General features: G+C 28.0%; 23 protein-coding genes across 23 annotated transcripts; 13 read left to right on the top strand and 10 right to left on the bottom strand.

Moving 5' to 3' along the window:
• Positions 1-12,738: 12,738 nt before the first annotated feature.
• On the bottom strand, positions 12,739-15,120 carry GO595_009459 (uncharacterized protein; the record flags this gene model as incomplete). The annotated part of the gene is made up of 1 exon (XM_067923147.1): positions 12,739-15,120. One exon carries the CDS (start codon positions 15,118-15,120, stop codon positions 12,739-12,741), a length of 2,382 nt encoding a protein of 793 aa, XP_067770461.1.
• Positions 15,121-16,880: 1,760 nt separating this feature from the next.
• Positions 16,881-17,471, top strand: GO595_009458 (AGC family protein kinase; the record flags this gene model as incomplete). Its single annotated transcript, XM_067923146.1, has 1 exon — positions 16,881-17,471. The coding sequence occupies one exon, from the start codon at positions 16,881-16,883 to the stop codon at positions 17,469-17,471; it is 591 nt and encodes a 196-aa protein (XP_067770460.1).
• Positions 17,472-24,197: 6,726 nt separating this feature from the next.
• Positions 24,198-26,141, bottom strand: GO595_009457 (cytoplasmic heat shock protein 70; the record flags this gene model as incomplete). The annotated part of the gene is made up of 1 exon (XM_067923144.1): positions 24,198-26,141. The coding sequence occupies one exon, from the start codon at positions 26,139-26,141 to the stop codon at positions 24,198-24,200; it is 1,944 nt and encodes a 647-aa protein (XP_067770459.1).
• Positions 26,142-27,276: 1,135 nt separating this feature from the next.
• Positions 27,277-27,912, top strand: GO595_009456 (La domain containing protein; the record flags this gene model as incomplete). The annotated part of the gene is made up of 1 exon (XM_067923143.1): positions 27,277-27,912. The coding sequence occupies one exon, from the start codon at positions 27,277-27,279 to the stop codon at positions 27,910-27,912; it is 636 nt and encodes a 211-aa protein (XP_067770458.1).
• Positions 27,913-29,994: 2,082 nt separating this feature from the next.
• Positions 29,995-35,301, top strand: GO595_009455 (WASH complex subunit 7; the record flags this gene model as incomplete). Its single annotated transcript, XM_067923142.1, has 2 exons — positions 29,995-33,335; positions 34,116-35,301. The coding sequence occupies 2 exons, from the start codon at positions 29,995-29,997 to the stop codon at positions 35,299-35,301; spliced, it is 4,527 nt and encodes a 1,508-aa protein (XP_067770457.1).
• Positions 35,302-37,232: 1,931 nt separating this feature from the next.
• Positions 37,233-37,562, bottom strand: GO595_009454 (uncharacterized protein; the record flags this gene model as incomplete). Its single annotated transcript, XM_067923141.1, has 1 exon — positions 37,233-37,562. The coding sequence occupies one exon, from the start codon at positions 37,560-37,562 to the stop codon at positions 37,233-37,235; it is 330 nt and encodes a 109-aa protein (XP_067770456.1).
• A 726-nt stretch (positions 37,563-38,288) lies between these two features.
• On the top strand, positions 38,289-39,713 carry GO595_009453 (AGC family protein kinase; the record flags this gene model as incomplete). The annotated part of the gene is made up of 1 exon (XM_067923140.1): positions 38,289-39,713. One exon carries the CDS (start codon positions 38,289-38,291, stop codon positions 39,711-39,713), a length of 1,425 nt encoding a protein of 474 aa, XP_067770455.1.
• A 3,508-nt stretch (positions 39,714-43,221) lies between these two features.
• On the top strand, positions 43,222-43,890 carry GO595_009452 (uncharacterized protein; the record flags this gene model as incomplete). Its single annotated transcript, XM_067923139.1, has 1 exon — positions 43,222-43,890. The coding sequence occupies one exon, from the start codon at positions 43,222-43,224 to the stop codon at positions 43,888-43,890; it is 669 nt and encodes a 222-aa protein (XP_067770454.1).
• Positions 43,891-44,076: 186 nt separating this feature from the next.
• Positions 44,077-45,453, top strand: GO595_009451 (WD repeat-containing protein 34; the record flags this gene model as incomplete). Its single annotated transcript, XM_067923138.1, has 1 exon — positions 44,077-45,453. The coding sequence occupies one exon, from the start codon at positions 44,077-44,079 to the stop codon at positions 45,451-45,453; it is 1,377 nt and encodes a 458-aa protein (XP_067770453.1).
• Positions 45,454-50,598: 5,145 nt separating this feature from the next.
• On the top strand, positions 50,599-51,489 carry GO595_009450 (Ser/Thr protein phosphatase; the record flags this gene model as incomplete). The annotated part of the gene is made up of 1 exon (XM_067923137.1): positions 50,599-51,489. One exon carries the CDS (start codon positions 50,599-50,601, stop codon positions 51,487-51,489), a length of 891 nt encoding a protein of 296 aa, XP_067770452.1.
• A 6,802-nt stretch (positions 51,490-58,291) lies between these two features.
• Positions 58,292-58,597, top strand: GO595_009449 (uncharacterized protein; the record flags this gene model as incomplete). The annotated part of the gene is made up of 1 exon (XM_067923136.1): positions 58,292-58,597. The coding sequence occupies one exon, from the start codon at positions 58,292-58,294 to the stop codon at positions 58,595-58,597; it is 306 nt and encodes a 101-aa protein (XP_067770451.1).
• Positions 58,598-59,156: 559 nt separating this feature from the next.
• On the top strand, positions 59,157-59,564 carry GO595_009448 (ribosomal protein L32; the record flags this gene model as incomplete). Its single annotated transcript, XM_067923135.1, has 1 exon — positions 59,157-59,564. The coding sequence occupies one exon, from the start codon at positions 59,157-59,159 to the stop codon at positions 59,562-59,564; it is 408 nt and encodes a 135-aa protein (XP_067770450.1).
• A 5,416-nt stretch (positions 59,565-64,980) lies between these two features.
• GO595_009447 (acetyltransferase, GNAT family protein) lies at positions 64,981-65,454 on the bottom strand (the record flags this gene model as incomplete). The annotated part of the gene is made up of 1 exon (XM_067923133.1): positions 64,981-65,454. One exon carries the CDS (start codon positions 65,452-65,454, stop codon positions 64,981-64,983), a length of 474 nt encoding a protein of 157 aa, XP_067770449.1.
• A 455-nt stretch (positions 65,455-65,909) lies between these two features.
• Positions 65,910-67,526, bottom strand: GO595_009446 (mRNA-capping enzyme; the record flags this gene model as incomplete). Its single annotated transcript, XM_067923132.1, has 1 exon — positions 65,910-67,526. The coding sequence occupies one exon, from the start codon at positions 67,524-67,526 to the stop codon at positions 65,910-65,912; it is 1,617 nt and encodes a 538-aa protein (XP_067770448.1).
• Positions 67,527-70,799: 3,273 nt separating this feature from the next.
• Positions 70,800-71,600, top strand: GO595_009445 (DUF1295 domain-containing protein; the record flags this gene model as incomplete). The annotated part of the gene is made up of 1 exon (XM_067923131.1): positions 70,800-71,600. The coding sequence occupies one exon, from the start codon at positions 70,800-70,802 to the stop codon at positions 71,598-71,600; it is 801 nt and encodes a 266-aa protein (XP_067770447.1).
• Positions 71,601-71,742: 142 nt separating this feature from the next.
• Positions 71,743-73,299, bottom strand: GO595_009444 (CAMK family protein kinase; the record flags this gene model as incomplete). Its single annotated transcript, XM_067923130.1, has 2 exons — positions 71,743-72,630; positions 72,688-73,299. The coding sequence occupies 2 exons, from the start codon at positions 73,297-73,299 to the stop codon at positions 71,743-71,745; spliced, it is 1,500 nt and encodes a 499-aa protein (XP_067770446.1).
• Positions 73,300-73,435: 136 nt separating this feature from the next.
• Positions 73,436-74,038, top strand: GO595_009443 (uncharacterized protein; the record flags this gene model as incomplete). Its single annotated transcript, XM_067923129.1, has 1 exon — positions 73,436-74,038. One exon carries the CDS (start codon positions 73,436-73,438, stop codon positions 74,036-74,038), a length of 603 nt encoding a protein of 200 aa, XP_067770445.1.
• A 6,832-nt stretch (positions 74,039-80,870) lies between these two features.
• On the bottom strand, positions 80,871-82,610 carry GO595_009442 (pre-mRNA-splicing factor CWC22-like; the record flags this gene model as incomplete). The annotated part of the gene is made up of 1 exon (XM_067923128.1): positions 80,871-82,610. One exon carries the CDS (start codon positions 82,608-82,610, stop codon positions 80,871-80,873), a length of 1,740 nt encoding a protein of 579 aa, XP_067770444.1.
• Positions 82,611-82,791: 181 nt separating this feature from the next.
• GO595_009441 (condensin-2 complex subunit H2) lies at positions 82,792-84,348 on the top strand (the record flags this gene model as incomplete). The annotated part of the gene is made up of 1 exon (XM_067923127.1): positions 82,792-84,348. One exon carries the CDS (start codon positions 82,792-82,794, stop codon positions 84,346-84,348), a length of 1,557 nt encoding a protein of 518 aa, XP_067770443.1.
• A 113-nt stretch (positions 84,349-84,461) lies between these two features.
• On the bottom strand, positions 84,462-84,743 carry GO595_009440 (uncharacterized protein; the record flags this gene model as incomplete). Its single annotated transcript, XM_067923126.1, has 1 exon — positions 84,462-84,743. One exon carries the CDS (start codon positions 84,741-84,743, stop codon positions 84,462-84,464), a length of 282 nt encoding a protein of 93 aa, XP_067770442.1.
• A 1,096-nt stretch (positions 84,744-85,839) lies between these two features.
• On the bottom strand, positions 85,840-86,760 carry GO595_009439 (Myb-like DNA-binding domain containing protein; the record flags this gene model as incomplete). Its single annotated transcript, XM_067923125.1, has 1 exon — positions 85,840-86,760. One exon carries the CDS (start codon positions 86,758-86,760, stop codon positions 85,840-85,842), a length of 921 nt encoding a protein of 306 aa, XP_067770441.1.
• Positions 86,761-88,158: 1,398 nt separating this feature from the next.
• On the bottom strand, positions 88,159-89,535 carry GO595_009438 (uncharacterized protein; the record flags this gene model as incomplete). The annotated part of the gene is made up of 1 exon (XM_067923124.1): positions 88,159-89,535. One exon carries the CDS (start codon positions 89,533-89,535, stop codon positions 88,159-88,161), a length of 1,377 nt encoding a protein of 458 aa, XP_067770440.1.
• An 8,404-nt stretch (positions 89,536-97,939) lies between these two features.
• GO595_009437 (uncharacterized protein) lies at positions 97,940-98,533 on the top strand (the record flags this gene model as incomplete). Its single annotated transcript, XM_067923122.1, has 1 exon — positions 97,940-98,533. The coding sequence occupies one exon, from the start codon at positions 97,940-97,942 to the stop codon at positions 98,531-98,533; it is 594 nt and encodes a 197-aa protein (XP_067770439.1).
• Positions 98,534-102,495: the final 3,962 nt, after the last annotated feature.

The raw sequence follows: 102,495 nt of genomic DNA, 5'->3' as shown, positions 1-102,495 counted from the left end.
TTCAGGAAATGTTGAACTTGTTAAATATCTTATTGAAGAAAAAGGTATTAATAATATTAATGAACATTTTAGTATTAATTTCATTTATATGTATCACCAAATGGTGTTTCTAAACATACTGCATTAACTTATGCAACAGAAAATGGTTGTACTGAAATTGTTAAATATCTTCTTGAACAAGATAATATTGATGTTAATGATTGTGTAGTTTTTATCTTCTATTTGAACGAAATAGATTTAATATTTCAAAATAAAATTTGGAATTTTTTTTGTATTTTTCATACATCACTTCAAATTGCATGTATAAAAGGTTATCCAGAAATTGTAAAATTACTTCTTCAACAAAAAAATATTTATATTTATGCTTTACATATTACTTTTGATTTTTTATTGTAAAATTTACTTTTTTGAAGTTTATTATTAATTTTTGATATTTTTTATAAAAAAATCCTGTATCATTTAAATTTTTGGTATTCATTTTATTCATTTAATACAGAATTAACATATGCATGTCAAAATGGAAATACAGAAATTGTTAAAATGCTTCTTGGAATCAAAGGAATTAGAATAGGAAATGGGATTACTTTTGTCTCATTGAAATGATTTCTAAAATTTTTTTGAGAATGAACTTGATTGTGCAATTGAAAATGGAAACATTGAACTTGTAGAATTACTATTAGATTACCCAGATGAATTTGAAGAAGATGATTTTGTTTTTAACTTTTTCATTTAATTTATTTTAATATTTTGGAATTTCATATTCATATTTAAAATTTATTTAATCATTATAAGGAAGCACTTATAAAAGCAGCCAAATTTGACAAAATTCATGTTGCAAAATATTTAATCGAAAATAAGAAATATAATATAAATTACAAAGATATTTATAAATTTTATATGTACATTTTATTCATTAATGTGATATTTCAAAATAATATTTGAAATTTATTCAAATTGCTTAATACAGCACTTATGGCAGCATCTAAAAACGATAATGTAGATATGATTAAACTCCTTCTTGAACAAGAAGGAATTGATATTAATGCTAAAGATATTTATTTGTTTTATTTGGAATTTATTTTAATGATTTTATATTTCAAAATAATATTTGGAAATTATTTGAAGTATTTAATACAGCACTTATGAAAGCATCTGAAAAAGGTCATATTGAAAACGTTAAATTACTTCTTGAACAAGAAGGAATTGATATTAATGCTAAAGATATTTATTTGTTTTATTTAGAATTTATTTTCATAATTTAATATTTCAAAATAATATTTGGAAATTATTTTAATTATTTAGAACAGCACTTATGAATGCATCTTATTATGGTCATACAGAAATAGTTGAATTACTTCTTGAACAAGAAGGAATTGATATTAATGCTAAAGATATTTATTTATTTTATTTGGATTTTATTTTAATAATTTATGATTTCAAAACAATATTTGGAAATTATTTAAATTATTTCAAACAGCACTTATTTTAGCATCTGAAAATGGTCATACAGAAATAGTTAAATCACTTCTTGAACAAGAAGGAATTGATATCAATGCTAAAGATATTTATTTCTTTTATTTAGAATTTATTTTCATAATTTAATATTTCAAAATAATATTTGGAAATTATTAAAATTATTTAAAACAGTTTTAATGCAAACAAATGTTGAAAAAATATTTAAATTATTTCTTGAACATCAAGAAATCGACATTAATGATAAAGATATTTGTTTGTTTTAATTAAAATATATTTTAATATTATGATATTTCAAAATATAATTTGGAAATTATTCAAATTATTTATGACAATACTTATGACAGCATGCAGGTTTGATAGAATAGAAAAAGTTAAACTGATTCTTGAAAATGAAGGTATTGATATTAATTCCACTGATATTTATATACATCATTTAATATTTGTATCAATTATTTGATATTTTAGCAAAACATATGGAAATTATTGGAGTTATTTAATACAGCAATTATATATGCAGCTAGATACTGCAAGCCAGAGTTAGTTAAATTACTTCTTGATCAAAAAAAGATTGATATTCATATAAAAAATATTTATTTTTCGTAAATAATTTTTGTCTATATAATTTAATATATCATAAATATATATGGAATTTGTTTATAATATTTGAAACAGCACTTATGGCAGCAGCATCAAATGTTAACTTTGAAACTTTTAAATTAATTTTTGAACAAGAAGGAAATGATATAACTTTGAAAAATGTATATATAATTTGTTTAATAATTGTTCCAATCTTTTAATGTTTCAAAATAATTAAAGAAATTTTTTTAAATATCTTGATACAGCACTTATGTATGCTTCTAGAAATGGACATATAGATACACTTAAATTCCTTCTTGACCAAAATTGTTTTGATGTTAGTGCTAAAAATGTTTGATTCTTTCATTTAATTTTTATTTTTATATTTTAATATATGATATTATTATTTGGAGATAATGAATATTATTTGAAACACCACTTATATTTGCATCTTATAAAGGTAATATAGAAGTAATTAAATTACTTCTTGAACAAGAAGGAATTGATATTAATGCTAAAGATATTTATTTGTTTTATTTAGAATTTATTTTCATAATTTAATATTTCAAAATAATATTTGGAAATTATTTTAATTATTTAGAACAGCACTTATGAATGCATCTTATTATGGTCATACAGAAATAGTTCAATTACTTCTTGAACAAGAAGGAATTGATATCAATGCTAAAGATATTTATTTGTTTTATTTAAAATTTATTTTAATAATTTAATATTTCAAAATAATATTTGAAAATTATTTAAATTATATAATACAGCACTTATTTTAGCATTTTCAAATGGTCGTACAGAAATCGTTAAATTACTTCTTGAACAAAAAGGAATTGACATTAATGCCAAAAACGTTTATTTTTTTTATTTAAAATTAATTTTGATAATTTTGGATTTCAAAATAATATTTGGAAATTATTTAAAATATTTTATACAGCACTTATGATTGCTTCTAGAAATGGCTGCATAGAAACAGTTAAATTACTTCTTGAACAAGAAGGAATTAATGTTAATGCTAAAAATATCTTTTTACGTAATTTAATTTTTGTTGTTCTATTTTGATGTTTTATAACAATACTTGGAAATTATTAAAATTATTTGATACAGCAATTTTAATTGCAGCTAAAGAAAAGAAAAAAGAAATTGTGAATCTCCTTAAGGAAATTGATGGTATCGAATATGATGAACAAAAATTAAATTATGAATTAACTATATTTAGATTTTTGAAAAAGACAAAATAACAATAATGATAAATATTTTTATATTTATTGACATTGACATGGAGTAATTATTAATATAATCAATTTTCAATAAAAGAATATAAAAAGTAATGTTTTTTTGCTTTAGAAATTTCATTAATAATAATATTAATATTTTAACTGTAAAAATTTATACATAGATAGATGCACCTTTACGTGTCTGGTTTGTTTCCTTAATTTATTGATATTATTTGATTCTAATAGTGATCAAAATAAAAATGTAACACAATTATAATTATGTAAAAAAAAAATATCTCTTCGATTAATTCTGTTTTATTCGATTGAAAGATAAGATCCTAATAATCAATGCTGTTTAAAAATAATTCACAATTTTATCATTCGATTTGTTATGTAATATCAATGGGATGATTATTATTAAATCTAATTAGAATATTAAAATTAAAATGATAAAACAAACAAAAATTAACGTTAATTTTCTTAGAAGGAATTGAAAATTTATTTGGTGTTGTAACTGTTGAAACTATTTATAATTCAAGTAAAATTGGAATATTTACATTAAAGCCTTTCCGTTATCGATTTAAGTTTTTTCAAAAATATTAAACTTTAGTTTAGAAGAACAAGAAAAATTAAAAATAAAATTCTATAGTTTATAAAATAAACGGTATTTTCAGTTACAACCATAGAACAGCCGTTTAAAATAAAAGTGTCAAAATGGGAGAACTCTCTCCGTTTGATCCCCTTCCAAGTAATCAACTCAGTAATCAAATAAACAAGGTTTTCTCGTCAAAGGGATCAGGTGAAGTCTGGGCATCTAATGGATATTTTTTATCATTATTATATTTTGATCAAATTAAAAGCACACTAAATTTTGTAAAACATTTTAAAATCGGATCGAAAATAAATGACATTAGTACATCAGATTATAATCCAAGAGTGATTGCTCTTTCATGTTCAGATGGTTCCATTCATAGAATTCTTCTTGACTACGACAAAGCAGTCAGAGGTGTTTCATACAAAATTGTAAGTGATGAAAAAATTTACCATTTCAAAAACAATGCACAATTTGTATCTTGTATTGATTCAAACCTTATTGTTTCTACTGGTGATGATTTCACTCTTGCTATTTCTACAGATGATTCAGAAATAATTTACAAAATTCCAAGTGTTATAACTGCTCTTTCATCATCAAGAAATTATATCGTTGTCGGTTGTGTCAACGGTTTTATTCAAATATTCAAAGGCGAACAAAAAGTTTGCACTTTTTCTGTTGGCGAGAAAGTTTTAAATTTCAAAATTAATGAAAATAAATTAATTATTATATCTGAAAGTAAATTTACATTATATGACATGGAAGAAGATAATATAATAAAGGAAGAAATAATCCCGAATAAAATTATTAAAGCATCGACATCTAATGATGAAACAAATCGATTTGTTTTATGGAACAAAGAACTTCCAAACGAAATGGTTCCAAACACCACTGTTTTTTTGGGCGATTTCTTGTTTTTGTTTAATAATACCGAAATTAATGGATTTTGTTTTCCCGAAAATGAAACTGATTCATTTTTAGATAATTCTGTTACTTTTTAATAAATAATAATTTCTTCAAATTTTATTATTTTTTTTGACGTTATTATATAATAATATTATTCATTTTTGTTATGTGTTTGAAGTATAAAACAATTTCTTTAGATAAAGTATTAATACATTATAAATATAGACTGCAATGAAAAACATATAGACTAACACCTTATTATAACCCACGTCTACACTGTAGCATTATTCATAGAGAACATATTTAGTAATATATATTTAATAATTTTTTTTCGATTTAATTTTGTAAATTTCGCAATATTTTCGGGACTGAACATATGTTAAAATTTCAGATTGTATAATTTATCTCTAATTAAAACTCATTACAAAGAGTCAGTATTTAGTGTTTATTTAAGTGATTCTTTGGAAAAAAGAAAATTTTTGCTTTAATCAAAGCTCAGCATTTTCTTCCTCTTCATCAATTTCCTTTGACTTTTCCTCGTGCAAAGGTGCCATTTCTTCCATCATTAAATTAATTTGTTGTCATCTACAGGTTTTTCACGGCAGAGTACTTAAATTACACATTAATTTAAAATAATTATTTACTGAATTGCCACACCCCAATGATGTATACATATTAATAATTTTAAATCATATTTTTGTTTCAAATTATTTCATCAGAATTTGATAATCCAGATAATATAGCAGAATTATCTTATTATATACGGCTTATGAATGTTCGACATTTGATTATGAAAATGTTTATTCGTTTTTCGAGACACAAAACATTAATCCAAACATTGATGACATCGAAGGACTTATTGATAGTTATGAAGAACATATAAAAATTGGAAATGAATTAAATGAAATACAAAATTTCGTTAAAACAATTGTATGTTTTTGTCAACAAATTGAAGAAATTATCGACGAAAATGATTTCTATGACAATTGTCATTAAAGATGTTAATGGTACAATAGATTGTATTAAGGAAAAATGGTATAATTCAAACAGAGATGCAGTCGAATACACAAGTCGAATTGATCAAAAAATCGCAAAATTCACTTCGAGTCATATCGTGGCTGTGTTGCAGACGTTGGTAACATTGGGATCCCTTGCATTAGGTTTAATATGGCCATTTTACATAAAAATAATGGAAGCAATAAAGAGAAAATGAAAAAAAAAAAAATATAAAACGTATAATAATAATAAATTAACATTTTAATGTAATGAAATATTTTGTGTTTTCTCATTGTGGAACGACAACTAAAAATGAAAATAAATATAAATTTTTACATATTTTCTGTCCCAGGAAAAAAAAATGGAATTAGATTTCAATATTTTTTCATATTTACAATCAAATTTCTGTCACTTTTTATCTGCTAACAAAATGGTGAAATTTAAATTTTCAATTTTTGTAGTCTATTATAAAATTGGATACATAAATTTATCTAAACTTATTACCGAAAATCCGTAAGACCAAATAGCAATTCAAAAGTCATTTAGATGGAATACGAAGGATATGACCCATCGAAATCCAAAGAATGGAACATTTTAAATATTAAAAACAAAGGGAACACAATCAAATTTATTTCACATGTTTGTCATTGTAGTAATGAAAGAATTAATAAAACTTCAAATTACTATAAACAAAATAAAAAATGTTTTTCTCCAGCACAAAGAGGAAGGCCAACAAAGCTTACAGATTCAATGATGCAACAAGTTGATGCTTTTACGTCTGCTGATCCGACGATTAGTGATAGATCATTATCATTGATTTTACCTTTATCTCCAACTTCGATGAATAGAGCAAGGCACAAACTTAAGTATAACTGGAAACCTTGTAAAGTGTGTCAAAATTTAAGTGAACAACAAATATCAAAACGCATAAATTTTTCAACAGATATACTAAATGACCTTAATTTTCGATACGACAAAATGATTTATTCCGACGAATCGCGGTTTTGTTTAAGGTCAGACGGGAAATGGGTTTGGCGGAAAAACGGTGAAACCTCAGATCAGATTATAGCATTAAAAGAAAAATTTCCAAAAGGAGTTATGGCATTTGCAGCTATTGAGGTCAATTATAAAAGCGATTTAATTTATATATATGGAACCGAAAATTCAAAAAAGTATGTTGAAATTTTATAAACTCATTCAGTATTTACCACACTTGATCACATTTTTGGCCAACGTCAATGGATATGGCAACAAGATGGAGCACCATCTCATACCTATTATTATACGAAAGATTTTCTCAATGCGATGTGCGTTTGGTTAAATAATTGGCCACCAAATAGTTGTGATCTGTTCCCAATAGAAAACCTGTGGGGTATATTAAAACATTTCGTTAATGCACACAACCCAAAAAATATAGATGAAGTTATACAATATCTTGTTCAATGCTGGGATTTCATTATTATGAGTACTATCAACAAACTTGTTCTTTCATTTAGGGCGAGAATCCTTGCATGTTTAGACAATAATGGGAAAACAATACAATTTCTAGTTGCCAGTCATAAATTACCAATCGATACTAATATCAGAAAATACCAAACATATTTGAGTGCAGATAACCCTTGGACGTTTTTTGATAACCATATGATAATGATATATCATTCACAATTTGGAGACGATTTTATCAAAATATCGAAATTTTTCGTCAATCGGACGCCCCCAGAGATTGAAAGTCGTTACAAGTTCCTGATACAACACCCGATGCAAAATATTAGCCACTAATACAGCACCCAAACATTTTGCATTAAATTTTGTAATTCAATAAATTTTTTCTACTTTTTGATTATTGTAAGTTAACCAAAAATCCGTAAGGATAAACCATCGAATTACTTTCAAAAGTAGAAAGAGGTTACGGATTTTTGGAGATGAGTTTATTTTATATACGTTTACAAATTTTAAATGTTCATAAACCCCCTTATAAGTTTATCGGGGCCGTTAAAATATAACTTTCTGTGCCGATAAGGGCGAAAAGATTTTCACTAGGTTTGCTTGTCCGGTACTATAAAACAAAATGAACAATTGGGAAACAATTCAGTTTATTCAACAAAAAATATTTTCCTTAAATAAAGAAAATGTTGTTCAAGCAGCTATTTCAGTGTTTGATATACTTGATAATAATTATCAGTATTCATTTAACTTACTTATTAGTCAAATAATTTATTCATCATTTGTAGCAGGTATGAATGATTTAGAAGTCTATATGAATTTCATTAAAGAAATAAAAAAATTTGAAGATAACAAACAGATTCAAAGAAAAATACATAAAGTTTTTTTACAAATGATTTTAAATATATATTCTCAAGAATCAAATTATTTTCTTGAGAGAATGATTCAAGAAAATTTATGCGAATCAAACATAGTTAAACAGATGAGAAAAGAATCATATTTTATACATTACATGTCCAAAAAATTTCTAGAAAAAAATAAATATTTGAAACGAAATATGGGAAACTTTGAAGAACTTTCAAAGAATGATTGGGAACTTCATAAGAAATTAATTGAAGAGCGAGAAAATCCGAATGAAATTGCAAAAATAATTCGAAAAGATGAAATAGAAAAACTTCAAGAAGTATCATCACAAAATGATTTTGATTTTAATCAAGCAATTGAATCATCAATATATGAAAGATATTCATTTGTTAATCAAAGAAATGTTACATTAATTGATTATGCAGCATTTTTCGGATCAATTAAATGTTTTAAATATTTACTTATGAATGGTTCGGATATAAAAAATACAGGTAAATATGCAGTTGCAGGTGGAAATAAAGAAATTATTCATTTATGTGAACAAAATCATTCAACATTTGAAGGTGCATATGAAACAGCAATTAAGTTTCATCGAAATGATATTTTTAAATATCTTTATGAGAATGAAATTGCTGAAATTAATAATTTAGAAGAATTTGGAAAGAAGTGTATTTCATCTCATAATTATGAAATTTTTATATTTTTACAAAAAGAAGGGATGCTAATTTGCGAAAACATTATTAATGAATCAACAAAAATTGGAAACATATTTCTCATTAAACATTTTCTTGAAAGTAATCAAATTCCGAAAGATATTTTAGTATTTTCATTAGAGTCAGGAAATATTGAACTTGTTAAATATATTTTAATACAAGAAGGAATTGATATTAATGCTAAAAGTATTTATTTATTTTATTTAATATTTATTTTAATAATTTTATATTTCAAAATAATATTTGGAAAATATTTAAAATATTTAATACAGCACTTATGTATGCATGTGAAAATGGTCATATAGAAAACGTTAAATTACTTCTTGAACAAGAAGGAATTGATATTAATGCTAAAGATATTTATTTATTTTATATGATATTTATTTAGATAAAATGATATTTCAATATAATATTTGGAAATTATTCAAATTATTTAAAACAGCACTTGTTAGAGCATCTGAAGAAGGTTATATAGAAATAGTCAAATTACTTCTTGAACAAGAAGGAATTGATATTAATGCTAAAGATATTTATTTATTTTATTTGGATTTTATTTTAATAATTTATGATTTCAAAACAATATTTGGAAATTATTTTAATTATTTAGAACAGCACTTATGAATGCATCTTATAATGGTTATACAGAAATAGTTGAATTACTTCTTGAACAAGAAGGAATTGATATTAATGCTAAAGATATTTATTTGTTTTATTTGATATTTATTTAGATAAAATGATATTTCAATATAATATTTGGAAATTATTCAAATTATTTAAAACAGCACTTGTTAGAGCTAATGAAGAAGGTTAGAGTACCGGGAAAAATACCTCTAAGCCGGGAAAAACCCCTTTAGGGTCCCTCTATGAAAAACTGGAGTAAATTTAGCAAAAAGTAATAAAAAGCATGCATCGTCATAACGAATATATTGTGAATATCCCCTATGAGTCTATTCAATTTTTAATCTTGTGAGAAGAGAATAAGATCACAGATTCTAAAGCTTTCTGTTTTTTTATCAGATGGGAAATCGTTTAATAAAACAATCTTATCATGATAAAGTTGCAAAAAATAAGGAAAAATTGAGAAACCTGCTTTTTAGTGCACTAGCCTCCGCTATCGGTTACCCGAGGGACCCATCTAGGTTCCCTGTTTTACTAAGGAACAAAAAAGATCAATTTAGACAATTACTATTGAGTATTTTATTAATTGCATACAATCAATTCATTATCTTTATTCTAAAAAATCAAAAATATTGTTTGTAGCAAGCAATAAGCTAGAAAGGATAGCTGTTTGCTAGTCTTGATGCTAAATATAGTTATTCGATTTAAAGGGTTTTTTCCTGATTTAAAGTGGTTTTTCCCGCTACTCTATATAGAAATCGTTAAATTACTTCTTGAACAAGAAGGAATTGATATTAATGCTAAAAGTATTTATTTATTTTATTTAATATTTATTTAGATAATTTTATATTTCAAAATAATATTTGGAAAATATTTAAAATATTTAATACAGCACTTATTACAGCCTCTCAAAGAGGAAATATCGAATTATTTAAATTACTAATCGAGCAAAAAGGAATTGATATCAATATTAAAAATATTTATTCAATATAGAAAATAAACATTTCATTTATTTGATAATTTAAAATAATATTTGGAACTAATTCAAATTACTTTGGAACGCATTTATGTATGCAAATTATAATAATGGTTTCAAGAAAATAATCAAAATATTATTTAAACAAGAAGAAATTGATATTAATACTCAAAGTATTTATTAATTTTATAAAACATTCTCACAAATAATTTGATGTTTTAAATTTTTTTATGGAAATTATTTTTGTTATTTAATACACCTCTTATATTAGCATCTCAAAGTGGACATACTGAAATAGTTAAATTACTTCTTCCACAAAAAGGTGTTGATATAAATACCAAAAATGATTATGTATTTATTTTAATATTTGTTTTAACAATTTCATATATCAAAAAAATATTTGGAAAATATTATATATATTTAAAACCGCTCTTATGTTTGCTTCTGAAAATGGTCACATAGAAATAGTAAAGATATTACTTGAACAAGAAGGAATTGATATAAATGCTAAAGATGGTTGTTAATAAAGCTTAATGTTTATTCAAATTTTTTTTAATTTAATATCATCTTTGAAAATTATATAAAGTATTTTTTACAGCATACATGTTCGCAAAAGAAAATGATTATACCGAAATAATTGAAATGTTTCGTAAAAAAGAAAGAATCCAAGATGATATAACAGATAAAGCAAATGATCAAATGGAATTCTTTCCATTTTGGTAAAGAATTGATATCATTCTAAAAAACTTATTGAATAAACAAATATAAAAAGTTAAAGAATTTTTAAAACACGTAACATATTTTAATGAGCTTTGAAGTTGTTTGGTTACATAATTTGAAATAAAAAGAAATTGTTTAAAGTGAAATAAAGAGAAATTTCAATTACATTTCCCCCTTACAACAAAATCATTGTTGTAAAATCATTCGACTTTTTTTGCATACATATACATGTATACATAATTCAAACAAATTTAGTTAGCCATTAATTACATCAATTTTTTGTCTGAAAATAAATTATGTCAATTCATTCCGACAAAAGGATGCTATGACAATGTGTGGATATGTATAAGGAAAAAGGTATAATAAAATGGTGTGAACAATTATAGTTAAAACAAATTTTTGAAGTGGTGGTGGATGCATACAACTTTCTTCTTTCATTTTTCAATTAAAATTGTAAGCTTTCATACATCCAGCTGACCATGGTCTATACTAAAAAAAGCAGAACTACTAAAGACGAACACTTATTTGAAATTGGAATATCTTTCTTTTGATTTTTAAAAAAATAGTGTATTTTTACCATAATATCTCTAAATTTCCAATTTTTTCTTTAATATAATTTATCATTTACTTTTACTGTTTATGATTTGGATAAATTGGATTTACTATAATAGAAGAAACATAAAATTTGCTAAATAACAAAAATGTTCGTATTTATTAAATTAATAAACAAATTAAAATATTTTGTTCTTAAAATATTTTATTTATATCTGACTGATAAATTTTTCTTCTTTGAAATCGTCTGCAAATGGATCTTCTTCAATATTTGAATTATTAATCCCAACCGAAAATGTATTATCTATTTCATTAATTTTATTATTATTTTCATCTGAAATATTCATTTCTTCTTCATTTTGTTTTCGCTTCTTATTTTGATATTTAATCATAAATATTACGATTCCGACAATTATCAAAACTATCACAATAGCGCCGCATATAATACCAATTAACAATTCATTTGATATCGAATTATCTTTTGGTGTAACATCAGTGACAACTAATGTATAAAAGTCAGAATAATAACTGTAATAAGACGAATAATATATAACAGTGTAATCGTAATAAATGACATTTGTCGATATATAACAGATAATGAATGAGTTAAAGTGAACTAATGTGTTAAAGATAAAGTTACATCAGATGAATAAGCAACTGATGCAGTTAGTGAATCCGATTCAGTAAATGTATAGGAATTAGTGAATGTGAGTGTTGGCGGGAGACATTCGTCAAGTGTTGTTCCCTTAGAAATTTCCATATTTCCAAATGTTTCATTTTGATATGTTTCTATCGTCATAACTCTTGTCGCTTTTATATTAACAAATGCATCATTTTGGATTTCTGGTGAAGTTTCTCCATTAAAATGAATACATTTGTTAAGCCTATTGGTTCACCATCTTCAAGGAATTCTAATGTGATTGAATCGTGACCAGCAATAAAGTCATATCCATTTTTGATATATTTTTCTAAAATGCCTCCTTAATCACAAAACCCAAAAATTTATGCACTTGAAACATATTTTGAAGAGCACAATTTCTTATATTTTTTCGCATGATATATTTTTATGAATACAAACATTTATTTAAAGAACTTTTCGTAATGTTTCGTTGGCCTTGACACCAATTTAGCCTCGCACATAGGGAATGCGTCACATTCTCCCTCTATAAACATTAATCCTTTACAGTTTTCCTTCAAAACCCATAAATATTCATCTTTACATCCGAACACAATATATTTAACGCCACAAAGTTCGAATTCATCACAAGCACAAAATTTCATTCTCGCAAAACTTCCAATGTCAATTGATACCTCAACGCTTCCGCCTGTTGCTAATGAATATTTTTGCTTACATTGCAACATTCTGCGGCTAACACGAACAAAACATTCGGAAGTTAAGCTTTCAAACTCAATAAGTTCAACATCGAAATTAGATATCTCAAGGTTCGTACAGCACATAATTTTCTCATTTAAAGATCCTAAAATTCGAACAAAGCCAATTTTCGTGGAATAAATATCTCCCGGAATTGGTCCAGATGGATCAAATCTTGAAATTCCAACAAAGATTTGTTGGCCATTATATTCAACATAGCCATCGCCAAAGGCACGATAAATTAGTTTAAGATCGTGTTCAATTGTCGGTGGATGATTATTTAAAAGATTTTCATCTGTCAACATAAGAACGTTTTGGTCATTACAAGCAATGATAGCTCCGCATCCGTTTGGTGTTTGAACAACATCAAATTGTTTAAACAAATTAAATTCTTGGATTTTGTGAGTTTTCTTTTTTGGAATTAATGAGTAATTACCAGAAAACAAATCAGATACGCAATACATATTACCGATTTGTCCAATAACAATTCCAAAAATTTGGTCTGTACAAATATTAAAATGATCAAGTGGCTCAATTGGATATTCCACTTCATCATCACATTTAACATAATTTATAGTTCTCTTTGATTCTATAATTTTGATAGCCGAATGTATTTCTTGCAGAGAATTACCTTTGCACCTACATATTCGACCGTTAAGACTGTCAAATTTAAACCAAACGGTCCCATTGGCATAACCGCCGACGGTTCCTCTCAAAAGTTTTGAATGGAAAACAACATCATCCGGATGAATGCCAAATGCCAAACAAATCTTTGGGTTAGCGTCGAGTATCATTTTTGTACCAGAATTCGCCATTTCTTCCTTTTTCACGCAATTATTTCTAGACATGAACGTCAACGAATTCTTTTTATACAGAGCCAAATTCTCATTAATTCTTAAACATATTTTATCTCCTTTTATACCCACAACAACTCCAACGTCATTACCATTAAAGACAACATCACCGGGGAGAAAACCCATTGAAGAAATCGAACCTATAGCTACATCAATGATTAAACTCGATGTAATTTTAATCAGTTTCGGCTTCCGAATATTACCTATTAACATCCCGAAGTATAAAAGCCCTGGATGAATAGGCCTCCGAACATTTAATAACACAACAGTATGAAAACAACCACAACGAACAAAAACTGCTTTTCCATTTATGTTCGATTTTGTGGGTGTCGGAAACGATTTCTGTTTCCCTGCAAATGTTCGGCCATCATCACTCGCGCCACAGCCATAGATTTCGCCGCTTTCGGTGATGAAAACACTGTGCGCATCACCGCAGTCAATTTCGTTAACGTTCATCCCATCAAAAAAGTGAAGTTGCTGAAATGAAGTTTGCTGTTGTTGAGTGTTAAGTCCGATTCGGCCGTCATTGTTGGAGCCGCAAACAAAGATACGGCCGTCTCGGGTTAATACTATGGAGTGTGAGCAATATGAAAATACTCGTGAGATTGTAATTCCTGAAAGGGATGTGATTGGGATAAATCCATCTGTAGTACGTGCGTTAGAACATCCACAGGCAGCATCACGTCCACGTGCATATGCTTTCCCAGATATTGTTAATGCAATACAAAATGCACTACCGGCAGCAATATCACAAACGGGTTCGGGAAGATGATATAAAATACAGTTCCCTGTGGAACTTGAACATGAATAAATATCGCCATTAACATCTATTACATAAACTGTGCCAACTCCACAAGTACAATAAATTACTGCTGTGGGGATGTTTAAATGAACTGGAGTACGACCATAAGTGGAACCTATAACATATGCATCACCTGGTTCGGTTAGTACAACAGTAATTTTATCCCCGCAATGTACCCATGTTAAATGATAATTTTCAAAAACTCGTAAAGGTTTGGGTGTAAGCGTTTCTCGACATGAAATGCCTAGTTGATCATCTTCATTACTCCCCCATCCTATTGCATGTCCATCTTCATATACAACAATATTATGTTTCCAACCTACACCAATGCAAATAATTCCATTTGTTTCAATATCAATTGGAAGTGGTATGCTTGGGTCACCTTCTCTGCCAAGTCTTGATCCTCCTGGAGCCCCAGCAGAGACCACAGACATTGGATTTTGCCTAAAATTTATTTCATGTCAACATAAATTGTGAGTTTTTATTTTTGACAAAAATTAAAAAAAAAAAAAATAAAATTTATTTTAGGTATCATTTGTTAGGATTAGTTTCTTCCAAGTTCACAATCCTATCCTTATAATAAGGAAAGTTATCTGTTGTTAATATAACTAATTCTCTTTTTGATTTTATATGATTTTGTGTAAATGGATTTACCTTTTTCTGAGTCAAAAGTTTCAACCAGGTACTATAATCAAGTACATACCCATCTTTAGAAATGGTTGGAATTTGCATTGGTTGCATTGTTATTTGATCAATGTGTCCTGGAATTGGATTCAGGAATATATATTTCTGGAGTTTTGTCTGTTTTTCACCTACTTTAAAGGTTGCTCCATTAAAAACAAATGATAATGAATTTATCGAAAATTCATCATCAATATATTCTTGATCTGAACTTTCGTCCATATTCGGAAGCCGTCCGTTTTTACTTAATTTAGTATACATATATCTACATTGGTTTACAGATTTTGTTTTAAGATAATGAGATATCGATTGAAAATCTTTTCCATACTCTAAATACAATCGCTTGAATTGAACAACTTCGGAGCGTCTCCATTCTTTCTTTATGGTTTGTTTTTCATCTTCAAATAATTTATCTTCATTTATTTCAAAAAGATATTTATTTGCAATCCCATACTCAGCACTTGGCTTCCCTTTAAAGCACCTTTTACTTGATTCTTCAATAATAGTTTTAATAAAAGTTTGATCTTTTAATTTTTCTTTCATAATTTGGACATCATCTTTACAGAATTCTAGTGCAATAAAAAAATCAACTGGACTTCCTCTTGGCCATATTTTAAGAAAATCTATAATATTTGTATTTACTTTTTTAATTCGAAAGTTAAAAATTGTTTTCCGATAATTTATAATGGATTTTGCTGTTTCTTGATCAACACCTTCAGGAGGGGGAGGAATAAAATCAATTACATCATCTAATGTTAGAGATGATGAATCCAAATTTGATTGATCCATTATTTATTATTTCTTTTTAGAAAAAGTTTCTTACATCAGTGAGTACATTTAAATTTTGTGAAAGTATTTTGTGTTTCATAAAAAAATTGAAATAAACAATCCATAATCGTCTTTGTGAAATTTATAAAATGTTTTATATCGCACTTTTGAGATAAAGTACTCAATACTTGTTTACAGAAGAAATTATTAACCTCAGAAATAATTTGTTTACTGTTTTTTATTAATTTTATTCAAATATCATAAGACTCCACGGAGTCATGAAAGAAAGAAAAAGTATATATCGAATTAAAACACGAGTCCTCAATCGAACTTGCTCCAGAATGCATTCAAGGAGCAGCCCGCGTTTAAAGTTGTTATACCAGGATCACGTACTTTATGCTATTAGCCCCAAGTCAGGCGGAGTGCCAATCCTGGGTCGAAGCGTGCAAAGAATCCCAAAAAGGAATCGAAAACAAAAAAGAAAAGAGAGGACAGAGATTTCAAGCGGATGGAATCTGTCTTGACGATTTGATCTTGTTCGAGTCCTTGGAAGAGGCAAATATGTAGTACGACTTGTTCTATGTAAACGCGATGTCCAATTATATGCGATGAAAGTAATTCACAAATATTACTCGAAACAGAACAAATCGAACAAACAATGACAGAGCGCAATGTGTTACTCAAGGCGCGGCATCCGTTTTTAGTGGCATTGCATCATACAATTCAAACTCCGAGAAAAATTTATATGATATTAGAATATGTACCAGGCAAAGAATTGTTTTCCCATCTAAGAGACGAAGTCCGTTTCAGTGAGCAACGTACCGTATTATATGCGGCCGAAATTTTACTTGGCTTAGGTTATCTCCACAAATTAGGATTCATATATCTTGAATTATGTCCCGAAAATATCCTAGTTGACAAAGACGGACATCTTAAGATCACTTGTTTTAGTTCTGTGACATTTTGTTGTTGGTATTCACCGGAATACATTGCGCCCGAAAAGTTACAGCAACAGAAATGCACACGTTCAGTTGATTGGTGGAGTTATGGAACTTTAGTCTATGAGATGCTTAAGGGTCTTCCGCCATTCTATGATGAGAATACACCAAAAATGTATCAAATGATATTGAAAGAACATGTTTCATTTCCTGTATATGTTTCGGAAGTTGCAAAAGATTTGATTACGAAATTGTTGGATAAAAATCCTGCAACAAGATTAGGAGCATCTGAAGAAGATGTGGAAGAGATCAAGAGACATCCGTTCTTTTCTTCGTTGAATTGGAATGACGTGTTGGAAAAAAGATATACACCAGAATGGATTCCTGAGAAGAAATGAAACTGATCTGAATTACACATCTGATTTTGAATGTTTTAACCCAGATGACATTGCAAATTTGCTGGATCAACAGGATTCCATAGTTTTTACTTGTGGAAATGATTTTATGTTCGATGATATCTAAAAAATTTACAAAAATTTTGATTTTTAATTAGCGCATCAAAATGACACTTTTTGTTAATGTGTTGTTGTTTTGTTTTAGAAAATGAATTTTTTATGCGTTTGTGTGGTGATTATTTATGTTAGTGCATTTGAATCATTTGATTTTGCTTTTATTGCAATAAAATTTTTATTATATACAAATTAAAATAAAGATGTATTTTAGAACATTTATATTTAGATAGTATAAGAAACATCAGATTATGATAAAAATACAAAAACAAAAAATTACAAGCTATTCATACAAATTTCAAATATAAGGAAAAAACAAGAAAAAATATAATAGAAAACAAAACAGTTTAAAAATAATTGAAAGCTCTTTCCCTATCTGCTTTTTTCACCATCAGAATATTGATTCCTAATAATTTATATAAAAAATATTTTCAGTGATAATAATATTTGGAAGTTATTTATATTATTTAATACAGCACTTATAAAAGCATCTTTTGATAGTAATATAGAAATAGTTCAGTTACTTCATGAGCAAAAAGGAATTGATATTAATTCTCAAAATATTCATCTGTTTTGTTTGATGTTTATTTAAATGATTTAATATTCCAAATGAACATTTGGAAATTATTTAAATTTTTCGAAACAGCACTTATGTATGCAACTATATATGGGAGTATAGAAATAGTTAAATTACTTCTTAAACAAAATGGGATTGATATTAATGATACTGATATTTATTTATTCAATCTGATCTTCATTACAATGTTTTAGAATTTAAACTTCATGTAAGGAATTTATTCTAATTACTTAGAACGGCATTAATTTTCGCTTCTATTTATGGCAACTTAGAAATTTTTAAGTTATTTCTCACACAAAAAGAAATTGTTTTAAATGTTAAGGGTTATTCATTTATTTAATTTGAAATTCATATAAATAATTTTATATTTCAAAATACTAATTGGAAATTATTTATATCATTTAATTCAGAAATATTTTATACAGCACTTATGAAAGCATCTAGAAATGGACATACAGATATAGTTAAAATACTTCTTGAACAAAAAGGATTTGATATTAATGCTAAAGATATTTATTTGTTTTGTTTTATATTTATTATAATAATTTTATATTTCAAAATAATATTTGGAAATTATTTAAATTATTTTGGACAGCACTTATTAGAGCATCTTCAGAAGGTCATACAGAAATAGTTAAATTACTTCTTGAACAAGAAGGAATTGATATTAATGTTAAAGATATTTATATGTTTTATTTTATATTTGGTTTAATAATTTTGTGTTTCGAGGTAATATTTGGATATTATTTATATTATTTGGTACAGCACTTATGATAGTATGTAAATATGGTCATACAGAAATAATTAAATTACTTCTTGAACAAGAAGGAATTGATATTAATGCTAAAGATATTTATTTGTTTTATTTGAAATTTATTTTAATAATTTGATATTTCAAAATAATTTTTGAAATTATTTAAATTGTTTGATACAGCACTTATTTTAGCATCTTCAAATGGTCATACAGACAAACCAATTTTTGTGCACTTTTTGACCATCGAAATATAAATATCTTGATAAATCATTAAAATTAAAAAATATAATATTTATATTTTAATATTTACTTTATTTTAATATTATAATTAGAAAAAAAAAGACCACCACAACTGCACAGAACTTTTTAGATCCGATTTAAATAAAGTGATAATAAAATGAAGAAAATTGAATGAAAAAAACATTATTAAGATTTAAAGAACTACCACCGATAAAAAAATCATATACATCAAAAATAATTAAGATTGGTCTTAAAAAATATATATTTTGAAAAAATCGGTTTCGAAATTTCCATTTCGATCTGTAATTTTTTTCTCAATTTGAAGACAGATTTTTACTTAAGTAATGATAAGGACTTAATAAAAATCAAAAAATTCATCAGAATATGTTTATTTTACCATTTTGAGTACCTCTAAAATAACACAATCAAAAAAATTCGATTCTTTCATCGGAAAGTTAAAACAGGAAGGATATTTAATTTACTTCTGTTCTCAGTTAACATTTTTGATTTACAAAAAATTGAAGAAGCAATGAAAAGTAGAAATTGTTGGTCAAATTTCCGCAAACATAACAATCCATATTTGTATTTTCACAAACTATTCAACTCTCTAAGGTGGATCTCTTTATTACAAGTTTTCACAACCTTTTTCTCTTTAGTACTCTTCGATCACTGGGAGTTTTGCTGAAAGATTTGGAGCAATATTTTCAGGATCACTAAAAGAAACATCATACACTTCAAGTATTTCTTATGCAAACATAACTTATTATGGAACCAAAGCTTAAACTGCTAGTGTATGTCGAGTTCGCAGTACCAATAATGAAATTTGTTATAACCAAAAATACTTATGCTCCTAATTTGATGCAGATTTGTACTGATCTAAAAACTTGCCTTAGTACCAATATCGTCACTAGCAATTTAATAATAATACGTCTGGCTCTGAAGGATTAGAATTACTTTCACTGGATGAACAGACCACATGTTGGAGATTGCTTCTTTTCAGGTTCCAATGGCAAATCGCCAAGTTATATCTCTTTCTATAGCACAGAGTGCTTCATAAAAACCCAAAATTGTGTTTTTGATAAACTTCAGAATGAGTCCATCAGTGAACGATACGAAGGAAATACAGTTTTGCAAAAAAATAATACATTTATTATTTGCATTGAATTCAAATTGTGATAGAAAATTTATTTTTTAGATATGTAAACGTTTTATAAAGATAATTTATGTGTAAATCATTTCTAGAATTATTCGGTTTGAGAATTTAATAAATCAACTATTTCTTTGTGGCCATTTAAAGATGCCCAAATAAGTGCTGTTTCAGATAATTTAAATAATTTCCAATCATTATTTTGAAATATTAAATTATTAAAATAAATACCAAATAAAACAAATAAATATCTTTAGCATTAATATCAATTCCTTTTTGTTCAAGAAGTAATTTAACTATTTCTGTATAACCATTTCTAGATGCTTTCATAAGTGCTGTCCAAAATAATTTAAATAATTTCCAAATATTATTTTGAAATATTAAATTATTAAAATAAATTTTAAATAAAACAAATAAATATCTTTAGCATTAATATCAATTCCTTTTTGTTCATGAAGTAATTTAACTATTTCTGTATGACCATTTTCAGATGCTAAAATAAGTGCTGTTTGAAATAATTTAAATAATTTCCAAATATTATTTGGAAATATTAAAATTTTGTAAATAATGATTAAATATCTATAGCATTAACATCAATTCCTTTTTGTTCAAGAAGTAACTTAACCATTTCAAAATATCTATTTGAAACTGCTATAATAAGTGGCGTTTTAAATAATTTAATTAAATTCCAAATATTGTTTTTAAATTGTAAATTGTTGAAATATATATTAAATAAAACAAATAAACATCTTTAACATTAATATCAATTTTTTCTTGCTCAAGAAGTAATTTAACCATTTAGATGTGATTTTTTTCGGTTTCAAAATATAAAATTGATTTAAATATTGAAAATAATTACCTAATACATATTTAAAATATCAATTTATTGTAACTAACATAAAATAAACAAAAACAATGTTGACGTTATTAATGTTTTCTTCTTTCTTAAGAAGTATTTTAAATATTTCAGTTTGATCATATTGCGAAGCCAATAAAAGTGCGGTATCAAATTTAATAATTAAATTCCAAATTATTTTTTAAAACCCAAAATTTTTAATATCGATTTTGTGTAATGCATACGAATATCTTTAAGTTTAAGTTAATTCCTTCTTGTTCTATAAGAAATTGAACAATTCCTATATAACCTTTTATAGTTGCTATCATTAAAGATGTTCTAAATAATTTAATAAAATTCCAAATATTATTTTAAAATATCAAAACATTAAAACATATTTTAATACAAACAAATTAATATTTTTAGCATTAATATCAATCCCTTCTTGTTTAATAATACTGAACAAGTTCAATTCTAATGCAAAAACTAAAATGTTTTTCGGAATTTGATTATGTTCAAGAAAATATTCGACAAGATATAAATTACCTGTTTTTGCTGTTACATTAATTATATATTCATCGAATTTGATTTCTTCTTCTAAAAATGAAAGAATTTCATAATTACCAATATTAATACATTGATAAATTTGTTCTTGGAATTTAATATCAGTTAATGTTTGTGTGTTACTTATATAATATCCAAAGTTTTTAAATGGAATTTTGTTTGTAATTACATATGTTAATAAATGTTGTTGATTGTTTTGATCTAGTTTTTCGATTTTGTTTTCATAAATATATTTAAAGATGTCATTTCGATGAAATTTAATTGCTATTTCATAAACATCGTCAAATGTCGAATGATTTTGTTCACATAAATAAATAATTTCAAGATTTCCACCTGCAATTGCATATTTACCTGTATTTTCAACTTTTGCGTTGTTCAATAATAAATATTTAAAACATTGAATTGCTCCAAAAAATGCAGCAAAATCAATTAATGTAACATTTTCTTTGTTAATAAATGAATATCGTGCATAAAGTGATGGTTTAATGATTTGATTAAAATCGAAATCTTCTTGTGTTGATATTTCTTGAAGTTTCTCTATATCATCATTTCGAATGATTTTTGATATTTCATTCGGATTAACTCCTTCTTTAACTAATTGCTTATGAAGTTCCCAATCATTCTTTGATAATTTTTCATAATTATTTTTAAATTCTTCATTGAATGAATCTTTAGAATCGTTTTTCTTGTTTTCTTCTTCTGTTTTATAATGTGCAAAATAATTGGTATTAAAGTTTTTGGTAATATTTATATTAATTAATTCGTTTTCAATCATTTTTTCAATGATATAATATGTCTCTTGTGTATTAAATTCTGATATATAATTAGTAAAAATTTCAATAATTTTTGGATTATTGTGAAGAATTGCTTCTTCTTGTGTTTGAATTTCTTGTAAAAAATTGAAATATGTTTGGATTGATTCTCTTTGAGATGAAAATGCTAAATAAATTAAAACAATTATACAATAATTAAATGTGAAAGGAATATCTTTGTCAAAAAAATTCATTGTTTTTGCGACAGAAATTTCAAAGTTTTTTTCTGTGAGATTAAATATAACCTGTTCTAAAAAAATCAACTTTTGCATATATATAGATTGGCTTTTGATTGATGCATTATTTGCCTCATTTTCTAATTCAAGTGTTTGTGTGCTTTCAGTCATTAAAATGTAACTTTTTTAATTCCTTGATTATAAATAAACGATATGTATCGTCCTCTCGAAATTTATTTCGAAAGGTTTTGAGCAGTTTACATTTTTCATTATCTGATTTCTACAAGGTACAAAACAAAATTAAATCCAAAGATATCAACAAAATTTCAGAGAACACATTTTGTCAAAAAACAAAAACAGACAAATATATAAAATCTATCAAGATAAAAATTCATCAAATTTCACAAAAACATCTGGAATAATGACATGCAAAGCTAATTTAATTCTCAACGTGGTAACTATTGGAGCACTACTTATAGCTTTAATTATTTTTAGCAAGTTTGTTATAATATCGAAGACTTCGATACCAAAGGAAATTGAGAAAGAAAGAGACCTAGTACTCATAAATTTAGTAGCATAAACGATTATTTCTGGATTAATAATATTTATTTATCATGAAGTTAGTTAAGTGGTTCAAATCTAAAAGGCAAAAATCAACTTGACTCAATAATTTCCAGCTCCATTATTTTGTTTGTTACTATTCTTTTATTCTTGGACTTGCATTTCAAGGTCAATATGTATATCAAAGATACTTAAATTGTGGTTTCAATAATTCTCAAATTTGCATTGTGATGTCAACATGTTTTTCATTTCTTCGATAATAATTTATTTCTTTTTACCTGATACTAAAAACAAAGAAATCAATACATGTAAACAAAGTTACTTACATGCAGTTAAACTTATTTTTTATCATATCCAACAATCCAAAGAATTGGCGCTTGTTTTACTTATCGATATTCTTTATAATACATTTGTTTTACACACCCCGCGTTGGTTACTTACCTGAAAAAGAAGAAAATAAACGCGATCACATCAGAATTTGGAATTTTGTTTAAAATTTGTAAAAATAATTAATTAAATTATCACTAAGTTCCGAAATTTTAAGCAAAAAATCTTTAAAATATACTGATTTTATTAGCAAACGAACGGAATCAAAAAAAGATTTCATCTTGAAGTAACATCTCAAATGTTCATTAATAATAATCTTCATTTAAATCTGTTAATTATTAAATAAAACAATATTTTGTGCAAAATCATAATTGCCAAATCCTTAATGATATATTTTAGCTGATGACTAAAACCAATAAATCTAAAACAAACATTTCAAATACATAAACTGGTTCAAATAATTCGGCATTAATAAACTTGTCAATTTTGACATGTCTACAAAATAATCATTCTCAATTTTCAATACTTTATATATATATATAAATTTATTGCGCTGTTTCTTATAAAAAAACAAGAAAAAATATTTTAATTTAATTTATGATTTATTTCATTTCAATAACATTTAATCGACTTCTTCAACTCGTGGTCCTGATGAATGTCCACTATTTGCTGATGCTCCACTTCCTCCTTGCATGTTCGCGCCTGGCATTCCGCCTTGTGCGCCGCCTGCTGCATGTTGATAAGCTGATTGCATAATTGGCATCAGTTTGCCTTCGAGTTCCTTCTGCTTCGCTTCGATTGTTGCGACGTCTGCGTCTTGGTTAGACTCGATCCATGCGAGTGTGTCATTGATTTCCTTGTTAATTGTGTCCTTGTCTGATTGTGACAATGCGTTAGCGAACTGCTCTTGATTTAATGAGTTGCGTACGCCGAAGCAGTATCCTTCGAGTGCGTTCTTCGCTTCCACTTTCTTACGCACTTCTTCATCTTGTGCTTTGTACTTCTCTGCGTCTGCAACCATTTTGTCGATATCTGCTTGTGAAAGACGTCCTTTCTCATTCTTAATCGTGATCTTCTTCACGTTACCTGTCGACTTATCTTGTGCAGAAACATTCATAATACCATCTGCGTTAACATCGAATGTAACTTCAATCTGTGGAACACCGCGTGGTGCTGGTGGAATGCCTGTTAAATCGAATGTACCAAGCAAGTTGTTGTCGCGTGTTCGTGAACGTTCTCCTTCATAAACTTTGATTGTAACTGCCGGTTGGTTATCGGAGAACGTTGTGAAGACATTTGACTTCTTGCATGGGATTGTTGTGTTACGTGGAATTAAGACAGTCATAATTTCACCTGCTGTTTCGATACCTAATGAAAGTGGTGCAACATCTAACAATAAGATATCTTTGATTTCTTCATGTGTATCGCCTTTGATAATTGCTGCTTGAACTGCTGCACCATATGCAACTGCTTCATCCGGATCAACACCACGACATGGCTGCTTACCGTTGAAGAAGTCTTGTAACAATTGTTGAACACGTGGAATACGCGATGAACCACCAACTAACACTATATCTGTGACATCTGACTTCGACATGTTCGCATCCCTTAATACTTGTGCGACTGGATTCATTGTTGACCTGAAAAGTTCATCATTTAAGTTCTCGAACATTGCACGTGAAATGTTATCCATGAAGTCGTGGCCTTCATATAATGAATCGCAAACAATTGATGCGGATGTGGCTGTGGATAATGTTCTCTTAGCACGTTCGCATGCTGTTCTTAATGTACGGAGTGCACGTGGTGATTGTCTTAAGTCACATTTGAACTTCTTTTGGAAACGATCTGCAAAGTAATTAACCATACGATTATCAAAATCTTCACCGCCAAGATGTGTATCGCCTGCTGTGGCACGAACTTCGAACATGCCGCCATCAATATCAAGTAACGAAACATCAAATGTACCGCCGCCAAGATCGAAGATAAGAACATGACGTTCGTTATCAGATTTTTCGTTAAGACCAAATGCAATAGCAGCGGCTGTTGGTTCGTTGATGATACGAAGAACATTTAATCCGGCAATAACGCCTGCATCTTTTGTGGCTTGACGTTGACCATCGTTGAAATAGGCTGGAACTGTAACAACAGCATCAGTAACTTTGTTAGAAAGTTGGCTTTCAGCGATTTCCTTCATTTTGCCTAAGACCATAGCTGAGATTTCTTCTGGATAGAATTGTTTGGTTTCACCCTTCCATTGAACTTGAATCCTTGGACGATCTGCATCGCCACGAACAACCTTAAATGGCCAATGTTGCATATCTTTTTGAACAACTGGATCACTAAACTTACGGCCAATCATACGCTTGGCATCAAATACTGTATTTGTTGGATTCATGGCTGCTTGGTTCTTTGCAGCATCACCAACAAGACGTTCATCTTCGGTGAATGCAACATAAGATGGTGTTGTACGATTACCCATATCATTTGCTATAATATCGACACGACCGTGCCTGAAGACACCGACACAACTATAAGTTGTACCAAGATCAATACCAATTGCTGACATAATAAAAAAATGATCTTATGAAGGCATTTTTTGGTTGAGCATTTAATGATTCAATTTAAATATCCGACCATTTAAAGTATTGAAATATTAACGGTTTCCATGATAATGATAAAAAATAAAAAGTTTAATTAACTATATAAATATTTTTACTTAAATGTTGAAATATATATTTGTTTGTTTTATTTAAAATTGATTTTAATAATTTGATTTTTCAAAATAATATTTGGAAATTATTCAAATTATTTTGGAAAGCACTTATGTATATTGACACATCATAAATTGTATAAATGTTCATTCAAATTACTTATCTTTTCGCATGTTGGTGTTTTTTTCATGAGCAAACAACTACTGATATCATTATATTTGTTGTTCTTGTAATTGTTTGAGTATTTCTTCGATTCTTTGCTTTATTGGCCAAGTTCTTTTTTCTTATTCTTTTCCAACTTTTCCATCTCATCATCCAATCTCTCTATGCAAATTGTTTTTGTTTTCTTGTGCTTCAGCCAAAATGTCTTTCCGAGCTTCAACTTCTCGAATTTGTAATATTAAATTATATTAAATTATTTGTAATATCATTTTCAAGGATTTTGATATTTAGGAAAATTTTGGTCGCTTCGTCTGTATTCCATTCTATTTCAAATCGAGTTACTTCTTCACGCATTTTAACAATATTAAATTGAAGGCCATCTGATTGATTTGACCTTTGTATATATGTTTCTTTAAGTTTCTTTAAATCTTTAGTATACTTTTTACCTATCGTAAATTGGATGCTTTTTTCAGCTTGCTGAATTTTTTTTGATTCCATGTTAATTTTTTAGTGTTATACATTATACGTGGTTTATTAAATTCAGCAATTAATTAACTTGAAGATTTTGATGTGATATATTCGTTGTTGCTTTTATTTTGTGTTATTTTGATTTTAAACCTCTTGGAGCATATCATTTTGCGATAAAGGCCTAGAGGAAAATTTTTTGTCGACAATAGGGTGTTGATAAGTATTTCGTATTTGTAATTTTTGTATTATTGAGAAAATCTTTTCTTCCAATAATACTAAAATTAGGTCTCGTTTGTTTTTCTCGATTTATTTAAGCAATTTAAAAAAAAATTCAAAAGTGAAGTGAAAAAAAGAAAAAAAATGATAAAGAGACTTGGATCACTTTTCGCTTTAGACAAAGAAGCAGAAGGTAAAAGCGATGACTTTGAAATGACAGACATAATGCAATCAGCTAAGGACCAGATTGAATTTTATCTTTGTAACACAAATCTTGATAATGATGAATTTATGCGAGAACAAGTTTTAAAAACCAAAGACCGTTATGTTAATGTTAATGTTTTTATGAATTGCAAACGAATCAAACAAATTGGTATCACTTCAGATGATCTTTTGTTAGCATGCTCACATTCACATTTCCTTGAAGTTGATATGAACAATCAAAGAATTAGATCTAAAGTACCATATTCAAAAGATGTTAGGAGGAAATTTCGATCTGTTAGAGTATGTGGTTTAAACAAAGATATAACTGTCGATAATCTTTATGACATCTTTATAGCTGAGGCAGAAGAGCCAGAAAGTATAATATTCCAATATACACTAAATGATGATGGAGATAGGATATTTACTGGATCAGCAATTGTTGTTTTCTTTAGTGAAGCTGCAGCTGATCAAGCACTGGCGGCTCCACTCTATGATGGAGACAAGAAGCTTTCTCTAGAAATCCTTGGCGATTACAAAAAGAAGAGGAACATCCAAACAAAAAGGAGTAATTTGTAATACTAATTTAGGATATACAAATATTTTTATATTTTGAATAAAATAATAATCATGATTTTTTCACAATTCCAATAAGACTTGTTTTTAATTAATAAAGAGAGTGAGAAAAGTTCATTCAATATAAAAAGATGTTATTTGCACATGGAGAGAATCAAATTACATCGTTTATATATGTAAAATAAAAGCACCGCTTACCCCAGAAAGCACGAAATTATATGTAAACCTTATTTTTATGATGTTAGTGATGAAAATTTGTTGACATTAATGTTTCAAAATATTTTTTTGATGCAATGAAATTAATTTCAAAAAATTAGTGCAAACTATTAATGAATTAGTATTTCATTTAAAATTTCATGAAAAACAAAAATGGAAAATGATTTTTATTTGTTGAGACAAATTAATAAACGGCCATCGGTTTGGTCTTTTTCAGTGCAATAGCATTCAATTGAACCACCAAGCCAAAACACAAAATTTTCATCAAATGAAAACAAATAATATAAAATATTTATCTACCCTTGAAACACTACAAAGCATAATCTATAATTTGTGTGAATCAAATATTGAAGCTTCAGTTGAAAATATTTTGAATATTTTTGATGATGAAAATCCACAAACATTTATTCATGTTATATGTCAATTAGTATTTTCTTCCTTCTTTTCACAAAAGGGAGTACCAAATGTTCTGATAACTTTTTTAAAATCCATTCAAGAAAAGAAAAACATTGTATTTGATTTTAGGGATGATATTCTTTCCACACTAAATTTTGCTTATAAGCCACAAGAATCACGATATCTTTTAGAGGCGATGATAGAAGAAAAGATGATTGATCCCATAAATGTCAAATCATTAAAAACATGTTATTTTGTACATTATTTAACAGATGAACATTATGAAAAATATGGTGACTATAGTCGAAAAATTGAAAACTTAAGAAAAGACAATTGGGCATTACATAAACAATTAATACATGAAGGTGTAAATCCCAATGAATTAGCGAAAGTAATTCGAAATGATAACATTGAAAAACTTCAAGAAATGACATCGCAAAATGAATTTGATTTTAATCAAAAGATTGATCCATCATTATATGAACGATTTTCATTAGTCAATGAAAAGCCAATTTCATTAGCAGATTATGCAGCTTTTTTTGGATCTATTAAATGTTTTAAATATTTATTATTAAATGGTTCTGATGTAAGTTCAACAGGCCCTTATGCAGCTGCTGGTGGAAATCTTGGGATAATTCATTTATGTGAACAAGAAAAAGTTGATTTTAATGATTCGATTGAAGTATGTATAGAATATCATCGAAATGATATAATTAGATATCTATTTGAGAATAAGCCAAATATATTTAAACCTGAAGATATTAATAAATATGGAAAGAAATGTATAATATATTATAATTATGAAATTTTAGCATTTTTAATAGATAATGGTTTAATATATAATGATGATTTATTAAATGAATCGGCAAAAATTGGTAATTTGTATTTGTTTTTATATTTTTATCATACAAAACAATTACCAAAAGATATTTTATATAATTCCATTTATTCAAGAAATTTTGAGTTTTTCAAGTATTTAATTGAAAAAATTAAAATAGATATTAAAGCTACTAATATTTTTTGTTTTATTTTAAAGTTTATTTTATATATGTTATATTTCTATGTAATGTTTGGAATTTATTTGTTTGTTTTGAACCTGCAATAATTTCAGCTTCTTCAATTGGTAATTTCAACGTTATGAAATATATTTTAAAATTCATTAACCAAGTAATTTTTTGATGATTAATTTAGATAAGATATTATAATATTTTAGAAAAATCATAACCACACAATGGGTTACAAGTTCATTTTTGGAAATATTGTCACTTTTTAGCAAAATAAGAAATCTGATTTTTTTACGTAAAGAAATAAGATTTTTACCATTAATGATTAAAACATATCATATGATTTGATTTGTCTCCAGTCATTTTATTTGAATTATATTCTTAACTTCGTTATGATGCAACCTGAGTTAATCTTTTTCTCCTTTATTGTTTATCTGAATTTTTCTGAGGTTAACCGCACTTCGTAACGATGGATCAACCGGAAACACCAACAGAGCAACCTGAGGAACCAGTAGAACAACCCGAAGCACCAGTAGAACCACCACCACCAGAAGTTCCAGCTGATGTACCAATCCCATCACCTCTTCCAATCTCTTCAGAGACTACTACAACTCAATGGGAATTTCTCTTTCCTGTCATCGAGAAAGAATCATTTACCAAAGTTTCCCAAAATGTACGTGAGGATTTATCCACATTTTTAACCCAATTTTCCGAAAAACTTGAAAATTTATATGAAGCTATTGATCAAAACCCTTGCCGTACATGGGGTGTTTCTTCCTCACCTGTAAGTCTTCACTACCCATATCCAACTGAGAGAACTATTGATCAATTTTTCGAAGAACATGATGATGATATCATATATCCAATCAAATTATTAACCCAGTTTATTGATTATATCAACAAAGCCGAGAAGAAGGCCAAGGAAGAGTACTACTCAGAGATCTCTGTTTTTGGTGAAACAGCAGAACCAATTGTTCCACCACATGATAGTCTTATGAACAATGATTGTGATATTCCTGCTGGTCAATTAGAAGAACTCACTTCGAAGATCCTTCCAATGCTTAAATCGTTAGCCAGTTTCTTACCCGAATACTTTTCAGTTGGTCAACGATTTATTGAATACATCTTATTTTTATATTCACCTGAGAATCCATTATACAATGATTATTTCCAGTCTACTGTCCTCTCATCTGCTTTTTCAGCGCTTGGTCGTTTTCTTAAATTATTATATATTCTTACAACATTAATTAATGAAAATCCTACATTAATTACTGGATGGACAGAATATCGGAAGATGATGATTACGATACGCAAAGATCCGTCTGGCTTTGGCGTTACTGAAGATGACTTATCATATGCTGAGCCGATCATTAATCAAATTCATCGAATTGTTTTTGGCGGGGATTTACTTCAATTATTTTTCAATGCAATTGAGAAGTTTATTCCTATCGCACCGAAATTATTTTCTCAAATGCTTGAACGTTATTTAGAAAATGAAATTATCTTTTATACCAAGCGATCAAAGAATGTTGAATTTTGTGAGCATGATGATGAGATTTGTGATATTACATTATTATTACATTTTTTAACATTATTTAAACCTAACATTAAACCAAAGATCATCTCAAATATCTTTTCAACATATCAAATCATACCAATCGTAAAGTTATATCATTATGCATTATTCTCACAAATAATGTATATGAGAGAGAATATGACAAAATTATTATTACAAGTTATAGGTGTTAATGAACATAAATCATCAAACCAAAAGTTATTACAACAACTTAATGCCACTAATTCAACATTAGGACAATTATGTATGAAGTTATTTACAATGTTTAGTAGTTGGCAAAGTCGATGTCAAAACAATATCATTGAAGGAATTGAGTTATGTTATTTCATACGTAGTTCTATATGTCGTACAGCTGATTTACATCAATCATTTGATAAACCAATAGGTAAAACAAGCATTGAACATATTGGTAGAATGATTGAGTTATTAAAAGCGGTACAACATACGTTCTTCTTAAATCAATCAGCTATATCACATAACTTACCAAAAGTTGTTGATACTATTGTCCAAATATTTCATACACAACTTAAAAGTACTGCACAAACTATGAAAAAGAAACAATATCGATCAATTCGATCACGCGCAAGTAATTTAACAAAACTTGCATATCATTGTGTACGATTTATATCAAGTTCATATAGTGCACCATGTTTAGAAATTATTTCTGATTTGTTTTCATCGAAGCCATTAAATGGATTAGGTTTTACACGTAATGATATCATCCAAAACTTACGAAAGATTAATTTGTTACAAAATTGTAATGAATATATTGATGATGCATGTAATTGTTCATATTTAATTGATTCCATTGATAACTTCCGATACTTTTTAAAGGCAATTATATCAGCTCCAAGACGTATTATCTTTTTAGCGCAAGCAATGAATGATGTTGCAGATATGGTTAAGAAGAATAATGAATTATATTTAACATTTGAGAAAATATTCATTGAAATGATACGAAAAGAATTCATATCACCAATCTTAAGTCAAATTGAAACAGAATTACGTTTTCATACACATGAACATTTATCAGTATCAGAACGAAATCCATTAAAGAAACAATTTTCTGATTTCGATAAATTCTTAACAATTCCACCATTCCGTATAATGACACGATTTATAGATATCCAATATGAAGCAAGTTATTATTTCACGCAAACATTTTATAAAGAGACTTCAGTATCACCACAAGTTTGGGAAACATATACAGAGATGGCAAATATGGCCAATGAATTATATGGAATTAATGTTTTAGATTGTCATTTACCAGGCTCTATGATGCAACAAGATATTGATGTATTAGAGATCATGCGTAATATTAATGTCTTTGTTTCATGTTATAATTATGACTTAAATTCACAAGTCTTTATTCAACGTGCTGAAGGTTCACATTATATATCAATTGTAGGTATTCCTCATATCTTTTCTTCATATAGATCTCATGGTATAGGTATAATGAATACAACTGTTGATTTCACGTATCGCTTTTTAAGAACGAAATTTAATATATTTTCGAAGTTTTTATTCGATGAAAATGTTAAAAGTCGATTAATTAATGATATTTCTTGGTTCGAAACACATAAAGAAGAAGTCAATGGTTTATGGCCTTATAAACGAGCAGAGAAATTTGTTACTGATATGAAACGATTTGCAGAAAATGCACAAAGTCCATCGCCATTAGATAAGTTCCGTGTGTTAATTACAGAGATCGGGAATGCATTAGGATTTGTTCGTATGGTTAAAAATGGTGGAACACGATACTTAAATAAGGCGAATGATTTTGTATATGATGAAGATGAAAGTTTATCATTTTATGAATTTGCTAAAGAAGTCCAATTACCAGATGCTACAATGGATGCAACTAAACGACTTGATTCGATTGTCGGAAAGTTAAAGGAATTGTTCAATAGTAATGATAGCTTCTTTAAGATGCTCGTCGATGTATTCGCTGGTCCTTTCCGTGATAAGAATAATACACATTTACATAACTTCTTTGCAATAATTCCATCATTGACTTTGTCTTATATCGATCATATAATGCAATTAAAAGATAAGGCAATGATCGAAAATAAGAACTCATCTTATAGCGATGATGGTTTCCCACTTGGAATCGCTTACATATTAAAGTTGTTGGCACAGGATGAGGTGTTCGATACATTGCATTGGTTCGATTCTTTGAAACAACATACAAATGAACAAATAGAAGACGTCAAAAATAACGCAAATAAATCGGCGTTCTTCATTAAAAAAGGCTCTGGAAATAAGGCACAAACTCAAAAGTTGGCGCTGCAATTGATCCAAAAACAATCAAAAGAATATCAGTTGTTGGAAACAACAGTGCACTCGGCAAGAATTCTATTTAACTAATAATAAACAAAAAGTAAATGAATTCTGTCTTCGATTTATTTTTTTATTTTAAATGTGGAAACATAAAAATATTTTACAGGATGCACGAAAATTATAAAATTTTGGAATTTTCTGCAATAAATTTGTTGTAGATCATGAAAAGTGGCAAATAAAGAACTATGAAAAACAAAGTGCACTTTGATTGAATTTATACTGAAAATCTTAATGAAAAAGTAAATGAATTCTGTTTTCTATTTATTTATATGTTTTTTAAATGTGAAAATTTCCAATAAAAAATAAAAACCTTTCACAGGAGGTGCCAAAATTATAAAATTTCGAAATTTTCTTCATTAAATTTGATGTTTGAACATGAAAAATGGCAGTTGTACTAAATAAAGATTTGTTGAATTATGAAAAATAAAGCATAATTATCAAATTAAGTGCTTGATAAGATTTATGTTGAAAATAAATTAATGCGCATATTTGTCGAAATCAGTAAATTAGTTGTAAATGAAATGACATTTTCGGTTTGTGAGGTCACTCTTAACGGTTCATTGGACGATAAATAAAACGATAAAACAATTTAAAGGGTTTATCTCAATTGTTAGAATGCTTAAAAGCATTTCACACTCAAGAGGAATAGCAAGGAAGATTCTACAGGTCGGAAGCACGCACCAAGTGTCGGTGTTCGATACGCCAACAGATATAGTCGCTCATTGCCCTTCATTAGCTGAACGATTTCCTTTTCATCTTGATGCTTTCCTTTATCAATCACCTCCTAGTCCAGAACGTGTTATTGAATCGCATAAGAAGATGTGCGCTCTTCTTGCAAAAGAATCTGGTGCTAGAGTATGGACTGTACGTGAAATATTATCTCAAATGTCAGAAGAAAAATTAAGGTCCTTACTTCTTGACTCAGCAGATTGTAAGTTTGAGATTTCTCCTAACGCTAAATTAGATAATCTTTCAAAGAAGATGTCACGAAATTATTTTGACTATTCTCTCTCAAAACTTAACAAAGATAATCTCATTGACTTACTCATGTTACACCCAACAGTAACAATCAAAATAGATCAATCAAGTACAGGATTTAGTGCAACAACGATTCCAGTATCTCCACTTTCTAATTTTATGTTTACTAGAGATCAACAAATTACTACCGCAAAAGGAGTTGTCATGGGTCGCTTTGCAGCTCCACAACGTTCTTTCGAAAACATATTGATGAAACATGTATGGAATCAACTTGGAATAACACCAATTGGACAAATATATACACCAGGCGTACTTGAAGGAGGTGACTTCATTCCTCTTGGTAGAGAATTAGCTTTACTCGGAGTTGGATTACGTACAAATATGGTTGCTGCAAGACAATTAATGCGCGAAGATTTGGTTGGTACAGAACGATTTGTCATTGTTGAAGATGTACGAGATCTTAGTAGTCAAAGAACTCATCTTGATACGATTTTCTCACCACTTGATGATCAAGTTTGTATTTGTTTAGACAAAGTTGCACAAGATGATCCAAGGTACATACGTATTGTTCATGAGTTTGTTAGAAGAGATGGTCAATATGTTCAAGAATTGCAGATGCCATTTGGTAAATGGTTAAGAAATCAAGGATATACAATTGTAATGGCTTCACTTGATCAACAAAAAGATTATTTCATGAATAACTTACAACTTGGTAGAGATGTTTATGGACATGTTAAGATTCTTGCAATTAATCCTGAAGTTGAAAGAACACTTAAAAGTCATGGTTTTAATGGCAACATTGTTTACGCTGACTTAAGTGAAATGACGGCAATGTATGGGGGTGTTCACTCCTTAACACAAGTTCTTCGTTCACATAATTAAAAAATTGATTTGATTAAATGGGGTGCCCCATGTAAATAATTGAATTTTTGAATGCACTTTGATGTTGTAACATCAAATCAAATGACAAAAGAGTTTCCATACGAAACTTTGTTTAGATTTGCATTTCCTGAATGGGAAGGCCCGATTCCGCCATTAGATTCTAGTTCACATAATTTTGAAGATATTCAATTTTTGTCTGATGATGAAAATCGAATTTTTTCTGGGAAAATAATATGGGAAATTATATCTAATGATTCTATTTCAAACTTAGAATATAACAAAGTGCCTAAAATTCAACCAATTGAAACAATAACACAAATTAGATTTCATTTAGAAAATGAAGTAGAGCCTATAAATATGGATCCTTATTTAACTAATGTATTATTTGATGAAACATGTATCCATTTTTTACCGAATTCTTCATGGGTTTTTTCTATGGAACCAGATTTTTGTTCCAATATTGAATTTTTTGACCCAATCATTGGCGTATGGTTTAATAACACAGAATCATATCAAAAATCGGAAGTCATATATCCAATTTCTAGTATTACAAACACTAATAATATTCAACAATGGTTTAATATATTCATTTCCATATATGACGAAATCCAAAAAAACAATTCATTAAAATGGATAAATTTAATCGAAATGAAACATATTCGGATACTTGGGCAAATGCATTTAAAATCATTATCATATAATGTCACTGAATCATTAATAATAAAAGAAGACATAGAAAGACAACTAATGGAATTACGGAATGAAATCTATAAAATCTCAAAAGAAGAATTTAATATATTATCACCATATGAAGTTAGTAATATATTATTTAATACATTACATTTACAAATTCCAAATGAGTTCTTACAAAAGAATAATCCAATATCAATTAATAGTCGTCATCAAGTCATTACACATCATCGTAACTTTGCTCCAACAAGTTTTCAATTCATATCAAAGATTCAACATCCAATAATACCATTAATATTACGATATCGAACATTACAAAAAATATCATCGAATTGGTTAAACTTCAATGAATATTGTGACAATGATTGTAATTTACATCCATTTTTCCATCCTTGTTCAACATCAACAGGACGAATATCGATAACGTCACCGAATCTTCAAAACATTCCAACAAACACTGAAATTAATATACGAAAATTATTTTTTCCAATTAATTCTAATTATATATTAATATCATTAGATTATTCACAACTTGAATTACGTATCTTAGCACATTATGTCGAAGATAATAAATTAACAGAACTATGTAATAATTTACAAATCGATGTTCATTCACATATTGCTATGCTGATATATAATTTGAATGACATTAATGAAGTTACTAAAGAACAAAGAAAAGAAGCTAAACAAGCTGTGTATGCAACAATATATGGAAAAAGTTGGACAAAAGATGGAAATGAAAAAGGGCAAAAATTAAGTTCTTTATTAAAGACATTTCCAAACATCAAAAAATTTGTTGAAAAAATTACTTCTCAAGTTACGAAAGATGGATATGTTAAAACGTTATGTGGGAAAAGAAGAATATTACCAAACATTAAAAGTAATTCATCATTCGAACGAAAACGAGATCAAAGAATTGCCATCAATACATTAATCCAAGGAAGCGCAGCAGATTTTGTTAAGTTTGCGTTGATTCATATTTTAGATAACATCAATGAAATTGAACCATTATTACAATTACATGACGAATGGTTATTCCAAACAGAAGTTATGTCTGATGCTAATGAATTTAATGAGTTGTTAAATCAAATAACAAATTATGCAAATTGTTCATCAATGTTAGGATTAAAGATACCGATTCCGAGTAAAATCAAATACGGCCCAACGTACGGTGAGCTCAATGAAACATATTACTGACTTTATTAACAAACATTTTATATCGGTATCAAAGAATTGAAAAGTCAGAAATAACTCTCTTCGAACGCGTTGAAATCATTTGAAAAAAAGAAGTCCTCGAGGAGGTCGATTTCAACTTCTTCTGAATTCTCGTTAAATATCGGGGTGATTTGTGATGGTTCTGTCTTCATTGGGAGCGATGTCTTTGCGATGCATGGCATGCTGGTTGCGTGCGTGATGGCATTTTGGCTTCTGACCTTATTCTTGCTTTTCAATAATTTGATGTCGGTCAAATTTCCTTTGTTGTCGAGCTCGTAATACGATGACGTGCCGTCCTGATTACACACGGAGATCCACTTTGCTTTGACGTGGTATGTTGGCCTTCCTGCTTTCATTGATGTGAAGTGGTCCCAAATGCTTTTGGTGATGCCGTTTGACATTCAAATCAAAAATTTTGCATTCAATTTTGACGGGCATTCAATATTTCAGAGGAAATCATGTCAGGCGGAAAGGGCAAAAAAAACATTTAATTTTATTTATGTGTTTGATGATTATATGTATTGTTATTAGAAAAATTGGATTAAATTCGATGTTACGCAAAATGAATCAAATTAAATTAATATCGAAATTGATTTACATGTGATAATTCAAAATCAGAAATCATTATAATTTCAAATATTATAAAATGTTGTTAGTGAATTGAATAATTATTTATAACAAATTAAATACAAAATTATACATTTTTTAAAAAATCAAATAAATTATTTCAAAATTATCAAATCAATTAATTTTTACATTTTCATAAATTTTACTTAAAAGGCGCTTTAAAAATATAATATTTATAAATATCAATTTGCATTTTAACTTATTAATTTCAATTTCAAAATTATATTTTAATTTTTTATGAAATCTTGAATTAGAATTTGTGTTACTTCAAAGTACAGTTTTCGAAAAACAGTACAATTGAAATTATTTTCACTTTGTTTTCGCTCTTTGTTTCAATTCTATTTTCTTTCTGCCACTTATCGTAAAATATTACATTCAAAAACTAAAACAATTCAAAAATTTGCACTGACCATTTAACCACTCAAATCCAATAACCGTTTAATTTTACAGATCTGATGACTTGGTTTGATCAACTCTTTGGGCGATTTAACCAAGAAAATATCCTTCAACATGGTCCGGTTACTGTCTCAACGGATCCGTTTCATCCATCTCGAGAGACGTTAGTCAAAGTGGAGCTTGTGAAACATTTCATAGAAACATATTATGAAAATCTCATCAAAGAGAACGAAGAAAAAAGTAAATCTTTACAACAGACAGATAATCGTAGCAACAACAGCCTATCACAGATTGAATATGCGGAGAAGATGTCAAATATTCTTAGGGAGCAACGAAGGAAACTTAGTCAAGATCAATTCCGACGTATCCGACAGATTGGACGTGGTGCGTTTGCTGATGTTTGGCTAGTGAAAGACATAATTACAAAGAATCATTATGCGATGAAGATATTAAAAAAAAGTGAACTTGTCGCGAAGAAACAAATCTACAACACCATATCCGAGAGAGATGTTTTAACATCATCAGATACAAATACTAATCCATGGATTGTTGAATTAATTCATTCATTCCAAGATGAAAATCACTTATATTTTGTTATGGAATATTTACCTGGTGGAGATATGATGAATTTGTTAATCAAACGTGGTACCCTAACTGAATCAGAAGCACGATTTTATTTGGCGGAAACATTGTTAGCAATACATAGCGTACATGAGTCTGGTTTCATTCACCGCGACATTAAACCCGACAATTTGTTGTTCACAAAAACAGGGCACATCAAACTAACCGACTTTGGTCTATCGGCAAAATCCGACGGTTATCCCGATACGTACATGCAGCACGTTAAGTACGCGAATGACATCTTTTTACGGAAGGATTCAATGAACCAACGGAAGGCATTATATTCGACAGTCGGAACACCGGATTATATTGCTCCTGAAATACTCCTGAAGAAGCCATATGACCAAAGTGTGGACTATTGGAGTTTCGGTATCATATTATATGAAGTATTGTTCGGGTCTCCGCCATTCATGGCTAACACAGCACGCGAAACTGCGATAAATATTGTCAAGTGGAGAGAAACTTTGAAATTTCCAGCAAATACAAATGTCAGCTTAAACGCAATTAAGTTGATCCAAAGGTTGTTATGTTCGAAGGAATATCGGTTTAACTACGAACAAATCAAAGAACACCCGTTTTTTGAGGGAATCGATTTCGATCATATTCGGGAAATGGTACCGCCAATAGTCCCAAAGTTAAACGGCGATTGGGACACTTCGAACTTCGACGAGTTTGTCCCACGCGAAGATACGCCCGAAATAGAACAAAACCAAATAATTAATATGGCGTTCATCGGATTCAGATATACCAAAAAGAACTACGCGCACACGCTGCCGATAATGAGGACGGACAAGGACAGAAAGAAAAAGAAAGAGAAGAAAATGACAATGGACGACGAACATATGTACAGAACTTTAAAGTAAAATTTGTTAATGAATAAATAGAAATTTGTTATACGTTTATACGTTTTTAGTTTCTCTCAGCTCGAAAAGAGCAAATTGCGGCATATAGTGAAAGTAAAGAGAAGTTTGAGTGATTCGATCTGTGAAATTGACGCTGTGGCTGTGCGAATTTGGTTATAGAAGTTTGAGTGATTATATTTGTGGCGTAAGTACTGTGTGAATGTGAATTTGGTTATAGAAGTTTGAGTGATTATATTTGTGGCGTAAGTACTGTGTGAATGTGAATTTGGTTATAGAAGTTTGTGTGATTATATTTGTGGCGTAAGTACTGTGTGAATGTGAATTTGGTTATAGAAGTTTGTGTGATTATATTTGTGGCGTAAGTACTGTGTGAATGTGAATTTGGTTATAGAAGTTTGAGTGATTATATTTGTGGCGTAAGTACTGTGTGAATGTGAATTTGGTTATAGAAGTTTGTGTGATTATATTTGTGGCGTAAGTACTATGTGGCTGCTGGTGAATGCGAATTTGGTGCAAGCTGCTGTTTGATTATAGAGAAATTTGAGTTGTGATTTGATTTGTGGTGAAATTGACGCTGTGGATTTGCTGTTTGAAAGTGAGTTTACCATGAATTTGCTAACGTATATTTTACAATGGGATTGCCGTTTAGAAAGAGATGTGCGAAGAAACATTAATTCGTGCATTTGTTTTCACTTTAGATGTTGTTCACCCTGCTTTCGGAATCCAAGATTTTATTGATTATGCAAAAACAAATTCAAAAAAAACTTTTATTCCTATCAATGCAAACGATTATCTTGAGTCATCAGGAAGATCATTCAAAGGGGGAAAAAAGCATCAAACTCATAGTATAGTTAAAGGAATTTCCGGAAAAATCGAAACAGAAATTTCAAAAGTTAGGGATCATAAAAAGAAAATCCAAATGATGTTAGAAAAAAAGCAAACTCGAGGTAACTCGTCATTAGCTGCAACTCGCGTTACTGAGGAAAATCAACTTTATGAAGGAAAAGCAGACATTGTATTTTGTATTATTGGATTTCCCTATGTTCCAAAACAACTCAAACGAATGTGCAAAGTGATTAACATATCAGCGTTTATCGCAGTACATAAGCAATCAAACGAGATAAATAAAGAAGAACCAATTATTCGTCGCTCGAAACAAATATCCAAAAAGACTTTCATCAAAGGAAGCGAACTTGATTCGATCTTTAATGCAAACACATTTCCTCCTCTAAGATGGAATTCATTACAATCCACATGTGATCCATCAATTGTTTTTAGTGAAATCGAGAATGTAGCAACAACTAACGAAGCTTGGAAATCACTTCAGCATTATATTTCACTCATTACTGATTGTAGAAATAGATATTTCAATTCAATTGGCAATTCAACTTTCCATATAATCCCACAGATTTTACAGTGCATGGCTGATTTAGAAGAGTTTCATAAGCAAAATGACGAAAGTCCCATTAAAAATATGTTGTGTTACCTTCAATCCAATAATTGGGAAACCGTTAGTGTCCGATCAAAACCGTCACCGATAGACAAAATATTTTTAAACGGCCGCTCAAATCTTCACAAAACTTACATTTACACAAATACAGGAAAACCATTTACCTATTATAATAAAGTTGCTGAACAATATTATTGGATACTATATCCAATTGTAAAATGGAAATTAAAAGAAGAAAACTATAAAATTTCGAAATTATTATTTAAATTTTACCATGATTTTGAAAATTTTCGTGCTTCAGCAGGCCATAGATATGAGCTAATGATCTCCAATTTGAACAAAAAAATGAAACTTGGATACCCATCAAATTTTAATGAGTGGAAATTATTCCAATATACCATCGAGTATAAACATATCACAGAAGCCTTAAAAGAAATTGATAAAGACAATTACATTTTTGATACATTTTTGGAAGAACCTGCTGGTGTATTATGGATTTTAGTAATTCCATCAATCACCAGATTTGTTGGTAGGCCAAAAGTAACATTTTTTATGCCTCCAACAAGCGAAGGCGCCACAGATTTTATGAGTATGAAAGAACCAGAAAAAACAGAAAATGATAAAAAACAACGAAATTTTGTCTTGACAACGAATTTTGATGTTGACCAAATATTTCCATCTTTTTTAAAGCAATTAGAAACAGAAAAACATTTTTATAAACTTCCAATGAAATATAACAAAACAATTGAATACAATTATCCATATTATATTGAGAATGGAATTAGAGTTAATATAAAAAGAAGTATAATTAATGAGTTATATTCTTTTTCATATGAAATTACATTAAAAAACAAAAAAATTCAATCGACAAAAGATTCAATTAATGTTTATATTAAAGATCCAAAAATGAATTTATATTTTAAAGAAAATGATTTTACTATTTTAATAAATAATTTTTCACTTGTATATAATTTTATAAACTTAAATTTGACATCAAATAATAAAAAATATATAATAAGTAATGGAAATTTCATATGTGAAATAAATGAAATAAAAATTATAATTACTAAAAAAGGAGAAATTGGAAAATATGATCAAAATAAATGGATTTGGATTGACTTAAATGGTGATACATGTATTAAAGGAACAAATAATTTAGAATACACAAAAACAAAACAAATTTTAGTAAAAAATTTCGATACAAAAACAAAACAAATTATTCGCGATGATGAATATATACATATTTATATTAATAAAGATGAAAGTAGAACAATAATAATTACAGATAATATTAAAATTCATCAATATAAAAATTATTGTACATATGAAATTTATAATTTTCCAATTATTACATATAAATCTAATGAATATATTTTTTCTTTTAATAAATATAAATTTGTTTTAGATAAACAAAAAATTTCTGTTAACGATTCATTAATAGAATATAAAAATAAAATAATTGATATGAATTTAAAGAATGATAAAACTCTTTCATTAACATTTGATTGTTGTCAAATTAAATCAAATGAAAAAATATTTTTCGCTAATAAATCAGGTGTACAATCGTTTGGTATATTAGCAAATTTAAATCCAAAGAGAAAAACAAATTTTGTCGAATCTAAATGGGGTAAAATTCAGCCATTTAAAGATACAATGAATGAACAACAAATGAATTTAATTCTTTCTGACTTGACGCCAAGATTCTTTGCTGTTCGTTCTGATTTATCATCAACAGAATTTGTTCATGAGAATTTCTTTATGAACAAAACACGAAATTTAACACAAAAGAATAAAGAATTTATATTATTAAATCAAAAGTTTAATATAATTACGACTCATGATATAAAAACATTAAATAATAATAAAGCATATTTAAAACATGATTTTATTGATAAAATTACACGTAATAATATATTGCGGAAATTACAAATACCAAAATCTTCTTCGAGAAGAAAAAGAAATTTGGATGAAGCAAAAGAAGATGTAAATCAAATTTTATCGGATCAAATAGAATTTAATCTGTTTTTTCATGATCTGAGAGAAAAAATACAACAAATAATGAAAGAAAATGAAAAAGTTTACTTAGAGGAAATAAACCCTAAAGTAGAACCTCCTGAAATTATTCGAGTTCCAGTGCTTACACCTGAGCCAAGACTACAAATCGCTCAAAGTCAAATGAACTTCGTCAAGCGCAATAAACCATTGAATTATTGGCTATCGCCCGAATCCGAATTCGTTGTTCTTCCAGAATGTAAAAAATGTCTCCCAAAGCCAATCCCAAAGAGTGCAAAGCTTTATGATATGCCTGACCCTAATGTTAGAATGGATAAACCTCCAAAAGATCCTGTATCATTCAGACCAACAAAAATGATTATTTCTCCAAGAAGACCAGCTGATTTAGGATTTTATAAAACTGAGGTATCACGACCACAGACAACATCAAAACAAGATTATGTTGATTTTGGTGATGTAAAATTAGGAAAAAAAGCACATGCACAATTCATATTAACAAATATAGGAAAAGCACCTTTAAAATATAGCTTCTCAAAGCCAAAAAATACTTCTGTTAGAGTTCTAACAGTGCCTGGAATAGTGGCACCAGGACTTAAACTTAAGATTAAGTTGGAAATTGAACCAAAGAAAATCGGTGAAATAGACACGTATTTCTTATTGATTTCAAATCAAGGAGAAATGAAAATTCCTGTTTATGGAAATGTTATTAAATAATAAATTTGTAATAAAAATTAGTGTTATTAAATTCTTCATAAAAGTTTAAAATCATGTCATCGTGCTGAAGCATGCGTTTATTTCTAAATAATTACGATTTGTTCATGTTTGTAGTTTGATAAAACACATAAAAGATAGCGAACGTTTAAGCCAAAAAAACGTTAATAAGGAAAAAATTACAAAAATATGTCTTCAAGAACTTTTAATGATAATTCACAAGATACAGTTTCATTTGACTCTGGAGCTGTTGGAGTTTCTTCAAAGAAAAAATTTAAAACAGTTGAAGTTCAAACGTCAGATGATTTAATTTCGTCTAAAGTTGATGAAGAAACATCATCAAATTCCAGAGAAGACAAGGGAATTAATTATTCAGCACCTCGCTATGAAACAATCAATGTTAATGAAAAAGATCTTTACAAATTTCTCCGCAAAGTTGAACCAATTGTTTTAAAAGAGTTAACTCCTACATCAGCATATCAATATCTTGAGAAGAAGTCCACCCACCAAAGCATTAATCTTAAAAATCAATTTGATACAAATCCTCAATACACTGTTACATCTCTTGATTGCAACTGCACAGGTTCCACTGTTGCTGTTGGTCTTAAGCTTCAAAATCATTATGGATTTTGCAGGCATAATTCACAATTATATCTTCTCTCCACAGTTAGTTCTACCAAACATCAAATTCCTCTTGAAGCATGTGTTACTTCCATAAAGTTCCATCCACATTATCCAGCCATTATTTCTGTTGGACATCATACGGGGGAAATCACAATAATTCGAAACAACGATAAATGGGCGCAAACTAAACTCGGCGAAACTCACGTTGATGAGATTGTTTCCCTTGATTGGCTCTCTGATAGACAGACTGTTCTTGCTCTTGTTTCAGCGTCGATTGGCGGTTTGATGTGTGTTTGGACACTTAAAGGGCGGAACTCGCGGACAAAGTTTCTTGAGCAGTGTACAACTCTTCGTGTTTCTGAGAAGGACGGGTCCATTATATGTCTTTCAGTCATACCAAACACGACTGATGCGTTAGTTGGACTTGAAAGTGGAGCAATTGTAAGAATTCCACTTCCATTTGAATCTTCTCTTGTTGCACGGGAAAGACAATTTCATACGGGTCACACAGGACCAGTTCTTTCTATTTCGATATGTCCTCTTGCTCCGGGGCTATTTCTTTCTGTTGGTATCGATGAGACATTGTGTATGCATAATAGTGTATCGAAAGACCCATTGAAATCAACCAAAATTATTAACTCACAAATAAAAGATGTCGCATGGTCGGCAAGTTTCCCTTCCGTTGTCGCACTAGCGCTCGTTGATAGAGTTGCAATATTGGATTTGTATAAAAGCTTCTCGGAACCATTAATAACGTTCGATGCATTAAACGCAGTGAAAGTAAAATGGGATGAAAGCTTTCCTGGAACATTGATCGTGGGATGTAGTGATGGAAAAGTTTTGGTTTTCGAGTGTGGTGAGGGATCACTTGAACAACACTCTGGTACAAATAGGCTAATGAGTCAATGGGAAGCAGAAACAAAAAATATTATATCGATATAATTAATTATAATGTTTTGTAAAAAAAATGATATTTGGAATTTATTAAGTGAATAAATTATCTTAAAAATCAAATAATTATTGGAGTGATTAGCAGGAAAATAGAAATTTTATCTTCTGTAAAAACTTTTTCTGTTAAATAAAAATGAGATAATGTTGATGAATAAATTATTTAATAGAGCACTTATTTTTGCATTACAATATGATTTTTCTTAAAAAGCTAAATTAACATTGAGAAAGGAAAAAAAGATTAAGATTTATAATGGATAATGAATTATTCAATAATTTCTCTATGTGTTATGAAATTTTTTCCAATTTTATATCATATAATTTATATATAATTTTTACAATATTAATTTTTGTATCTCTCGAAATTCATTTATGATATATTAAAATCTTAATTTTTAAAAATAAGAATTAATATAATCTTAAGGCAAAATGTCGGTAGGATGATACGATCAATTTTTTTGTATTTGAAAAAATAAATCATTTATAAATTAGAATTTGAAAGATGATCAAGTTGAAAGATGATCACTTGAAAGATCTAAACTAACTTTTTAAAAACATATCGTGCTCCTGTCTTTTTATTGATTCAATTTTTGGCGCAATTTTTTTCTGAAGCGAAGCGAAAATGCACAATTGAGGACTTGATCCCCGAAAAACTCAAGTATGGAAAAACATACAGAGATATCTCAATCGAATTGCATGTGTAATACTCTATAATTTCTCGCGTTAGTAATGAGGATAAGAAAACCAATAATTCCCCATCACCACTTAAGATGGGAAAGGCCTACAAAAATTTTAGGCGTTGAATCAACAGCTGGTATATGTCAATAAAATAAAAGACCCAACTGAATCTTCAATTTGTATATCCCAAAACATTTTGTCGACATATAATATTAATATTTCATGAAGATCTGTCGATCAAATAAGGCACAAATTGGGATTTAATTTCACAACACCAATGAAAAAACCTGTTTTGACAGATATGCATATTAAGAAAAAAATTGAATTTTGCTAGAAAATTATATAGATTGTAACTGTGAAGTAATAATCGCAAATGAGTTAAGGTTTTCTTCATCCCCTGATCATTCAAGAAGGTGGATCAGAAGAGGTGTTTTTAATTAATGTGGCTTTGCAGAAGAAGCGAAGTTTAATAAATCTATAATGGTTTGTACGGGAATAGGTTACAATTATAGAACACCATTGATATTTATAAAGAAAAATGTTGATTCAAAAGGATATGTTGAAATGTTGAAGAGAAACAATATAATAGAAGATATTAAATCAAAATGAAGCAAAGTCCATTCTCAACAAGATGGGGCACCATGCCATAATGCATCAAATACAATGAAATGTCTAAAAGTCCATTTATCGCCAATAGAAAATTTATGATCGATATCAAAATTAAAGATTAATGACAGAATGAGAGATCATTGGGATCAAATAAAAGAAATATTAACAGAAGATCGATCAAAACATAACCAACAATCTAATCAAATCAATGATCAATCGATTTCGTTTATGCATTGAAAATGAAAGGCATTTAATTGCAAGATTTATTTATAAGCATCACAAATATGATAATGAAATATCAGAGGTTGAAAATATGTCATCTGAAGGAATTCTTTCACCAAAAGATGTTGGTGAATAATGCATAAATGATTATATAATGGTTGGTGGAATAATCACCCGAAAAAGAAAAGTTATATTATGTTTAGAATAGTTGATCATCCACATTTGGTAGAAAAATCTGAATTACCCATTTTATTGATATAATAACAACGGAAGAATTTGGAAATGAATATAAACCAGGAAGCGCCGAGATCTTTTATGGAATTTACAAACCTGATAATGAGAATCGCACTCAATTTACATGTTAGCTAACATGCATCCAAACAAATTCCAAAAATGAGTAAAAATTTCTTTGAAGTAAAAATCAAATTTTGAAATTTTCGTTTTGAAAATCGTGTCAAAAATGCACTGAACTTGCATTACCACTAGGGGTTGATGCTTCATGGGATAATGGGGGAGTTTGAACCTTTCATTAAAATTTAATTTCTCTTAATATCAATTCTTGATATTAATTTTTATATCGAAAAAAGTGACGTGTCAACTTTTTGAATGCTACCGATTTATTGCATGAAAAAGGCTTGGATCTGATGTTCTTTCTTCTGTCTTATTTATTATTTCCTGAACAATCTTTTGTTGGTTCTTGAGGATTATTTTGGATTTATTGGCGAACTTCAGAAATTGTTTTGAAACATGAAGAACTGTTATTATGTCTTCTGTTTTCTTTCCACCTTCCAATAATCTTTTAAATGCTTATCTTTTTGTTTTTCCTTGTGGCATTTGACTTATGTAAATAAAGCCGATATGCAACGACCATTTTTATCGTTCTACAACTTATTTAAAAATAGTGTATATACATGTAATGTAGGTATGCACGAAACAAAGCACAAACTAAAGATAGTCCTTATATTGGCTATAATGTGATCATCTTCAGATGTATGCGTTTTTATTTCAAATGTTCCAAATGTGGTAATTAAAATTCGATATTTTATTTAGAAGCAATTGCTTATTCATTTAATAACTATCTAGAAATTTCTTGGTGCTCAAGAAGTAATTTAACTATTTCTGTATAACCATTTGAAGATGCTATCATAAGTGCTGTATAAAATAATTTAAATAATTTCCAAATATTATTTTGAAATAAGAAATTATTAAAATAAATTTTCAATAAAACTAATAAATATCTTTAGCATTAATATCAATACCTTTTTGTTCAAGAAGTAATTTAACTATTTCTGTATAACCATTTGAAGATGCTAAAATAAGTGCTGTATAAAATGATTTAAATAATTTCCAAATATTATTTTGAAATAAAAAATTATTAAAATAAATATTAAATAAAACTAATAAATATCTTTAGCATTAATATCAATTCCTTTTTGTTCAAGAAGTAATTTAACTATTTCTGTATGACCATTTGAAGATGCTATCATAAGTGCTGTATAAAATAATTTAAATAATTTCCAAATATTATTTTGAAATACCAAATTATTAAAATAAATTATAAATAAAACAAATAAATATTTTTAGCATTAATATCAATTCCTTTTTGTTTAAGAATAAATTTCATTAATTCGAAATTTCCTGACTCTGTTGCACAAGTTAAAGTTTTCTTTTGAAGTTTACAATCATTCATAAAATATTTCACTAAAAAATATTACCAATTTTTGCTGTTTCATTAATGATATTTATATAAAATCTTGACTTTATATTATCTAATAAAGATACAAATAAAGAATAATTATCATTTTTAATACATTCAATTTCTAATTGAGTGAATTCTTTGATTTTAATCGTGTTTTTCTTATAAAAAATAATCAAAGACATCATTCCGATGAAATTCTAAAGCAATTTCATGAACTTGGTTAAAAGAACAATTATTTTGTTCACATAAATGAATAATCTCTATATTTCCACCTGCAACTGCATATTTACCTATATTATTTAAATTGGAACCATTCATAAGTAAATATTTAAAACATTTAACTGATCCAAAAAAATGCTGCATATGCAATTAATGTAACATTTTCATTTTTTTGATTAACAAATGAAAACATTTCATAAAGTGATGGTTCAATTATTTGATTAAAATCAAAATTATCTCGTGATGAAATTTCTTGAAGTTGATCAATATCATCATTACGAATCGCTTTAATAACAGGCATAGGATTAATTCCTTCTTTAATAAGTTGTTTATGTAGTTTCCAATTATCTTTTTTAAGATCTTCAATATCTATAAAGAAATTTAAATATGTTTTTTCAGAATTTCTAAATTGATTAATTTTTGTTTCAGTAAAATAATGTGCAAAAATATAAAGTGTTTTTTTGTTTGAACTATATTAGAAGAAATATAATTTTCTTCAATCATGTTTTCTAGAAAATAATATGATTCTTGTGAATTTAATTGAAGAAGAAAATGTGTAAAAGTTTCGATTATGTTATAATTTCCTTGAATTGATTCTTCTTTTGACTTCATTATATTTATGAATAATAAATATATTTTAATATCTTTCTTTTGAACTATAAAAGATTGATATATTAAACGTGATATGATAAGATTAGTAGAATATGGGAAAAATTAATATCAAATAAATTCATAACACTTTCACCTTTTGATTCAATATTATCTTCATTTAAGTCAAAGATAATTGATTCAAGGTCTTTTAATAATGTAATATAGTTATCTTTTTGGCTCATTCAAGAAGAAATGAACACATTAATTCAATTGTTTATTATTAAAACGTTTTAATATATTTATAAGTATTGAAAAGTGTTGAATGTGGTGATCGTTCATATTCAAATAACTTTTTGATTGATTAAAAAAGGCGCCATTATTTTGTCACCTAACTGCGCAGGAAGAAAACTTTATTATTTTTAAGACACCAGTTTTTTTCGTTAAACTACTTATAGCTCCAGGAACTAAAACCGAGTGTATGATCATCAATATTAAAACTATATTGCCAATTTAACCCAGTGAGGTTTTCAAACTTTTTTAAAATTGTTTATAACGAACTTTCCTCCTTATTTTCAAACAGATGTCGCTGATAGTGTAATGGTTATCATGTAGGATTGTCGTTCCTGTGATCCGGGTTCGATTCCCGGTCAGCGAGATTTTTTAATTTTAAAATGCCTACTTTTTTTCAGAAAGCACTTTTGAAAAAGTCATTATTTTGTTGAATTTTGTGGCTGTTCAAATTTTATTGCTAATTCTATTAACATGTAAATATCCTTTCTGACCAGAAAATTGAACTCATTCTTTTTAACATATAAAAGGAGAATATCTCGATAAGATTCTTAACCAATTTTTTATTAATAATGTTTGCTTAATAACGAAATTTTTTTATTTGAAAATAGAAAAACGCGCATTTTTAAAAGATTTACAAACATATTTGATTATAACTGTTACTTTTTGAATAAATTTATCGTTTATCTCTTCCAATTTAAATTAGGAGCTATCTGACCTAAAAGAAGATGAACCAAATCGATGAAGATAAATGGGATTATGGCTCCATCATGGAAATGTTAATCAAACATGAAACAGTACCAGAATCAATCGTAACAAAAATTTTATTTAAAATGCTTGAAATTTTGATAAAAGAAAATAATGTTTTGTTGATCAAATCTCCAATTGTTATTTGCGGTGACATTCATGGGCAATTCGATGACTTATTAAAACTTTTCCAAATTTCAGGTGGAATTGATATTGTTGATTCAACCCTCATTTTTAAAGGCCAAAAGTATTTATTTATGGGTGATTATGTTGACAGAGGCTACTACTCTCTTAATACATTTCTTCTTCTTTGTTGTCTCAAACTTCAAAATCCAGATAAAATTTTTCTCCTTCGTGGTAATCATGAATGTCGACGTGTTTCATATACATATGGCTTTTACAATGAAATAATGCTTAAGTATGGACACAGTAGTCTTTGGATCATGTGTAATGATGTTTTTGATCTTCTTCCGATGGCGGCACTCATTGATAACGACATTTTTTGTGTTCATGGTGGATTATCACCGGATATTCCTCTTATAGAGTGCATTAGCATGTACAATCGCAAGGTCGAAGTGCCGGAAACGGGCCCATTTGCCGATTTGTGCTGGAGCGATCCCGACGAAGTTAAACGGTTCAAATCAAACGGCCGCGGCGCCGGTTATTTGTTTGGAAAACCGCAAGTTGTAAAATTTAACCGCCTCAACCGCCTCAGAGCGATATGCAGATCACATCAACTCGCAATGAAAGGATATGAAAAATACTTCGGAAATATAACATCAGAACCTGACTTTCAATTGATCACAGTTTGGTCAGCGCCGAATTATGCATATCGATCTGGTAATGTCGCTTCAATAATGAAATTAAGATTCGAGGATGAAGAAGAGCCATACAGTCTTCACATCTTTGAACAAGATGAAAATTATGTTCGACCAACACCTGAAGAAACACCTGTTGTATCATTCTATTTTGCGTGAATATCTTCAAAAATTATATAATAAATATGTGCCGTTTCTAATGCGTTTAAGCTATTGCTATAGCCAAATAAGCTGTAATTTTTTCTATTTTTTGTAAATTTTGGATTTTTTTAATGAGAAGTTACCAAAAAAAGAAAGCAAAGAAAGTAGAAAAAACACTGTCAAAATCATTTAAAAAAAAAATTACCAAATGTTTGATTTATCTTATCTTAATAGAGAATAATTAATAATGTTCAATACATTGAGAACAAAAAGTATCAACTTAAATCTTTATAAGAATAATATGGTGATGTAAAAATTTTAAACAAAAAATGATGAATATTGAAAATGCCAACATAAAATTTTTTTAATTTTCAGTATCCTATTTCGATTTTTTTGAGGCGTTTACATATTTTTCCTCTATTCGCAGATTTTTCTCTATATATTCTAAATGATTAATATTTTATTAAATAAAATTATCAATTTTGTTTTTAAATGTATAATAATTATTTTCTATGATGTAATATGTTCTTTAATTTAATTATTAGTTCTAATAATTTTTAGTATTGTTTTTATTAAATTCTTTTTTATTTACAAAACAAATAATTTAAAATCATATCAACAAAATCAAAAGAATAATTTTAACAGATTTATTATCTTGTAGATTTTCCGACAGTAATTAACATATTTTCATAATTACCCTTACAAATATTATCAATTGTCGAGTCATTAATCTCAATTAACTCACTCATTTGCTTATTTTGCAAGTCGATAAACCTTATTTCACCGCACAATGCACTCACCGCTATAACATTTCCATTATTAATAAATTTAACACTTGACACGCCGTCCAACAATTGTTGTGGCTCAAAAAATGGACAATTATTATCGAAATCATAAATTAACACTTTCCCCGACTTGTCACCACATGCAATAATGTTTTTCATTGGATGTGAATCAATTGAAGTCGGAACAAATGAAGAATTAAGTTTAAATTGCGTTATGCATTCGGCTTTTCCAATGTCCCACATCTTTATCGACGAATCCAAAGAAATCGAAAAAAGATTTCTCGAGTTAGACGAGAAACAGGACTGAAGAACTGCTTGTTGATGTCCAACAAATTGTCGAAGCGCAGTGTGACAAGAAGTTGTCCAAAGTGAAATAGTTCGATCTTGTGAACAAGCAGAGATAAAAAAACTTTTATTATCATATTGTAAGTCAAGAATAGGCAAAATGTGAAATTTAAAATGACAAATTTCACGACAAACTTCGGTATGCGCAATGCGCATTTCACAATCATAGGATGACGATGCTATAAAAGAAGAGTTTGGCGAAAAGGTGGCCGAAAGAATAGGGGAATTGTGATGTAAAATTGTGGTTGATGGTGATTGATTTGGAAAATGTGAAGACGGATCTAAAGTATGTAAGGTTACTGTAGAACCACTTGATATGGAGAGAAGCTGGGCTGATGGTGATATACAAAGATTGGAAACTTTGGAGTAATGATTGTATATTGTAAAATGAGCATAATTTGGTAATGGCATTTGGGTGGTATGGATGATTGGAGTGTTGACGCCTAGGGACTGTATGGGATTTTCATGAGGGAGAGTGGTGACTTCTATGTAATTTTCAAATATAGTTGATAAAAAATTTGATTTTACTTTTTGTAGACTTGATACTATTTGATGATATCCATAACTGGTAAGGCACACTTCAAACGTTAGATCGGAATATTTTTTGCCTTGGGATATCAATGAATCAATGATTTTTTGTTGTTCAATATCAAAATCATATCTATATTTTGTAACAAATTCTTGAAATTCTTGTTGGATTTCCATTACTAAAAACTCTCGAGAAGAATGAATAAAAAAAGGAAATAAAATTTGAAAATAATCATTGTGCAAAAAACCAAGTGAATTTAAAGATATGCTTCTAAACATTGCGTACCCTTGGCGAACAATCTTTGGAGACCTGACTTTATAAATGTTTTCAATGGTTTTTGCGATAATTGTTTTTTCATCATTTAATCTTAATGGAATCTCTCTCTTCTTAGCACCAATTTTAATTTTTTTCTTTTGTATGAACTTATCTACAAATGGTGGTAATGGTTTTGGTTTCACAATTTTTTTAAGGTGAAGAAGAATAAACGGTCAAAACTTGATCAAGCGAACGTTAAATAATTTTTGGGATGCAGAACAGTCCAGAACAATTCTTGGAGGTCTTTGATCAAAAAACTAAGGAACAAGAGAAATGGACAGACGACATTTTAGAAATGAAAAATCAAATGAGGTCGCTTGGGATCGAACAAGTTTGGCAATTGACATTATTCTCAATGAATAAAGGTTTAAATCCAAATGCTCAATATTACATTTTCACTGTTTTAGCAAGCTTGCTTCACCCACTTGTTCCACGTGATTTTCTTCAAAATGTTATTCAAGTATTAATATCATATTCTTTATCAGTTTCAAACAATATTGTTCTTACTGCTGTTTGCAGGTGCATAGCAGTTGGATGTTTTCATTTGCTTAATCCAAATAATGTTCCAGAAATTCTTCCTTTAATTCAAAGTTTCCCACCACCAATAGCAATTATATTTTTCTCAGAGCTTTGTAATGTACTTCAAATTGCTCATGATGTTCCTATATTTGGCGATGTTAATTTCATTGTTATCGTACAAATTTTCCCTACATTTTTAGAAACAATAATTAATTATTTTTATGCTTCTCCATCTCGACCTGCGCTTGATATTCTTAGCTTTTATATCATTGAATACACACAGCCTTCTCTTGTTACTTTGTTAAAATCGATTTCATTTCAAATTAATTTCAATATTCCAGAATTCCTTGAACAAATGAGGATACAAATTTCTTCAAAGGTCACCCAAATCCCAGAAGTCTTGTTTCGACCTGATCTTAATGAAATCCAAAAGTCATATGTTCTTCAGTTCTTTTCGATTTCAATACCTATCGTTAACGATTCAACACAAATAATTCCACTTTTTGAGAGCATTTTAAGCGTTTCAATGCAACTTCAATTTGAGCCAGTCATTGATGTCATCAATAAAATTCTTAAAGTGTTTAAAGAATATGATCCATCAGATCCATTGTACAAGTTATTATTTTCCTTATCATTATTTTTTGCAGAATCTAATCAATATAGTGAATTAAATTCCACAATTTTATGTCTTGTAACAATTGTTTCCCGTTATGAAATGACAATGCAAGCACCCGATCAACGTATAATTGCATTTATACCACAACTTATTACTAAACAAATTGCCACAATTAAAGAATATGATGAAGACGTTGTTGATGTATTTGATTTTCTCATTGATAATATTGTATATGTATGTCAAAGTGATCCAATTACATCATTAAATATCATTGTTAATTCTTATAATGAAAACATGACATTAATGCAATGCTATTTATCGACAAAATATTTAGATACTTTTCTTACACATTACATAGATTCAGAAGGATTTCAAAACTTTTATAATCAAATAGCAGGTATTACGTTAAACATAATAACATCACCAATAATGATGAAATACGCAATTTCTTCTTCATTAATATCACAGACAATTTGTATAGTTTACAAAGACCTTCCTCCAAACGATAGCGCGCAATCAGTGTTCAATTTCATGTTACAAAATTATGCTGATGACGATGATGTTATGGATGCAACGATTAATTTTGCGAAAGTTAATAATATTCAATTAGAAGCGATTCCACAAAATGCGCCATTAAGTCCTAAAATCCTTGAAACAATTGTATCGATTTCACCATCACAAAACACGTTTTTATTAATTTCGCAATTAATGACACAAAGTGATAATGAAATCCGAATTGCTTCATCTTTAATTTGTGGATTATTAAAAGAAAAAATCGAAATTAATGTTGAACCATTTGTTAGAGAAATGGTAAATCGACATTTATATTCAGATGCGTTAAAAATATCATCGAAAAATCCGCAATTTGTCATCGAAATATTAACGCAAACATTAAATTGGGTTTGCGCAGATGATGAACATGATGACTATATAAAACGAGCATTAAAAATAGGAATCGAACTTCTTCATCCAATTGTAACAGAATTGATTTTTAGGCAAATTAAAATGAGGCCGAATTTGCCTATAAAAATATTTCAACTTATTGGTACCTTATGTATGGAACATAAATTGAAAGCTGTTTTATGTACCGAATATTCATATCGATTTATTGCTGACCTTTTAATGTATATGTTCAATACCGCGAAAATTTTCGAAGAAATTTTCTCTAAAATTTTCGAAACTTTAAATATAATGTTCGATAATGTATATACGTTTTTGAGCGATGAGTTTTGGATAATGACTTTTAATATAATACTTTCATATGGTTTGAGAGAAACAGACATTTTGTTTAATTTCGCGAAAAAGGATTTCCAAAGATATATAAATATCTTTAGACATGTGTTGGCGAATGTGATGGATCCAGAAATAATTATTTCGTTCGTGCACACTGATTTAATGGATCCAAACATTGATGAAATTAGGAAAATGTCAATTTATAATGAAAAAATTAGAGCGGCTTCAAAGACTTATTTGTATATGAAACAATTTGCTTAAATAAATATAAATTCTTTCTGTTTTTCTTCTTATTTTTTTAGTGTTGATAACTCTAATTAGAGTCTTCATTTATCTTGATAAATATTAAATTAAGTTTATCTATTAAATAGATTAAATTTTTAAAATAAATAAATCAAAGTTATCTTGAAAAAGCCATTATTGATAAATAAAAATGTTTTACAGATAAATTAGTACAAAATAAAAAAATATATCAGTATTTGAAACTTCATTTGTATATGTTCGAGATTTATTAAAATTTTCATGAAAACAATTGTTTCAGATTATAAAAAACGCGCATTTATATAAGTTTTATTTAATATTATAAAGAGGTTTTGTATATTTTTCTAAATATTTAAGAACATCAAAAATGTATTCGATTTAGACATTTCGCTACTAAAAGACATGAAAAAAATTGGCAAAAATGTGACAATTCCGTACTCCCCAATGGCAGAAGTGGTGACATTTATTCTTGTACTGAACAACTTTGGGCTCAATGCAACAGTTAGTAGCGATAAGATTTGCATAATAATCGAAAAAATTCTGAAAAAATTCTTTGTTTTAGATGAATTCTTGCATGTAATAAGTTCAACAATAATTTGGAATAAGACAATTCCAGAAAATCCAATAAAAGTGGATGTGAAATGCATTATTGGTGATGTATTACATGGAAAAACTGAAATCAAGCAAAAGAAAAAAATACTTAAAAGCGTAGTGAATAATGCTAAACCTTTGTAGACTTTTGTAACTTTGAAATTATTGAAAACATAGAGTGAATGAAATATCATTTCAAAAAAAATTGTTCCTGAAATTATAGTGAAGAAAGCAAACATAAAAGAAGTATTTGGAAACTCTGTACCTGTCTCAGAAATAGTTGGAAGATATCCCGCCCATCTTCCTTCCAAAATAAAAATTATAAGCAGTGTTAAATAAAACATTGGTGGCATAAATGAAACCAAGACCAAGAAAATTTCGATTCCATACTTCTTTGATTCTGTTTGTTGTTTTTGTTTCATTCAAACAGAAAAAAAGGAACGTTAAAGGAACCCGTTTATTTTTATTCCACACAAAAATTATCATCAACATTAAAATCAGTAAAAGACATAATCAATGAAAGAAACTAAGTTAATGTCCTTCATCCACATAAATTGCTTTCTCAAAGCATTTGACAAAAACCATTTCCAACAAATAATGAAATACATTTAATCTGAAATTTTAATATTTTTCAAAACGAATTTAAACAAAAAACAAACTACAACCTAAAATCGATTTTTAGTTAAATTGATTAATGTTTGTTGTTTGTGGAGAATTCTGTCCGTATAGAAGACCAGTATCTTCGCCCATTAATATTGACTCGGGTGGAACTTGTTCAGGATCTCTGGGTAGGCCATAGTTTGTTATCATTAAGTAAACAAAAAGAATTACATGAGATATTACAAGAAAAGTTAAAACTGCTGTATTCATTGTATTAGCCACAAAGCAGCCTCCAATAACCTTATGCTTGTAATATGTGGTTGTTAAATTGTAATATTTAGCACATTTTTCGGGTTCTGTTGGAGGAATAGAACATGCATGGATAACAATTGGCCCAATGCTAGCAATAGCAGTTAGCCACACAAATATCCTAACGGCGATTTTATTTGGTTTTGAGCAGCAGCAATAAATACATAAAGTTATTCCTGCAAAAAATAACTCGATTGGTGTCAATACCAATATAAAAAGAGGATAACCAAATAGTTCAATGTCTTTGGATACAGTTCCTTCTGAATTGAATAAAGGATAAAATGTCCCTTCATTCAGCCATTGTGCTCCAACCATACATGAAAATGTCAATCCTAGGAAGTAAAGAGTTCCCAAAAGTTTGTTTATGATACTTGTTGTTTTTATTACTTGTGTTTCTGAGGATCCTTCCAACATAATATCAATTTTAATTGGACGGTTTTTTCAAGGAGAACAGTTCCAAAAGATTCAATGCAACGACTGTATCTTACTGTATTTGGTTTTGAATTTTCTGGTTAACCGTAATAATGCTATCAAATAAAAACCCGTTTTGGGCTGAAAATTAAAGAAATCCCGATACAGAAAGAACAGATCATCAATTTAAACAGTATGATACATTAGAATAAAATTATAAATTTATTAAGAATTTCTTCTTTTGATTTGTGTTGTTATACTTTCCAAATCCAAAAAATTGCATATATCATTATTAAATCTAATTGTATGTTTTGCAAGCAGACACTACAACTTGAAGAACGTGCAAAGAAAACAACAAAAGCAGTTGAAAAAGCTGAAGCTCAAACGGAGTATGATTCCTTGGCTGAACAAAAGAGGACTGAGAATTTTGAACGAAGAAAAGCACAACTTAAAAAAGAAGATGAATACTTACCAAAGCTTATTCTTCATTCTATGGGCCTTTGTGCTATGAAGAAGATTGCTTCTTGCGGATATTTAATCAAACTCTCTGATGAACATGAACAATGTGGTCACCAAATATCGCATATGAAGATTCAAAACGCCAGAGAATAAGGTTCAGGATAGAATCATTGAAGTCAGAGCAGCAGGACGAGTAACTAATAGCGCCAAATGCCATTCTCAATTTTTCTATGTAAAAATTACAATTCTTCACGATACAAATGCATCAGCATGCAAACTGGTGTATCAAATATTTGATGCATAAGTTTTTTTAATCATAAAATCATATGGCTGCTTTTGCGGCTCAGCAAAAACAATAGCGTTACACATTGGAAAGTTTTGTTACAAAAATTTATATTCAGCATGTACATTATAATATTATAAAGATTTCTTTCGAAGAAACAATAAGAATTTTTTTCCCAATTACATGATTTGTCTTAATGAACACTTAATTTGTAAAGTTATTTGCACATAAAAAAATGTGTTTGAAGGCAATAGACATTTAATCATGATTTGTCTCGTTGAATTACCGAAGTATATTATCATTTTCTATAAAAAATCATGTGATACAATTTCACATTTGATTAATACTTTTAAACAGCTTCGAACCAAATTAGATTCTTGATGGCGACCGTTAATTTCAATTCAATTTACGGTTTGGCCGACCTTTCCAATGTCTACCACCGTTGTTGCTGCTGAACACAAGCCGATCATCAAGAAGAAGAAGACAAGGTTCAACCGTATCCAATCAGACCTTTTCGTTCGTGTCAAGTCAAGCTGGCGTCTTACCCGTGGTATTGATTCAAGATTCCGTAAAAACCAACGTGGAACACCAGCTCATCCAAAATGTGGTTATGGAAGTGACAAAGAAACAAAGTATATGCTTCCTAATGGCTTCAGACCAGTTATTGTTCACAACGTAAAGGAACTTGAACCATTATTTACAAATAACACAAAGTACTGTGCAGTTATTCATCACGCTGTTGGTGGAAAACTTCGCCGTCAAATAGAAAAGGCAGCTCAAGAAAAGAACATTTTCGTTTACAATGCTGGCTGCAGAATGAAGAAGGAAGAACAATAAAAGACACATTGATTCCCTTCTTATCATTTTTAAATGCATAAATGATAACTCACAATGTATTTTTTAAATGTTTTTCACATTATAGACGGAGACTTTTTAACTTATTTTGATGCATTCATTTTTCTTTATAAATTTTAACAATTTGATCAGAAAAAAGTTCCAAATTATTATTGTACCGTAATGTTTTTATTTTTAAATTTTTGATTTTAATAAGGAAAATACGATATTTTCGTTTTGAGCATCATCATGTGGATTAGATGTAAAGTTATGAAAAATTATTTTGATATATCTCATATAATATTTTATTTACTTGTTTCATGAAACTAATAGAATTTAACAGTATAGAAACCATAACATGATTGCAACCAAAGCAACACCAATTGTTACTCCAATAATTAAACCTTTTTGGTTTGATTTTGAATCTTTAGAATTTGGTTCCATTCTTCAGGTGTTAATGTTGTAAACGAACGTTTTCTAAAAAAATGTGTTTTAACTTGGAACAATTTGAGACACATTTCGATCCAATTTCTTTTACATAAGTCAGATTAATTATTTCTAAATTTATACAATTTTCGAAAACAGAATATTTGATTATTGAAACATTCAGAAATTAAACATATGTTAATGAAAGACTATTGTCGTTGTAATAATTATTAAATGAATTTTGTTGTATTTCTTCTAAATTTAGTAAATTAACATTTTGTAAATTTTTTTAATTTCCAAAAGAAGAAATTACATATCATGAATCTTCAGTAAATACGACCGTTAAACATTTGGGTCAAAAAGTCATATCGTATATCTATCGTCAATTTGGGGTAGCCCCGAAAATTGGGGGTTGTTGCACGCGACTGCTTAGATCGGTTCTTCATTCAAATATACTAAGTATCCACGAATCTAATTAAAATACGAAAACCTCTATTATATACCTATATGAATAAAAATTCCATGCGATTTTTATGATGGAAAAATTAAATTAAACATCGGTAAATTTATCTAGAAAAATCTGATAAATAATGATTTCAATGGCTTGGTGAATTTTAGAAGAAATAGATAACATTAAAGTCTAATTACCAACAATTAGTTCACTCTTCATCATGAAATTTTTACATAGCACTTAATTTAACAACTGCAAAGAAACACCCAAAATTAGCTACATTGCTTACAATGTATACCCTGGTTCCAAATGCTGACGCATCAGCTAAAGTCAAACAAATTTGTGATTATCTCCACAAGTGATCCAAAGCCAAAAGGGTTCCATCGTTCAATAAAACCGAAACCGAAAAGTGACACCGCTAATATGAATGCCGGATGATAACAAGAAAATAGCAATGCGGACGCAAAGAGGAACAGTGCCACCTCCAAAGTGTGTCTGGGGTTCCTCCACATGAACCTGTTCTTAATGTTTTCCTTGAACTGAGCAAACTCTCGAATGTGACTAAGTTGTTTCTCAAGATCATTTTTTCCAGATGTTTCATCTTCATCTTCGTCACAAAAGAGCATTTTAAACCCACAGTGAGCAATAAATATGAACACAATAGAACAAAGGAAATTACCAATCGGAATAAAAATAAATATAACGGATAAGATAAGAATGATTGTGACAATAACACCGAAAAATAGAAGCTCACTTTCTCCAATAAGACCATTGATGATGTCAATGGCTTTGAGTTGTTTTGTGGGTGGAGATGCTTTCTGTGGAATTGATTCTTCAGGAACAGGTGTATTAACAGTTGCTTTATTCTCTTCCTTGACGAATGATTTGAAAAAGTCTTGAAGTGTAGGAGAGCTGATAACTTTCTTTTGAAGAGATAAAGATAACATATCACACTCAAAACTTCCAATTTCAGATGCAGCACATAGTTTGGTAAGAACTTTTGCAAATGCTGTTTGCAGCTCTGTATTTGGGTTGAAAATTCTAATTGGCGGTTGATTTGTTCGAAATACATATAAAATTGGATAATCATTTAATTGTTTTTGTGTAAACGATGAAATTTGGAAGAGTGACACATGTATTGGTTCAGATGGTTCAGTTGTTGGACGTATATAAATTTGTTTATTCGTTAAATATAATATTGTTGGTACAAATGTGAGACGACTATCACTTCCAAGCACTAAATTGTATGTGTCATCGCGAAGAATCATAAATTCATCCTGCGAAAAAATATTTGTATCTGTTTCTTGTTTATTTTCCTTTTTTTTCATTTGAGCTTATCGGCGCGTTCTAAGGGTGCCCCATTATTATCATGTTCAATTTGCACAAGACTTTGTCTGAGTTCCTTATTTCGATTTGTAAATGACATTTTCCCAGCACAATCCTAAATACCCAATTTGGCTTATCATAGGCTAAAAAATTTATTGACCTTTCGAAAGAATTGAAATGAAAATCCCGTAACATTTACCGAATTTTCTATTTTTTATTTATTAAACAAAAGTTGGCTTCACTTTGACAATGTCTACAGCATCATCCATTTCAGGGTCGGAATTTCTTCTTTTCCAATTACCCAAAATCTTGTCATCGATTTTCAATGTTTCCAAAATATTTCTCTTATTTCCACTTAACTCATTTTCATTCATATCATTCGAAAACCTTCTTTTTCTCACGTTCTCATTTTTCTCACACATTTGCACAGTTAAGCCGATTCTTGTCAATTCCATTTTCATTGTCTGTAACGCGATTCTCCAACTCGTAGAAAGTTCTTCGAGTTTTGTCACTTCTTCTTCACTTGCAATGAATTCACTTGTAATTTTTCCAAGTTCATTTTCGAGTTCCATAACTGCATCTCGTCCTTTCACATATTGTTCTCTTAATTGCGTTGTGCGACGTTTTGCTGACTGAAGTTGCCAACGTTTTCGTTCGAATGAAATTGACGAAGAAGCGTTTGAACGCTGATGAAGTTTTAATTGCCAATTTCCAAAGAATATTTCTAACTGGAATTTGTTATGCCAACGTTGGTATGATGCATCAAGTCGTGTAAGAACTTCGCGGTGTACCTTCCGCTTGATTGTATATAAATTCCAGTTTCGAAATATATTAATTTTTGGATCTTGGATATATTGCTTCCATATTAAAATTGTGTTGATTAGAATCTCACGATTTCGTTCAGTTGTATTTTTCCATCCTAAAAATGCGTTTTTAATCAAGAAGCGTGACTTAGTTTGAGTTTTTGATCTTACAGAAATTTGTATCGTTGCATATCGGCTCCACTTTTTCAATATATATTTGGCTCGTGATGTTTCAGATGAAAAAACCCTTTTCATCAAGTTAAGATACTTGGAATATTTCTCTTTGGAGCCAAGAAATGTTTTAGTTTCGCAGACAGTGTTATGCCAATTCCGGAATCCATAACGAAGTAATTGAGTTTTTCGGAATATTAATGCATTTCGAGAAATTAACTTTTGGCGCATGGATTTTGAGCTGAAAATGGACCTCCATGCACGAAAGACAGAAAAAAGAAAAGTTCGTTTTGATTTCAGGCTAACATAAGCTATTACTAATTCATGGAAATTAAGTGGTATAGAAATATTATTAGACTCTAGCTCAAGCTTCATAATTGGAATCATTGATTGGCGCCATTTCCCAAGGCTTTTTCGAGATCGTGGACCTGTTGCAACATCACACCAATTTTGAAGAATTTTATGAATTCGCTTGTTAAGTATATTTTTTGTATAAAATTCGTTTGCTTTCGCTTCAATGTGGCTACTTTTGATTGATTCTTTAACAGCCCATTTTTGCCAATAATTTAGTGCTAATATTGAAAAACGAGATATACTTTTATATCTAAGTTGTTGTGCTTGTGAATCAAAATATTCCATTTGAGCAAGCCATGAGTTTAATGTGCGATATACATTGGAAAGTTCTCTTGTTTTGTAACGTAAAAGTGACATTTGCGAACGTTTAAAAATTTGACGGTTGTAAATTTTTCTCCAAAACCTTTGAATAATGATAGCATTATTATCAAGCATTATTTCTTCAGGAGAGATAAAACATTTTTTTAATGAAAACATCTGTTGATTAAGTTCGGAGATTTTTCGTGAGATTTTGTTTGGAATTGAAGGTGAATCACTTGCCCAAACAGGATAAATAGCAGACTTTTCTCGAATTTGTTGAATCCTCATTTGGAGATCTTTAAATTGTTGCTCATAATTTTGAAAGTCAATATATTCATCCTCTTTTTCTTCAATTTTAGCATTGGTGCGATTAAACTTATTGGCTCGCTCTTTAGATTTTGATTTTTTGATGGATATTTCCGGAGGAAGTTTGGATGTAATTTCAGTTTCAGGATCCTGGGATCTCTTATAATATATTGCCTCAACTGTTGGTTTGTAGCGTCTATCTTTTAAGTGATGAACGTCAGCCTTTAAAGGTCTTAAACTTTCTCGAAAAAAAGGATTGTTATATTGAGGAAACTGGTTCATTAAAAAAACGTTTTTGGCACTTTTTGTCTTCCAAATAGTTTTTGCATTTTTCTTGAAAACATAATCTAATATTATCTAGATTAAAATGAAAACAAAGTATTAATTGGGAATAAATGATAATAAAGTTATTGAATAAATATGATTGAGTAAATTATGCAGAAGAACATCTTAAATTGAAAATTGTTGATTTTGCCTCAGCAGAATTGAATTCAATTATCTAATAAAATTAAACTTCAAAACCAATTTAAAAAGATTTTTTGTTTGTTTTTTATAAAGAAATACATAATATTGATGTTAACAAAAATAAATTCATTGTTTCATAAGTATCATTGCCCTATAAAAAGTTTCAATAAATATAATTAAAATAGCTTAAAAAAGCTAAAATTTCCTTTTTGGCTAACTCCGTTATAAAGCAATTTTGCAATTTCTGTATATCCCTTTTGTGAAGCATACTTATAAGTTCTGTTCAAAATATTTTATGGTAATTCCCAAATTTTATATGAAACAAATATACATATTCAGCATTCACATTAAGTATTTAAAACATTCTACTTATCCAAAAAATGCTGCATAATCAGTTAGTAAAACATAGTTAACAGTTAAACAACTTTCTTAATCTGAAGACTACTACTTGATTAAAATCAAAATTTTCTTGTAATGAAATTTCTTGAAGTTTTTTAACATTATTTTTGAACCGTGCTCGCAATTTCTGATCTGAAATGGAGAATGTGCATCTTCAGTTTTCTTTTCATGAAGTTCACAAATATTCTTCGAAATTTTCCAAGAGATTTATTTTATGTTTTTTAAATGATGAGTCAAAAGATATTCCTGCAAATGTTTTAGTTGCTAAAAAGTTTTGTACAATGAAAACCACTTTCCTAAATGAAGTTCATGTATGATACAAATAATTTGGATCAATCAATAATAACAAAAAAGCTTGTTTTTTTTAAAAAAATTGTATATACGTTCCTCTTTATTATCATTTGTTAAAACTCAAAATTTACTGATTGATTTTTTTGCTAAATAAATATGCATCTTTATTTTCAAAGGATTTATAATATCCTTCAACTCTAGATGTATTAGTAAACCCAAGTTTTGTGTAAAATTGAATTGCTTTTTCATTATCAACATGAACATGTAAATAAACCTCGGTCACGTCTTTTATATCCTCTAGTGCCTTGTTTATTAGCATTGTTGCAATACCTTGTCTTTGATATGTTGGAAGAACTCCAATTGTTAAAATGTACATTTTTTTAACTCCATCAACTTCTTCTTTACGGTAACAAATTTCACCTACAGCTGTGTCATCGTTATAATAAGCAAGAATACCTTTTGCATTAATACCTTCTTTAATTGTTTCATAAGTATCATTTGAATAATGAACTGGAAGCAAATTACGATGGATAATCTTTAAGAGTCCAACACTTGATTTATCAACAGGCCCGAAAGTGACCTTATGAGGGAGTTCAGCCATTTGCTGTGTTCAAACAGAGGTACTCAAATATTTTTTAAGGATGCAAAAAAACATCAAATGTTGACAACTATTAAAAAGAACGATGTGAACAATGATAAAAAAATAAGAATTTTTAATATCTTTCTTAAACACAAGAAGTAAATATTTAGAATTTTAGATCTGATCAAAATTGATAATAAAAAATTAACTCAAAGAATTACATAATTTAAGCAACTTCCCCACTACCTTTATGAATTCGTTGTCAGTGCAAATTAATTTTGCTAAACTGATGACTTTGTTTTAAAATTTTTAGCATTATTTTTAATTCAACTTGAAAATACAAACTTATTTAAGGATAGTGATTTAAAAATTTGTTAGCACAACATTTTTTGCAGGAAAAAACAAGTTAAATTAAAACCGTTCAGAATTCATACACAAAATCATCAAAAGCTTTTAATAAAACTCCAATTTATTTTTTATTCATATGATATTTTATCAAGTTTTTGGAATATTTCGTCTATTGGCGGTGGATTTTTTTGGAAAGCCACAACCGCCTTAACCTCCTCTATCGTCGATGGCAAGCTGTTACTTCCTACAGATATAGCCACCCATTCTTGTTTATCGGTATCATATACGAACCTATTTGTTCTTTCATCCATTCCATTATACTTCGAATTTGGGGACTTATAAATTCCCACTGGAACATTATTTCTTGCGTACAAAACCGCCCTATCGTTTCCGTTGTAAACAAATTGAAAGATAAACGACGGTTTGATCGGCAAGAAAAGTGACTTTCCAGCTTCCTCATTACAATTAAAGAATGAAATTCCATCCGATTTAACAAATAATGAATTTAAATCCCTCCTAAGCTTCGATGCATTCGATACATCAGCCATTGGCCTAAAGATGAATTGAACACCGAACTCTTTTAGTTCAGATGTATCCAAAGCAAATTCATTTGCTAAATATGAAAGACGTTCTTTCAATGGAAGTTGAAAAGTTGGTACAGAACCATAAAGAAGAATATCAGTCAAAAGAAAAACAGGTCGCGTTTTCTTTTCTTCAATTAATATACAACTAACAACTACAGGAAAATCACATTTAGCCTTGACACGTATCGGCGTGACGATCATCGACGGTTCGACAATGTAAACATTTGAAACTCCGGTTACTATCAAAAATAAACGGTCTCCTCTGGGCTCAAAAGTGCACAAAAATGGATTAGTTTGAATCTCGTTTAAACTATGGGAATTCCAAACAGTTGTGTTCAAAACAGGAAATGATTCTTCAGTCTTAAGCCAGTTTTCAGAAGTAACAGAGTCAAGAATTTTCAAAACTTCGTATTTCTCTTCAAGAGTGAAATTTTTCTTGGAAAGCTTCGATAGAATGTTGAACTTTTCAAGCGGTAAAGGAATGTCTCCAATTGGGCCTGGTTTTGTGTCTGATTTAACCCATTCCGGTGATGGCCCACGAGATATTATTCCTTCCTTAAAATAATCGCACAAAACATCCAATGGTCTCTGCTTACAGATTAACCTGGGCGAGGATTCTTCACAAATTTGTAAAGACTCTTTTAAGGAAAAACCATATTCTTTCGTGAGGATGGCTGATAGGCAAAATCCAATTCTATTGAGTCCTGAGCCACAATACAATAAACAAACAAGAGTTCCGTCGGTAGTTTTGTTTAGTTTGTCTCCAATAATTTGGCAAAAAGCTTCAATGGACTCTGCTTTGTACTCTTTCGAAATAGGAACCCTAGAATATGTGATGTTGAATTCAGACCAATCTCCTTCACTGATTATTTCATTTTTGTGTGAAACATTTATTGCATGAAAATATGGATTTGGAGATGAAATAAGTGATTTGGCTTTGTCAATGGCTTTAGAAACAGTCCAGCCATAAACAACACCAAGGGCTTCGGAATATGCATCAGGTAGTGGTGACTTCATTGGGAGAAAGATTAGATTGGGATTATTTGGAATTGTTATTGGTTGGCCGCATTCTGGGCATGAAAGCCAGCGGGTTGGTATTCTTTTAGCTCGTGAAAGAGGTGGCGCAGCGTTGCCTCGCCTTCCAAGTCGTCTACCTCCCATCCTCAAATGAGGATCAAATAATGTTCAAAAAGTCAAAAGGCCAATGTGAAAATTGGCGGTTATTTGAATGCAACTGCTCCCTTTCTGAAAATTTATATCGAAGCAGATAAAATTAACTTCATGTCCTAATCAATACGACTGATGTTAATTAAAATCAATAATGTTTATGAATATTTTTTAATTGAATCTTTAAATAATTAGATAAAATTTAACGAAAAAATACTGGTGTCTTAAAAATAATAAAGTTTTCTTCCTGCGCAGTTAGGTGACAAAATAATGGCGCCTTTTTTAATCAATCAAAAAGTTATTTGAATATGAACGATCACCACATTCAACACTTTTCAATATTTATAAATATATTAAAACGTTTTAATAATAAACAATTGAATTAATGTGTTCATTTCTTCTTGAATGAGCCAAAAAGATAACTATATTACATTATTAAAAGACCTTGAATCAATTATCTTTGACTTAAATGAAGATAATATTGAATCAAAAGGTGAAAGTGTTATGAATTTATTTGATATTAATTTCCCATATTCTACTAATCTTATCATATCACGTTTAATATATCAATCTTTTATAGTTCAAAAGAAAGATATTAAAATATATTTATTATTCATAAATATAATGAAGTCAAAAGAAGAATCAATTCAAGGAAATTATAACATAATCGAAACTTTTACACATTTTCTTCTTCAATTAAATTCACAAGAATCATATTATTTTCTAGAAAACATGATTGAAGAAAATTATATTTCTTCTAATATAGTTCAAACAAAAAACACTTTATATTTTGCACATTATTTTACTGAAACAAAAATTAATCAATTTAGAAATTCTGAAAAAACATATTTAAATTTCTTTATAGATATTGAAGATCTTAAAAAAGATAATTGGAAACTACATAAACAACTTATTAAAGAAGGAATTAATCCTATGCCTGTTATTAAAGCGATTCGTAATGATGATATTGATCAACTTCAAGAAATTTCATCACGAGATAATTTTGATTTTAATCAAATAATTGAACCATCACTTTATGAAATGTTTTCATTTGTTAATCAAAAAAATGAAAATGTTACATTAATTGCATATGCAGCATTTTTTGGATCAGTTAAATGTTTTAAATATTTACTTATGAATGGTTCCAATTTAAATAATATAGGTAAATATGCAGTTGCAGGTGGAAATATAGAGATTATTCATTTATGTGAACAAAATAATTGTTCTTTTAACCAAGTTCATGAAATTGCTTTAGAATTTCATCGGAATGATGTCTTTGATTATTTTTATAAGAAAAACACGATTAAAATCAAAGAATTCACTCAATTAGAAATTGAATGTATTAAAAATGATAATTATTCTTTATTTGTATCTTTATTAGATAATATAAAGTCAAGATTTTATATAAATATCATTAATGAAACAGCAAAAATTGGTAATATTTTTTTAGTGAAATATTTTATGAATGATTGTAAACTTCAAAAGAAAACTTTAACTTGTGCAACAGAGTCAGGAAATTTCGAATTAATAAAATTTATTCTTGAACAAAAAGGAATTGATATTAATGCTAAAAATATTTATATGTTTTATTTAATATTTATTTTAATAATTTGGGATTTCAAAATAATATTTGGAAATTATTTAAATTATTTTATACAGCACTTATGATAGCATCTTCAAATGGTCATACAGAAATAGTTAAATTACTTCTTGAACAAAAAGGAATTAATATTAATGTTAAAAATATTTGTTTATTTTATTTTATATTTATTTTAATAATTTATTATTTCAAAATAATATTTGGAAATTATTTAAATTATTTAGAACAGCACTTATGTTAGCATCTTCAAATGGTCAAATAGAAATACTTAAAATACTTCTTGAACAAAAAGGAATTGATATTAATGCTAAAGATATTTATTTGTTTTATTTAATATTTATATTAATAATTTTCTATTTCAAAATAATATTTGGAAATTATTTAAATTATTCGTAACAGCACTTATTTATGCATCTAGAGATGGTCACACAGAAATGGTTAAATTACTTCTTGAACAAGAAGGAATTGATATTAATGCTAAAGATATTTATTTGTTTTGTTTAGAATTTATTTTAATAATTTGGTATTTCAAAATAATATTTGGAAATTATTTAAATTATTTTATACAGCACTTATGTTGGCATCTAAAAATGGTTATACAGAAATAGTTAAATTACTTCTTGAACAAGAAGGAATTGATATTAATGCTAAAAATTTTTATTTGTTTTATTTAATATTTATTTTAATAATTTTTTATTTCAAAATAATATTTGGAAATTATTTAAATTATTTAAAACAGCACTTATTTATGCATCAGAAAAAGGTAATACAGAAATAATCAAATTACTTCTTGAACAAAAAGGAATTGATATTAATGCTAAAGATATTTATTTGTTTTATTTTGGATTTATTTTAATAATTTGGGATTTCAAAATAATATTTGGAAATTATTTAAATTATTTTATACAGCACTTATGAAAGCACTTAAAAATGGTTATACAGAAATAGTTAATTTACTTCTTGAACACAGAGGAATTGATCAAAATAATTAGATATCTATAAATAAAAAATATCGAATTTTAATTACAATATTTCGAACATTTCAATTCATGTGAAGTCTTATATCACATGATAGCTAGGACTAACTTTCGTTTATACTTGTTTTATGCATAAAACTTCTCATTCAAAATAAAACCAGATAAAAAAACATTTTTAAATGAAACCTAAGAAATGTGTGATTACAAAAACGCATAGTAAAGTTGGAAGCAAAAACGTAACAAGTCGCCAAACATGAATCGTAATTCCAAAATATTGCTGTTCTAATGAAACATTAATTGGAACTTGATATATATAGTTTTTAGAAAACCTTGAAATGCCTATTCCTTTAATACAAATTTCTAACTTTTCTTCTTCTAATTCAGATTGAAAAACAATTTTTTCATCAGAACTTGATAAAGAATTACCCATTTTGAAGTATACTTTTATAGGTGATGTTGAAGGCCAAGAAACTCTAAATTCATAATTTTTTCCAATTATTAGATTTTTTAAATTAAATTCAGTTGAAACCAATTCATCATATTTAATCGCATGATTAAAATTCATGATTTGACCTGGGAACATATCATATATCATTAGAAATAAAGTCAAAAAAAGCATTTTATAAGACTTTTTTGTTCATAACAAAGCTTGTCAATTTTTTCAGTTGAAATAAACGTTCTTCGTGTCAAATGGGATTGGAATCAATCATTTCTTTTATCACAAGCAATGATCCACAAAATCTTGATGCTGTTTTGATTTTCATGACTATTATTGCAGTTATTGTTTTTATAGCACTTTATTTTATAAATGCTGGTTATGGTATGTTTACATCAAAATCATGGGGAATTGCTATTCCAAACAGAATTGCTTGGGTTCTTATGGAATCTCCGGTTTTCTTTATTATGCTCTTTTCTTATCTTAGATCTTCAAGAAAGAATATAACCTTAACGATTATTTTCTTGTTTTTCGAACTTCACTATTTCCAAAGATCATTTGTTTTCCCAATGCTATTCAAAACCAAATCTAAAATGCCAATTTCAATTATGCTCATGGGTGTCACTTTCAATTTATTCAATGGGTACATCCAAGGAAAATGGCTCTTCTACGTATCTCCTGAAGATATGTATACATCTCAATGGCTTCACACTCCACAATTCATATTTGGGACAATAATGTTTTTCGTTGGAATGGCTATTAACTGGCATTCAGACCACGTCATTAGGTCTCTTCGCAAACCAGGAGATACTAGGCATTATCTTCCTAAACGCGGAATGTATAAGTATGTTACGTCTGCAAATTACTTTGGAGAAATCGTAGAATGGACTGGTTTTGCCATCCTTACATGGTCCAAATCAGGACTTGTCTTTGTTATATGGACATCTGCCAATCTTGTTCCACGTGCTAATTCCATATGGAAACACTATAAAGTACAATTCAAAGAAGAATTTGCTGAGCTTAACCCAAAGCGTATTTTCCCATTCATTTACTAAAGCTATCTCTAAAAGAAATAAAAACTCATATCAACATAAACTTCATTTAATATTTATGGGAGTATAATGACACCTTATTTGGTGTACCCCAAAATTTTTCGATAATGAAAAATGAATAATTTGATCGTACCATAGTTTATTTTCAATTACAATACCAATAGCTCATATTCATTTGATTGATAATTTCATCTGCACAATGACAAATATGCGAGAAAAATTCGCTGGGACCGTTAAGGAGCTGAATTTGAATTGTCACTTTTTCCTCATCAATCATATCCAAACAAGAAATGAGAATATACGTTTGTTCCCTCCGAGCAAGTATGACAAAATCGTCGGAATGAAACCATTGCATTTCAAGTTGCCTCATTAACCTTTGCATAGCTAAAAGTGCATATACTCGAGACATATTCGCAATAATGTTAAACTTTTGAATGTCTTCTGTTAACCGAGGCTCTTCTGTAAATGCCCATTCAACACGATGAGCTACAGAAGTCGATAAATCTGCTGATTGAACTGATCCTTGAAAAGAATCATTATACAAACCTGAATACGAATTCATGCCATCAAAAGCATAAACATCGTCATTTCCTATCTGAGGGTTAAATGTATTACTCATTGACTTGCTCCAATCAATTTGCTCCAGAGAAAGTTTAGCTGTGAGCATATAGTAGAAAACCTTTGCCATCGAGTGTTGATTTGACGTTATATCGGTGAATAGTTCTTGATCATTAGTGTATCCAATCTTATGAAGCACATCAAGAACTTCAGCGGTAACCGTCGATGGGTCTATCGGCTCCAAAAGTGACGGGATCGGTAACGGTGTCGGGATAACGTACTCCGATGGGAGGTTGATTCTAAAGAATGGATGCATCTTCATAGCAGGAATGGTAAGTCGTTTTGTTGGATCTAGAACTAAGATCCTCGAAATGAAGTTTTTGGCGGGTTCTGAAAAGTTCGGCATCTGATATACGCCTCTTTTAACTTTGGTAAGAAGACCTCTTATAGTCTTATCATCAAATGGAAGATAACCCTATGTGTTAGATTCATGTAAACAAGCACCGTAAATACAGTGCTTGAAAAAACATACTGCTAATAATGCATATAAAATTACACCACAACTCCAAACGTCAGCCATTCTGCCATCATAAGGATGACCTCCAATGACCTCTGGAGCTGCATAATGTGGTGATCCGCATGATGTTTCTGCGATATTGTATTTTACAAATCTGGCAAAACCGAAATCAGCAATTTTAATGTTTAGGTTCTCATCCAAAAGGATGTTTTCTAGTTTTAAATCTCGATGACAAATGCCAAGCGAATGAAGGTATTCTAACCCATAAATAATTTGTCTGAAGAATTTCATTGCCATACTTTCATCCAACGATTTGTGTTCAACTAAGAAGTTAAACAACTCACCTTTAGCTGCATATTCAACAACAATATAAAGGTGTCGAGGAGATTCTAATACATCGATAAGTTTTAATAAATGTGGGTGATCTGCAAGATGCATCAAAGCAATTTCTCTCTGTACTTTCACTTGTAAATTTGGCTTTGAAGCAAATATTTCCTTGTTAATGATTTTGATTGCGACTTTTTGTTTTGTTTCAACATTAATTGCAAGTCTAACCTGCCCACTTTGACCTTGGCCCAATTTCCCAATTAATGCATAAGGGCCAAGCGATGGTCCACTTCCCTCCATTGCAAATCGAATGACTCAAGTCGTAAAATCTTGGTCATTGGAATGGCATTCAAAAAGTTGCACGACCAAAAAAAATAGGTTTTTAAACGGTCGATTCTTCATGGCACTTTTCGTAAGCAGGCGGTTATCTCAAATCATGGCCGAACAGCTTCCTTTGCCAATTCTAGCGCCTTTCATCCAAAAATATGATACAAAATCTCATACACTTAGCGTTTCTATTCCAAATGAAATTAACGAAAGATTAAAAAATCCAGAATTTACAACAAATCAATTTCCAGATTACGTTCCAGCTAAAGTAAATCTTCATTTAATACCTACAAGCAGCGTTGAAAGTGGTAAGGAAATTACAATTGATGATTTAATTAAAAAACAATTTGATAATCAAAGTTGGCAAAATCAAGTACAGAAAGCAATGGCTGAAAGTGGATTAATACAAGACAAGACGAAGTGGGTTGATGAACAAATAACAACAGTTAATCCATTTATATATCATGATGATTTATTCACTGTCCGTGTTGATAATTTGCCAGATGGAGTAGATAAATACAAGCTAGAAGAATTTTTGAAAGAAAATGGCTGTAATTATTTTGTTCGTGTTATTGTTCCTCGTGATGAAGTTGGATTTAAAAGATTTGGATTTGTCAAGTTTGATCGTCTCAGATACGCAATTATTTTTATGGAAAAGTATCAGCACACCAGATTTGGTGAAATGCTTTTAAGTATTGGTTTGATTGCATGAATAAAAATTTAGAAACTCGAGAAAAAATTTAACCGTTGAATAACCGTAATAACCGTGTGTAACGGTCAAATGATGTTTGTAAATTGGATTAAAACCCATTTATTCACTACAATTATCATAGGAATCAATATAGTTGTTTCAATAGTTCTAAATTTTGTTTCTATTAAACAAAAGTTTTTACAAAAAATTTTAAATTTATTTGGAGATTCAGATCTTGGATTATTATCTTTTTCATTGGTGTTAATGTTGCTTCTTAGTGGAATAGAAGCTTCTGTTGGTTCCATTAAATTTGGTATTTGGATGATATGGACATATTTATTTTTATTTGTTTTCAGATTAATCATTGGTTACAATGCGCATGGTCCTTCATTTGTTGTATTTTCTTCATTTTTAACATTTTTGTGCATTCACAAGCCATATTTATATTTGAAATTTTTTCAAATTAATTTTACCGATACATATCTTTATGTTATTGCCCTTGTTCAATACACTTTCTATTTCAAAACATTTTGGTTAGATTTATGCGTGTCTCTTCTCTCTAATTTAATTTTGCATGTTTTAATCAAATTAATAGGAAAACTAAAATCATTATGTAAACCACGAGAAGATAACTTCACTCCAATAGAGGACTTGCCTTGCGTAGAAGCACAACAATAGTTTTCTTTAAAATTTGTAAATGTTTGTTGATTAATTAATTTTTTTAAATTTTTACAAATTCGTAATTTGAATAAATTGATTAAATTTCTTCCCATTCTTTGTCTTTATTTGAGGGTGTTTGCTCTAAATTTGTTTGTAGATTTTTTTGAAATTCCAAATCCATTATGTAAAATAACTTTGCTTGTAAATATCATTTCACGTTTATAGAATTCCTAAGTTAATCGGAAGAAATCGAGGTCACGGGCTGAATTTTAGTTCAATCTAATCAATTAACCACTTCATTTTTTAGGATGAAAGTTGCTGTTATTGGAGCTACTGGTTGTCAAAATGCTTGAAGAGTCAGTATCAAGAGGTAGTGGTACATTACCCATATGCAGGAATCATCCTAAAGTATTACCTAAAAAAAGTTCTCATTTATCATTTTTGATTTACAAAAAAAAAAAATTGATGAAGTATTAAAAAAGTTGAAATCGTTAATCATGCATAATGTCCACCAAAAGTTTCAACACTTATAACCAAAGATGAGAGAAATAAGAATTCCCATGTTTTCCACTAATTCGTTGGTGCTACTGCAAAACTTCTCTTGTAATTGAGCAAATGGATATTCCAGGAACTGATTTATCTCCATCAATGGAAATTTATCCAGGTGAAAAACAAGGAAATTTTGATTTAAGTGGTGACAAATAGAATGCTTCATAATAACGCATTCAAATGAAATCTAATTTCGTTTGTATCAAAAAAATAAAATAATAAAAAAATAATAAAAATAAAAATAAAAAAGCATACAAAGAACTGGAAATAAAACCGGTGATATTCATATTTTATTGACTTTATTTATTCCATTTCTTTAAAAAACAATTATTTATTAAATCTTCGAAATATATAATTAATAAAATATAGTTTTTTGTGGATATTATTAGAGAATTAATATCATAGATATTATTACCCATTCGGAATCCAATATTTTTCTGATTTATCTTAGATTATTTTTTTTGTACAAATCTCTCAACTTTATAAAGTTTTATGAAATCACTATAACTAGTTAATGCTTTGAGATTTAGAATATGAACAGTATTTTAATTTGTCAGTAAAATAATTGGATTATTTAATAAATATATATTTTTCAAATGATTTAATTTTTTGATTAGCTAATTTTTTTTTTTTTAAATAATATTGTTGAAAGCAAATGCTTTTGTGAGGGAAGGGTTGGTTGAAATTTTATATTTTTATTGCACACACAAATTGTTATAACAATTGGTAAATTTAGAAATCATTTTTACCTTGACCCAATTCTTTGAAACATAAAAAGAGAACTTTAAAAAGGTTTATGAGTAGAATATTAGCCATAATATTTTTAAAAAATGTATTTAAAGAACCGAGAAGTTGTAATTCAAGAAAATTATTTTTCACGTAACAATTCATTAGATGAATTTAACCATTTGTTTTCTATTTCTGGGATCAGACTCATTTCAATCTCCTCTGTTCCAAATAACAAAACAATCTAACCATATTTTATTTAATTTAGACAAATCAAAATTTAAAAATTTTTATAAAAATATAATTCAATACTCTTTAATTCCGAAATCTTTATCAATCAACTCGTTTTACACACAGTTTATAAGTAGCACTGCATTAGAGTTCAGTGCTGGATTGAAATGTAAATCGGCAACAGGTTTGAAAAGAAATCAACAGGTTTATAATAATGTTTGTATTCGCTTTGATAGCTGCGTGTTTAATAAATGCGTATCAAGTGAATGTGGAGGAGCTATTAAAGCTTCTGATTCAAACATAACAATCCACAATTGTATTTTCACGAACTGTTCATCTCTCTACGGTGGATCTATTTATAGCAAGTTTTCACAACCTTTTTCTCTTGAGTACTCTTCGATCACTGGGAGTTTTGCTGAAAGATTTGGGGCAATATTTTCAGGATCACCAAAAGAAACATCATATACTTCAAGTATTTCTTATACAAACTTGACTTATTGTGAAGCCAAAACTTACATTGCTGGCGTGCGTTTCGAGTTCACAGTACCAATAATGAAATTTGTTATAATCAAAAATACTTATGCTCCTAATTTTGGTGCAATTTGGGACTGGTCTGAAAAACCTGCCTTAGCACAATATCATCACTGTCAATTTTATAATAATACGTCTGGCTCTGAAGGATCAGCAATTACTTTCTTTCACTGGATGAACAGATCACATGTTGAAGATTGCTTCTTCTCAGGTTCCAATGGTAAATCACCAAGTTATATCTATGTTTATAGCTCAGAGTGCTTCATAGAAATCAAAAATTGTGTTTTTGATAAACCTCAGAATGAGTCCATCGGCGAACGATACGGAGGAAATACAATTTTGCAAAAAAATAATACATTTAGATAATTTTTTATCTGCATTTAATTCAAATTGTGACAGGAAATTAATTTTTTTTATATATGTAAACTTTTTAGAAAAGGAATTTATATATAAATCATTTCTAGAATCTCTAGATTTGAGAATTTAATAATTTAACTATTTCTGTATGACCTCCTCTCGATGCTAACATAAGTGCCGTTTTAAATAATTTAAATAATTTCCAAATATTATTTTGAAATATAAAATTATTAAAACAAATAAATATCTTTAGCATTAATATCAATTCCTTTTTGTTCAAGAAGTAATTTAACTATTTCTGTATAACCTTTTACAGATGCCAAAATAAGTGCTGTATTAAATAATTTAAATAATTTCCAAATATTATTTTGAAATATAAAATTATTAAAATAAATTTTATCTTTAGCATTAATATCAATTCCTTTTTGTTCAAGAAGTATTTTAAGTATTTCTATTTGACCATTTGAAGATGCATAAATAAGTGGTGTATAAAATAATTTAAATAATTTCCAAATATTATTTTGAAATCCCAAATTATTAAAATAAATATCAAATAAAACAAATAAATATTTTTAGCATTAATATCAATTCCTTCTTGTTCAAGAAGTAATTTAACTATTTCTGTATAACCTATTTCAGATGCTATAATAAGTGCTGTATAAAATAATTTAAATAATTTCCAAATATTATTTTGAAATAATAAATTATTAAAACAAATATTAAATAAAACAAATAAATATCTTTAGCATTAATATCAATTCCTTTTTGTTCAAGAAGTAATTTAACTATTTCTGTATAACCATTTGAAGATGCTATAATAAGTGCTGTTTTAAATAATTTAAATAATTTCCAAATATTATTTTGAAATCCCAAATTATTAAAATAAATGTCAAATAAAACAAATAAATATTTTTAGCATTAATATTAATTCCTTTTTGTTCAAGAAGTAATTTAACTATTTCTATGTAACCAAATTGAGATACTAATATAAGTGTTGTATCAAATAATTTAAATATTTTCCAAATATTATTTTTAAACATAAAATTATTAAAATAAATATTAAATAAATCAAATAAATATCTTTAGCATTAATGTCAATTCCTTCTTGCGCAAGAAGTAACTTAACCATTTCAAAATATCTATTTGAAACTGCTATAATAAGTGGTGTTTTAAATAATTTAAATAATTTCCAAATATTATTTTTAAATTGTAAATTATTGAAATATATATTAAATAAAACGAATTAACATCTTTAACATTAATATCAATTTTTTCTTGTTCAAGAAGTAATTTAACCATTTCGATGTGATTTTTTTCAGTTTCATAATATAATAATGATTTAAATAATGAGAATAATTACCTAATACATATTTAAAATATCAATTTATTGTAATAAACATAAAATAAACAGAAACAATGTTTTTATTATTAATGTTTTCTTCTTTTTTAAGAAGTATTTTAAATATTTCAGTTTGATCATTGCGTTATGCCAATAAAAGTGCGGTATCAAATATAACAATTAAATTCCAAATTTCTGATTAAAACCCAAAAAATTTTAATATCAATTTTTTATAATACATACGAATATCTTTTAGTTTAAAGTTAATTCCTTCTTGTTCTATAAGAAATTGAACAATTCCTATATAACCTTTTATAGTTGCTATCATTAATGATGTTCTAAATAATTTAATAAAATTCCAAATATTATTTTAAAATATCAAAACATTAAAACATATTTTAATACAAACAAATTAATATTTTTAGCATTAATATCAATCCCTTCTTGTTTAATAATATATTTAACAAGTTCAATATTTCCTGATTCTGATGCAAAAACTAAAATGTTTTTCGGAATTTGATTATGATCAAGAAAATATTCGACAAGATATAAATTACCTGTTTTCGCTGATACATTAATTATATATTCATCGAATTTGATTTCTTCTTCTAAAAATGAAAGAATTTCATAATTACCAATGTTAATGCAATGATAAATTTGTTCTTGGAATTTAATATCAGTCAATGTTTGTGTGTTACTTATATAATATCCAAAGTTTTTAAATGGAATTTTATTTGTAATTACATATGTTAATAAATGTTGTTGATTGTTTTTATCTAATTTTTCGATTTTGTTTTCATAAATATATTTAAAGATGTCATTTCGATGAAATTTAATTGCTATTTCATAAACATCGTCAAATGTCGAATGATTTTGTTCACATAAATAAATAATTTCAAGATTTCCACCTGCAATTGCATATTTACCTGTGTTTTCAACTTTTGCATTATTCATTAATAAATATTTAAAACATTGAATTGCTCCAAAAAATGCTGCAAAATCAATTAATGTGACATTTTCTTTGTTAATAAATGAATATCTTTCATAAAGTGATGGTTTAATGATTTGATTAAAATCGAAATCTTCTTGTGTTGATATTTCTTGAAGTTTCTCTATATCATCATTTCGAATGATTTTTGATATTTCATTCGGATTAACTCCTTCTTTAACTAATTGCTTATGAAGTTCCCAATCATTCTTTGATAATTTTTCATAATTATTTTTAAATTCTTCATTAAATGAATCTTTAGAATCGTTTTTCTTGTTTTCTTCTTCAGTTTTATAATGAGCAAAATAATTTGTATTAAAGTTTTTGGTAATATTTATATTAATTAATTCTTTTTCAATCATTTTTTCAATGATATAATATGTCTCTTGTGTATTAAATTGTGATATATAATTAGTAAAAATTTCAACAATTTTTGGATTGTTGTGAAGAATTGCTTCTTCTTTAGTTTGAATTTCTTGTAAATGATTGAAATATGTTTGGATTGATTCTCTTTGAGATGAAAATGCTGAATAAACTAAAACAATTATACAATAATTAAATGTAAAAGGAAAATCTTTATCAAATAAATTCATTGTTTTTGCAACAGAAATCTCAAAGTTTTTTTCTGTAAGATTAAATATGATCTGTTCTAAAGAAATCAGTTTTTGCATATGTACAGATTGGTTATTAATTGATGTATTATTTACTTTATTTTCTGATTCAAGGGTCCGTGTGCTTTCAGTCTTCATAATGAAACGATTTTGATTCGAAATGAACGATTCATATTTCCCTGAAAAATACTTTTTGAAAGGTTTTGAGCAGTTTACATATGTCAAATGATGATTTTGATTTTATTTTTCTTCAAAACAAAATCAAATGCAATATCAACAAAATTACAGAGAACACATCTAACTGAAAAAGACAAAAACATCCTAATGTATAAAAAATCTCAAGATAAAATTTCTTCAAATTCCACAAAAACATCTGGAATAATGGCAACCAAGGCCAATTTAATACCTACCATAGTAATTCTTGGTACACTTTTTCTCTCTTTGTTTGTTTTTGGCGGGTTTGTTATAATGTATTGTCGAAGACTAAAGGAAGTTGAGAAAGAAAGAGATGAAAACGCAAAGTCAGATAACCCAATACTCATGAGTTTAGTAGCATAAGCGATTATTTTTGTAATAATAAAATTATTTATCATGAAGTTAGTTAAGTTATTTAAATCTCAAAGGTAAAAATCAACTTGGCTCAATATCTCCAAATACGACAATTGTTTGTTACTATTCTTTTCTACTTGGACATACATTTCAAGAATGATTTGATATTGAAGATAAACCCAAAGCATCAATAAAATGTTTCCTATACCTCCGAAACATACATTTTATATCAAAACATTTTTATATATATATAATAAAAAATATTCCAAATATCATCACATGAATTATATTTAAATCTTTATTCATAACTCCTCAATGATGTCTATGATGGTGTCTATGACGATGTCTTCTTCTTCCCTCGTCGACTTCTATTTCTTCATAGAACTCATCGACGTTTTCCATTTTATTGTCATTATCATTATCATCAACAACTTGAACTTCGTCCACTGTTTCAACGTTTTGTTTCCTTAACAGCGCGAGTTCTTCTTCGCGTTTCCTGTTAACTTCTTCGGTCATTCTCATCACTTCTTTATTCACTTTCTCGAGCAGAAACTCCAATTTAATTTGCGTGAAGAACATGACGACAAATTCCGCGTGCTCAAGTGTATCAGTAAGGAATATTCCGCTTGTCCATTGCGCAACGTTATCATTATTGAGTTTCTTTAAAAGTCCCGCGTATGAAAGGTTCTTTGCAAGTTCTTCCATTAGGAATCGAATGAAAACACGTTGCGCAGAATTAGTTTCATCTTCAGTAAGTCGAACAATACTTAATACTTTCCATGAAATCGCATCTTGCGACAAAAGATATGCATATAAGTTTGCAAGATTAGTAATTCGATGCATGGAATATGTATGGCATTGTGTATAACTCGTGTAAAATCCTTTCTCGACAATGGAAACGTTGTTGTCACTTACACTGCAAAGATAATGAATCATCGTGCCAAGATTTCGATTAAACGTTTTTTCCATACCAACATAGTTAATACACGTGTTAACTATGATGTTGTCAAACCCTGGATTCTCCTGTTGAAGTTTAATGATAGTATGCGCTGCTTCTGCAGATGTCGCTGATGATACAATATGTAAATATACTTGACGCTGATACTCTTTTTCTTCTTTCATTCGTTTATTGGCTTCAACGGCTTGCTCTGTACTCTTTAAAGAGGCAGAATCAAGAGATATATTTGATTGTTCATTTTCCCCAGATTCTTCTTCTTCCTCATCAGGAAGGATCTCTTGGAGAAAGGCTTTGTATTCAGCGCGTATTTCGTCGAAAACTTCAAGTTTATGTGGTTGAATATAATTTTCGGTAATATCTTCTTCTGGAACATCTTCAAAACTAAGACTATCATGGGTAATGATGTCACCTTCAAGGATGTCGTACTTTTTGGGGATACGGAAGTATTGAATTCGAGTGCCATCTTTTGTATAAAAACACCATTTGTTTTGACGCCATTTAGTTAGACGCTCAATGTGACTGGCAAATTCGTCATCTTCTGAATACTTAAGAACTGTTTGAAAAATAAGTGAAAGGCTGGATGTATCGTCATCATATAAAAGTGGAGCTACATTCCAAAGAAGCTTAATAACAATAAGTAAATAACGACGGCCTTCATTAAGAAGAGTGATTATAAGCTCGTTAATGAGGGTTGATGTGATTAATTGTTGACGATAACATTCACCAAGAAAAATAGTAGCTTTTTGTATTTCATTGGTTTTGTGGTTTTTCATACCTTGGTTAAAACGATAAAGTGAATATATAAGAGTATTTCGTCCAACTTCACCAATTTTTGAATTTATGATTGCAAGAATAGTTGCACATAATTGAGCATTATCTCTAGAACCTGCACTCATGTTAAAACATTCCCTGGAAAAAACGGCCCAAGTCCAAGTTAAATATGAACGAAAAAGGTCAATAATTACATCATTAAGATTTTCTGCATTTGCATTTTCGAATGCTGTTTTTATCCTCCCTACGTATTTGTTCCATCTAGCAATATTTTTTTCAATAGATGGATCTGTAATAACTGGATTTGGTTCTGTGTTTTCCATTTTTAATTTGGAAAAGGAAGTAAACGGGCTATTATTTTGAATGTGTTTGTTTGGATGCAAGAAATGTGAAATGAATTTTTTTTTGAATGGCATTTTTGAAAACGATTAAATCGAATTCAAAATATTGATTTTTTGAACGTTTTAAATCCTATGCCGTTTATTATTTTAAGCAGGTTTTCTCATGTCTATCTCCAGTCAAGAAGATCATTCTCAAGTTCTTGATACAGAAAAGCTCCAAGAAATTCTTAGACCAATCCGTGAGCTATCTGCCGTTTGGGATATTCCACTTTCTGATTATCTAGATTCTTATCTTGAAAATATTGCAAATATTGAAATTGGAGATGATTACAATCCAGATATTCTCAATTTTTCTCAAGCTGGACTTTTTCTCCAAGGTACAACAAATATTTTCGCTAAAAAAGTTAAACATTTATATGATTTAGCAGTATCAAGAATGGCATCTGAAAACGCTGATCCAGATGATAAAGACAAGAAAAAAAGAAAGAGGAAGTTTGTTGATTGGGTTGTTGATGATAAATTAATTCCAATTGATGATCCAGATGTATGTGAATCAACCCAACTTATTGAAGATAGACCACGCCTTGAAATCACAACAATGCCAAAAATGCCATTTTGTTTATTACATTCCTTAGATTCAAATACGAATGATGATAAATTATCTTCATTTCGAGTGAACACAATTCCAGATGAAAAGTACTCTGTCATTTTACTTGATCCATCCATCAATTTTGGTGATGAAGATCCTGTGAATTTTTCTGATATTAATAGTGATGAAGAAATTCCAAACCCACCACCAATTATAAATCCTGAGGAAGAAGAACAACAAGAAAATCCAATTGAACAAAAAGAAGAAAAAGAAAAAGAATCAGAAGAAGGAGAGTCAGAAGCTGAATTTGTTCAACCAGCTATTCCTAGTACTGATGATGAAGAAGACACAAAAGAAACGCCATCAGTCGAACAAATCAAGAGTCTTGATCCCGATTCATCAATTCCAAGTCTATTGAAACCGTTTAAGAAGCTAAACGTTCGCCATCTTCCTAATTCGTTTGAAAATGTGGAAATTCGATCAAAGAATTCATTAAGACATCCATTCCATAGTGATATATTTGAAGAACTCTTTACATATCTCAAACAATTTCGTCATCTTACTGAGATACAAAAGAAGAAACATGAAGTCACATTAAATGTCCCCGAAGAAAGTGGACGAGATCAAGTTCTTAATGACATAGATGTTTACATGGAAGATGATTACCAAATTGATGCACCACCAGATGATGATGATTTTAACGAAAATTCATCTCAAACATTTTCAACAATTCCAGGTCGAAATCAAACGTACTTAGAGCTATGTATTAACGCAATCCAAAAGATGATCCAAATGGGTAAACAAGAAGTAGTTACAAGTCAAGTTGCTGCGACACTTAGTGAATGGGAAAGTAAGTTAACACCAGTTTTAGAGAATGAGAAAAAGCGAAAACCATTTCGAATGGATGAAGTTTCGCAGTGGATCAAGGATATGCTCGAGGCACATGACGGACAAATTACATTTAAACAATTGACGGCGGACTTGGAACAACATGAAGTGTCGCGAATATTCTTGTCGACATTGATAATGGCAAATAAATTGGAACTGAGGATAGATAACACTGGATGCAGTCCATCAGATTATAAAATATTTCTACTTGAGAAAGGAAAAGGAATTATAAATAATCAATAAAGAGTAACAAAAATTGTTTGAATTAAAAAAGATTTTTTTTTAAAGGAAATAATCGATTATCGATCTTTTATTTCATGCGTTATAATTACAAGTTATGTCTTTGGATATGAAATTTATTCGATGTTGTTCTGCTTTGAAAGACGATTAACTTCGCTTTGCAAAATGTCAAGTCTTGAATCGAGCATTCCGACTGTTTGAGTAAGAATTTGGATTTGCGATAACATCTTTTGAAGCATATTCTCTATTCTGGTTTGGGATGGGAGTGTGCCTTTTGGTAATACTTTGTTGTCAGAATTAGAATCTGAGAATGAAAAACTTTCATCAATATCTGACACATAGCTATTGTAACTTGTTGTGTTTAATGCTTGGTCGTTTTGTTCTTTTACTGAATTCATTTATGAGTTATTTGAAATTACAATTTCAAAAATATTATAAACGTACATAAGGAAAGTGAAAAATTTTTTCTTCTTTTGTGGCTTATATCCTTTTCATATTCGTTTTATACATATGATAATTAAACATTATTGTACAATTACAAGCTTAGTTATATTCGAAAATTAATGTTATTATTAAAACATGATAATTACTTAACTTGTTTAGTATCCGTTACCATAGAATTCAGTTCCGAGCATTCCCTGGAACCGAAAATTCTTCCAGAGCAGTTTAAGTTCTTTTGGAATTTTTTCTTCGACTTCGAATTCGAGTTAATTGCATCTTTTTGAAGGCATGGATGGCATTTGCATTGGACTGCATATGGTCGGATCTTGGTTACGGGTGTGGATCGGAATTTTTTGAAAGTTCAATGGAGACTTCTCACATTCCAATCTGGCGTGTTAATCCTTTTTCAACTAATTGTTCCATTGCCTTCCGTGTGTCAACCATTGAAATGAGACGAGTTTAATTTTTCTTGATTCATTTTGATAATAATTCTTGTGGGCTATATTCAAAACCAAGTGGCTAATGAGCAAAGAATAAGTCAAGGTAATCACGTTGAATATCTTGAAGTGATTCGTGGATACTTGATTCAACGTTGCAGAACACTTAATCATGATGTATCCACTATAACTTAGATGTAACCCAAAGTTCTTCACGTGTTAGCAAATCCTGTGTCAATAACATATTTGATACACTACCGATTGGTGCTTCATTTTGATAAGAAAATGCGCAATAGGTATGGAGATAGCCTGCCTTGGTCTTATTTGACTGTGTTTTCAACCAAACCTGATTCAGATACACTTCATGTTCCAAACCCAACTTTTGAAATTTCATGTTTCAAACAAAGTGAACTAAATCGATTTCGCTCACAAAGAATTCAATGGATTATTGAAAATATTTGAATTCATTCAATTAATAAACAAAAAGTTGCTGTGATGTTTTGTGTATCTGATCGTTTTTAATTTGGCGTATTTTCAAATCACCCTAAACACTTGTTGAATCGTTTAAAAGAATTCGTTGAATATTTTTATTTATCAGAATTTATCGAGAACACAGTCAATTTGTTCTTTGATTATTTAATTGTTGAATATGAATTTTTGAATCTGGACCAGCATTATAAAAAGTTGGATGTCTTATTGGAACCAAAATTGGTAAATTAATACCTCCATTTGGCAAGAAATATGGATTACTTAATATAGTATTTGTTAGACTTGGTAAAAGTGGCTTCAAGCCGATATTTTCTGGAAAGTGTTGTTGAAGAACTGGAATTTGTTGATTCGGAAACGTATGGAAAGAAGGATGTGAATTAAGCATCTTAATTGGATCTTGAATGAATGCTTCAGGTGTTTCATTTTTTTCTTCCTGTTTAACGTCATGACTACAACAAACAAATGTTTTCTTCTTTTTCTTCATTTGCATATATTTATATCTACATTGAACATCACTTCTTCCAACCATTTCTTTTGAGATTGTTGACCAAGAATGTGATCCATATTTTCTTACTAAAGTAAGTAATTTTTCCTCTTCTTCTGTAGACCAAACTGTTTTCATTAAACGTGGATTTAATGCTCTTGTCCATCTTTGAGAACATTGTGAACGCGTTCTTCCGAACCCTACAAACTCTGCAATTCTTTTCCATTTCCCTAAACCAAAAATATGAATTGCAGCAAGCAATCGAAAATCTTCTGGTAGCGACCAATTTCTTGTATTTCGATTTGTAATTTGTTGCTCTTCTTCTTTCTTTGGATATTCTTGACTTTTGATAATATTAAGGATTGCTTGAAGCTTATTTACAGGTGCTGTTGAACCAATGGAATCTTGACATATTTTCGCTGCGTCATTGTAGTTTATCATGTGATATATATATTGACGTACTGCATTTTTTGCAATGTCTGTTTGTTCACGTGATTTATTTTCACTTAATTGGTCTACCCATAAGTAAGCAATTGACAACAAAGGAAACATTTCAGAATTCATTTGGAAATATGACGGATCAGTACATTTCTAAGAATTCTATAGTTTTATTTTTTTATTAAATATATCGACCGATATAATCAAAATTAAGTTATTTTATTAATGTATTGAATATCCCAGCTTTGGTATAAATTTGTTTAATTTTTGTATGATGACTAAAAATGACGCAATGAATTTTTCAACTGAATTTAACATAAAATGAATTATCATTGAATATTCAAAGAGATGATTGCAATCGAGTTTGTCTTTTCTACTAAAAATTGAAAGAGAAACATCTTCAAATGCATTTAAATTTCTGATAAAAACTCTTGAAATAAAAGTAACGATCTTTTTATGCTTTCAAAGCCAAAGAGGATTGAATAATGATTTACAACTTAAATAAAAATGTCGTTTTTGATGGTTATTTGATTTGAAGGGAAAACATTAATTTTTGAAAGATTACTTCATGTGATTACATCTAAAATTTATATGACTGAAACCCAAAGTATTTTTTATTTGGTAATTTTAATTAATTATTTTTTCTTTAATAAAACATATATAAATACAGCGTAATACTGTATACCTAATTAATATATACATTTAATTTGCTTTTGAAAATTTATGAGTTATCTTTTTTTATTGATCACTTTAAAAGTTGTTATATCAAATACAATTTTACCCTGTTTCTTTATAATTAGATAATGTATATATAAAATCAAATACAATTTTACCCTGTTTCTTTATAATTAGATAATGTATATATAAAATCAAATACAATTTTACCCTGTTTCTTTATAATTAGATAATGTATATATAAAATCAAATACAATTTTACTCTGTTTCTTTATAATTAGATAATGTATATATAAAATCAAATACAATTTTACTCTGTTTCTTTATAATTAGATAATGTATATATAAAATCAAATACAATTTTACCCTGTTTCTTTATAATTAGATACATGTATATATAAAATCAAATACAATTTTACTCTGTTTCTTTATAATTAGATACATGTATATATAAAATCAAATACAATTTTACTCTGTTTCTTTATAATTAGATAATGTATATATAAAATCAAATACAATTTTACCCTGTTTCTTTATAATTAGATAATGTATATATAAAATCAAATACAATTTTACTCTGTTTCTTTATAATTAGATAATGTATATATAAAATCAAATACAATTTTACTCTGTTTCTTTATAATTAGATACATGTATATATAAAATCAAATACAATTTTACTCTGTTTCTTTATAATTAGATAATGTATATATAAAATCAAATACAATTTTACCCTGTTTCTTTATAATTAGATAATGTATATATAAAATCAAATACAATTTTACTCTGTTTCTTTATAATTAGATAATGTATATAAAATCAAATTTATATCAAACATAATATATTTATTTATTCTGGTAATATTCTACCAACAATCAAGAAATTTATTCTAATATCGTGTTCCTTGATTGTGAACACCCACAGCGTTTCCACAGTTTTCATGGAATTTGGGCAAAACGAAAACGCGAAATTGTATTTCTTTCCGCTCGATATCAGCGCGTGGGGCACCAAACATTTTATCGGACAATTTTTATCTTTCGTCACTTGATTCCAATCGACTTCGTAAGGAATCGCAGTCGGGTTAATGATGTCGAAGTTCTTTAAGACTTTTTCGTTGATTCTTTTTGATATTATTTCGAAGACTTGAACATTGTCCGGCAACTTATCTTTGTACAAAGGACTTCTTCGGTTCGCAGTTAAGTAATCGCTCATTTGCACATTGAAATGACACAAAGGGCGCTTCGATATCCCCGAAAGATTTAGAAGAGGAGGCTTCATAACAGAGAGAAACGGAATTTGGCATTTATACGTAGCACTGAAGTCGTCGGCTTCAATCGGTGAAAAACGGACTTTAAACGTAAGCGTTTGTCCGCTGTTTATGGATCCGCAATTGGGAGTTATCGAAAATGGGTTTTCGTTGTTGTTTGTCGACGTGAAACTTTCGAAGATCCATTTGTAGTCAAGTCGGATTTGCGAAGTATTCGTAAGTTTGACGTCATAGACACGAGACTGGTACATCATAGTCGGCGAAAATGTGATTTCGCGAGTGTCAATTTGGTAACGAATCAAATCGGATATTGCATTAACATATAAAAATATGTCTTTCGGTTTAGCATTTATTATGCGGTAATTAGGTTCTGGTGCAATTTCATATGAACTTACTTGTGCATTAGGTTCATTTTGTTTTGATATTGAATTATTATTATTATTTGCTTGTGTTAATGAATTGTTGTTATTCAGATTTTCGGCTGGTTTGGGTAATGATGAGCTTAAATTTGACTTTAATGATGACCTTCTTTCGAATTGTTTTGAGATTGATGAATTTGATTCATTTTGTCTTCGAGTTAATTTTCGTGACTCATTTTGTTTTAATGATGATCTTCTAGTAGTATTGTTTTGTTTTGGTTTAATCTGTTTTTTAGGTGTTTCAATAATTGGTTGTTCAACTTGATTTTCATTTTCTTTGTTTTCTTCTTTAATTATATCCTTAAAAACTCTTTGCTTACACGTGTCATCCCAATCAGGAGGATTTGGATCAATAAATTCTATTTTCGTACATTGTAAAGGAATTTTTAATGAATTGATTTTGATCGGCTTTTCGGTGAAGAACGTTAACACAATTTCTTTGGATTGATTTGAATGGAGGTGACCAATCTTCGGTGAAAAAGTTAAGTTGTGGTGGTTACCCCATTCAAAACGGAAGCTATTGTTTGATGTATTTTTCATTAAGAATTTAATTTGATCAGGTCGACCTACGACATTATTTTTGAACATTATATCATTACTTTCTTCGTTATTTATAGTTTCGAATATTATATCATCTAAGAATCCTTCACCGAAAAATTGTAAATTTAAATCATATTTTGGATTTTCGATAAGAGAAATATTTATATCGAAATTTGATTTTTGTGGTTTTTTAGGGTTATAAATTACGCAAAAATTCAATTTTTTATTTGGTGCTATTATTATATTTTCAAAGAATTTATGTTCATCTTTAATATGAAAATCGATTGAAGGTTTTGAAGTAATTTTTAATGTTGCAGCTAAACAAGAATCATTTTTTAATGTAATAATTTTCGTTCTTTTCGAGTTTAGTGTAACTCTACCGAAATTAATTTGATAAATATTATTTTTCGGCTTTTCTAAAATCGAAATTATTTTTATTGAAGGTAATGTACCAATTCCTTCGACACAAAACTTTAAACATTTTGTATCATTTTGTGTTCCACCTTTAACATTAGCCTCGAAATATCCTATAAATGAATCACAATTTTTTGGATTAAAACTTAATTTTATAATTTTCTCTTCGTTTGGAGGAATTGTTAATGACTTTTCATTAATATCAAAAGGAAATGTTGGAATTCCAGCTTTATTTTTAGGTTTTATATTTAGATCAATATTAATTGGTATTGGTAAAGGATTTTTTAAGTACACGTCAATAGTTTTTGTAGTGTTTAATAAAATAGGAGAAAAATGAAATGTGTTTTCATCTTCGAGAAAAGCATTTATATCTTTTTTGTTTATATCAGAACGTACACACAAATATTGGTTTTTAAATATTTGTTCATAATCAGAATTAGAAATTCCAGGAATAAAAGAAGAGCCACTAAGTTTATAATGAATTTCATTTAAGTTTGGATCAATATTAGGGATTTTTAATATGAGAAAAGTTTCATAAACTTTTAATAAAGTCGAATTAAATTCAACATTAAATGTAACAATAGAATTCGGTAAAATTGTACCTGAACTTGGATTAATTTTAAATGGCCCTGATTGTATAGCAATATTATTAACTTTATTTTTTAATATTTTACTACGTATTGGTGAACTTGATCGATTATTAATACTATTAGTTTGTAAAGATGATTTACGATTAAACTTTTTATTATTATTAGCATTTAATAAATCTTCTGGATTCGGATGAAGTTCAAAATTAAATGGAAACTCGCCAATATTTTTAAGAGTAAAAGTTTTAATTGTTGGCGTATTTATAGGTACAGATGTAAATGTTATACCATCGTTTGGATCAAGTTCAAATTCGGAATAATAAGTTTTAACATTTACAGGGATAACAAATTCTTTAGTAAATGATATTATTGAAGAATCAGTAATTATTAAATTAAAAAGATTTTTATTTTCAACATTAATTTTAATTGGACATGAAAATGTTATATTTATATTAATACCTTTTTCTCCAGGTTCAATTACACCTGTTGGACGATCAATTTTAAAATATTGATTTAAAGTTTTTATTAAAAATTCAAATTTATAATTCGCACTAAATTTACTTCGATTTTTTATTGTTAATGTTAAAGATTTCTTTTCGGATGGAATAATTTGACCGAAATTTAAAAGTTTCATTCCACGAGGATAAATTATTTCGAAATGTGTATCAACAAATTCACCTTGTACATTTATAGGAAATGTCAAAAATGAATGTGATTTATTTTCATCGAAAACTTCTATTTGAAAGTTTTTCTTAAAATTAATAATTTTTTGTGATGAAAAATTTACTTTTATAATATTAGTTGAATTTGGTTGAATGATTTCTTGTGTTGATGAAAATGTTAACATTGGTATTAAATGATTAAAATGCTTTAAAACACAAACTAAAGGAACTTTACATTTGTTAATTAAACTCATATCAATAGATTTCTCTTGTTTAACGACACATTTTTCGAAATCTAAAAGCTGTGGATTAATTTCAATTTGTGGAATTATTCCTTCAGCTATTAATGGTATAAAAATTGGCTCAGGATTATCTTTAATAAATATTATTAAATTTGTTTGTATAATTTCAGGTTTTATAGGATAAACACTTACATTTAAAGAAATCGTTTTTTGAGGTTTTAAATTATGTGAAGAAGGTTCAACATTAAAAAGTTTCGGATTATTATTTGTTAAATATGTTGAAATCTCACAATTATAATGTGAATGATTAAAAAGTTTTAATTGGAAATTATATGGAGAATTACGTATAGGTTTTGATCCTAATATTAATAAAGGACCAAAATAAAACGAATTTTTATTTTCGACATAAGAAAATCTCGTTTTCGATGTATACCGTTTTACTACTTTATTAAACATATTATGAATTGATCGATCTATATCAGGATATTCACAATAACCTATTAAAGGCAATTTAAAAATTGCGGATTTACAAGTAGTAACACCGAAATAAAAATATTCTTTAATAGTTCCTATAGTTTTAGGCTTAAAATAAACTTTAATTTCTTTTTCGGAATTTGGATTAATTTTCCAACGCGGAGTAAATTTTGTTAAATCAATTTCTTCAAGAAAAGGAAATTGTGATAATAATATTTCCGTTTTATTTTTCCTTCGTCTATTTCTTCGATTTCTTGATGATGAAGTTGAAGGACGTCGATGATTATCTTCTTCAACTTGTATATCATTTAATACGTCATCAGAAACAATTTTAAAATAATTTGTTTTTCGATCAACTTTTAAACGTTTTGGGATTTCATATTCAATGATTTCATCTTTTCTTGGAGGTATTAAAGAATTAAAAATAATTTCTTTCATTTGTTTAATATTAGGAATAAAAGTTATAATTTCTTTTTCGAAATCTTCAATTGTTCCTGAGATTAAAATAGTGTTTTTAGAATAATAACATAAATTATTTAATTCTTCATCATTAATTTCTATTTCTCTTTGTAATATATAAAAGTTTTGAGCTTCATTACTAATTTTTTGATATAATGAACCAAGTAAAAACTCAAACTTTAAAATAGATAATGAAATTTTATCAACTGGAACTCCGGATTTTGTTTTAATTTTTTTCTTTTCGATAATATTTGTTTCTGTTTTTGATTTATTTGGACTTCTACTTCGTGTTTTATGTCTTCTATGTAATCTTCGTGAAGAAGTTTTAATTTGTTCTTGTTCATTAATTTGTTTTTGTATTTCACTTATAGTTTTATCACGAATTTCTTTTCTTTGTAAATCTGTTTTTTCTTTTTCTTCTTGATCTTGTAATTCATATTGTTCTTCATCCATTTGCATTAAGTAATTTCGTAGTTCTGTTTGTTTAATTTGTTGATTTTCTTTTTCGATTTTCTCTAAGTTTATTTCTCTTTCACGAATTTCTTCTTCATTAGGTTTTATACATACAAAGTAAACATAATGATTATCAAGTGATTGAATGATATAATTTAAAGTTATTTCCCATGATAATAACTTTTGATGTGTAAATACAGTAAAAGGTTTTTTATTTATTTCTTCGAAAATATTCTTTTGTTTAATGTAATGACTTAAAAATTGTTCCAAATTTTCTTCATCTTCTTTAAATACATCTAATCCATCAATAACAAAACCTTTTTGATATTTATCATTATCAATTACTTCAATTAATTTATTAACATATAATTCTTCATTATTTTCTTCAGTATTTAATAAATCATTCCAAACTTCAGTTAAATTTATAATTGGAATTTCTAAATAATTCGAAATGATTTTCGAAACTGTAGTTTTTCCACTTTTAGAAACTCCATGTACAATAATACAAATAGATAAATTTTTATTAATTGTCTCTAAAAATTCAGTTGAATTTTCGATTTTCGCTTGTGTTAATGAAGGAAGGTTTTTTTGTTTTAACATTTCATTTATTGATTTTAAAAAATCAAATTGAATTGAAAACAATTCAATTGGAAACATTGTGTCATTAATAATTTTAACATTTATAGGATTCGGTTCTGTAAAAGGTAAAGAATTTGGAAATTCTAAAATTGAAGGTTCGAATTTTACATTAATTTTAATTCCATTACCTTTTATATATATAGGAAATGAATTTGGTTGAAATTTTATATTTAATATTAACTTTTGTTCATAAGTTTTTTCTTCTTTAGGAAAGAATTTAATTTCAATGTTTTGATATGATTGTGATTCGATTTGACCTATTTGTGGTGTTATTAGAAAATTATTTTTAAAATCTTTTTTCGTTTCGTTGATTTCATATTCGATAGCATTAGAATTCATGTTTTGTATTTGAAATGATATAATCGAATATTGTCCGATAATTACATTCGAAAAATTAAATGTATTTTGTGTAAGTGAAATTGTTGGAATATTAATTTTTCCAATAAATTTTATGTTCACAGAAAACAAATTCCTAAAAACAATTGGAATCATAAAATTAATTTCTTTATTACTTTCAAGTTCTTCATTCACATTAATATATACTTTAAAAATTATTTCTTCATTAGGTTTAAGTTTGTTAAATTCAATTGGCTCGATTATTAATATTTGATCTAATGAATTACAATTTAATTTACCTGAAATACAAAAATTTGATTTATTTATCAAAGTAAATGTCTTTAAAAAATTTTCTCCATATGTAATTTCACCAAGATCTAATAAATAAGTTGACAATGAAAATAAATTTTGTTGAATTAATTTTGTCGATTTCCTCTTTTTTGGTGTTTGTGGACAAGTTTTTTGTTGAGTTAAAAAAGTTCTAATTTTATTTAATTCTGTTTTGTTTTGGTTTTCATAATTTTCAATTTCGTTTTCATTAATTCGTGGAATAGATAATTCGATTTGTTCAAAAGAAGCATTTAAATGAATTTCAAATAACATTTCATGGAATTCACCAAAATGGATTATAAAAGTTTCGAAATATTCCATTGGAAAACCAGGAATTATTGAAATTTTAACAGATATAGTTTCAAATTCTCCAATTTCACCTTCTGAAGGAAAAAAATTAATTTCATCAAATTTACAACTTTGTGGAACGTTAATTTTAAACGTATCCTTATTTTGAGTTTTATTACGAATTTTAAATGTTTTTGTAATTCTTTGACTATAATTCACATAACCGAAATCAAAATTAGAAGGTTCAACATCAAAATCGAAATTTACAGCTTCACCTATTAATTCAAATATATAATCAGGTCCACCTTGTACATGACAAATAGCTTTCGATGTATATTTATAACTTTTTTCTTGTTCTTTTAATAAAGGATTAAATGTAAAATGTACATTTTCTATTCCATCTTTTTCCATATTTCCACGAATTGGATAAATTTCAAATATACCGCTATCTTCTTCATTATTTTTAATGATTTCCCAATTCCAAGTTGTAGGTAAAAGGCCATTTTTCATTTTTATTTCAATTGATTTTTCAGTATTAATTTGAATTATTCCAAAATTAATTGTTTTCATTGAAAATTCGATATTCGGAAATACGAAAATCGCTTTTATAGGTAATTTAAACTTTATCGAATGATTTCCATGCATTATATATAAATAATTTTCAATTGTTTCCGAGTTAAAATCTGTTTTAATTTTAGGATCAAATGTTATAGTTAATTCATATGGTATATTTGGCTTAAGTATAAACTTTGTTTCTGATAAAGAAAATGGACTTTTAATAAAAGAATTACATTCAACATCCATTTCATTTAAGTTTGTGATTGAAAATGTTTTCGTTTGTATTGGAAGTAATTCTTTTGATGGAGAAATAGTATCGATATGAAATTTATCAAGTTCATTTTCTTTTATATAATCATGAATATGTTCGAATATTATTTCTTTTTCGGAAAATATAATTTTCGGATGAACAAAAATTGCTTGAATTTGTGGAGTAGAAATAACTTTTCTATTTTCTTTTATTGTTGAGTTACATTGAAATCCAATTAATAAATTTGTTTCTTCTTTACAATCAATATTAATTTCAAATATTTTTTCTTCGTTAGGTAAAATATCAATTTTATTTGGTATTATTGAGAAATGAAATGATTCTAATGAACAATTTAATATTTTCGGCTTTTGATATGAATATAAAATTGAACACGTTTTACGTCCTAAATTTTTAATTTTAAATTCCTTTTTAAATATATGTTCTGTTAAAATATTTCCTAAATTTAATATATCTTTTGGTAATGTAGTAGTTATAGGTACTCCAGTTCCTATAGCTTTAATTGGTATATTAACAACATTATTATGTTTAACTATCATTATTAAATTCCCTATAAAAGTCGTTGCTTCATCTAAATTTGCACTAATTTTGATTTCGATTGTTTCATTTGGTTGAATTATACCAATTTCAGGGAAAACTTTAAATACTTTTAACTTGGATTCAATTGATAATTCATAATTTGCAATAATTGGCGAATTATTATAAATTTTAATTTCTTTGGTAAAATCATTTAAAACTTCGATTTTACCAAAGTGAATATTTAAAGGTGATATTTCTAAAACTGGACCTGAAGATTCACCAATTAACACAAAAGGAATTATTACATCGGTTCCAAATAATTTTATTCCCGATTTGATTCTAAAAGAACCTACTAAACAAGTAGTTAATGAAATATTTAATTCAAATTTACTTAAAGGTTCTATTCGACCTCTAATTTGTTCACAATAAATTTTACCAAAAAGACTATTCTCAAAATCAGGTGGAACAAATTCGAAATTTGCTGTTAAATCTAAATCATTAATAATTGTTAAAATATGTTTTGTTTCATGTCCTATGAAAACTTTTCCGACATTAATTTCAGCTTGTTCGAAATGAATTTTTGGAGTTACAATTGTAGCAGTTAAAGAAATTGTTTTTAATTTATTTCCAACTTTATTAATATTAAAATATAATTCAATATTAACATTTTTTTCATCTGATGGAATAAATTCGATTTCTATTTCTTGTTGTCCATTTTGTTCAATAAAACCAGCGATTGGATGAATATTAAATTCTTTCCGATTAAACATTCCATTATCTGAAGTTTTAAAGAAAAAATCAAATGGAATTTTCGATAAATTTGTTATGAAAAATGATTTCTTTAAAAATGTTCCACATGAAACAGAACCGAAATCAATTGAATTCACCGAAATATTAAATGTTGGTCCTAATACTCTTCCATATAATGTAATTGTTGGATGATTATCAATTGCATTTTTAATTTTATATGTAAAAGTCTCATTAAATTGTCGAACTTGATTAGCTATAAATGTAATTCGTATTGGAATTGATTGTGAAATCGGTAAAATTCCACATTCAGGTTCAAAGTTAAATTCGAGTCCATTTATAAATCGATGTTCAAGTTGAAATGAGACAGGAACATTACCTGAATTCTCTAATAATACTTCATATTCAAGTACACTTTCTAATGCTACATGTCCAACATTTATTGATGAAAAATTAAAATGACATGATGGTGGTATTCCATTTCCTTTTAATGTAACTTCAAGTTCTTGTATAAAACCATTACAACTTAAATAACATTTTGATTCATATGATTTATTTTCTGTCGGAGTAAATGAAATAACAATTTGTTCTGAACTATTAGGCCAGATTTCTCCTTCTATTGAATCAATTTCAAAATTAGGTGATGAATATAAAAATCCATCACGATTTTGGAGTGAATTTTCACTGTATGGTTGTTGTAATAGTTTTGCTATTTCTTTTGATGAAAGCTTATGAAATGAATATTTTACTTGTTGAGAACTATCATTAAAAATTTGAATAACATGCCGACTAGTAGTTGTAATAAATGTATTTGGAAATAATATTGTGGAATTTTGAAGCCGGAGTGGGAATATGGATTTCATTGCATTAATAAACGGCCGAAAAATACGTTACAAAATGTTAATGAACAAAATGGAGACTTAATGTTGATTTTAAACTTAAATATTAAAAAAAAGAAGTACAAAAAATTTATTTTATTGATGTTGCTTAAGTTTCCTTTCTTTTGTTTTTGTTCCTAAATAATAAAAAACACCAAAAAGTGTAAACATTAAACCTGCACCAAAAACAACTGGTCCTTTGTTAGAAACATGATTATGAAGTATAACACAAATAGCAAAAATCAAATATGAAACAAATCCAAATACAATTGCACCTTTGAAACTCGTGAGAAAATCAATAATTTTCTTACGCCTTTGGTCGTAAGTTTTCTTTGTATAAGATGGGCTTCTAGATTCTCGGATTGAAGGAGTTTGACTTCCACTTTGCATGAAGAATTTAGCAGCCGTTAATTTTCGAGTTGCACCAAATTTTCTGTTTTTATGTAAAAGTGCTACTTTTTTTTCTAATTCAACCGTTCGCGACATTTTAATAAATTTACTAACGGTTATTGCAATTGAATCTGTGTCATAAAACGGTTTTTGCCATCCGATGTTTGGTCTCGTTTTTCTTTCTTTATTCGGATTATCAGCTAGCGCAGATTCGGATGACCATGAACAAACTATAGCCGAAAGGTACTTACTTGAATATAATAATTTAAAAACACAAGGACAAAAATATCAAGCAATCATTTGGGCTTTAACAGAATTAGCTACTATAATTGATTCTGCAGCAACACGCTACGAGATTGAATACGAGATTGGGTCACATCTTCATACTGTTTTAAATTCAGTTGATGCACGTGATCGTGAAATGAAAAAAGAATTTCAACAATTACAAAGTGAAGCAGACAAACTTAAAGGAGATATTGATAAGTTGGTAAATGAAACTCGTGTTGAGCTTCAAACATCAATGAAACAAGTCAGGAAAGAAATTATTGGTTCTCTTCGTGAAATTGTTTCTAAATCACTTGATCAAAATAGAGAAGTATCTGAAAAGGTTCAGAAGAAGGTTGTAAAATCAGTAGGACAATACAAGAAGACAACCACAACACAAGCTATATCATATTTTGTAGGATTCCAAATATTATTATTCCTATGCATTTACTTCTATAGCAAATATATACAACAAATTCGTCTAAACTAATTTCCATTTTTTTTAATCATAAAATTTTTTCTTGAATAAAAACATTGTGAGTTGTTGTAAACGTAAAGGCGTTAAACCGTAATTTCAACAGAATTTTGAATTCGAGCCGCAAACCAACGATAGATAATTAAACGGTCTCAATTCTACCCACGGATTCTTTTCCCTTTGACGCAGAACGACTCCAATCTCTCGAAAGTGTCGAAGAGAAAAAAGATTTCATCAAGTTATGCTTAAGATCTTTTGTTAATATTCCCAATCAAAAATTAGCAAGTATCAATGAAACCAAAAAATCCGCGATTAAAGAATTTTCATATATTCTGCCCTTTGTATTTGATAATTTAGATGATGAAACACTTTTAGAATGTTGTCGTGCAATGCAATTATTTCGAAAAATACTTGGCAAAATTCCAAGACCAAATGAGTACATATCAGTAGTTGACACATTTTTTTCGAAAGACTTAGAATATGGGGACATTAAATTATTTGTACAAGTTTTACTTTCTGATTCTGGTATATGTAATTATTTAAATGCCGATAGATTTAAGAAACTTTTCATTCGATGTCTAACAGTTGATGTCAATGGTACTCTTGTTACGCCTATTACAGACTTTTTTATTCAAAAAATTCAATTTGATACAAATTTTCAAAATATCGAATATCAAAACGACATTCTAAGCACTATATTTTCCACTAAAATTTCCTTTGAACCCTATGTTCCTTTAACCCATATTCTTTTAAAAAATATCGGCAATAGTATTTCTGACAATATCAATAATCTTGGGACATTAGAGACATTAAAATTTTTCACCACATTAAATAATTTTTTGTTTGACAAGGACATCTCAACGATATATAGTTTTTATTCATTTCTCTTATTTCCCAACAAAAACATCAATTATAATGTTTTAGTACATTTTAATGAGTTTTATCGTAATGAAAACTTAACTAAAGAAAACAAAAAATTAATTTTATTATTTATCATTGATCAATCTACACTATTCCTAAGTAATCCATTACAATTTGCGCCGCAAACATGGTTTTTACCATATATTTGTTATGATTTAGAATCGTTTGAACTATTCACTAAAATCATTGATTATATAATACGTGTTTCGAAATTAATTAATTCATTAGCGATTGTATTACTTGAAGTTTATGACTTTTTATCGATAAATTATGATAATAAAATTCTTTATGATAATATCTTTAATTGGTTATATGAATTATTAATTAAATATAATTGTAATAGTGAAATATTTCAAGACGATTATTTCTTTGATAAAATAATCGATGAAAAAGAAATTAATGAAATTATTTTATTGTTTAAAAATCATAATTCATTCGGAAAGTTATTTCAAGTTTTGTTTTCTATTAATCGTAATCAAAATCTGAAAAATCAATTTTTCGAGAAAATTTTCGATATAATTTCTCATTTAAACAATGAAAATGATTTAAAAAATTATTTCTTCACATTAATTATTAATAACTTTTCAATACGAATTATGAAATATATATTAAATACATTAGAAAACAAAAACTTCCAAAATATTTATCTTGAAATATTACGAAAAATCCAAAATCTTAAATTTTATTTCGATTCTTCAAATGGATTTTCAATATTAGAAACGAAACTTGAAATAATCGATGATTACATTCCAATTTTTTTAAGGATTATGTTAATGTTTCCAAAACTTTATATATTCGATGAATGGTTAATAAATCAAACGAAAGACTCGAAAATATTTCAATTAAACATTGATTTAATTAAAGATTTAATCTTTTTAAACAATGATCAAAATGATATTATCCAATTTCCTTCATTAATACCATTTTTAAATGAAATTAGAACAACTTCTAAATATAATTATTATTTAATTGGTAAATATTCGATACCAATATATCAAAAACTTAATTTAAGTTTTGATAACTTACAAAATCGTTTATTAGAGAAAGTTATTAATCGTTATGTTGATTCCAATAGTTTTCATTATGTATTAGATAAAGCAATTGATGTATTTCCAAGTTTATTTTCGAGTTTAAAGCAATCATTTTCGATATATGAATTCTTTCCTAATAAAACTTCATATATATTCTTTGATCAAAATTATAATTCGATAATATTTCATATTAATTTTAAAAGTTTCTCAGATAAAATTTCTTTATTCCTTAACTTTAATACAATTGTTTTATCGATTAGAAATGATAAAATTTATTATCAAAACAAAGAAATATTTCAAGTTGTTACTAAAAAATGGTATAAATTCTCATTAATTTTAATTGGTAGACAAAAAAAGACATCGATTTATATTGATGATAAATTCATTTTAAATGTTAAAAGTATTATAACTAATAGTTATATTGGAAGTAAAATTGATTCATATCATCATTATTATATTGCAAATCCAATATTTGGATCTAATACACAAATTACAACAGAAACATTTAATAAATTTAATATGTATTCGAATGAATCATTTATAAGTATAAATGAATCAATAAGTAACTTTTATTATGCGCCATGTTTTTCTATATTTACATTATTCTTTGAAATTAGTTTTTCATTTTTATTATTTGATATTTATGATGAAATTAATGACATTGAAATAAAGAAGAAATTACAAGTTGCATTTATATTTATACCGAAATATTTAAAAGTTTCTACAATAACAAATTACTTTAAACGATTTTTATTGTCATTAGAAAAGATTGCAAAGAATTCCGATATTTTAGATTTAATATTTTATTTGGATGCTATTAATAATATATCAATTAATTTAATACAAGAAAGAACTCAATGTTTAATGTATTTTTTATTTGATTTCGATTTATTAATTTCATTGCCTCATAATGTTTTATCTAATTTTATATGTTTTAGTTTAATATCACAATTAGAAAAATGGGGAAAAAGTATTAATTATGATTTAATAATTAAAAACAATTTTTTCCAATTTTATTTTAACTTAATTTTATATTATAATGATGAAAAATTAACATTAAATATTATTTCTTTAATGAAATTTATTTGTTCACATATAACCAAAATCAATCATTTACAAAAAATTGCAACTTTTTCAACAATTTCAAATTTGTGGGATGTAAACTATTCAATCAAAATTGAAAATATATCAGAAATAATATTTAATTTCTTTAATCAAAATAAAATTCAAGATGATATGATTGATATGATATTTCAATTTGAGGATTATTTTCATCAACAATTATTTAATTTAAATGGAATATTATATTTTTGTTTATTTTTAAATGAGAATAAATCGAAAGAAATCTTTATGAAATATTTAAAAAATGTACATAATAATCAAAATGTTAATTTCCAAATGTCATTAATATGTTTTATATCACAACGTTTTATACCAACAAAAGAAATATTTTCATTTATCATTAGTAATATTATTGATGAAGAATTTGACTTTAATAAAGAATATTCGAGTTTAAACATAAAGAAAATCTTTTTTTTACCTGTTTTATTATCATTTATATTACCTTTAACTAAAATTGAATCGAATAATAATATAAATCAATTTATTGATATAATATTTAAATTATTAAATAATCAATATCATATATTATCTGATAATTATTTATTACCAATTTTATTTTGTTTATTACAAGGGAAAAGTATAAATATAAAGAATTTAAACATAAATCAATCATCAATTGATGAAATACAAAATATATTTTTACATAATAAAATCCAAAAAGTTTTTACTAATGAACAAATCCAAAACATTTTTGATGAATTTAAGAAAATTTTATTTAATAATTCATTCATATTAACTAATCCTTTACCTAATAATTACATACAATTTATTACTAAGTTTTTATATAATTTAATAACTTCTTTGTTAAGTAATCATATTAAATATAAGAAATTATTACAATTCATTTGCGTTTATTCGAAAAGTGACATATTACGAAATGTTTTACTAAAAATTTATAATAAT

This window comes from Histomonas meleagridis (genome assembly GCF_020186115.1).
Source record: "Histomonas meleagridis strain 2922-C6/04-10x chromosome Unknown contig_9, whole genome shotgun sequence".
Taxonomy (NCBI): domain Eukaryota; phylum Parabasalia; order Tritrichomonadida; family Dientamoebidae; genus Histomonas; species Histomonas meleagridis.
Note: the sequence above shows the minus strand (reverse complement) of the source record. Positions and strands in the feature narration are given on the sequence as shown.